This window comes from Centruroides vittatus, unplaced genomic scaffold (assembly GCF_030686945.1).
Source record: "Centruroides vittatus isolate TY-2023 unplaced genomic scaffold, ASM3068694v2 contig_1427, whole genome shotgun sequence".
NCBI classification, from domain to species: domain Eukaryota; kingdom Metazoa; phylum Arthropoda; class Arachnida; order Scorpiones; family Buthidae; genus Centruroides; species Centruroides vittatus.
Window position 1 is genome coordinate 246,850 of NW_027120893.1, and position 114,924 is coordinate 361,773.

Consider the following 114,924-nt stretch of genomic DNA (forward strand, 5'->3'; position numbering starts at 1 on the left):
TCTTTATTTTCTAATTTAAACGAAGATCGAGTCCAGCGAGCATTGAAACAAATCGAAGATCCAAGACTATTGTGTAATGAGAGATTTATATGACTGTTTCTAAACAAATAACTAAAGTGTCAAAGGAATAAACAAATGAATGATGCGACAATTTAATTATAGGAATTGTTCAACAAATCAACGAATTAAAAACTCGTTGATTTTTATATAAATTGTCAGATCATATACACTTATGATGCTATTTGTTAACGTAATAATAATAATAAAAAAAACATAATAATTATTTTATTACGTCTAATAATATTCCGAATTTAAGTTAATTTAATAATTTAAGAGTTAGCGTATATTTAAATACTGTATCGTTTGTGCGGAACTTGAAATTAATTTATATAATAGTAGAAAAGTTGTATGTGATAAGTAACTTTCTAGCGTGCTTTCTATGCTGAGAGGAAGACACAGATTTAAGTTCATATTATTATTCAATTTGGTTAATGTAACCCTTGGTGCCAATATGGCGGCTCGTCTCTGATTTCAGCAAGGAAACGGTGAAACGCACGTTCTAACCTAACCTAACCTATTCTAATAAATTACCGTAATTACTAGCAACCAAATTATTAGGTTAGGTTAGAACGTACGTCTCACTGTTTCCTTGCTGGAATCAGAGACGAGCCGCCATATTGGCACCAAGGGTTACATTAACCTTAAATTTTTATTAAACACTATGTCGTTGTTTATCTTTAATTCTTTGTTTTCTATATAAAAATTAAACATTCTCATTATCCACGCCAGTGATGCTTGACAATCATTTTTCTTCAATACTATTGTTTGTTTTGGAAATTTTCATATCATTTATCTCATATGTCTCTATTTTTTTCAAATCGAAACGTGTATTTTTACAAATTTATTTTAAAAAAATATATATATATTAAAATATTGAAATTTAAAACGAATAATAATAATAATAATAATGAATTAAATATAATGCTTGTTTACTTTTTATACTATACTCATGAATTAACTTTTGTTTTTAAGAAAATTGAAACTTTTATGTAATTAGATAAATATAACAACTGCAGAGAACATTCTGAAAACAACTTTCGAATTTAAACATGAATAATTCATGTATCTTTAACATGATAAATATGCATAAACGTATGCATAAATATTACAAGATTGTGCAAGCTAAATAGTTTGAAAGTAAGTTTTAAACTCACAAATTTGCATATTTCTAAACTATAGACTATAATGAATGAATTTAAAGGAGGAAAACAAAAAATAATAGATAATTTTATTAATTTTTTAAAAATATTTTTTATTAAGAACTATGCAATTATAATTATAAGACCGACGATGGATGCTTTGTATTAATTGATTTAAGAAGAATGTTTACATAAATTTATACTGAAATTAATAAAGGCGAACTTATTAATATAATGTAAATTAAAATTTTTGTTTAAGTATTTCATAATAACCTTATACGTTTTTAAAATATACTAATTGTCGTTAATTATAATTTTCCTAAATTACTTTTAACATTGAAAAATGTTAAAATAATTATTGTGTTTGTCTGATTTTTGACTTTTGTATTATTAAATTATGTACTAAATTTTAACGTATGAAGCATATATTTATATTATTATTATTATTTTTTTTTTATTTTAAAAATGTTTTAAATAATTTTATAGTTTTTAATTGGCTTCGTGATTAAATTTCTGTTCATCATACATAACTGTATATTATCGATTCTAATAATATTATCTAACTTATAATTCTATGTATTATTGAAATTAACTATTGTTTCTTAATGTAAAGGATATTTTCAGGTAGTGTCTTCGATTCAGTGAGTGCTTCGAGCTTCGTCCACGGAAAATGTTGATCTCACAACTCGATAGGTTCGTTTAATCATTAGGCACACTGGGCATATGCCTAGGGGAAGCATGGGCGTAGCCAGGAAGGGGCATGGGTGGGCACGGCCCTCCCAGTTAACCTGGTGCCCTCCCCAGAAAATTACAGCCTCTAGTAGGCCCCCCATAACAAAACCCTGGCTACGCCAATGAGGGGAAGCCGAAGTCTGCAGCCTGAAAGATGTAAAAAAATTGAAAATAAAACATTATATTTCAATTTTCACTACAATATAATATAGTAATGCATTTAGTTTTTCCTCGGAGCGACTAAATTGTGTAAAGAAAACCCGATTGCAGGGGCTTTAACATTTAGTAACGATGTCTTTGAAGCTTAATAACTCCTGTGTTTAATTGTTTTTCGTTTTTCTCTAATTTTTCGAAAACACCGAATATATATTCCATTTTAAGACAATATATTTTTATCTTAAAATGGATCTAAGATAATTATTTAAACTAAACATTTTAAATAATATTTTCTATCCATTTCTAACTTATCAGTTATGCTGGCACTCCACTTAGCGCCAGCACCATAATCGCTGCCCTACACTTTACGCGAAATGGAAGGCGATTTACAATGAATTCGGGAATTTTTTAAAATGGCGACAAAACTTTCAACTTAAAATAAAGTTTTGTATTTTTCAATTTAATAATTAAAATCGTATATTTGCTATTCTTTACACCTTTTCGAAATTTCCACACCACGCTGTATACAGTGCTAAAGATGGTGGGTAAATATATGATTTCGCGTACGCTTATGGCTGCGACAGAATTGCCGGGCGAAAATCTACCTTGTCCCAGTAGTCTTTTGCCAAAATACTTGAAAGCAATTCTAACCGGAAGGCTATTGAACCGCCTCAAAATCGCGCTAAGTGAAGAGCTAGCATTAAAGATATAATTGTTCTCTTCAAAGAATATTTTCTCCCTTTTGATTTCTATGCCATTAATATAGTTTCCAACAATGGAAACTGATGACTTACACCAAAATTTCATAAATAAGCCAGTGGGGTGATAAATCTTTTCTAATCTTTTTAATGCAGTACCAAAATAATACATAGTTATGTAGGATGTTTTTATTATTGTATTCGTTCAACTTAAGTCATTTTGAATATTAAAATGTCTTTGAAAGAGACTTGAAATTAAAAAAAAAAGATGTAAATTTTTTAAAATACGGTATAATCAGTTTATGAAAGCTTTGAGCTATATTTAAACTATTTTATTATAAATTAATTGTATTAATTATCAATTAATTGATATTGTTTTGCAAGAATTTACAATATTTTTAAACATAATTTTTTGCCATTTATTAGGGAGCGGTAACCTCGCAATTTTGAAAAGAGACTTAACAGTTCCTTTTTCTGGATTTTAATATACTTGGAAAAGTCTTAATTTATGTTTAGAAGTCGAATTACGTATTAGTTTTATATACGTTTTGTATATACTCTGTCTGCTTTTTGTCTGAATCTTAACCGCAGATTAAAAGTGGCTCTAGGCAGCAAATTCTGCTCTGCTCCCAAACCGAATTATCTAGTAACCAAATGGCAAATGACTTAATTTTGATGGTATAGGTGCTTTCTATTAAAAAAAAAGAACCTTTAAATGCTAACAAATCATTAAGCCCGACTCCACTCGAGATATTACACGTGACCATTCGCCGTCTATGCATTCCCTCGACCTTTCCAACCAAAATTTAATAGCTTCGGTGTCCCTTATATACAATCTACCACGCCAAATTTTGTTTCTTACTCTCCACCCCATCCTGAGATATTAAAAGAAATAGACGTCAAGTCTCAAAACGTGGAAATTGCAAAAAACTCTGAGGATCAAATTTGACACGATTCCAATACTTTCTCTTGTTATGTATACATAACAGCCGGGAAAGTAATATATTAGAATACTTGAATTTAAATATGAAAAATATTTTAATAATATATAGTATGTTCACTGTTGAATCTACAACTATACGTATTTTAAGACTCTTAATTTAATTCATTGGGTTACATATTTCTAAATGCAGTATTTTCAATCTAAAATAAACATAAATCTGCATGTTTGTCCAGTGTCGTAACTAGCCATTCCTGTGCCCTGTGCAAGAATTAGCATTCAGGCCTTTTAATTAATAAGGTTTGGTAAAATAATAAAACAAATACATCCATTTTGGGCCCCCCTTCCAAGTGGCCCTGTGCAGGTGCACCTGTTCCACCTGTCTAGTTACGGCACTGTGTTTGTCTCTAAATGAAAATCTTATATACGTCTATTTTTATATTCTTGTGTGTTACAAAATAAAAATACATTTTCTTTTTAATATTAAAATTTATTACATTTGAGTTTATTATATTAATTTTTGAATTTTTAATCTATATTTTTTGCTAATTTAGGGTGGAATTCAGAAGTATTACTCAAGAGTGACTCACCTTCACCTGGGTGTGAGACGTCCTTTATTTTAGCCAAACTGTCTTTGTCTTTTATTGAAACGAGAAAGGACGCAATTTATCTATTTTTATTTTTCAATGCCTGTGTTTCATAATGGCAATGGTGGATTTTCGAACAGACGTATTGCCTATTGTTATACATCAATTCATATCTTTTTCCAGAGAAAACTATGGTTTATCAATAAGCACGTTCAAATACATCATCAATGCAACTACACCACGACGATGAATGCACTTACGTCGTAGTTTAATTAATGACGAAAGTATGACGTATTCCTCGATATGCTTACTCGTGTTACTCACTTATTTCGCATATCAAATTTGAGAATGAGTTGCACCAATCCTCAACTGAATAAGAAATGAGAAATGTGTATGGACCCTTGAATAATATTTCTGAATTTTACCGTTATAAGTTACTGCCAAGTCTCTAGGGGCTTCGACAATGGCAAGCAACGCAAAAGATATTTGCAATCCCATCGTCGTACTTGGCTCAAACACGAATAAAAGAAGATAAAGTTTGGGGAACTCAATATACAAGTAAAAATCAGTACTGCGGCAGGTCTTTTAGCTACAAGTGTTTAGTATCATGGCAAGTACAGAAATACACTTGTGTGTAGGTCATTTACACCACACACCAAAGCGATATGCTACAGATGAAGTTATTTCCTTGTTAACAAAAATTGCCATTTTGAACTTTTGTATAAACGATAAATTTTTCAGGAGGAAATCCATTTGTGGGCCTGGACGAACCCACGATGGGCTTTTTTTCCCCCTCTTCCCGCCCTGTGACACTAAGAGGACCTCTTTTTAGCAGGCCCATTATGGGTTCGGCCAGGCCCACAATGGGGTGCCCGAGTGATGAGGGACAGGGCCCGAGATATCCGGACGGACCACCCCCCGAAAAATTCCTGGAGGTTTTTCGACCCGTCCGGACTCCGTCCCGAATCCCCTACAGCGGTGTGCTGCCATCCTGACCGCCCGGTTATCAGGCCGATGATTAATGCCTGGATACCTCTTCAGCACCCCCGCTTGAAAAAATAAATATAATAATCCATATCGCATGATTTCAATTAGATTAAATTTAGTAATTAAAGTAATTCTAAGGTTATTGAGTAACATTCTATGCAAACGAAAAGAGCGCCGGCCTTTTATATATGATTTGTTTTCCAAAGAAAGAATTATTTTAATAATACGATGCGCAATAACTAAAATTTAAATCACGTATAAAATAAAATTTATAACGGAAAATTCAATTTTACCGTGTTTCAAATAATAATTATAATAAAAAAAAAAATAAAATAAAAATATCAATATCAGAAAATTGAATTATTAGTAGAGGACGGCTCCGATAGGGGTCTAACGTCGTCGCACGAATAACCGGCGAGTAAGATGGCTGGTCTCTATAAGTTAAGGTGTACTCTCCTTGGCCATTCTGATGATGTTAGAGCAGTTGCTCCTGCATATTATCCAGAAGGAGGAATTATAACAGGATCGAGGGATCGTACGATAAGATTATGGACTCCAAATAAGTAAATAAGTATTTAAAACGTTAAATTCCGTGCTTTAAGAATAAGGGTCATGAACATGCATTTTTTGATCAAAATTAATGATCTGTTTGAAAGTAATCATTCAAACACATCACTATTAAACATTCTTTTCAATTTGTTAGTTAATAAGTGAATAATTTAAATTAAAATAAAATATTTAAGAATTTTTAAATATTTTCTTACAATATTTTAAATGATAACACTGAATATGCAATAGTTTAGAGTTTCCTTTTGAATTTTTGGTTTAAATTACTTATTACTACATTCAAATTGTTAATCAGAAGTTAACTCTCATTATTCCTACTAGAATAAATTATTTTTTATTATTTTCTTCATAAACTGTAAGTTTTAAATCTTTATTAAGCAATGATATTGCGGTATAAGTAATCCAAACAAGAACTATAATTAAATATTACAAAAATTAATTAGGTTCTTTAATATCCAATTTATGATATTTTTAATGAAGTATGAAATGTTAAGAAATTTGAAAACAAATAAATGAAATTTTATATATATTTTAATCTGTTTTAAGATTAATGCATACAAGTTTGTATGTTTGTTTATTCTTCAGTCAAAAGTTAATCATATGTGTAGTTAGTTTAAGATTATTGGAAAAACACTTTCTTTCTTTGTTGTGGTAGTTGAGTTTTTAAATAGAAAAATGATTCACAACTTTCCTGGTATATTACAATCACTTCTATCTAATTTAAAGGAATATGCGTAACTTAAAGGATTTAATACTTTTTTTATATATAAAATTAAGTTAAATTTAAAGTGCATCGGGATACGTTCAAAATGTAAAGTTTGAAAATGTTTAAAGTAGAAAAAAATGTAATTTATTATATAAACTTATCATTTATCATTTCCTTTTTTTGCAAATGTTGCTGTCAAACTTTACTACATACCATTATTCTTGAATGAATTAGAATACTTAAAGTGGGATGAATTATAAAGTTCTGAAACATAATTGTTATTAATAAGTTTATTTTGATCTTAAATATTTTATAAAATATTTAAGAAATATAATTTGCTACTTTATATAAATTAAACTGAAGGTTTTTAGTTAATGTTTACAGAAAAATCTGTTAAATTTCAAAATTATGAAACTAAATTTATTCTTGAATAATTCTACTTACAAGGGGAGCCTGGAAGATTGCCATCACCAATGAAATTTTGTTGACGTATAGTATTTACTTGTACTTAAATTATACCAAAGCTGCAGGATCTGCTATTCGGGCATTAGCGAGGTTGCAGCTGAAGTTTTTGTCTCTACAATGTGAACGTCGAGTGCTGCTTACAAGATAGTGGCGCTCGATGTTCACGTTTTAGAGATGAAAACTTCGTCTGCAACTTCACTATTCTCAAGGAAAATCAGGATTAAAGTTTTTTAGAACTGTTAATGCAGAAGCACCATTTTGTGTGTTAATGGCGTGGCGTGATTAGTTAAGGCATTGTGTGAACAGTGTTACTATACAGGTTTGAATCCTGTGTTAAGTTAGTCCTTTGGTATAGTTTAAGTACAAGTAAATACTACACGTCAACAAAATTTCATCTGTGATGACAATCTTCCAGGCTCCCCTTGTAAGTAAAATTATTCAAGAATAATGTTTTCTTTTCACATTTATTGCACACAAGATTGAAACCGTTATGTGAAAAGCATTTCTATATGATCTTAACTAATCAGATCACATCATGAATATAGAAATGGGGCTTCTGCACAGATATTAATAGAACTATTTATAGAATTTCCTAGAACCAGTACTTTTAGAAAAACTTACAGGCATTTTCAAGAAAACTGTAATTAATTAGTGGGTAATGTAGCTTTGGTATAATTTAAGTACAAATAAATACTGCACATCCATAAAAAATTTGTTGAAATCAGTGATGACAACTTCCCTGGTTCTCCTTGTTAGTTAGGTTCCTTTTTTTTTCTAATTTTTAAGCATTTTTTTTTTGTATAGCATGTCTCTCTTTAAAATATTTGGTTTAATGAGTTATTTTTGTTGCGTTTATATTAAGTAGTTTTCAAATGTGGAGCACAAGACTTTTCTAGGAGTACAAAGAAATGGATCAATAATAATGTTTATTTTTGAGTATAACTCTTCCATGTACAGGTATCCCTTGTACAACACAGTTTTGCTCTAACACAGTTCAAAAATTAGGGATATCCCCCGTGAAACAGTTGTTTTTGATTTCTCACTAACGCAGTTTGAGAATTTGTGATCTCTACAAAATTTTACGACTGTTAAGTGCAAACTCCTTTATTTGATATTTTTGATTTAACTAAGCATGTGTGTTATCTCAAATTTGCTTACAGATCTTAGAATATTGAAATTTTCAAATTGTTTTAGGCCTTTCATCAGGTTTAATGAAAACTGATAGTTCAATTTTTTTCTTTGTGACACTTTGTAAAAAGAAAATGCCCTTGCTTAACTAAAATTAATATTAACACATAATACAGTACTTTTAACTGTGATTGTTAGTTAATTATTGATTGCTTTAATAAACATATTTCTTTTAGTAATGAAAAAGAATAGTATATTTTTGTTAATTCTGGGACTTAACCCATGTTTTGTGTTTAGTCTTCTGTTTCATATAGCATGGATTTATATAATACGGCACTTTTTCGGAACATAACTATCACGTTATACGAGGGATACCTGTACTTGCTATTCTATCTATTAGTTTCAATAGTATAACATTAAAAACACAACTTTTATGTTTGTTTTTGTTAACATTATTACATTGTAAGTTATTATTGAGGTTGTAACTATATATTGTAGTTATTATGTCATCTGAATTTGATTTTATTTATATCTTTGCTATTTTACTTTTATTTATTTTGTTTAGAATATAATTAGTGTACCATAAAAATACTATAACAAAGTCTTGGGATATATTTTATTTTAATAAAACTAAGATACTATAGATCAGCATTTCTCAAAGTGGGCGATAACGCCCCCTTGGGGGCGGTGAGTAAATCTATGTGGGGTGCTGGAGGCAGGGTACTGAATGGTGATCAAAGGTAAAAGTTCCCTTTCCTCTGTCAAACGGATAAGAGGAAACATTGCATTTAATGGTTTCCAGATGTCGAGAACAATGTATGGTAAGGGCACAAAGTGTGAGATTCGTAGAAAAGTTTTCCTAAGAATATTTCCAATCCTTTCTCGCATGGGGGGCGTTGGGTATAACTTTATGGAACAAAGAGGGCGGTGGATCGAAAAAGTTCGAGAATCACTGCTATAGATCAATATGCTTTTACAAAAAGTATAGCAAGCACATTAATTTTTTTACAGAAGAGAAGAGCATCTCTATAAAAAGTTTGATAACTCTTGATATAGATAAATGAACTTTTTCAAATTCAGAATTATTATGTTTCAGTATTTATTTAACATTTAATATATCTATATTGTTTTTAAAAATTTTGTGTGGCTTTTACACCATTTTTATCTTTATGATATTTATGAATTTTGTTTCATTGTATTCTGTTTACAGATTTCAATACATATATTCAAATTTGTAAGCAGAATGTCATGAATCAAATCACACATTATTAGTGCCATTTTCAAATAGATTTTCAGTTTTAAAAAATAAAATAAAATGACAAAATCAGAATAATTGTTGAATTTTTGTTAGAAATATTGTATAATTAGTAGATGTATTTATACTATTACATTTTGATTATTTCTTGTTTTATTTATATCATTGCTATGTTAGTGATGCTGTACCATCAACAAACATAAAAAAAAAAACCCTTTAAGATGCAGTCTTTTTATTTAAACTTCTAGCGTTTTCGGTCTATTTTATTGACCTTCAGGAAAAATCCTGAAGGTGGTCAATAAAGTAGATCTGAAAATGTTAGAAGTTTAAATAAAAAGACTGTCTTAAAGGGTTTTTGCTGCTTGTTTATTTTTTTTTAAATGCAGATGGAAAAGAGGCTATACCATCAGTAAAAACCTCATTAATTACATTTTTAATGGAAATTTTTTTTAACTTGTAGATTAATATAATAATATTTAGCGATGTTCTGGTTTAGTATGAGTTTTGGTATTCACTAATTTAAACTGGTCATATGAATTGATTTTTCAAAAACTTTCAAATCTATGAAAATTTTTAAATTAATTAAAATATCTATAACTGTGAAGCACGTCCTAACGGTACCAGTCGAATCAACATATCTAAGGGTTTATCACACCAATGATAAGATGTTTTTGGTTTTACATATGAACTGATAAATTTTTACACAATTTCTTCATAAAATATTTTTATAGTATATAAATTACTCAAGCCTGCATTTTGTTATAAAGCAAAATTTATATTTTATCAAGAAACATTTTTGAGTCTTTTTAGTGTGTCTTCAGGTTTGTCATGATTATTGTCTTAAGGTGATTTTTGTGGGAGATATATTATTGTCAACTTTTTATCCTTTATCCTTAAAGAGGAAGTCCTTAAGTTTTTCTGTCGCCCAGCAACATCCTTATCTCTGGTAATGGGAGAACGGTTGTTGGGGTGTCAAATTGCTTTGACTTTTGGGAGAAAGTCTCCCTGTCGTTTGCTGTAACCAGTGAGTGCACATAGATTTATCATATGAGTACAGCTCTTGTTTAAAACACAAAAATAAAAATGGAAGATAGTTGCTCATGGACAGTTGGACAATATTTAATTTCATTAATTTAACTGTGTGAACAAATTTGTGATACAATTTAATAGTATGATTACAACAGGGTACTCAAAAAAACATGCTTTTTTACCATTAGTGAAAATTAGTGGCTCTTAATTCCTGAAGAAGCCTATAGTCTTTGAGTATGCCAATTCTGTACCTAATCTTGCACCCATGATAATTTGTTTTTTCTTGCATGCTTTCTTTTTAATAAAAGTTGTGAAACTGCACTGCATCCTGTTATATCATGTCACTAGCATCTATGTTTTGCTCTTTACAAATTGCGCTATACTACAAATTCAGCAACTTGTCTGTGTGTCTGAACATTGTCGAATGTTAACAGGTTTTTATTGCTCAGAGACATGTTTTCTGGGCAAGAAGTGAGGCTTATTTATTTTCTAACTGGTTAAATCTTGAAAAAGTTAAATGTACAAATTAGCTTCATGACATTATATATGTCTCTAGAAATCAAGCTTTCCACAATTAGTGATGTACTGAAGATATGAGGTCAGTCTGTGATGTCATATCATCAGCAACCAACTTTCTTAGTTTGCTATCATCCTAAAAATTTGTATATGCTGTCTCTCCCATAGCTACCCCTTATATTATTGTCAACTTTTTATCCTTTTATCCTTAAAAAGGAAGTCCTTAAATAATGGAACTGTTTGTTAAGGTGTTTTCAATTATTTTTATTTTAATTAGTTAAATGAATATTCCACATCAAGATAGTATCTGTAAAGCAAACTTGCACTCAATTCCTTAATTTTTGTTATGTTTTCTCCAAGCCTTGGTTTTTTTATGATAAAAGAAAATATAAGTAAAACATAGTTTACATAATCAACAACATCACTCAGTTTGTTTAAAATATTGATTGCTAAAAAACTGGTTAACTTTACATAAACTACCAGCACAAACCAAAAAACAGCAGAAATGGTAAAAAAAACTAATGTTAGTGAACATTTTCCTCCATATTAAGTGGACATCTTAGGGCTCTTAACATTCTAAATCTAAACTGCATGAGATGGAATACCTTGATTCAAAATACAGAGGCTTATTGATTGGTGGACTGGTTACCTCAACGACCTCATAGCCTGAGTGATTGTCAAGAAGCAGCTCTTCCAAGCTAATGAAAACAAATTTGTGTTCTTGAAGTTAATGGCTGCATTTCTTGCAGTGGCTTTATAAATGTCTAACAGCTCTAAAAATCTGAGTTGTGTTCTATTGCCTGTGTGGTGTAGCATTCAGATATGAAAATTTTCCTTAATTTCAGGGTCACTGGCTCAGGTGACCATGGCAGTTTAGATTCCTTTATAGAACTTTTATGCTCCTTTATGCAGGTGGTGATATGTGATGTTGTTGTGCCAACATATTCTAATCTCCTGTTAATCATATGTATTCTATACCAATTACAGACAACCAATTTGACAGAACATTAAAATATGTGGGTGCCACAAAACAACACATTGCCACCTGTAATCTCACACTGAAGTTAAATGATAAAGTATCAGAAACAAATTATTTTTTGATACATATTATCTTTTTAAACTTTATGAATTACAGTGTAAGAAAACTAAACAGAAATGTATTCACTTGTAGATTTGCCTTGAATAATCAAGGTTGTACAGTACTATAGAATATATCGAATAAGAAATATGGGTTCTGAATTAGGGGTTTCACACCACCCCAGAATTGTTGACTGTTCACGAGATATTTGTCTCAGAGGTCAGTTTTTAGCACTTATCAGTCTACCGTCTTTTTTACATGCTTCGCATGTAGATGTGCACCTTGGTGCTCGCTGTTGCTCACACTTCAACACTTGGGTAGGGACTCACTCCTCTAAAACTATATAACATAAAGTACTCCATGAACAGTCAAGTGGGCTACTCAAAGCTGGCATAGTCACGCAAACTAAATTGTTAAATGCAATAGTCTTTTGTGATAGTCTTCTGGCATCCTGTTAACTAAAAAGAACCGAAATATGAATGCGATATGTATGTTTTGTTTGAATTTTTGATTGATGAATTAAATAAACATAGGCCTAAAAATTAGCTTAAAATAAAATAAAATGTAAAAATTTACTTTTGAATAATACTTTTCAGACTGTACTTCATAAATCATCAAAATTTTTTTGTTTAATATATCTTTTGTAAAATATGTTTGAATAAACATCAAAGAAACATTAAATAAAGTACAAATCCTGGAGATGAGTGTTGAAATGTTTTTCTTTAATAAATTTCTGGACTTCTGTTATAAATCAAGATTTACATTTTAAGTAAATATACTAATTTTCTGAAGATTATAAATTGAATGGAAAAGTTATTTTTAGAGGGTTAGAATTATTGGTGAATTAATAATAAAGGAGGAGTGGGATATTTATTAAATTTATCAGTAAGACTTAGGAGTTCAAATCTAACATTCACAATTATCTTCCATATTAAAACAATACGATAGTATACATAAAAAAATCTGCTTTATTACTTCAAAGAATGGATTCTTATTATTTTTTAAGTTTATAAGGAAAAAATTGCTAATGACTAAAAATTTAATAGATTTTCATCATATTAATACTTTTTGAAATTACATCATAATAGTTTCAATAGGAATTACATTTCTACATATAGCAACTCAATACTGTTTTATATATATATTTTTTTTTTTTTTTGTATTGCTTTTCTGCTACGTTATCAATGATTTTCTAAAATAAACTATGTTCAGTGAAAAAATAAATCAATATGTTGATCTGTGCTTTCGCTAAATTCAATAATTATGATAAGAAAACTAAATGAACAGATGTTTATTATTTTAGCTTTTTTATTCACTAAAATTTATCTAGAAAACTGTAAATGCATATCATATAAATATATTAACATTAAAAAAATATATTTGATATTCAATTTATGTTTTCTGAAAGACAATTTCACATGCTTATTTAAAGAACTTAAGAAATTAAGATTTTTTTAAAAAATAGCATATAGACTAGAACTTTTTTTTTATCAATATATAAAGTATGAAAATACACTAACTTGTAACAGATATTTTTCTGTAGAGTCTAATTCTTTCTGTAGCTAACATTGTCAGAATTATCATCACCGTCATATTAACAGATATTGATCATGAATCAAGACAGATATTCATTTTATATTCTACTTGTAGAATATAAAATGAATATCTGTCTTGATTCATGTTTACATAAATTTTGATATTCAATTAAAAATTAATATGTTTAAATTTATGAATTTTAAAACTACAAGCCAACCAATGCCATATGTCGTCGGGCTAGATAACTGCTATAATACTAATAAATTATGAAAACAATTTGGTACTAAAGGGAAACGTTAGGTGCCATTATCTAGCCCGATGACATATAGCATTGGTTGGTTTGTAGTTTTAAAATGTATTTGGTTTTAGTGATGTTTGTTTTTGAATTTTAAAACATATATTTTTTTAAAAAGAAACATTTAATAGAAGTAAAAAAAATGCCCTGTGTGTGGTATCTAATATAATTATCAATAAGTTTTTATTAAATATAATGTATAATTTTAAAATATAAAGTTGTTGTTATAATTTAATTGAAAATTGAATATATAATAGATTATTATTATGATTAATATTTAATTTTAAAGCAATTTCAAACAATATCTGTAACATTGTTTTATGTGTGTTTTTATGGAGTACATAATATTTATGTATCTTATAAAATTCTTGTGTTTTCTTTGATTATTTTTATCTTGAAGCATCTTAAAACAGTGTATTTATAGTATTTGACGTTGTAATAGTAATACAAGTTTGATATATATCTTGGTGTTTTTTGTAATGGAATTTTTCTCTATATAAATAAGACATCACATTCTATTAGAATATTGTTAATTATTTTGTTAAATAAATTTTTTTCCAGGTTATATAGAACATTTCTTTAAATTAAGAACACAAAATTTTTAAGGTTCCAAACATATCATACATCCATTAGCCAACTATTAACATCTAAGCTAATGTAGTGCTCTCTGCCAATATATTTTAACACTTTCAACAATTTAAAATCTACAATACTTACAAACCAAATTCTTATTAACTTTGACACTGATTTTAAACATCTATCAATCCTGACTGTCACTAGATAAAACAATTCCTACTCCAAGAACAACTTATTGCACAAAAATCTAGTTTCCCCACCCTGCACCGGATCCAATAGTTGCGAGGCCCGATTGAATTCTTTTTTGCGGGGCCCCTCAAACTTTAAATAACAAAATTAATTAACAGTTAATTTACATATTGAAATATGTTGTTTTATTTTTCATAAAAATATACCTGGATATTTATTTTTGTAACATGTACTATTTTTAAATATATATAAATTTTGATGTGATGCGGGGGCCCTTCAAGCGCGGGGCCCGATTGGCACCAATCGCCTAAAATCCGGCTCTGTCCCCACCCTCTATCTGCTTTATTCTCTTCAGCCTTTTATTTCCTCCCATTCAAGACATTCCTCCCAGCTATTGGGAGACTTTCCAAATATTTAATATTAATAACCTCTTCCTCTAAACTTTTTATAAATCTATAAGTATTTATATCTCTCATATTTTCTCCTTCTGTCATTTTCTCAATGGCATTTTTCAAAATTACTTTCACTTCCTTCCTCATTCCTTCTTGACTCAATGCCATAATTAGCTTTCCAGCTGCCAGAAAATTTTTTGGACAGTTTAGAAGTAACAGAGCAACCATTCTCAATGTGGGTTAGGAACACAGAAAACTGAAGGGAGTAAAGATGAAACAAATAAAGGGGAGCTACAAACAATTAAAAATGGAACACCTCCATAATTCAATTTTTTCAATAGAAGATAATGACAACAAGATTTAGTGGTGACCATATAGCCTAAGAATTTACATTACTTAAGTTTTATGCTTAAGCGTTTTATGACTGGTATGTTTATATATTTATAACCTCCTAAATATTCAGTACTATCTGAAAATGAGGGCCTCATCTGCACAGAAATTCCATTGAAGGACATGAAAATTATCACTTACAAACAATTTAAGATAAGAGCAGGCAAAGCCCTTCTGGCTTTGACTGCCTACTTTCCTCTATTGTCTTTTAGTTCAGTCCTAGTTGTAGAAGTATACAGTGATTGTATGCATCAGTAACAGTCAAGTGAGTTTAGAAAAGAAATATTTCCAATTTGGATTTTGGATCCATTTAATACACAACCTAACAATGTTAGAGCTGAAATTTAGTAAAGTCTAGTATAGCTTTAAAGTGACATAATGGCACAAGCAAAATTTACTGAATGTAAATGGTATCTCATTTTACCTAAAAATCTAAGAGATTTCCTAAATTGTGGGAAATAGGAGGTCCAAAATAGTTTTCATTCAAATACTTGGTTGAATGTGGATTTAGCAAAGTTGTCTCCTTAGCAGACTGAAAGCCAATGAATGACCTCTTACTATGACATTGTCCAATTTGGAGTCAGATATAAGAGAAGTTTGCAAGAACATCAGCTTTATCAAGAATGTCAACCCAAGATTCATATTAAACATGTGAAAATATACAAATAAATTTAAAATATTTTACCTTTTTATCATTAATGTTTTTCCATTGTGGTTTTTGATCAGTTTATTCTTGTGTTTATAATTCATTACTTTCCTTATTTCATTTCTTTTGAATTTCCTGTTTTTTTTTTATTGAAAGTTTATTTTCAATATTTTAGTAAGCATAATCTTCTAAGAACTGTATATGATACATGAATAAATATGCACAAAAATCGGAATATCTAAAACAAATAAAGTTGAATGCAAGAAACAAATGTTTTTGACAGTTTTAAATTATCATCTTCAGGTTGATGAAATAGAACAGGATTTTTTTAAAATGAACTTAGGCAAATTCTACAGGATAGAATATACATATGACAAATGATGTCATCCTCGGAAGATGGTTTGTAAGTCGAGATTGCTGGATCGAAAGGAAACTTTATACAAGCCAGGTATGATGGAAGAAAGTCTCTGCCTCCCTATGATTAATGGCAGCATCATTAAAGGATGCTTTGTAGATTTCTATTCTTACCAAATGTTTTAAAATGGTCCAATTAGAGCTGGCATTTAACATCTAACAGAATGTGCTGCCATTAATCATAGGGAGGCAAAGACCTTCTCCCACTCCTGGAGATTTTTGGTGGTGGAAATATACATTTGATTCAATATGTTTACTGAAATCATAACAATATATGGCAACAGAAAAAAAAATGAGGCATGAACATTGCAAAAAGCTGGCCATGGCCAAAAAAACATTGGGAATGGCTGTAACAGAGTATTAATCTCTGAGAATGGAGTTAAGTTCAAAATTGCTTGATTTTTTTTTTTTTTTTTTTGGCGTTGGTAAATATTGTACTCCAAGAAAGGAGTTGTTTCTGATTTGTTATTAAAGACTTTTGGAGTTTTAATGAATTTGAATAAAAATAATTATACCTAATGGTTTTGTAAAATATTACTCTCAAGTTAAATTGATAATTTAAGAAATTTGTTAATTATTGCCATAAAAATAAAATTTGATCATTATAATTTAAAATAAATGAAATCATAAAATATATAATTGGGAAATGATATTATTATATTAATTTCCTGTAATACTAATACTGCATATCTATTATTCATTTTAGTAATTTCAATTTGAAATTCAATTTTTCTTTGCTTACTGCAGGGAGTTATTCGATATTGAGAACTTATGCATCTCCAATCTAAGGTAATGTTTTAAATAAGAAAAAATATGTATATATGGCAAATTTCGAGTTGCATGTTTCCTTGCAAGTTTGTTTGTTTGAATTGTAAATGTAAACCCCAGTATATGGAATTTGTTTTAAATATTTATTGATCTGTGATGTATTTTTAAAATAAAATGCAAATTTTATATAAGTAAAATTGTATAATGAAAATGATTCTAATTAAAATTTTAATGTTAAGATTTCTATTGTTTTGTTTAATTTCTTATGCATGTATTTTTCTGTAATATTGATGTGTATTTGTGTCAATAAAATTTAAATATTATGAAAAGTAGAATAATAAAGCAAGTGTAATGAAATTAATAAGTCTGAAATTTTTTCATTAATCTTAAGAAAAGTATTCTTTTGATTAAAACAAAAGTCTTTAATTTCAACAAACCACAAACTTGTGATTATGTAGAAAGAATTTATTTTTTTAAATGTGTGTATATATATAAAATGTACTGTACATGGTAATATGTAATTTTAAAATATATCAAATTATTGATAATTTTTCAAGAGTTATTGAATTCATTACATACGGTATAAAAACTGGCAAAGGCTCTCACTCTTGCTTTTCTGGCACTCGACCAGCAGAAGGGTTAAGAAGGCCAGGAAGGAAGTTTGATAATTTTCACTTTTACTATGATATGAAATTTAAATAATAACAAAAGCTTAAAAGGAGTAAGTTTTGGAGTTTTAATGAATTTGAATAATGAGAAATTTCTGTACTTTTTAAAATTAAATATTCTTTTAATCACTAAGACACATTAGCACAGTGCTATACACAATTTCAACTTTGCCTGTTATGAGATTTTATTAAAAAATAATTTTTATATTATAAAAAGGCAAAATGCTTTATTTTTAGGGTAAGATTTGTTTTTAAAAATATTAATTTTCTGCACTCAAACCTAGAACTACTTAAAATCAGTAACACAAAAAACCTTTCACACTTAGTGATTAAACTGCTAGAAACAAAGTGTGAAAGGTTTTTTTTTGTGTTACTGATTTTAAAAATATTGTGAATGACAATGACAACAGGTAAAAATTTTCATTAAGTCTAACCCCTCAAAATAAGATACATGACCGTTTTTCTCCTTTGCCACCTTGATCTTTAACTGCCGACATCGATAGCATCAGTGCTCCAAATATAGTAATAAAATATCCTTATAAATATTTAACTGTATTGAAAAAAATGTAGTCTATGTTACAACATAAAAAAGCATATTATCTGCATAAAATTCATCTATTAGCAGTGTGATCGTGTTGTATACCTTCTAACAACACAGGTCTGCAAAAAAAATTTTTTTCCAGCTGCATGGGATATTTTTGCTGAATTACATGTTTTTAAAGATCGGAGATTGTAAAAATGACTTCTATAACATCCCATCACATAGAGGTTTTTTGCAAAATAAAAACAAATTTTTGATAAACTCTTATTTATTACAATGAACTAAATATATTACGGTAGAGCATCGATTATTCGACTCAATTGGGGACTGGGGTTGGTCGGATAACTGAAAAAACGGGTAACCGGAAAGTATGAAAAATACGTTATTAGTATAATATATTAGTATATTAGCATATAGCTATTAACCCACTTCGCATTGAATTTTCATTGATGTTAAGCCTAACAAAATTTTTGTAAAATAATAATCGTCGCTATTGTATCGTTAAAAATTATTTCTTTATTTTGCACAAAATAAATACAAAAATAAAGACAAAGTAGAAAATTGAACCTCATTTAAATACTGGGCTCCCTTTCATGGTCGAGCCAGTGTTTCCAGCTAAAACACGCCAAAATTTAACAAAAATAATAATAAAGTAGCCAAGACATAGCCAAATATTGTAGCGCCACATCACTAGCGGACAATTGAATTTGCCGACTAGAACCAAGGTCCTAGAATATTCTAGGACCTTGGACTAGAATGCGGTCGGTTAACTGATGTGACGGTTGATCGGGGGTCGGATAATCGATGCTCTATTGTGTATATTCTTACAACTAACCAAAAAATTGTTTGATATTTATACACAATTTTAGGTCTACTTTTTTCATATGAAACCTTTTCTTCTCTTTGATGCTTCTCCGAACTCATTTCCAATTTCCTTCACTAGTTTCTCAATTAAGCATCCAACAGTAGTCAGCTAACATATTGACATCCCATTTTCCTTGGTAATGTCTCTCAATATCACGGACATCCTGGTGAAATCTTTCACCCTGTTCTTCACTGTAGGCTCCCAAGTTTTCGGGAAAATAGTCAATATGGGAGTGTAAGAAATGAACTTTTAAGCTCATCTTGCATCCTTGAGCTTTATACGCTGCCAGCGTGCATTGTACGATGGTTTTGTAGTCAAGGTCCTTAGTATTCCCCAAAAACTTATGCACTACATTCAAGAGTCCCATGCTACTTTTTTCTTTTCTCCCATTGTTTCCAAAAAGAGGGGATCAGATAAAAGTTTTCTTGTGTCAGGGCCGTGAAAACTCCCTCTTTTAACTTGGCTTCAGACAGTTTCGGGAACTTGGAACACACATATCTGAAACAATCCCCATCTCTTGGCAGTGATTAGACAAACTGCTTTATGAGCCCCAATTTAATATGAAGAGGTGGTAATAACACTTTTTCTGGGGAGCCAATGTCGTATTGATGTTTTTTTCGCTGGGAGTTAAACTGTCTCGTGATGGCCAGTCAGTTTTTGTCCAGTGCAGCTGTTTCGCTCTACTATCCCATAAACAAAGAAAGCAAGGATATTTTGTATAACTCCCTGCTGACCCAATAACATGGTTAGTATTTTGAAATCACAAACCATCCATTGATGCTTTTGATATTTGATTTCTCAAGAATCATAGCCAAGTCAGTGTAGTTTACTCCCATATGAATAGTGTCCTTTTAGGAAGAGTTGCAAATACATTTCCATTATGTAGCAAGACTGCTTTGAGGCTAGTTTTAGACAAACCAATGAATATATGCCATTCTGATGAATCATATTCTATTTCAATGCACTTCATGAGCCCATGAACATCATTACAATAAACCAGATTTCCTTCTTTGGAGAAAAACTGAGTAAATTCTCTTTCGATGCTTGTACCACGAAAATGAGGTCCCAGATGATAGCAGGTTTGTTTTTTAGCCTTGATCCTAGCAATTCAGCTGCATCTTTTGAAAGACCTAAGTCTCTTACTAGGTTGTTGAGGTCCTTCGTCAACAGAAAAATCTGAGCTAGATTTGTCCTGGTAATGTGTCTGAGTCTTTTGACTCACTCAGGATGTCATCTAAATTAGAAGGGGTTTTGGAACTGGTATTTCAGAACCATGGGACACTGGAAGAATAGCTGAGTCAAGGTTAGGGTAAAATATTTTCTTTTTATTTTTTGTATTAAATCCTTTAACATCTACCGAACAGAAGTAGCAGTCGGTTGTGTGATTTTTCCGTTCATGCCATATCATACGAATGCCAAAACGAAATGAGTTTTTCTTACCCTTAAACCACAAACAAAGATCTTCCTTGCATTTTCTGCACACCTTATGCGAAGCCCATGCTTTGTCTTGATTCTTGAGCTTTTCAAGTTTCAATTTGAAATACACAAAATAAACTTTCTTCACAAACTCACTTATGTCTCTTTTGTTGACTTTTCACTGTGTATTCACCACAAACATAACAGAAACTGTTGGGAGAAATTACACAACCTAAATTTTACACTAAATACAAACAAAAACTTGAGTGTAACAAAAAAAATTGACAAAATGGAATTTTTTTTTTCATTTTTACAAGTTGGAATCTATAAGAAAATGTATAAAAATCCTATGCAGTTTTTTACTTGCAGACCTGTGTAATTGAAAATTTAGTTACAGTACACAGATATTTGCTGATTTGCATATGATTTAATGAAGTAAGTTATAAATAAAAAAATAAGCAATTTATATATAAATCATCAATTGATTTAGCAAATATGACATGTGCATGTTCACTTGTACACACACACACACACACTCACTCCACTCACTCTCACTTATTTTTAAATCAGCTTATTCTAACTTTAATGAGCAGAAACTAAAGCTTTCAGCCATTTTTAATGACCATATTTAAGCAGTTCTACAAATTTAAAACCTTATAACTTAACAAATATGTTTAAAATCCATTTGGATTTTAAGAGATATTTATGGTGTTATAGTGATTAGATATCCAGTTTTAAGAGGCTGCAATAAATTAAGCTTTTTTTTAAAATATAACAGAACATTATATAGAACATGGAAATCCTAATAGCCTAATTTGAATCTTGGAAGTTTGCAATGATTGCTTATAACTTACAACTGTGTATTATACAGATTTAAGGAAAATTCAATTTACAGAATTTTGTAACATTACAATTATATTTAAATTACTCAACATAATTCTTAACATAAAATGCAGACTACAAGAAAGTGTACTTGTTCTATTTCATGAGAATTCTCAATGATTTGAGAATATGGACCATAGATAGGCATATTCCCCATCTGTTGATAATAGTTTAGTTTAAAATATTCCAAACATTTTAACTTATTTACATCTGGAAAAATAATGACCTGACTTGTATTGTTTGCTAAGTGATGGTCACATTTAGTGTTCTTCCAAATACATATATAAAATACAACCATATCTTATTAGAGATTTGTTTATATAAGAGAGGGTTTAGCATTATAAGTCTTCTAGTAATACTTGATTAGACATAAATAAAATAAAACACAAAGTAAAAATAATGTATGGAAACTATTTAAAAATGTTTGTTGTTAAAAGAGCATTTGGCTTAAAGATAAAGCTGTTTTTAAGACAAAAACTGATTGATTTTAAACTTTATTACTGTATTTAAATATAGTTTTAAAGTCCTTTCTAGATTTTATAGGAACTAGATTTAAAAACTGAATATTTTTAATGTAAATGACTTGAAACAACGATATCACAAATCGAAGGAATAACTAACATTGCCAGATTTTGGAAATAGTGAAAGAGCTAGCTCAGTAAAATTTCTTGCTTTGAATAAAATGTCAATACAAAAATTTATTTATTTTATATTTTGCATGAATTGTAACTTTCCAGATTACCTGTGGGTTTTATGTTTAAAAGGTAATTTGAAAGGTGATATGAGTTATGCAATGAAGCAGTTATATTACAATTATAAACTCATCAAACAATTTTCCTTTGTCTAAAGTCACTAATGAGTGTGTCTTGTACAAATGATTTTTCACATTTTTTAATTTCAGATACATTTTTCTGCCATTTGCAATTTTTTTCTGAAACCAAAAAAGCATACACATGAATGTTGCCTTTACAGTATTTTATATTCACTCCGAACTTTAATTTGATATTATTAGACATTTCTATTTGAATTTTTATCTTGAAAGCTGATAAATTTTCAGTAATTATTTTATATTGATATTACATTTCACAGAACTTTTACAGTTAAGACATATGATATAATTATCATTCTAATAAGCTATAAGCTCATGTTTTTCATTTCTATAAAGTAAATTTTCATGACTAACAATAATTAGATGCATTTAAAATGATAGCCCTAACTCAATGATGGCAAACTTGTAAACTTTGAATTACTGTGTGATCAGTGTGACAATTTCAAGGTACTGTACCAACATGGAATGTTTCGAACATATTTATAAATTATTTAGTCTTAAAGGCCGTTACCAGTAATTGAACATACATAATAAGTCCAGTCAAAGAATAATCAGTTTGATTATTGTTTCTTGTTGACTAATTTTTCATCCTTTTTAAAGCTAAGAAGCTAAGTGATTACAAAAAGTAGAAACTACAAGTAAGGAACTGATGTACTGACTGGCAACTAAGCTTACTTGTTTGAATCTGTACTTAGGTACATTTTTAAATTAATAATTTTTATTTAAATTGCATTTCACTCCACTCCATTATTTTGTTTTGTATACTGAATGTTTGAATAATAATAATAAAAACAAAAATGTTTGTAGACATTTTAGAACATTTAAATGGAAAATTTATTTAAAATTTTGTGAATGAAATTAGAAACGTGCTGAAAGTTTGACAGTAATTCTTTTATGATTTTATGAAGTTTAGCTTTTTAATTTGTTTTGAATTTATGCAGAAGTTTATCTAAAGATAAGTTATGTTCTTGTCTGAATTAAATATTGCAATTTTAAAACCTTACTTTTGATACAAATGCTTTATTGCAATTATAATTATATATTTAGATATAAAAACTAATTTTTTAAAATTCTTAGTAATATATTTCAAATCAATACAAAGATGTACAGTAGAGCATCATTTATCCGAAAACCGGTCAACCGAAAGCTTTGCATTCGGACTGTGTCATGCCGAATCGAACGTTTTTGATACTAGATTAACTTCTAAAGTATAATTTTTTGTTTTTATATTTTTCAATATATTTATTTTGTTTGTACAAAATAAAGAAATAATTTTTAACGATACAATAGTCTCGATTATTATTATAAAAATTTTCGTTAGGCTTAAAATCGACGAAAATTCAACACGGAGCGACACGCGATGGAGAAACATTTCAACATCGGATAGGTTAATATATTTTTTCGTACATAATCGGTTATCCGAACAACCCCAGCCCCCAATTGATTCGGATAAACAATGCTCTACTGCAGGGCTTCTTAAACTGTGGGTCGTGACCCCCAGGGGGGTCGCGAGACTACTGAAAGGGGGTCGCAAAGATCTGATACTTTTCAATCATTATAAATAAAATTTTAAAATTAGTATACACACTACGTACAAATATAAATACAAATAAAAATCATACAAAATACTATTGTAGTTTTATTATAACTATTTTTTGAAAAAAGTGGCAATGCAAAACTGTTATGTAGGGCCTATAAATGAAAATATGGAAGTAGCATTTAAAATAATAAATACAACGCGCTCCTCGATTTTCAACTGAACGTTCGACATTGATGTCTGGCCGCCGGCGTCAGTGTTTGCAAGATAACTTAGTGATTATAAGTACCCAGACGCCGCGTCGCCTTACAGCTTACACATACAATACGGAAGCATAATCAAGCTAGGCTAGGCGAATCGGCATATTATTTTTATAAAAGAATAATAAAAAAAATTAAATGAAAGCTTCTTTTTCGGCGTCTTTGTGATACGGTGCCTTTGTGCGCTGCACACTTTGAACACGCCATGCGTCGGGGTTGATCTGATCGTAATTTGTTGTCATTGCACTGGTAAAGATTCGAGTGTAGTTATTTTTCTGTTTGTACAGGATGGTCTAATGATGTGTTCACTTGTTTATAATCGATCAGCGCCGCCGTAACTTATCCGTTACAATTCCCAGACACGCACCTGTTATCAAAGAGTTGACCGTTACGATTTGACCGTTACGAGATTGACGGTTGCGATTTGCGCTGATCGATTATAAACAAGTGAACACATCATTAGACCCTCCTGTACTTCAGTTTGGACTCAGCTTTGTCTTCGTAGTGACATGTGTGTATTTACTGTGTAATTTTCAGTTGGTGTTTTTAATTATTACGTTAAAGTTCAACTACATTTTGTTTAATTATTTATTATTTAACCATCATGGATAAATGGCTAATTAAAATTCCAACTAATAAGTCTGCCACGCCGTCACAACCAAGTTGCAGTGCTTCAAATCCGACTTCTAGCAAAACAAAAAGAAGAAAATATGACGAATCATATTTGCAGTATGGCTTCACATGCTCTTCTCACAACAATGAAGAACAACCAGTGTGCTTAATTTGCAAAGAAGTTTTGGCTGCAGAAAGCATGAAACCGTCAAAACTGCAACGACATTTGAATACTAAACATGCAACGTTATCAAAAAAGCCAATAGAATATTTTGAGCGTCTTTTGCAAACATCAAATAAAGAAAAGAACACTTTGGAGAATTATGTTACTTTGAATGATAAATATCTATTGGCATCGTATGAAGTTTCGTATTTGATAGCAAAAACGAAAAAGCCTTTTACTATTGGAGAGCAACTTTTACTACCTGCAGCTATAAGAATGTCTGAAATTGTTCATGGAAAACAGTATGCTGCTGAAATTAGTAAAATTCCATTATCAAATGACACTGTGTCCAAAAGAATTTCAGACATTAGCAATGATCAATTTCAACAGCTTCTTATGAGGCTTAAAGACAGCTCAAAGTTTGCAATACAACTGGACGAGTCGACAGACATTTCAAATATGGCACAGTTGTTACTTTTTGTAAGATATATTTATGAGGGAAGCATTCATGAAGATATACTGTTTTGTCGTCCTCTGGAAGGTCATACTCGTGGAAAAGATATATATAAAAAAGTAAATGAGTTTTTTGAAAAAGAAGGATTAAATTGGAAAAATTGTGTTGGTGTGTGCACGGACGGTGCTGCAGCAATGACCGGACAAGATCTTGGTTTTACAGCATTTGTTAAAGCTGGAAATGATCATATTACATTTACACATTGTATGATTCACCGAGAGGCACTTGTTGTTAAAAAAATTGCACCAGAATTAAACACTGTGTTTTTTGATGCAGTCAAAATCATTAACTTTATTAAAAGTCGAGCACTTAATAGTCGATTGTTTAAAAATTTGTGCATTGATATGGATTCGGATTATACAAGTTTATTGCTACATGCTGAAGTTAGGTGGCTATCAAGAGGTCGAAGTTTGAAACGATTATTAACTTTAAAAGATGAAGTTCTTATATTTCTAACAGAGCAAAATTCTAATTTGGCCGATTATTTTCACGATAATTTATGGCTTCTCAAGCTATGCTATTTGGCAGATATTTTTGATAAAATCAATGATATGAATTTATCAATGCAGGGAGTCTGCGTTAATATGTTTATGTTAAAAAATAAACTTGAGGCCTTTGTTAAAAAAATTCTTATATGGAAGAACAGAGTGGAAAGTGGATCGCTCGAAATGTTTCCATTTACTGACGAGTATATAATTAGTAACAATATTTCAAAAAAAGATACTCCTATAACAAAAATTATAGTTAATCATTTGAAGGATATGGAAGTTTACATGCATAGGTATTTTCCCAATGATATCGATACACAACAATGGATTTGCAATCCATTTTCAATTGAAATGGAAGAAATTAATTTTTTAAACTTAAAAGCACAAGAAGAATTTGCCGAATTAACAAGTGATACTACCTTGCGACTCAGATTTTCTCAAGTGCCTGTGCATGAATTTTGGATAGAAATCAAATCAGAATATCCCCTACTATCGGAAATGGCAATGAACAAATTACTGCCATTTTGTACAACATATTTATGTGAATCAGCCTTTTCCACATTAACTTACATAAAATCAAAATACCGTTCAACTTTAATAAACGTTGAAAATTTATTACGATCTGCACTAACTCAAATTGAGCCTAGATTTAATTATTTGTGTAAAAATAAACAATCACATCCGTCACATTAATATTGTTTGATGTTAATAATATGTTTTTATTAAAAAAATTGTTACAAAAGTTTATTTTTTCTATTGAATAAATATATATATAGTTTTATGTCATTCTATTTATTGTGTTTTATTACGACCGATATCCCGTCAACGTTTCCAATTATATATATGTGAAATGAATGGGTACGTATTCTTTAATCCTTATTTTATTTACATTGTAAAATAGTGCGATATTACATCTACATCTACGGTTAATATATATTTCATTATATGGAGGAGGGGGTCGTTTAAAATTTCCTAAGCTTGAAGGGGGTCGCTATATAAAAAAGTTTAAGAAGCCCTGCTCTACTGTATTAATAAATTAATATATTTTACTTATTACATTAACAAATACATAATCATTTATTGTTTTAATTGTCAGTTGTAATTTCTATACATATTTTTAAGTAATTTCAATCAAGTTATTCATGTAAAGCAAAAAATAACTTAATATAATTATTTTATTTTTATTAATTGATTTAAGCACCAAGTCTAATTTATTACTTTATTGAATATTTGGAAATAATTTTCTGATGAATTATTTTGAAATAACCAATTTTTAATTATTTTCATAATAAGTTTTCAAGAAGTGACAAAGTTAAAATTACAAAAGAATGAATCTCGCTAGGCAAGAACAGATTTTCTACACAGTAGTTAATACTGTATACAAAATCTGGATGAAAAAGTATTTTTTTACACAGTAGCAAGTTACATTCCTAATGCCCTTTACATAAGTACTTTTTACGTTAAAAAAAACAATAAAACCTTTTAATAATAAACAAGTTTTTTAAAGCTTTTAAACATTCACTAAATTGTTAGTTTCATATTTCCTTTGCTATATAATTTTTGGGGTTCCTTGAAACAATGAGGCCCTAGGCACATGCCTAGTGCACCTAATGGGTAATCCGCCACTGCAGTTACATGTAAAAACGAAACTTCCATTCTTTAATAACATTCTGAATGTTACAGGAATGTATTTACACTTATCCTGTCTTATAATATTTATTTTTAACTTATCGTATAATTTTACTAATTTATGATGGATTTAAAAATTTCGATATTATATTTGTAGTAATGATTGATAAATGAACAATTGTGATTATTATTCGTTTATTATTATTTTTATTAATACACATTTATTGGGTTTTAGTGAAAGCATAATCTTCCTAACAAACTATCACTGATGAATATTCTATGATGGGTGAGCAACTTTAAGGATACATGCCAAAATTGCAAAATTTTCTTGTGTTAACTGAAATTTTTGTGAACACTACTGGAGATATGACACTCTTTAATGGTATCAATCCTCCCTAATAAACAAACCTCCCTATAAAATTTCAGAAATTTTTGACAAAAAGCACAGTAGTTATTAAGCTTCAAAGAGGTTGAACAAAATCATACCCACATGTGCACACACTAATATCCATATATATACAGGAAAAAACTCCCAAATTTTTTTTTGCATTTCTCGACATTTTAAGATTCCCAGAGTCCAAAACTGTAAAATTCTGGGGGGGGGTCATTTTTGACTGATTGCCATACTTTCTCTCTGTTATATATAACAGAACCAGGAAAGTAAAAATAGGAGCATCTGATCATATCAATTGATGTGTAGATTGATATATAGAAATGACTAAAGGTGCAGTGTATATGTACATGTGATATGGTATATACATTGTAACTATGTATGTGTGTACCTTTTGATAGTTTCAGAAAAAATTATGATTGCAGATGCTTGTAATGTGCAAAGAATGTTTTGTGTTTTGAAAAGATATTCTTGGTGATTTTTTTTGGACAAAGGAAAAACTGTACTCAATAAATTACAAGTTAGAAAATTGCAATTTAGCTATTGCTTTCAGAATCCATACCTGTTCACGAGGATTTCAAATTTTATTAGTGATCCTCAACTTATCTACATGTGTGGTATAGAAATGTATTCAAATATTATTCTATATATTTGAATATATTTTTTTAAAGATTTTCAACATCTTAATTTGAATAAATGTCGTATTGGACATTGTGACATTGATTATTTTGTCTATTGATATTTTCATCCAAATTAATTTTTTATTATTTTTATTTATCTCTGATGCCAAGAAAAATGCTCAGTCCAGAATGTAATGCAGTAGTTAGAATATAGATTTTCTTCTCGATCAAAATAATAAAACACATTTGTCAAATTCAAGCAGATTGTATTTGACATGAATCATGATATTGATTGATAATCTTTATAAGGAGACTGATGATGATGATCTTTGTTTAAAAATTGTGTTGTTTTATAGATAATTTCAGTTGTAATTTTTAAAAAAAATTTCGAATAAAGCTTCAACTGTAAATTCAAACTTTCATTAATCTAAATGATTTTGGATTTATTGATAGTACACTGTACTTTGAAATAACTTATGATTGTAAAATAATTATTGGATTAATTTTTTTACAGTAATGAAGTCAATTATTCAGAAGCTCATTGTATGATTGGAATGACAAAATATGTCTCAAGTGTATGTGCACTACCTCCAAGTGATCAATATCCTTTTGGACTTATTCTGGCTGGTTGCAATGATTGTGCTATTTATGGATTTAGTATAGATTCACCGCAGCCAGTGTACAAATTATTGGGCCATGCTGGAACAGGTATACATGTTATTTAATTAAAGTGTTTATGAAATTTTAATTATAAAATTTTTAAAATGCATATTATATATAGCTATCATTGTATTTCTGTAATTATATTTCAGTATATACATTTATATTTTTTAAAATTAAATATTTGCAGACTGTTATACAGGTATACCTTGCCTTACGTCGGAAATTGGTTCCAGGAGAGGCGACGTAAGTCGAAACTATGGTGGAAAACGCCAATAATGAGCACTTAAAGACCGCGAGACGACAACACAGAAACACAGATGTTTTCGTGTTTCGTTCTCTAGGATTTACGATGATTATATTAACATTTACTGTAAATGTACATATTTTAATATGATTTTATGTGCTTTTAATGCTTTTCTAGTGATATTACGACTTTAATATTTGTGGCGGACGGATGTAAAGTCGAATAAAATGACTTAAACTTGATGTTTATTTTTCCATATACTTTTTTGACAAACGATATATAATCGAGAACGACGTAACTCGAGGTATACCTGTATTTAACTATAAAATTTGAAATTTCGATTATATCAAAATTTAACAGGTATATTGTTAATATTTAAATAAAATGTAAATACAGTAAAATCTGTCTAAAACAGAACCTGAATAAAATGGAAACCTGCCTAGACGGAAGTCTCGATCAGAGTGATTCTCTACATTAAATTTTAATATAAACTGGAAACATGTTTAATATGGAAGCATAAAAGGTTTTTGGTTATGAAGAATATAACTTAATCTGACTAAAGTATTTTTTTTATTATTATTGATACATATGAAAAGCCATGTAAGGACTACAGTTTTCCATCTCCCAGATAATAAGCAATCCCGAAACGAAAAAAAACACTACAAGTAAAACAACATATAGCATAAAAACACGAATAAAAAAAAAAGCTAAGCATGATATAAACTTTGTTTACAAATATTTTTAATCTGAAAGAAAGTACTGTACACGTAAAAAATAATAAAAATTAAAAATAAGAACACTGTGAGATCGCTAATCTATAAAATGGTGTGTAAATATATGAAGAATATTATAAATTTCTTTCGGGTATTAAGCCAACTGTACTGTATAAAACTATTAAAATATTTGAAGTATACAAACTGGTCAAAATATTTAATTCTTTCTTTAAAAGCAGGAAGGCCCAGTCTAGACCTGGTAACATTTGGAGATTGAGTGTAGGGGAGGTTACAAAATCTATTTAAAAGCAGATATATTTTATCAAATTCTTTGGAAATTATGTTTAAAGAGGTGGGGACCATCACGGCCCAAATCAACAAACCATAGTTGACGACAGATTTGGAAGTTTGTAAATAAAATAGAGCGAATAACATTTTTTTAAAGAAATGGGTTTACAGAGATTCCAAAGTATACCTTGATGTATGGCAATAGATTTTATTTTATCGTCATTGTGACTTTTAAATGTGAGTCTGTTATCTCAAATTATGCCAAAGTAGAAAATTACAATTCCACTTGTGGACAAAAATAAGTAAGATTGCCCATCATCATAGAGCATGACAAACTGTGTTCTAGGAACAAATTTGGTCCTTTTCAGTGAAATGAAGATTGTGACAAGGGAACATACAGATACAGGATCTCTGTTAATTAATCTTTGATGGAATTAACCAGAGGCAGAATTGAGTACTTTTAAGAATTGAATGAATTTCTGGAAAAAGAGTTTTTGAGACGACAGTGAATGTAATTTCTTGCAAACAATGAGAATAAGGTAACCCAGTACTGCCAGTTTGCCTTTTTTTTGGCTACAGTGCAGTTAGTAATTAACAAGTATGGAATGTTTCAGAACAAGTCAATTAACATTGTTAGTAATTACAGAAATTGAAGTGAATAATTATTAAGAATATTAAAATTCTTCAAAGTCTTTGCATTACAGTAATACAAAGTTATAAAATTAGAATTTCTATTGAGCAAGACACTAATTCTTGTGATTTGAATTGGCTTGTTTGTCATACAAGCTCTTAAGGATTACATCTAAAGACTTTGTTCTCAATTCTCGCATTTCAGTACTCTCATTTTTAGTTGGAATCACTCTGGATTAAACTTAGTAAAACAAGGTCCAACCCAATAATTACTTCAAATATCAAATGAACATGGCTGTTCATTTGATATTTGAAGTAATTGTTGGGTTGAATTGGCCCAGAATGGGATTTGAACTGCATGGTAAGAGGGAGTTGCGGATTCAAATCCTGTTCTGGACAGATTCTCTTCTTCCAGACTATTCAAAAATTATAATTAGGTGTCATCTCTTATCAAAATTAATAATGTCTTCTAATACCAAATTACTTAATATCTAATTAATAGTAGCAAAAAATAACCTGTTTAATTATGGCAGTCATTTGGTTTATTAAGAATTTTTTAAATTAATATAAACTTTACTTTTTAGAATTAATTTTAATTCAAATGTTTTTCAATATGAATGTAATATAAGTGTAAAACTCAAATATTAAATAATAAACGTTTAAAATGTTAAATATTGTATTTTTATTTTAGTGTGTTCATTATCAGCTGGAAATTATGGAACTGTTTTGAGTGGTTCTTGGGATAAGACAGCTAAAATTTGGTTAGGGCAACAATGTACAGTAACATTAGAGGGTCATCAAGCTGCAGTATGGGCAGTTCAGATATTACCTGAACAAGGACTTATGTTAACAGCTTCAGCAGATAAAACAATTAGAATGTGGCGTTCAGGAAAATGTGAAAAGATTTTTACAGGTGAGAAATATTTTCTGTTCAAATTTATGATATAATTATATTATGATGATGATTCAGATGTTTATAATGTTTATATCCCTTTATGTAATTCAGAATGCAAACAAATTATTTCACAGTAAAAAATATCTTATTTATATTTATGTAAAAATAAGTTCTTGAGATTATTGAGCAAATAAATTTTAAATAAAAAAGACTGTCATTTTTTAAAACTTAATCCATTATTATGATGAATAGGGTGTTTCCCACGCCAAATATTGTATTCTAAATTGAAGAAAAACACCGAAATCGGCATTATACGTAGTATGTCCTTTTCCCGCAAGCACTTTTGACACACTTATGGACGTCGTCATTAGGCGAAAATGAAACTTAGTGAAAAAATTGAACGGAAAATAATCCGACCTTGAAATAATCTCAAAAATAATCGAAAGTGCTTGCGGAAAAAGGACATGCTAAGTATAACGCCGATCTCAGTGTTTTTCTTCAATTTAATCCATTATTATTATATGTACTATCAGACAAAACTTTTTAGACATTGATTTAATATCAAAATCTGCTCAGAATTTGTAATAAAATTTTTCTGGAAATTATTTTTACATATTTTGACTTGAATGTAATGTTTTTGAAAAATGAATATAAGCATAATAAAATTCAAGTGAAAATCAGTTAAATTTTAGATTCTTTTTTGTAAATGATTTTCAATAATTTTTTAGTATTGTTTGTAGTAGTTGTGGCTGAGCATTAGGACTATGTATGTATTGACTAATGCTGGCTGCTTATTGCATAATTTTCATGAATGTTTTTGTAAGAATTCAATGTTTCAAAGAAACTTGATATTACATTTATCTTAACCATAATTTTAACTAAACTTTAATTTTGTAATACAAAGTTATTGTATTTAATTAACAAATTCTTTTGACAATAACACTGTTTTATAGTTTTGCACAGTAAAGATCTGCATTAATTCATTTATAAAGTCACAGCAGTAAGTAATGGATTATGCCAGCAGCAGACATAGACCAACAGCAGATAGTCGCCATAATCTTCATTAGTGTGAACTTAAATTTGTCACATGTTTGTGTTCTAGCTGGGCATCAGATTGGTGCCCAATCACCTGATAATTATAAAAACTATATATTATTTATTTATTTTTGCACATACAGTAATAAAAATAATTAAATATTCTGAAAATGTCACATGTTTTGAATAAAGCAGTTTTCTTTCATTCTTTAAGAGTATTTTTATATATATTTTAATTATGTGTTATTTTTACAGGTTTAATGGAGTAATGTATTTCGTTTATAAATAATTTTTAAAACTTTTGTTTTAGGTCATACAGACTGTGTACGTGGATTAGCTGTATTGTCAACAAGGGAATTTTTATCTTGTTCTAGTGATGCAACTGTTCGTCATTGGCATATAACAGGAGAATGTTTAAATATATATTATGGTCATACCAATTATATTTATAGTATATGTGTCATGCCTGGAAATGAAGGTTTTGTCACTTGTGGTGAGGATAGAACAGTTAGATTATGGAGAGATGGTGAATGTTATCAAGTTATGAGACTTCCAGCCAATTCTGTTTGGGCTGTTGCATGCCTTCAAAATGGTGACATTGTAGCTGGTGCAAGGTGAGGGAAGATTTTAATGCTAGCTTTACATTTTATTCTTTTTTCTTATAATAGCATTTATCATTACTTATTAAGAAATGCTAATTCTATGTTGATTTGTCTTCTTATTGGACAAATTCTAATTAAATATTATATTTAAAAAATGCATACTAGACAAACAAAGAAACAAATTCATGTTTGTTTCATATTAGTATTTAAATATATTTTTAAAATTTTTGTGTCAATGCATTAAGCACCCCCTATACTTCTGCACCACTTTACTGAAGGGTCGACATCACTTTGGCAATGACTACATCAGGATAGAAGACACCACACAGCAACTAGGGCTGTTTTTTGTTTAATGTCTATGATGTTGCTAGGTCTGAGAGATGGCATGTTACATGGAGGAGGTAGGAGAGACAACATGCCGCGTGGAGGAGGTCTGAGAGATGGCGAGTCAGAAGCAAATTGTTCAGATGCCAGTTTAACAACTAATAACCAGTTATTTTGAAAAGAAAAAAGTACGATGTACATAACATGTCGAAATAACTCACCTATATTCCATAGGTGGTCGTTTAGAGTTTATATGATATTGCATGTAGACATAAATACCTGAAGTTTAGTTGATCTGCTAGTAGACGCGGTAACCTCCCTGCCCTGGGAGTAGAGGTGAAATTAGAATTGTCCCAAGTTTCAGCGACAAAATTAGTCCTACTAGGAGGCAGTTAAGTATTCCATTTTGGCGACAACATTAATTCTTTTAGGAAGCACAGTGCGACTGTGATAGGTTAAGGAGCTGGGGAGGACTTTTATTAGAACCTGGGTGACAACTGTAACCATCGGAGGAAGAGATGGTGACTCCTAAATGGGCCATTAATTTGTGCGGTATGCTTCTTGTCTAGTCTTGTGTTCAATTATACAAGCTCTAAGGTGGCTTGTCCGAGCTCTAAAGGTTGTCCTCCTGTTTATTGATGGTATAATAAGTCTAGCAAAAAAGAAAAGCCACCTTAGCGCTCGTATAATTGGGCCATTTAATTGTTATATTAAAGTCGGCAGCATATGGCCGAGAGGCCAAAAGGTCATGGGAAAGCGTTGCTTTCAGCATTTAGAACATGTAAAATGAGATGTTCTCAAGTAAAAGTTGACAATTATCAAACGACAATTATACGATAAATTTGTATTATTTTTGGCTGAAGTCCACGTTCCTATATTATTTTCATCATTATGTCAATTGTTAATATAATGATAATGATATTGACATAATGATAAAAATTTTCTTGCATTTAAATACTCTCATCTTTAGTTGGGATTATTTTGGATTAAGTCTTATAGAATTTATAGAACTTTTTAATATGTAGAGGTGATTTTACTATAAAACGAATATAACTGACATTTATTTGGTGTGATTTGAAGATGATAAAACTACCTAAACGTATTCAAAACAAGGTAATTTGAGACCATGCAATTTCAGTTTATTATATATTACTAGTTTATGTAAAATTATGATATTAGACATTTTCAATGTTGTCTTTGTTTAAATTATTTGTCACCAGTTACTAGATCAGACTGATTCAATTGACCAACTATTTGATTGGTTTGCCAAAAGTTGGGAATTCAAATCAGTTACCAAGTATTTTATATAATCCAATATCTTTGTTTTTTAATCTATATTTAATTTTTAAATTTTATTTGAAACACTAAACATCTTAAAAAAATGAAAATAAATTCTCTCTTTAAAGAAGAAATTTATAAAATAATCATAAATTATTATTTTTAATTTTTTATTGATCTTTTTATTTGTTTGAAACTGATTTAATTCCATTCTTCATAGATATAATAGTCAAAACATGATGATTTTAAAAAGTTAGTGATTTATTACATCATCTTGGTGCAAATTTTTTAATTTGTCTTTTTGAAAATATGAGATATGACCCCTTGAAAAATATATAATATGCTCACGAATAAAAACTTTTGACTACTTTAATGAATTGTGTTATAATAAAGCCATGCATTGTTTCACAAATCTTTGTCACACAATTTGTAAATAACAATTCAGTTTTGATTTAAAACACAAAATTGCCACAATTTGGTGAATTTCTCCAGAGAATATCTACAGGTTTAGTTGAGACATTACTATATTTTTTTGTGGCTATTGCTATAATAATAATTTTTTCTGCCACAAATATTTCTGAGACTGCTTTAATTTTTCCTCTAAACCCTCTTTGTGTAATTGGACATATTCTGCACCCTGATTTAGAAAGCACATAAATACTTTATTCGAACCGAAATATTACATAATAAAAGTTAAAAAATATCAGTAATTGATTATTATCAACTGATTATCAGCCAACTAATTTATTAGCTGTAATAAAGTAGTAAAACTATTATTGGTTTATCTGTAGAGTATAATTAATTTTTAAAATTTTTAAATTGTGATTTTTGTAGTGATGGAACAGCAAGAATATTTACACACCATAGTGAACTCCAAGCTAGTCCTGAAGAACAGTTACGATTAGAAGATGAAGTTTCTAAAAGTATACTACCAGCTCAGGAACTAGATTTAAAATTAGACTCAATACTAGAGAAAGATGTTTTGAATGAACCAGGTATTTTAAATTATTAGTTTTCATGAAACACAAAATACTTTTCAGTACTTTTGTTTGATATTTCAATAATAAATTTTTAAATAACCAAGTCATGTTAAACATAATCTGTTTTTTTTTTTTTTTAATTACTTATCTAATGAAACTTTAAATTCCAATTAAATTTACTTTCAGCATTGAATTATGGGCATGTTTGTAACTAGTTTAATTTTTTAATATATCATAATTTAGTATATATGTATACTTTGTGTACTCTATAACGGATGGATTCTATGGTATTATAATCATTTTGGGACTCTCTTATAGTGATGATAACTATTGATAACATTAGGCAGGGTAAATAAATAAACTAAACATTAACAAATTTTGCTTTTATTGACTTTGATATTAAAAATAATTGAAAGAAAATAATGTATAACTTGAAAATTTAATTATAATTAATAATTCATTCAGTGTTGGTTGATTTTTTTTGTTTTATTTTTTATTTTTTGAAATATTGTTTGTATAATAACTAGCATATAATTGAAATTATTAAATTTACCTGTAAAGAATGATAGATTTTGTGATGTTTATTAAAGTTAAAGTAAATGAAATAACTACTAAATACAATATTTTAATAAACAGTAATTCCGTGAACATTTTAATAATTTTAGGAAAGAAAAATGGTCAGGTAGTAATAGTGCGTGAGGGATCAGAAATAACAGCTCATCAATGGAATGCTCCAGAAGGAAAATGGGTTAAAGTAGGAGATGTTGTTGGTGCAAGTGGAAGTGCTAATAAAATTGTATATGAAGGAGAGGTAATTGTTATCAACTAATAAGAAATTTTAAATTTGTTTTTTGAAGTATTTTCTAAAATTTTTTATTTTTTTGTTTACTTTATATTATTTATTATTATTATTATTAACAATTATTTTGTTTATAATTTATATATATATATTTTATTTATTTATTTATTTATTTTTGTTTACTTAATAATACTGCAACATATTTTTACAGAAGTATATAATATTGGTTATAAACAATAATTATAAGTTTATTTTAAGGAGAAAATTATCAGAGCTATCGTAATTATTTTGATATTTTAGCTCTGTTACATATACACTTGAACCTGTCTATCTTGAATCTCATGGGAATGATAAAGAATAATTGGAGATACAGGTTTTTAAAATATAGCGGTTCTTTCACATTAAATAGTAATATGTTTGATTGGAGGTCTGGTATTTTATTAATACAATAGCAAGTACAGTACATACCTTTGTTAGGTATAAATGAACCTTTTTTGTCATACCTTAACATAAATAGTTTGTCAATAGTTTCTTATGTCTAACTTTCTTCAACCAAGAAGATGCAAGCCAAACTCTTAGCCAGTCAGAAAAAATAGCATTAATTGCAACTATGTAATGTATTGCAAGAGATATTTCTCAACTACAGTTTATGCTATATTTATATCCTCCAAAATGGGACAAATTATTTGGAATTATTTAAAAATTACCTTAATACAGTCTAAAATGTGGGCTTGACTTTAATGTCCATAATATTAAATTACATGGATTTAGGAGTTGCTTATTCAGTTTTTATTTGCTATCAGAGAACTCTAAGCTTACTTGATACATTCACTAGTGAAAACAAAAGTGGAATATAAAAATCAATTTATTTTCACATGACAAATTTAATTCTTACTTTTGTTTCACAAAATGAGAACAGTGAAATATATGAATAACAGCAAATAGTGTTAAAACAAGATGGCCACTAATAACAATACATTTTTTAATATTTACTTTACCCATTTATTTTATTAAAGTGAAAATGTCAAAACAATTGTAAGAATACATTTAGAAAGTATATTTTTCATAGCTGCTGTGTTTAAATCTTTCTTATCTCTATAAATTTGCTGTATCAATTAGTGGAAAAAACTTTTCTGTTAGTAAAAACCATAACATGTTAAAATGCAACTGTGATTCACAAAACAAAAAAACATTAGCCAGAAATAGTGTTACTACTGATGTGATATTTGCTCAAAGTTCTGCCAGTGATTCACTCTTTATATGCCAGTAAAATTGTTCTCTATTTAATATTTTTGAGTTTATATATATAATAATAAACGTTGAAATAATCACTATTTTTGATAAAACAGAAATGAAATAAAAATTTTGTCTTTATAGCCAACTAGTTCAAACAAAAGACATGCTTCCTTATGTGGTAAAGACCTGACAGACTGTAATGATCACACACCCAATAAATAAAATGCTGAAATTCTGATTTGTTCATCCAATTATTTAGAAAACATCATGGGAAGATTTATTTTACACTGTCTTCTAACATGAAATTTATTTAATAATAATATGAATGTTACCATAATTAATGTAAGAAGCTTCTCTCAACTGTAGAGCTTAAAAAATAAAGCAGATAAACTGAAATTCAATGATGTCATCTTTAGTTATGATTTTGTTAGCAAAACTACAGAAAGTAATGCTATTGTGTGTAAGCAAAATGAAACATTGCACAGTCAAGCTACAGCTATCATTTTAAATCTAGGTAGTTATTTTTAGTCGTCAGAATTCACTTTATAGTGATATAAAGAACAATGAGTTGATAGCTTATTGGGATGACAATTATCACTCCATATGTCTTAACTGTCAGTTTTTTGAAAGGAAGTGAATTTGTAGATAAGAGATAATTACTGGAGATTCATCTGCTTTCAAGAAATAAATTCAAATAGAAGTGTGTAATAATATCAGTTAATGCATGTCAAAAAAATTGAAGAGATAAACTAAAAGTGAGGTATATGTATGGTTGTCTTCAGTGGTTTCAGAAAATATGTTAGCAGATGAATGTGTGTATGGTGTACAAAGGATTTTCTAAAAGCATTCATACATTCTGACTTTAAATAAAGAAAAAGCTATTTGATGAGTTTGTAATTGAATTAATTGGCATATAACTCACTTCATCACATACCTACTTTCAAATTACCTGTTAAACCCAAATAACTTGGAGAGTTAAAACATCACTTAGTAGACTGGAATGATATAATAAACATTTCAATCAAAAGCCTTAAATTGTATTCCAATAAGGTTTTAATTCGAAAAATAGGTTTTTGATTAACATATCTGCAATTGAGATCATCTTTAGGTCTGTATATTCTATGATGGAATGATTGAATCGAACTACAATTTAAGGCTTTTGGTTGAAGTGTTTAATAACCTGGAGGTTATCCACATGAAATTGCATATGTATATGTAGGTATGTCTAAACTTAAGGATAAACACAATTGCTCTGAGAGAAGACCAATCTGCCCCAAGAACACTTGAATCACTTGGTGACAAGCCGCCATGACATTATGGGTGCTCCATCTCAGTTTGACATTCCACCTCAAATTGAGATACCTGTATTTATACTGACAGGTCTTTCTAGGTATTGGTAATCACTTCCATCTATTCTCACTTATGTTCAACTGCTGTATCTATCCTTTTCACCAAACACTTATTTTGATTGCTTTGATTTGTAAGATCCTACAAGTTGCTGTGTGTTTTCTTGTGTTAGATGTCAAGTTCTTGCCATATTTGACTGCATTCATCTGAAGTTCTCTCTAATCATGTACAAATGTCATCTGTCCTTAAGTTTTGGACATGTATATATTACAAATCAACTACATACTTTCCAAAAGGAAAGAGCACATGAATTTTGAAAAATGTTAAAAATACAAATTTTAAAGGATGAGGAAAGAGACTATTTTTTAAGTTTTTTTTTTTATAATTAAAGGGGTTAACATCTAAAAACATATGTTTCTTCTCCCTTTTTATTGATTAATTTTGATATGTTGTTGTCCTAAACTTTTGGAATCATTAGATATATTTGCTCATAATGAAAATTTAGATTTCTTAAAAACTTCTTATGGAAAAGGTGATCTCTTATATAAGTAATTTAATTTTTGGCAAGTGAGTTTTTATTGCGATTATATAAAATGTGTGCTTAGCATAAAACACCTTAAAGAATCATAAATAACCCCAGTAAGTAATTATAGACAAAAGAACTAATGTTTTCAATCCTTTCTACAGATTATCTTCAGGTCAATCTTGAATTGGAATGATCTTCAAATTTGTTCCATTTTTTTGAATATGTTTATAAATTTAAATTTTGTATGATCTAAAATGTTAGTCCTATTGTCCATGATTATTTATTGGAGTTACTGTATTTATGATTCTTTAAGGTGCTGTGTCTTGTGCTATGTACTTATATTATATTCACAACATTCTAGTTTAGAGGATATGCTGTTATTAATTTTAATAAAATGCTACTATATTATATCAAAGTTCAGTGGATGGCTAAACTGGAGAAAGATGAGTGGGGTGCTCTGTGATAAAAAAATAAACTGCAAAATGAAAAGAAGATTATACAAAAATGTGGTAAGACCTGCAATGATATACAGTGCTGAAATGTAGGACAATTATAAGAGCCCAGGAAAAGATGAAGATAGTGATGAGAAGACTGAGATGGATGTGTGAAGGAGGACAGAATTAGGAATGATTACATAAGGGGAACAATCAAGATGGGTCCTATGAGTAAGAAGATGCAAAAAATAGATTAAAGTGTTTTGGACATATGGAGAAAAGTGAAGACCATGTTGGAAAGGAGATTGGAAGTAATAGGGATGAGGAAGTGTGGAAGACCAATGCTGAGATGGAGAGACAAGATGGTAGAGGATTTGAGGAAGAGGGGATGGAGGAGAGAGGATGCCCTGGATTGAGAGAAGCAGAGAAAACGGATTAAAGATGGGATTGGTGACCACATATAAACATGGGAAAAAGCTAAGACAAAGAAGAAACTATTATATTATGTCAAAATCCTAAAAGTAGCTTATTGTAAAATTTGTATTCTTCCACATTATACTATATTATTTAAATAAAAGTTTATTTTACCTTATCACTTTGTTTTTTTCTCTTATGACCTCTTTCAGTTTTTGGAAAGTACATTGAGAGAAATATTCTGAGGATAATTTTATATCAAATACAAGAATTTGAATGCAATGAATATTTTTCTCAAAATTTGGATCTGTTTAATTACATGTATTTTTTCTATTAATATAATAAAATGTCATATTTTATTTATTCATTTATTTTTACAGGAATATGATTATGTTTTTGATGTGGAACTAGAACAAGGAAAATCTTTAAAACTGCCATACAATGTGACTGATGATCCATGGCAAACTGCCCAGCAGTTTATTCATAAGCATGATCTTAGTCAGTTGTTCCTTGATCAGACAGCTAATTTTATTATTAACAATACTAGAGGAATTACATTAGGTCAAATGACACCTACAGATTCTGATCCATTTACAGGTAAATATTATTTTTGTGTCATTTTATGCAAGCTCGTTTTAGAAATTCCATTCAATTTTTTAAATAAAATTTGTAATATAGTAAATGATTTTTATTAATATATTAGTAACAGTATTGTACATTAACTGTAATCAATCAGATTAAATACATTTTATTAAATTTCTTCTTTTTACAAGATTTAAACCAACAAAAACACTTGTAAAGAAATCAGAATTTAATTGTACATTTGATAAATATTTTCATAATTTAGTTATTCCATCTTCAGATCACTGTTAAAAACTTTTTAAATGTAAAATTAAGCATTTTTGCAGATTTGAATTCCATAAACAGTTGAATATAACCTTAATTTTATCAAATAATTTTTTTTTAACCTTATTAAATAAAAATAGAAATTTGAAAATTTTCTCAATTCTGTTCAAAGTAACATAAAGTATTCCAAAACATTAAAAAAATCATTAACAGACCAAATAATAGAAAATATTTTAAAAAGTTGCCATCTTTGAGTGTAAATGAAATTTCTTGAGATAAAACAATGATTCTTAGGGTGACATTTTTACTCTGTATGATAGAGTGCATAGTCTTGTTGTGATGTAGCTGAAAAAGCTATATTTATAAATTGTTGTAATGAAGAAACCAAATTGAACCTATAATATATAGAGTAATACTTTGCTATTAAACAATCAGATATGATTATTAACTGATAAATATGAAATATTTAAAGTAGTTAGTTCAGGATTGTAATTCTTAAAATCATATTTTTATATCTTTGGATCATTATAATAATTACAGTGCTGATTTCACTTCTTTATGTATCCTTTTATTTCATTAATTTGAAAAAGTTTATAGAAACATTACAGAATATGAAAATTTATAGCTAGTTCTAAAAAACTTTTTCATTCTTAAAAGGGGTAGAAACAAAGCTGAATGTTATGTCTAGAATCTGAACCTTGCCAATAAAACTACATATCATGAATGAAATGGAGAGTGATCTGTGATCATGAGAGAGGAGTGCCATGAGAAAATTAATATAATTTCTTGATCATAAAAATTTAAAAATTTATAATATATATTGTTATTACAGTAAAACCCTGTTTATCTGGCTCAAATGTGACCGGGCCTAATCTGGACGACCGAAAATCTGGAAAATTCGTTAACAACATAAATAACACAGTTTAGATGTACTGTACATTATATTTTACTTAATTGTACTATAGACTAGTACACGAAAATTTAGATTCTCTTCCCTTTCTACTCTGACTTCTTAACTCTATACAGTTATAATAAAAAGAATTTCTCTTTGTTGGAAACTGGTTTGTTTTTTCAACCTTTTAATTTTGATTCTACTTCATTTTTTATAAATGTTTTAGAGTTAAGAAGTCACTAATCCTCCAAGTCAGAAAGGGAAGAGAATTTAAATTTTCGTGTACTAGTCTATAGTACAATTAAGTAAGATTAGCAACAAAATCTGACTCATTGGTTTTTAAATAATTTTAATTTTTTAAATTATATTTCATTTATTGAACATTATATATACTTTTACAACAATATTAACAGTATAAAGCAAAAGACATATCTACATACAGTATCAGTTTGTTGTTTTTAAAAGCTGGTACAGTACATGTTCATAAGTTTCCTGACTGTGTGGAGTAGAACTTCTCTTTATGGCCTTTTTTAAGGTCAACCAGTAATTGAGCTTAATGCTCTGTAGGGAAACCAAAGGACTAATTTTAACTGAAGTAATTGTGATATACTGTACTGTATTTATTTTTGTTACCAGATCCTCAGTTATAAAGCCGCGCGTGTTCAAAATTGGCATTGAGCCAAGGGAAAATGGTATTACATCTGCAAAATTATATTCAGACATGAATGTACTAATTACAAGTTAGTTCTTTGATTTTTCTGCGTATAGGTATTACTGTATGTCTTTCTTTCTTATTTGAGATAAACCAGAGATCTGTATAAATGGAGTTCCACTGTTTATCTTATTTTCAGATATAAATGAAAATGTTATTCATTAAAAGTGATGAGTATTAATTAAACAAAAATTTACAAGATTAAATAAACATTTTTCATTTTATTTATTTATTTATCTATAACTTTTGTAAAAAATTATTTTAATTTAATTCTTAATTTATTTGATCTTAGTAACAATTCCAATTCCGAATTATATTGTTATGTTTTTGTTTTCAAAGATGGCAATGTTTTGAAATTTTTCTGAGACTTGTGATTCTAACTGGATAAAATTTGAATTTCTGTTGTTTAATTTATGTTACAAGCATATGATAAAGTATAAACTTAAGAAATATTTAAGGCATTTATATTGAAAGTTATGTTAATCAAGGAATTAGTGAATTTTGTTTTATTGGGTATATTTATTTAAAACATGTTTGACACATTGCAATTGTTGCATGGTACTGGAGTAAGTCTGAACCATCAAAGGCAGTATGACATTGTTATCCAGTTTGTGTGGGTTAACATGTGTAGCTAACTTTGCAGTTTTTTTTTTTTTTTTTTTAAACTCTTTCTACCCTGTGGATGCTAAGAGGATCTCTTTTAGTAAGCCCATTATGGGTTCAGCCAAGCCCACAGTGTGGCAGCTGGGTGGTGAGGGACTGAGCTTGACTTATCCAGATAGACCAGAAAGTTTCTGAAAAATTCTTGGGGCTTTTATGATCTGTCTGGATTCAATCCTGGGTCCCCCGGAGTGGTAGGCTGCCACCTTGGCCACTCAGTCATCTGGCCATCTTGCAGTGGGGTTTGAAAATGGTGTCTACTAGGTGAAGAATCCATCTAAACAAAATCCGTCCAAAAAAAAGTGGTGATTCCGTTTCTTGGAACAGAAGAATGTCAATCAGTAGTGATTCATAGATAAATGCAAACTGTTCATTATGTATCCAGTATGTTGAAGATGACAATGGTTGATTGGCATTTACAAGAAATATACTACACTTTGCATAGTAACACAGAAAATGTTCCAATGTGACATCATTGGAACATTTTCTGTTTTATTATGCAAAGTGTAGTATATTTCTTGTAAAAATTGTGACAAGAGATGAAACTTGTAACTACTGAATTCATTGGAAAAGCTGTAAGCATGCAATGGAAGCATGTGGGTTTGCCAGGATCAGAGAAATTAAGGGCAAACCATCTGCTAGGAAAATTATAGTCACTGTGTTATTTGATATTAAAGGACCCTTACTTATAGAATTCAAACTGCAAGATGAAAGCATCAATGCATACTACTACAATACTGCATTGCAACATTGTGTAAACAAGATAGGCAGGAAACCTGTGATAGTATCCTGCTGCATGATAATACTTAACCATACATAGTTCACTTGATTCAGAAACAGTGTAAAATATTGATATATAAATATATTGAAGCTACAAAAATGACTTCATTTTTCATCATTCGCAAACACCAATGACAGTCCAAAACAATTTTCATTTATGGAGATGATTTCACGCTGCCCCTCTACCAAAAAAAATGCAAAATGGTTAAAAATATCCTCTGTGATTATTGCCAGTACCATAATTCACAATACAAATGATTAAAATTAAAAATTTGGCCAATGCTATTTACATTAAAATATAATATAACTATTTTGCAGCTTTAATGCATTTTATATTTTAATGTAAATACAGTCAGCCAAATTTTTAATTTTGATCATTTGTATTGTGAGTACCATGTGATGAGAAGTACTGAAACATCCTCTTAAGCCCAGACCTATCACTGTGTAATTTTAATTTTTTTGGGCTCTAGATAAAAGCCCTGAAGGGGCAGCATTGTTATTCAAGTACAAACAGTGTAGCAGTTCTTTATGTAATTTGAAAATTGTTAGTTATATACTTAATCATAGTCATTTACAAAAAATTTTTTAAGGGAGACAAAGTTTGAAGACAAGTAATTAAGTCAATAAATTTTTATTTAATTGGGGGTTATTTTCCACAAGTAGATTATTGAATGTAAAAACACAAAGCATCCCATGATTGAAGGCATAAGGTTACCCATCTCAATCACTTTTACAATATAATCATGCTGATTGCAAATGCCCATGTACTTAATATTAAACCATTTTGAAATAAACATCTTTCATCAATTTGTAAAATCAGTTTCCTGTAATAAAAATAAATCAGTTTAACAGGGATGCACAACCTGCAGCCCCCTTTCAATGTTTATGTGGCCTGCATCCAGTACAGGCCAAATCCCTTCTTTCAAAAGTTTCTAAGTATAGAACTTTTTCCCTTTCACAAAGTCATTGGCACCCAACTGTTTTATGACTTTCCCTGAGGTGAGAAATAGGGGATTGAAGTTCTTCCATTTCTAGCTAACACACTTTCTGGTTTAGATATTGAATGTTTTAAGTCTAATACATAGTATTATAATGATTTTTAGAAGAATCAAATAGAATAAAATGACATTAGAATGTCATTTCCAATGTTATCAGGAACTTTCTATTTTGATCAGAAATTTTCAATTTTATGCTTCGGAAAACTTGCTTATCTGTCTAAACAGTGTCAAATAACATAAAAATAAATAAAAATAGTGCTGAAAAACCATGAAAATAACGATTTTTTAGCACTTGTTTACATTTTAGATTCTGATTGGTCGAATTTGAATCATCAGTCTTTTCTGAAATGATGCTTATTTGTCAACCTAATGTCATTCAAACTAGAAAATACCAATCAGAGTTCAAAAAGGAATGTACAAAAGCTATAACAACCGATTATTTACAACAAAGTCTCTCCATAGACTAACAATAGAAAAAAATTTTTAATTATTATGTTGCACCAAGAAAATTAATAGCTGGAATAGAGTCATACGACTAAAAGGAAGCCGATTGCAGTAACAAGTTTTGGATTTAATAATTATTTCAAACCGCATCAAGTCATAAATTTTCCTGTGATTATCAATACTGCCCACAGCTAAAGTATTGGGTTGTTCGGAAAGTAATTTCGTTTTTTCCATAGAAAAATAAACGCAATATTCTTATAATAAATAAATGTTTTATTGAATTATATATTGACCATTTTGGTCAAATACCTGTTGTCATTGTTTCTGGTAGTAGCATGATTTCACATTCATAAAAATTTTGATCGTTGTTAACAAAAATCTGATCCAAGTGATTTTTGACATTGTCATTTCAAGTAAATGTCTTACAGTTAAAAAAAATTTGTATAGACCGGAACAAGTAATAATCTGAGTGTGCCCTATCTGGCGAATATGGTTGGTGCGATAACACATCCCATCTAAGCTATAACAGTTTCTGACGAGTTACCAAACTTGTGTGAAATTTGGCGTTATCATGGTAAAACACTACACTTTGTTTGTTGATCAATTCTGGCCTTTTCTGTTTGATTATATTACTCAATTTGTTTACTCGATGGCAGTACACTTTCGAATCAATTGTTAAATTGTCTGGTAAAAGCTCAAAAAAAATTTCTTTAAAATCCCACCATAGAGAGCATCTCTCTTTAATAACATGTGGAACCCATATATCGAGCTTTGAAATGAAACTAATTCGTTTTAAGTAGTAATAAACGGTTCAATTTAACAGATTTAATCTCTTAGTGATTTCACATGTTGTTATACGGCAGATTTCTTCAATCGGTACCTTTATTTTGTTTTCATTGGCTTCGAAATGACCATCCAGAATGTGGTGTATCTTCAATATTAAAATTGCCAGAACGCAATTTTGTAAACCAGTTTTGGCACTGTCTTTCTCTCAACACATCTTTTCCAAACATGTACCACAATTTTTTTCTTGTTTGAACAGCATTTTGATTTTTTAGTTATAAAAAAGCAAAATATGCCGAAAATGATGCTTTCGATTTTCCATATTTGATGGGTCACCGAAAAAAAAAAAACAATTGTACAGAATCAAACAAAATTTTTTACAAATAAGCCTTAAAATGTCAGCTGTCGAAGTATATAATGAAAATGTGGTTTAAAATAAAATTGGCTGGTAAAAATACATCTAATTCCTCTAGTAATAAAAAAACGAGGTTTATGTGAGCTTAGGTAAACAAAAATGGCGGAACTTCCGGCCGCCATCTTGATTACGACTATCAGCGAAATTATTTATGCAAATTAGGCCTCGCCGATTATTAGACACTAATAATCCCTATTTTAAATCTATTTTATGTAAAAAGTAATTATTAAATTGAAAAAACAGATTTACTTACATTAAGATTCTTCTTTTCCCTTTTTCCGACGCTTGTTTTTTACAACAGTTGATTCTGACGGACCGGTCTGATTTCGTTTCTTCTTAGTGGTTTTTTCGCTCTTTTTTGTAACGTCACATTTCTTGCATGTTTCCTTTTTCACTTTTTTCTTATTAGTACAAACGGGAGCGGCGGGAACAGTCTCTGGTTCTTTCCATTCGGGAATTCTGCCTGATCCAGGAAATATCTTTCTTAAATGTTGTAAGAATATATAAAATCTTTCGCCGGGTTTCTTAGATGGCCAATCTAAAAACTTCTTGTACATAAATGCATACATGTACGAATCGGATAGATCGTCGGTATAATGTTTCGGCAGATTTTTTTTTATTTTTTAAATACCCCCAGTCTTTCAATATTTTGGGTGTGATCGCCAGTAGTTGGATTAACGAAATTTTCCGAATGGTTGACTGTTCTATGTTCAATATCGAATCCGTGCAGATCGTCTATATGCGTATAGCCTTTCCACTCGTCGGTCAGGACTGTACTCCCTGAGTTAACAAATTTAGAAATTATCCAGTTTAAGGTGATTTTGGATCGATCAGTTCACTTGACAAATAAAGCAGTTCCTGTCTTCTTCTGCATATTTCACCGACAACCCATTTTGTACTTTTCAGTTTCCGACCTCTTTCATATTTGCGTTTGCATATGACTGTTTCGTCTATTGCTACAGTTTTGTTTGGCCCACCAATTTTAAATGTAGTTAAATTATGCATAGCAACCATCATTACAAAACGGATGTGGTTTGACCAGTCTATTCCAGCTCTATTAGAAATATCTGAGGCTAAGGCGGCTGTTGTAGTAGAGCAGTCTAATCCAATGTAATGCCACACAAACGAAAAATTCCAATTCCATGAGATTTTGCCGCATTTCCCTTTAAATGTTCCTTCAAAAGCTGAAGAGTTGCTTCTGCATGTTTGGCATCGCATAACACATGATTCTCTGTCAATTCGATAGATTTTACATAAATTAGAACACTTTTTACACAGATCCTGTACGTGCTGTATTCCTAACGTTACTGCTAATTTAAAACCTTTATCAATTCTGGTATCAATACCTAATTCGGAAAAGTCAGATTAGAACAATTGGAAAAACGATTGAGAGATGCATTCAGCCCAAAATGCTTCAGAATTAATATTAAACGAACCCATTTTTAACAAATTACTATTAATAAATAACTAAATTCAAAAATTAGGAGTTTTAAAAAACTCAAATTCAGTATCAACGCAAAATCTACAATTCTCCTACCATGTCTCCACACAAGGGGCGTTTCAAAAAATAATTTGCATATCACGACACAATCGTCAGCAGCTCCCTCTACTTCGCAACTCGTTTAGTCATTACATTCGAGATTACCGGAAGTGCCGCCATTTTGTATACCTAAGCTCACATTAACCAAAAACGAAATTACTTTCCGAACAACCCAATAAATAGACTCCTTGTGTCAACAAAGAGGGTTGTAAAATGGTCCACCCTTGGTCAGTAAACGTAATCCTAACCTGGCCCGTCTTCAGAAAAGGTTGTGCATCCCTGAATTTTTTTGTAAAATATTTTCAATTTTTATATTAATTTAAAGGTTTATTCTTGTAATTATTGTTTACAATTTGATTTAAAATTGCCTATAAATTTTTTATAGGTGGTTCTAGATATGTACCAGGAGCAGTCCAATCTCCATTGTCTCCAAATGGTACTGATCCTTTTACAGGTCAAAAACGATATCAACCTGAAACTGCTGGTGATTGCCAAAAGGGTAATTGTCAAAATATCTTTATAAATTTTAAAATATAGAATATACATAAGGTAATTCTAATATTCTTATTTGGAACTGTTGTCCTAAATAAACATAATGAATTATACATACATTATTTCTGCTTTCTAAAATACCTTATCTGTAATAAAACAACCATCAGGATTCCAGAGTAAATTTCCTTAAAGAATAATTATTTCTACAATAATAAATCTTTTGACAATGTTTTCATTAGTTATAGAAATTACAGATTACAATTGAATCGGTGAGTGGAAAAACAGTACAACTCTGAAATTGTCAGTTTTTAATTGACATAGCCAAAATCACATTTAAACGTGGGCCTTCCTGATGAGTTGAACAGAAGTATAACTAACACACTGTGTACGCATTTACAAGACTACCTGTTATGTTATTGGATGGAAAAATGATATAACTCCTGGAGTTATGATATTGGGTGGAAGAACGTTGTATGTTCTCCTTATACAAATAACACAATCTGTTAATGTATAATAACACAATGTTCTCCTTATACAATATACAGTTGCAAATTAAAACCATATACAGTATCAGTAATCAAATATACAGATGTAACTGACTTCAAAAGCTGGTGGCCAAACTATTATAAAAAAATCCTGCAAATCACCTGTTCAAGGAAATAATGAAACCTTCTCAGTTTCAACCTACAATCAGTTAATCTATGACAGTTTCTACACCAGGTTATATAGGGTCTTTCAACAAAACGTGTCATTTTAAATCAACAAAAAAATGCAATATTTTTGTGAAAAGTGGTGATATTTTTATTTTAATCCAAAGTACAAACTCTGAGGTTAGTAATGGAACACAATATCTGCCAAATGTTCTCCTCAGTTCTTACAAATGGTCATTCTTTTGATGAAATTTTCACATAATAGTGGCTGTATTTGCCAATAGTAGCTGTAATATTGTCTTTGAGTGCTTGAATCATTGCTGGAGCATTGGTGTAGACTTTACCTTTAATGTAGCCCAAAGAAAAAAGTCTAATGATGTTAAATTGCTTGATCTTGGCAGCCAATTGAAGTCGCCATTTCGAGAAATCATGTGTCTAGGAAATTTTTCATGCAATAGAGCCATCGTTTCACAAGCTGTGGGCAGGTGGTGTGGTGCTGTCCTGTTGAAAATAGATGTTGTCTTCATCCATAGCATCAACTTTAGGCCAAAAAAGTCAATCAACATGATTTCAACTTAGTCAGTCAACTCAGTTTTCAGCCACATCTCTCAGCTACAGCGGTGATATTTCCAGGTGATTTGGCCGGACTAGCACGAGTTGGAGTCTTCACATCACTAACTTGTCTGAGACATTCAAATTTATTGATTAAATTCACTATGACTGTGCTGTGCAAGAAGGCACTTGATGAGGACCAAAAGTAGTATGAACTTTATGACCCATCTCTGCAATATTTTCACTGTTTTTTGTAGTGAATTTTCACTACTTCAATGCAATGTGCAACTGTGTATCAATCCATATTTGAAAGCCTCCTAGTTTTTACTTATCAAATGTCATCATAATGACAAATGTATGTTGACAGTTGAAAAATGGCGCAAAATTTAAAATGACACCTCTTGTTGAAAGACCCAGTATTCTGGTGTCGTTTCTGTTAGTCGTTTTATCGGAGGACTACATACAAACACTTTTAAACTGCTCAAGCCTCACGTCACTCCAACTTTTCCAAATGGACCAGCCTACAAGAAACCATTACCAATCAATGTGAAGAAGATCAATGATATAAAAAAGTCTTGAAGTATATGGGTGGCGAAATCTTGTAGTTTTCATATCATATTACGTCTTGGGAGACAAGCAATGAAGATCAGCAGGAATCATAATGTAATCATTATAGTTCTAGGCCATCATATTATGTAAAAAATCAGTAATAAAGGCATTCTTATTAAAATGAGTTACTTTTTTTTACGTTTAACAATTATTGACTGGAAAAACGGTATAACTCCAAGTTTTGTTTTTGGCTGTACAGCTTCTCAGGATGCACTTAATGAAACTTGCTTGGCAAGGTCTTGTAGAGGGAGTCATTCCTTACAACTTCTCTGTTCACTTGACTGTTGTAAAATGTACACTTTTTACTCAAAACACATTTTTGTGTTTATCTCAAAACAAGGATTTTGGAGTTGTACTGTTTTTCCACTCACCGATTCAATTACTTTATAGATATTTTATAAACTAAAAACTTATAGTTACAGAAATTCAAATTGAAATGTATATTATTTCTACATTCCATAATCAGTGTTAACTAATCTATTTTTACAGAATTCAAATATCTTTCCTATCTTTGTCTTGAGCTCATATTATTTAAAATTTATGCAGATAATGCTGAAATGTTACACACACGTTTACATACACATCAATACTAATTATATAAGTTACGAAACAATAAAATACTCTTTTCTTTAGATGAAGTAAGAATAGCTGAGATTGTTGAATTATAAGAAAATATTTTGTTTTTTCAAAATGCTTTTTCATTCAAAATTACATGTATGAAATACATAGCGATAACTAAGCAATAACTAAGCATGAATTATTCTAATGATCAAATGATAAGGTTGGATTAGCTAAGAATTATTTGTTTTAGAAAACTAAAATAAATTAATCAATAGCCAGGTGCATTTGTTCATTCCTATTTTAAAAAATATAATAATAATAAATAAGTTTGGTTTATTAATATAGAAAATAAATTTTAAACTTAATTATTTTTCAAGTTAAGCTAAGTTTAATAAATTCAGAAAATTAATTCATTGTAAATAATAATTACAATATATATTATATTATATATATATATATTTTAATAAAATATACAATTTTCTGACTTGAAACCTAGATTATATATTTATAATATAGTGGTATTGAAAATTTAAAACACATAATTAGCCTGGAATTTAGCTTAGTGTGGTTTAGATGTAATTATAAAATACTTGTGGAATTGTGGGTTTATTTGAGAGAAATTAACAGTAAACACACTTTGTAAAGTTTATTGTCATAAAATTAACAGATAGTAATATATTTACCTACTTACAGGAACAAATTATTTCAAATATTAAGAAATTTATTAATTTAATTCTAAAATTCAAAAATATAATTTCATCAATTCCTATAAAATTGATTGATTGATCACATTAATTAATAAGCATCCATTTTTAGAATAAATCTGATAGGTCTAATGTTTTTTTTTTTTTCCATTTTATTATCCTATTATATTTCTGTTTCCACATAACTTGTTGAAAATTTTATAGAATCATTTTCTTCCCTTGATAAAATATTAAACTCAGTGAAATGAACTAAGATTATATATATAACATTGCATCATATTATATTTATAGGTGATAAAATGACTGTTGAAGATACAGTAAAAAATACATATTTTCCTCAGGCTGAATTTGTCAAGTTTGATTTAGCTAACATAGATGGAATAACAAGTAAAATGAAGGAGTTTAATAATAAAGTACCTGTTGAGCAGCAGTTGGCAGATGATGAATTAACTGAATTATTACAACTTATCGAACCTTCCAAAGAACCTACTAATCAACAGATGGCTTCACTGGAAAAAATAATTCATTGGCCGAAAAGGTAAAAAAATTTTTATTGAAAAATTAAATATATGATTATTAAATGTATAATATAATTATATTATGGTATTGCAGAAATGGTGTTTCCAGGATTAGATATTTTGCGTTTAGCTGTTCGTGAAATAAATGTAAATAGAAGAGTATGTGAAGCTGCAGGGATGCAGTTGATTAATCATCTTCTTACTTTTTTATTTCCCGAAAGTCAGCCGGCAAATAAAATGCTTGCTCTTCGAACATTATCTAATTTATTTACACATCCTCCCGGAGAAAAATTATTAGCTAGTCAAAGAGAGAGAATTTTAAATTTTGCTTCTCATTGTTCTGCATCAGACAATAAAAACGTTCAGATCTCTTTAGCAACCTTGTATCTCAATTATGCTGTCTTACTTCAAAATTCTACGATAGAAATCAAATCCCAGTGCTTAAATAGAATATTTCAAGCGTTGTCTAATTACAATGATAGTGAAGCACAGTTTAGGCTTCTAGTGAGTTTAGGAACTTTTATATGGAAGGACGAACCTGCAATTAATTACGCAAAATTATTAGATTTTCCAGCATATGTAGAAAAAATGACAGAAGTTAAAGATCCCTCAAAGGTAGGTTTATGTGCAGAATATCTATTGTCTGTTTTCTATACCATCAATTAAAAGTGCGTTTAAAAGCATCATAACTGTTAAATAACTGAATTGCAATTGATGCTGTAACTCGATATGTTAACATATCTGTGATGTAAAACTGTTGTTTTGAATTAACATTGCAGTGTGTCTAATACTTGGTATTAGAAACAGAATTTTCATGAAGTTGGCTAATAGATTACTTGGGTCCAAATGTTATTTTATATAGTATTTGAAATTTAAATTAAATCTTTACATTAAGAAGTAAATTTATATTATACACTTCTAGGAATCATAAATTATCGAACAACTACTCTGTGATAATAATGCCTAAATTCACATATTATCTTCTTTATGAAGAAATATGTGGTACTCAAAGTTAAAGCCAACTTCATTATTATTAAAAGGGTGGATATTTAAATAAATAAACTCATCAGCATATCAAATACTTGAATATAATTATTACGGAAATTCTTCCAACAACTAAGGATATTGCTGATAATCGATGAAGTTTTTTTGCTTACTTTATGTATGATGATTTTTTAATAAAGTATTTTGAATTAAATGTAAATTATATACATATATATATATTGAGTGAATATTCAAATTGTAAGATATATTTTTCAAATGTGATTAGTGAGTTTGTATACTGTTGATTGTCAATGTGCTTAAAATTTACTTAGAATGTTTCTAAAAAAGAAAATTAAGGCATTTATGTTGTTTATGAAGAAAATATATATATATATATATTGTAATATTGAAGTGATATTTCATTATTGTCTTGGTTTTTTTCAGATGAAATAAAATTATTATTGGAATAGTTTTTCTTTAATAATGCTGCTCAAAAGCAACTTAAAATAAATTTTAGAACCACTATCAATATTTTTACAGTTAGTTTATGTTTTCGAATTTTCAGTTTTATTTATATGAGGATCTCATCAAAAAGTATAACACATTTTTTCCTTGAAAAAAGTCATATTTGCTTAGACTTCATATATTCATCCTCTTCAAAATACTCATCTCTAACTACTCTCTCTTGTGAAAGCAATTCTGAAAATCACTTTTTGGAATTGCCATCAGTACTTCACTGCATTGTCTTTGATGTTGTATTATTGTTAAATCTTAATTTCTTTAATGACATCTTCAGTTTGGGGAAGAGGCAGAAATTGCAGGGAGCTTAGTTTGGCAAGTAGAGGAGGCTGCTGTACTTGTGCTATTCCATGTTTGGTAGGAAATCCCTGAATCCAGGTGCAATAAATGCCCATTCATTGCATATAATTCAGGTGCTTCCAAGTACTGCTTTGCCACAGATGTGGTTTCTTGCAGCAGACTGTATCCCAGGAAGTGCCAAAACATTTGCAGGTGATTTCTATTGTTGAGAGATGGTAACGTATTCATTACTGTCAACTGATGCTTTTCCATCTTTGAAATGGCACTACTATTTAATTTGGGTTTTCTCCCTAGCATCATTTCTAAGGCTAGGACATCTAGGCACTAAAGATGATATAGTTATAAAAAAAACTATTTGTAATTTTTAATGCCTAGATATCCTAGTCTTAATCATTACCAAAGGCTTTCTGTGGCTTTTTAATGGTTTTCACTTGTTTGTCAATAAGCAATTTGCATCAAATTTGCTGCTCAATGAACAGATCTCTGTGCTTTGTCTAAGAAAACAGCAATGGATAAGCACATAAAGTACAAATATAAACATTGATTAACCCAGTACGGTGGATTAATTGGGAACATCAGAACCTGACTAATTTGTCCCAGTAAAGCAAATTTTTAGGAAAGAGAGAAAATCTAAGATACAAAATGATCAATAAAGACAGAAACTGAATTTATTTACACATGTATTCACACTGAATATTAAAGTTCAAGAATAACATATTAAAATATAATTGTTAAACACAAAAAAATTATGCCTGATAAATTTCTGAAAAAATGTCTTGACACATTTTCTTTATGCTTTGCAAATGGACAAAATCAATGTAGGCATCCAACACAGAAATAGGACTCATTTCCATCTTGCATAAAATACATGTATTGTTTTAGTTCAGAAATAAATTTTCTGGCTTCTTAGTCAACAAGTCTTGATTAGGAGTTTCGTCTCCGTCACTTTTCTTATCTTCTTTAGTTTTTAGGTATTTTTTCAAAACAACTTGTTCAATAATTGCATCTACACAGTCCTCACTTTCATTGTAACATGAAAGGTCATTATCAATTTATAAAAATTCTTTGTTTTGTGTAGTTCATAAGAGATTTCACTGTCATTATTGGCTATATCTGCCATTTTCTGTTCTGAAGTCTTAAAACTGCAATGAAAAAAGCAGTTTCAAATTGTGCTACAGCTTGCTTTTGTTCAACTACCATTGGCATATTGTATTGTTTGTAAAATAGTAACCATGGAACTAGTTTTGTCTGCTTTTGTAGAAAATATCAAGATATCAAGATATTTTCTTTAATTGCTTAGAAGATTATTGTACCAGCCTTCCACAATATGTTTTCAAATTTTTTACAACTTCCCTATCGAATGGTTGTATCAAGGGTATGGTATTAGCTGGAAGAAACTCTAAATGAATGTTTTTCAAACATACTACATGAGGATGAGCAGTGGAGTTTGTCCAAGAGTAGCAGAACTGTTATTGACTTTTTCTGCATTCCAATTCCTAAGCCAATTCAGAAATTGGAAGTTATCCATGCATTGTCATATTACTCAACTGGTAAACAGATTCTAAGACCTTTAAAGCACTGAGACTTAGCATACATTCAAATGACTAATATTTTCTATTTCTCACTTTCTGACATAATACAGCAGTGCAATACAATAATGTGATACATTACTTTTTTTTTAACTTAATGGTACTTCATATTTATAACTCGGAACCATCTGGGGTAGCATGGTAAAATAGCCCCGTTTCATCTGCATTGTAGATTAGATCAGGATGAAATTTCTGCAGTAATTCAGGCCCATCTTTGAGCTAACTCTGATTTAGTTTTTAACAGTGGCCCATTAACACATACAGTACTTCTTGCTGAATATGTTGTCCCAATTAACTGGAATGTACTGTGTGTGATTAACACCAAATGATCTGCCAGATTATATCAGACTATAATATGGTTAATAATTTGCTATATTATAGCCTGAGTAATTTTGCCTAGAGATAGGTATTAGGATACATCTCAAATTTAATAATTATAAATAAATTAATCAAATGCTTAATTTATAAAATTCTGGAAGAAAAGAATCAGCCTGGAGTGAGACTCGAATCTGCAAACTAACTACGCAGATTTGATGCCCACTTACCATTGTAGATGTGTTGCTAGTTACTCTTCCTGGACCTCCATTTGATCTTTGCTTCCGGACCTATATCATACATAAATTATTAATAGTTCTGGAGAGGAAGATCGGATAGAGATCCAGTTAGAGTAACTGGCAATGCATCCACGAAGTAAACAGGAGTTACAGGCTCTAATCCTGTTGATTGATTCTTCTCTTCTATAACTTTCTAAATTAGTATTTAAACTTATCAAGAGATGGTGCGTAATGCCTACCTCTAGGCATTAGGCACCATGTCATTCCTTGGTTTCTATATAATAATTTAAAATTTTCAAATTTAAATTACCAAAATAAAATACTAGCAGCAGGATTTTTTCTGTAGTATTTCATTATAATATACACATACATTAATATTGTTCACAATGTATTTTATTGGTTTTTGTATCTCTCTTTACATTGATCTGTAAGTAATTCTAATTGTTTAAAATAAATTGAAATGTGACTAAAATATATAATTAAATGAAAGAGAAGAGAATACAAAAAATTTATTTTTGATCACCAAAAGTAGAAAGTTTCAGATTACTTTTGCTAATTAAATCAATTGAATGAATAATATTCTTACTAAAAATGCAAATTTGAATAACGTACATTTAAAATTATATTAATATTGATAAAGTAATTTTTGAATGATAAAACTTAAAATTAAATTAATATCACTGGAAAGTCAAATTCTTTAGACAAAATTATTATTTGTATCAGTATCGTTTGATTGAAAGAAGAAAGAGGCTCAAATTTTTATGTATTAGACTTTTTTCATATTAATTAATGCAAAAACTTTTGTTGAACTTCATTTTTAATAAAATTTAAAATTTTCATTTATAGGTAATAAACAATTAGATTGGCAATTACAAAAAATAATATTTAAAATTTAAGTGCTTAATTATATAAATTATCATCATTATTATTATTATTGTTGTGGAATTGGACCATCCAGAATTGAATAATTTATAAATTCAACAGTACAGGATGAAATAGCATTACAAGGTGCAGATTCTAATTCTAACAAAACCAAATTATTCTGTCGAGGAAAAGGATGAAATAAAATCCCCGGTGTATAGAGAGTAACCTGAGGACCCATTGCCGGCCAGTAACGTCCAAGGTTGAAGCCGTTGAGGAAAGCCACTCCTTTTGTCCAGTTGCGAAGATTAAGGAATGAATCTAATGGTTCTGCGCCAGTTGGAAGAGTAAAATTTACACTGAAAAATCCAGGCATTTCAGCTACATATTCTTCTGGATTTTTCGGAGGATACATTTTATCTAGACTATGAATCAGTTTAGTATTATTCAGAGGAATTTTTTGAATTACCCAGTTAATTAAGATTTCATTCCCTAAAGTAACATTTGATGTCAGACCCTGTAAAGATAATGCATTTATTTAAGTATTCTTTCTTAAATAAGAAAATATTAAGATATAAAAGTACTTACAAAAAATCATTTCTACAGTTTGTAGTGTGGAAGCATAATATAAAACTAATTATTGTAATCACAGATATTGTAATCATTGTGTATTTTAGTACATGCTAGTTCTGATAAAATACACTTTAAAACTCTAACTAAAACATAAAAGTTTACTTTTCTTTAGATAGATTAAAAGTGCACATTTATCTGAAGATAGTGGTCATTTTTGCACTTTCAGCTTCAGTGTAAAGCTGATAGGACTGTTAATGATTGCTATGTTTAAAGCACTAGTTGAAATTGTTAGCGTATAATTGAATTAGGAAAGGAAATATGTAATTAGATAGTACTAAAAAAAAAAAACAGCAGGAAACCAACACTGTATGAATTAATTAAATTAATGACTGTATGACTTAAACATGTCCTTTTAATGTCAGAGTAAAAAAAAACAATTATATAAAATTACAATTAGTAGAAATTCTGAACTAATTGATAAGCATGACGTCGTCATCAGTATAGATAAGCCCTAAAGTTGTTATAACCAGATTTTTGCCATATACACTCATCAAAAAATTAAGCAAAACTATTAATTTGGTCTGGAAACCACTTATTTTTTACTATTTATTTTTCTATCTATAGATTGGATAATTATGCTTATAAGCATAATTATCTATATATATATATATATGATATATGAGGTGTATAACTTGTTTATTAAAAATTTTTATAATAAACATATCATTATCCATAATCGCACATGCACACATGCATTGGGCATCACATAGAAATGAGAATTGTTTAATAAAGAGCAGCATCTGAATCATTCCAGCTTTGGTTGTATAGTTAATGAGTAGATTGGCCAAGGCAATTGGAAAGTTTCTTGAAATTGCTGGAACTTTCCTTGAGAATCTAATCCAAAGCATGAACAATTGTTTCTCCATCAGTAGAAAAGTTACTGAAGAAATGAATTATTAAATTCTGTACTTTGGATTTTGTTCAACAGAATGTATGCTGAGAAAGTTGCTCACAAATGAAGGCCTTGTATGAAAATTATGATAGTCTGAGCTGTCTGGATGTCTGAGGCAATTAAGATGCCAGTCTACTGTTCTGGGGACTCGACTTGGGATTCACTCTGGGCAGATTGAAAAGCCGGGATAGAGCACCTCTAAAAAATCTGAGCAAGTTTTTCAGAGCTGGTCTATCCCAGATACGTTGGGCTCTGCTCTCATACTTAACCACCCCATTACAGGTCTGGCCAAACCCACAATAAAAAAAGGCATTCTTAGCGTCCTTAGGGTGGGGAATTAAACTACTATAGTCTGTCATTCTCTCCACCTTTTACAATGTTAGAAAGACTACCAATATCATCCATAACTGATAAGAGCAGAACAGGAAAGAAAACAGTTTCTTTCCTGTCAAAAAATATGGGATAGGAGATGGATGTTGTGAAAAGCAAAGGCAATGATAAGACAAAATCAGTTTATTATAAGTCATTGCCTCTAGGCATAATACATAGTAAATTATTTTGGATTATATATAAATATGTGAATTTAATATGGATCCGTATACCATGCATTAAACAGTGCAATGGTATAGTGCCCCACTGGAATGTGAAGAAATGATCAATATTATTATTTTCAAAGTCAATGAAGTAAATTTATGACTCCTTATTTGCATATTTAAGCTTAAAATTTAATCAACTGTATAAAAATTACATACATAAACATTTAATTTAAATATTTAACTTATTGCTCTTCTAGTCTTTTGTCAGGTTCAAGAAAAATTTTTAAAAGAAAACAATCAAGTTGTACACTATGCTATTGTTGGATAATTATAATTAAGCATCGGATTTTCCATATCGTTTTACAAACCTCTATGAAGTTGGAAGGAATAAAAATGTATTTCACGAGATACAAGAAAAAACACATTATTGCAGTGGTTTCCAACCTTTTTGTACCTGAGCCCCCCTTTAAAAAAAAAAATTCTTGCGCCCCCTTAATTTTTCTAACAATCTAATTTCATAAATACTCAAAGCGCGCTCGGCTCCAAACGCGAAAGCGAGATGTTCTCGTTCCAGCAAGAGTATGGATGGATGTTTTAGCATTTGTACCCGAAAAATTCGCGGCGAGGATTGTGGATTACGTATACCTATTTTGCTGATTTATTTTTTTGACACCTATTCGACTTTTTTGGTTTGTATTCGAAAATGATATTTTGGAAACAGCTGCATGCCCCCCTTGCAACAGTCTCGGGCCCCCCTAGGGGGGGCGCGCCCCACAAGTTGGAAACCACTGCATTATTGACTTCCAACAGTGGATTCAACCTATTCGCTGCTGAAAGTCAAGAAAGTGTTTTTTGTATTCCAAGAAGCTAGGGAGCCATTTCCTAAATTTGAGTGAGCATTTACTTAATTTTAAAAGTTTGATTATATTTTGCATGTTTGGTATATAATTGGGTATATTTTGACAAAATTAAACTGAGAAAAAAGCTGTTTTTTCCTCAGAAAGCTAAGAAAAGTTGTTGTACTATGACTCAAAACTTGAAACCAGACCAGTGTACTTAATAGAGAATTAAATACTGATTCCAGAAATGCCCTTGTTTATGCCAAAACCCTCTATTATGAGTTATTAGCAATTAAAGTTGATGATGCATGCAATGATATGAATTAAATATAAAGAAATATTAAAAATTAAATATTAAATTTAAGAAGCATACCTTAAAATCTGAATCACCAGAATTAATTCTTCCTTGATTTTCTACAAGTATGGTAAGGATTTGGCCTCTTGTAATTTTAAGCGGTAAGGAAAATATATTCATTTGTCTGCTTATAATTCCACAAAATTTATTATCAATAAAAATATAACCTCGATCATGCAGACCTGGAACATTTAGTAGTATGGGGTCTGTTGGAATAATCTCGATTAGAGTGGAGTAACTAACAAATCCTGATTTTTGACTTATTTCTTCAAAAGTTTTAGGATATTTGGAATATATTGAACTGCTTGTACCAAGATATATAAGTGAATTTAATAGAGGTGCTACGTATTTCATTATTAATGGATTAAGTGCTAACTTTTTAGAAGGTGGAGGAGGATCTGGTAATGGAGATGGTATATAAGATTTGATAACATTTCTGATTTTGAAGTATTTTGCTGTCAAATCACCCGCTTCTGAGATGGGAGCTGAATAATCATAACTTGTCACTTGTGGTGAATATTGCATGTTTGCACCATTTGTAAATCCAAAATTAGTTCCTCCGTGAAACATGTAAAAGTTAACAGATGCATTGTTTTTAAGAATTTGGTCCAAAGTTTTACATATGGCATCTATGTTGACATTAGCATGTGCTTCTCCCCAATGATCCATCCATCCTGGATAATACTCAGTAACAACAAGAGGTCCTGACCTTTCAAAATGTCTTATGGTTTGGAAAGCTTCAGAAACATTGGAACCAGATCCAAAATCAGCTGTTGTCAAAACACCGTCAATGTTGTCACATTTATAGAAAACATCGCTAGGAATATCTGTTTTAAACAAAACGATGTTATTGCCTAGATACTGTCTTATAACATCACGTATATGTGACATATATTCAAAATCACAACCGTGTTGACCATATTCGTTTTCTACTTGCACCGTAATGATTGGACCACCGTTTTCATATAAATATGGTTTAATTAATGGAAGTAGTACACCAAGCCATTTATCAACATATTGAAGATAAGTACTATCGCTAGATCGTAACACTATATTGGGCTTTTCGCGTAACAGCCAATAGGGAAAACCTCCCAAATCTCTTTCGGCACATATGTACGGACCCGGTCTAAATATTACCAGAAGTCCAACTTCTTGAGCCGTATCCAAAAATGTAAAAATGTCATTATTGTCGTGAAAATCGTACGTTCCTATTTCCGGTTCGTGACTACTCCATTCTACGTAAGTCTGCAATGCATTTAAACCCGCAGCCTTCATTTTGATCATGCGATCTTTCCAATAGACTTTTGGCACTCTAAAATAGTGTAACGAACCAGATATGTAACGAAAGGGTTGGCCGTCTTTCGAGAAACAGTTATTTTCAAAATCGACGCCGAAACTTCGGATTGAATATATAGTAGGAAAAATACAACTTGAGACGAGAAAAAATAATAACTTCATCCTTTAGTTTTCTAAGTTTCTTTGCAGTTATAAATTTATTCTTTAATATAAACTGAAATATATAAAAATTTATTAAAATATTCAATATTGTTATTTCAGACCATTTAGTTTTCAAAATTAAAAGTAGATTTAATAATTTAATTAAATATTAAAAATTAGGAATACATATTTAAAATTTTAGCCAAAATAATTTTCACTTTATCCATTAAGTATTAAGCTAAGGTATTAAGGTATTAAGCATCCATTAAGCTGTACTAAGAGGTGTGAACAGATGTGTGTGCACTGGAACATTGATTCAAGAGTTGATTCAGACAATTTATTCCATTAATTTATCTAAAGGAATCAAAGAAAGCTCAAAAATTTTCAGAGAAATCAGGAATGCTGTCAACAGGAACTATCATATGTTTGCTTGTAGAAATACTGTATTTTACAGACTATAAGACACACTTTTTTCTTCGAAAAATTGCCTCCAAAATTCAGGTGCGTCTTATAGTCCGTAAAATACGGTACCACTAATAAATTTATTGACTTAACTTAATACTTTTGTTCTAAATTTTGAAATAACCATGTTGTATTGGGCCAAATCCAGACAATGAAAGACCATTCTGTACAGTTTGCCAAATGAGTGGTGGCAATTACTGTATTTTATTTCAGGATATTGAATGATACTTATTCTTAAGTCATTGGATAAGGGAGCAGTTTGCTTAAGAGAGCACATTTCCATGTTCCTGATTTTTACCTCTGTTTTATATGTAATGAGACTCCAGTCAACAGAGCAGTCTGTTTAAATGAGCATAGTGTCTGTGACATTTTTAGAGCATCAGTCTGTCTGAGATCACTATTTTATGGTAGATCTATAAAGTTTCTCTTTAACTGTACTTGTATCACTTCCCAGAACACAAGATGATAGGACTCTACACAACAGTATTTGTTGAAATATACAGTATGATTAAAAGCAAATGAATAGAAAAAGATGGAGGAGTGAAAATGAAAAATTGTTCACAAATTGACAAAACTTATTTTTCATAAAGAGACAGTTTCATTTATTAAGCATATTCAGAAATATTTAGAAAAAAGAATTTTAATGATTATTCTTTACAATCATTTCCTTTACCAGATCAAGGAAATAATTGCAAAGAAAGTCATAAGCAATTGAATTCAAAAGAAAATTACAGATTTCTTTTAGTAAATTTGTTCGGGTTGTTTGTTTACAATAGTACGTGTAGTTCATTTCCATATTTATAAATTATTGTAGAAAAATTTGATAGAATATAACTATTCTTGCAATACTGTACTTGTGTTTATATCGGTGGCGTAGCGTGGGTGTCGGCCGCCCGGGGCAGAGGAAAATTTCGCCGCCCCCTTATTTAGGTATCTCAATTCAAAAGACTAAAATATACAGTAGTTCTAAAGAACTTTTCGGCAAAGAACAATCATCATTATTGTGTATTGTACAGGTGTATCGTGTATTGTGTATTTATTGTGAAATTCTGCCACCCCCACTACGATACACCACTGGTTGATATTGTACATCCCATTAGAGTATACAGAAATTTTGGAGAAAGTGTTCACATCTTTTCAGCTGTTTCCTACTGCATTTCTGACTTAATCTGTGATACTTCTTCCCGAGTATACAGTATACACTCATCACCCTTTTTGTGCAGTGACTAACTTCCAAAGAACGCTGTGTAAAAAAATATAGTACATGCATCCTATAGAAAAATACTCTATCCAAGATCCAGAACTTCGACGGAACGAAAAATAAACAATTTACAAAAGCAACACAAGCTTTTTCATTCTAACATTATTTGTACACAAATATAGTAAATACAATATAGCGTAAAATCAACACATCATTCTCTGATGTACAGGTACCTACCTATACATGTAATACTGTACTGTACTTAAAAAACAAATTTACTTTTGATTTTAACAAAAAGTTAAATTTAAAAATTTTTATATTTTACATAAAAATTTGTCGCCCAAAATTAAAATATAAACTGGCACGATTGTAAAATTCATTTTATAGCGATACCGTTTTTGTGGTGATGGCATAAAGGTGGTGTAAATACGGTGGATCGGATGCGTGCACACTTCGACGTCACAAAATTCAAGACGAAGGCAATTAATTGCGAATAAATACTTGAAAGAATCGGGTAAGTGATCATTTTTATCTTATGTACAGTACATTTAATTTTCAAATTTCGTATTTGAAAAAATAAATGGTTTACTTTTTGTCGGGAAAATAACGAAATTCTGAAAATACAAGCATATCTATACCACAGGGTTCCTATGTACTGTACCTGGAAAATCAGGGATTTTCATTAGTTTCGGAAAAAGTCATGGAAAGTCAGGGAATTTGTCTCCTTAACTGCCTTGTTGATTTCGTTTGCTGAATATGGCTGACTAAGGCATATTCATCTGCAGGCGGCAAGAAGTAATGCTGCAATCTTTAATAAGAAAATATACCAGAATCCGTTTTGAATCCGAAATGGCTCTTTTCACCGTTCTGAAGCCATATAATTTTACAGTTGTGGATTAATAACAGGATAAACTACTATTATGTAATAGTGTTTTTAATTTTTAATTTTAATAATTCAGCAATTATAAAAAAGATGAATTTGTTAATTACAATAAAAAATAACTAATTAAAAATTAGTTTACAAAACTTTTAAAACTTGAAATCGTAATTTATTAGATTGTTCACTTCAAAATAGCTAAATAGATCAGTAAAAATCCGTGATTTAATTGTTTTTCACGTTTAAAACATTACTTATACAACATAAAAAATTATAAATAGCTACCCGACATTTACAGTAAAATGCTGGCGCCGACTAGAAAGATTTGTAGTTACGATTCTATGCGCTGAACTTCTATATTTTATTAACATATAATTGTAATTTCGTTTGATGTTTATTTCTGTACACTCAAACCTGTTTTTGTGCGGTATATGAAAATTTCAATCAAATTGAAACATAATTGACTTCTGTAAAATTATTTAAAACTCTATCGGATGTTTTCTATGACATCAAGTTTTTTTCATTTTTTATTAAGTAAAATTTTTTTCTCTAACCTTTTTTTCGGTCCCCTCGTATTTTAATAGCGTAAAAATCAGAAATATTGTGTTAAGTGTAGACTGCGGGTGTGAAATTTCACGCCTTGTTAAATGAAAGAATAACACTTCCTGCAGGTATATTTATCAAATAAAAGTATTTTTTAACGATTACTTTTAACTTTTTATATAGTTTTTCTGTAAAACCACTTTTTGGGAGGGTGTTTATTTCGCGGGAATTATTTCCCGGCAAATTTTTTAAATGTTAGATTCGTATTTAAGTGGAAATAATTAATATAAAAAATAAACTTCTTAGAGGATTTTTTCCCCATTAGGGATTGCAGAAAAAGGCCCAAGGAGTTAAGAAAATTTTATGCAAAGACGAAATTTAATGCGAAATTAAATAATAAATAAAAATTATTAAAACTGGCCTTTACACTGAAACCAAAATCAAAATGGCGGCAACGAAACATTTTTTTTTTCTTTTAATGAGTTGCCAATTCAGCTAATTTTTTGCTAGATTTAGTAGATTTGTTAGAGAAGCTATAGTAAAAACTTACACCTATCCCTCTTTATATACAATCTATTTTTACGCCATTTTAAAATAATGTTCACAAAAGAAAACTATTTGTTTTTTTACATGATCGATTTTTTTATGAGGGAACAAATGCTTTATTTAAAATTTTTAAATTTAACTTTTTGTTAAAATTATGTTGCTGTTTAAAAAAAGTTACTCTTTTTGTTGAAAGATTTTAAAATTATGTGTTTCTAAGTTCATTTTAAGTACAGTACAGTACTATTTGTATATCAAAGAATACTGTTTGTTGATTTTATGCTATCTTGTATTTACTAGATTTACATACAAATAATATTGATAAATGATGATAAAATAAAAAGCTCATGTTTCATTTGTAAATTGCTTATTTTTTCATTACATTGAAGTTGTGGATTCTATCATACATTTTTCTACAGGATGTATGCACACTGTATTTTTTTAATGTGGTAGTCTTTGAAACATACAAGAAACATACAACTAGGCAAAAAGAGGGATAGATATACTCTATGTTCGCAGTAAATAAAATGCTATTTTATTATGTCGATATTCCACACTGTAAGAAATGTGAGGGTCGGGGAAAATCAGGGAATTCAAAACAAAAATTTGAGTAGGAACCCTGTATACAGATCAATTTAAGAATCTGGTGTAGTCTTTAAAAGTACAAAGGTGTTTTATTATGGTCCTAAGCTTGTATTTAATATTTTATTTTGTTTACTAAAAACAGTGTGTCAGCTTTTGGTTTCAGCATTAGATGTCATGCACAGTACATATGTGAGTGGTGAGCTTTTGTGCCATATTTTTGCCTTAATTAATACGAGGTAGAATTTGAATCCCCCATTTTGGCTGCGTACCATAGCGTTTAGAATTATCCCACACCAATAACAGAGGAAGGGGTGATCTTGTTAGATGCGTAGGTGCTAGAATTTATGTTAGCCTTTAAGAAAACTATTTATTGTTAATTACAAGTGTATTAATTTTTTCTTTTCAAGTTTTCTCCTTGCGTATTGTCTATTTATCCACTTATAAAAGGTGCCGAGATCTACAAGATAATAGTTACACCATAAATTACAGATTTTATTAAAAACTGTACGTAGGACTTGTGACCTTATTAATCTAATTTTTATAAGATGATAATAAGTTTACAGGTTTCACGTCTGCTTTTCGTCTGCTCGGTGAAATAAAATTGCCTAGTTTTGTTCATTTTGCATCTCAAAGATTCGTGTTCATTTAGTTTCCACTACCATACACACATTTAAGCCGGTACAAAGTTTTTCAATGACGAGGCTCAGAAGAGTCGCTCCTCTTCAAGATGAATTTTCCTACAAAGTTACAAAGTAGACGAGCGACTTGTGCCGTGCTACGATGCATAGAGGCGGCGGCGTAAAAAAACATTTAAGGGACAGCATTTCGAAGACTCGCATCATAACGAGAAAATCTACCACACAATCCCGGACTCGTGCGAGTGGCATTATGGACGACGAACAGTTGAGCCAGGTTAAAGGCCAAATGCCCCTTCAGTATAAAATTAAAGTTCCTGTTTTGTTATGGCCATTCTTCAATCCATATTAATTTTCCTTACACTTTTATTTCTAAAGCCCCGCCACCACTAATTCTTACGAGTCCGCCATTGCACTCACCCCCTAAATGTTCCATCTACCTTGCACCGTCCCAGAACAAAAAAAGAAACTAATGCCGATACTGATCCTCTTTCAATTCCGTTCAGTAGACAAATAAAAATTTGTTTCGATATTTAGTGTCGTCACACAAAACTTATATTGCGTACGCTTGGAGAGGACTTAATTTCTGGCACGTCGATAAGGGACTTTTCATACAGCTCAACCCTATCGACAGTATCTTGTCTTTCGAGTAGGGTTTCTCAAATGGGATCCTGGCTGTTTTTTTAACCCGGGAAATTCTTCTCGTCCCGGGAAATCCCGCAGATTTCTTAAAAGTTCACTTTTTTCTTATTTTTTGTTAAGGTTGAGGAAATTTTGCAAATAGAAAGTATAATTAACTCATAAACTGTCAGAATACATTTGTATTTATTACTTTTAAACCTACTTATTAGTTTTTTAAATGTTTGTTATGACATCTCACGGATTGTCAATAATCAATACGTATTTGTGGCAGGACTCCGAAAATTCTTTACTTGTCAGAACCCGTAACATCTTGAATAATTGCGCCGATGCCATGTTAATTTTAACCATGCCCGGTAGCTTTGATAACTGCGTAACGCCAGGTTGTGCAAATTGGGCAAGGATACAAACGTGTATGAAGTCTGCAAGTATGAAATTTTTCTTCATAAACACGATTATTAAAGCCAAACGAACTGCCGAATTATCGGGCTATAAGCTCAATGCCACTATTAAAGCAGCCGAAGTAGACAAATGAAGAATACTTGAGAGCAAAAGAAGTACAGTACTACAATCTTGAAAACTAACTAGAAATCGCCCAGGCTACTGGTGAAAAAATATGTAACATTCGTCTCCTCTCGAATGCATTAAAGATGATTCCACCCACATCCATTGAATTGGAAGGGCATTTTTAGTAGCGGGACTATTCATTATTAAAATAATAACCAGATTGAGTGATCGGAGTATTGACCATCTTTGGTTTTCAAAATCTTAATAGAAATTATTATATGTTTTATTTAAAAAACGAAAATTACCAAGTTAGAAGTTTGATCTAAGTTCATTTTTTCTTTAAATTTTCAACTCAATTCAAAGGCAATTTTTTTTTGTATGCAGTTTCCAACGAACTGTAATAATTTTTTTCTATTAGTGAACATTTCTACGTAATTCAAAAGTAATTTTTAATACATATTTTACACAGCATTATTAATATCATGATTTTGGAGGTTGCAGAACGTATTAAATTGCTTCAAAAAAATGAAAAATAATTATATCATTCGATTTCAAGATATTTTTTATATTTTAAAAATAATTAATTATATCCAGGGAACCAGTTCACGTTTTTCCCGAAATCCCAGAAAACCTCCACTCGCGATTTCTAGTCGCAAAAATAAAACTCATTGTTTCCAATACAAGTGCATACACTCGCGACTAAACAATCGTAGCGATTAAAAAATTGCAACCCAAAGTCTATATAAGAAGGTCAGGACACGCGTACCGGAGCCGCCATTTTGGGACTTTTTGAGTCACATCTTTAAAACAAACTTGTACGAGCAGTCGGTTTTATACTACATTAATTAAACTAATTTATGCAATTTTAGTTAAATTAATGTCGTATAAAACTGACTGCTCGTACAAGTTTGTTTTAAACATGCGACTCAAAAAGTCCCAAAATGGCGGCTCCGGTACGCGTGTCCTGACCTTACCTTACATAGAGCTTGTTGCAACCGGTCCTATCAGAGCGCCCTCTACGGAGTTCGTTACTTGATATCCTCGTTTGAGATTACCGGAAGTGCCGCCATGTTCGCTATCATAGGTAACATTAACCCTTTGTTTTATAACGCAAATGTATTGCGAATAATATTACATTTTTATCGATGTTATTAATTAATGGACCAATTATTCCCAACAATTCGTCAAAATTACATTTTGTCATTGAAAAACTTTGCAGGGTGCTCACGTAAACCTTCAAATAATTCGTAAACTGCCCTTTCAACAATCTTTGACTCGTTATTGGATGCATCCTACCCAGTAACGACGCTTCCGCCGTTTATTTAATATTATTATTATTAAAGAACACTATTTATTCTCTCTTAAATGTGTTTATCATGCAACTAAAAAAACAGTCTGTCGACTAAAAATTGCGTGTTAGCGCCTCGTAATAAATGTTCATTTAACTCACCCTTGGATGAAACGTTTCAAAATTTTAATCGTGTCATATGATTTAGAACGGAAATCAATAAAAATGATATATATTTTTTGTCATCGTTCCCGTGATTAGATAAAGATTAAAACGAAATGATCTAAACGATTTTTTAAAAATACTTGTAAGTTACTTTTTATATGTCATTATATATAATTTATACAAGATGTCGACAATATAGACATAAATAAATTCATTACCCGTGTTTTTGTGATATTAATATTAACGTGTACGGCTTTTGACCCTCCTCTTCCTGCCCGTCCTATGCGATGATTCCCTGTCTCCCTTAATGGACGGTTCCTTTAAATTTTATGCATATTTTACAGTATATAGCAACTGTTATAAGAAGTAATTAAATTATTTATATCAGTTTATTAATTTAATGACTTTTGCAATTCTCTCGATGATTTCGATGAATAAGTATTGATTTTAATTGGTTATAATTTATTATAACTGTAATTGTGATAAAAGCATATTTTCGACAAAAGATTTGGCACAATTCTGGATGTGTGTGAGGGGGTTGGGACCTTAACAGGGCTGTAGAAAATAATAATAAACTGCTTTATCTAAATGAGCTTCATAAAGTGCACATAAAAATAAAGTAAATTTGTTTTAGTTGAAGAAATAGAAGTTATAAGACAAATATAACAAAATTACGTGCTATTAAAAGTTCGTATTATATATATAACAATTCAAAATCCCGCTTATTGTAGTTTACTCTAATAATGGCTTAATGATAAACGAATTGGCTTGATGGCAAAGATGCTTGTTTGTTCGAATGTCTTCCGACGATAGGCTCGGTTGCACCGAGTGCCGGAGAAAAACTTGTTAGTGACTCCAATAAAGCAATTTTTTTGTTTTAGTTATATTTTTAAACCACCCGAAGTTGCTTTTTGTTATTTATATTGAGATATGAAAACCGGAAAATGCTTTTTCGGTTGTTTTCTTTGATTTTTCAGAACTTTAACATATTTGATTTGTAAAATAGGAAGCTTAACTAATAGTAACAATGCTGGATTATAATCAGTTTATAATATAGATAATTAATTATAATCTTTATAATTATTTAGCCATATTATAACCCGATTAAAATCCTGTAGTATTGTTTACAAAAGTATAGAAACCATTTCTAAATAATCATCTTATTGTAAACCCCATTTTGTTTTATTAAATATTTTTACTTTGATTTTTGGGCATTTGTGCCCATTATCATTGATGTGATAAGCCCTACTATTATCTGCTTCACAGTTATAGATATTTTAATTAATTTAATTATACTTAGGGCTAAAAGCATTTTCTGTGACAATTAAGAAAAGTTTTTGTCGAGATTCATGTTACAAATTAGGCTAGTAGAAATTTTACCATTTTAATAACATCAACTTATTTAGAATTCTTCATTTAAATTTTTCAAAACCTAATCAATATTACATGTTATAACAAAGAATTAATTCTTATGGTATTATCCAAAGATTAATTCAAGTAACCTAAATATTATTGTTCACGATTAAAACTTGTGTTTTTTCAAACAAATGTAAATCTTAAACTGTAATTATTCAGTATTCTTTGTATTAAAGTATTTATTAATAGAAATCTTAACACACAGTTTTGTTCTGTTCTGTTAGAATTTCATTTTTGGAATTTTATACATTTCTGTACTTAGTGATTTCTGTATTAATAATGTTTGTGATACATTATATTTTAATTTTATGCTATGGTATTAATATTCTGTTATTTTAATAAGCTGTGTTTATAAATATTTCTATTTGTTTATTAATAATTTGCTTTTTTTATTTTAGAATATTTTCCTGTAATAGTTTAATGCTACGTAATGTTTCGACTTTTATTTCGAATTTTGTTTTTGACGATATTCGTCGATTTTATTACACAGTCGAATGATCGACCTTCTTTTACCGTGGATTACGAACACGATCAATTTTTAAAAGACGGACGGCCTTTTCGTTACGTGTCGGGATCGATGCATTATTTTAGAGTTCCGAAAGAATATTGGAAAGATCGTATGTAAAAATGAAAGCTGCGGGATTGAACTCGTTGCAGACTTACGTAGAATGGAGTAGTCACGAACCCGAGTTAGGAACTTACACATTTTCGGATAATAATGATGTTTTTACATTTCTACAAACAGCCCAAGAAGTTGGTCTTTTAGTAATTCTCAGACCTGGTCCTTACATATGTGCAGAAAGAGAGTTTGGAGGTTTACCTTATTGGCTATTAAGAGAGAAACCAAATATTGTTTTGCGCACAAGTGATCCAAACTTTCTTTATTATCTGGATAAATGGTTTGGTGTACTGTTACCATTAATAAAACCATTTTTATATGAAAATGGTGGACCAATAATTATGGTTCAGATTGAAAATGAATATGGTGAATTTGGCTGCGATTATGAATACTTAAATCATCTCAGAGATTTATTAATTCGTTATTTGGGCAATAAAATTATAATCTTTAGAACCGATATTCCCGATACGAATTATTATAAGTGTGATAATATCGATAACGTTCTTACCTCGGCCGATTTTGGACCAAATTATAATGTTACGTCTGCATTTGAAACCGTTAGAATTTTCCAGGAACGCGGTCCTTTAACAGTTACCGAATATTACGCGGGATGGATGGATACGTGGGGACATAAACATTTTATTGTCGACATCGATAAGGTATGTAAAACTCTCGATGAAATTCTTTCGTACAATGCTTCCGTTAACTTTTATATGTTTCACGGTGGAACTAATTTTGCATTTACCAATGGAGCCAATCCGTCTTTCAATGTTCTAGTAACTAGTTACGATTATTCTTCTTGTTTATCAGAAGCAGGAGATCCGACCGAACTTTATTATGCAGTGAGAAACATTATTGGAAAGTATGTTCCACTTCCACCTGAACCACCACCAAAACCTTCTCCAAAACTTGCTTTAGGTCCTTTAAAGATGAAATATTTAGCCCCTTTGTTACATTCTATGATAAATCTTGGAATTCCAAAAACAGTTTTTTCTAAATATCCTAAAACTTTTGAAGAAATAAGTCAGGCTTATGGTTTTGTTAGCTATTCAACTATAATCGAATTCATTCCGGCAAGTCCCGCTGTATTAAATGCCACAGGTTTGAATGATCGTGGTTATATATTTGTGGATAACAAGTTTCAAGCAATTTTGAGTAGAGAAATGGATATATTTCATTTACCACTTAAAATCTCAAGAAATCAAATACTTACTATTCTTGTTGAAAATCAAGGAAGATTAGATTCAGCAACTTTGGATTTCAAGGTTAGTTATAAAATATCAAATGAATTATATGTTTTCTTTTTAAATAGAATAATTTATTTATTATTAAATACCGAACCTGTTACCGGTGTAATTTGCGTGAAAAAATCTTCTTTCCACAAACGTTTTCGAGCTTTCCAAACAGCTCTTCTTCAGGTAGAGAAAAAAGTTCCGACGAAACACTTCGAAAAAGGAACGTAGACATTTAAATAAAAACCGAATCTAAAAATAGAATGCAGATGTTTAAACAAAAATTACGGAACTCGCATATCAAACGAACATTAAGGCGGACATGCGCATTCGTGCGCCGATGTTGCTATTTATAGATCGTTGTTTATGAGGGCCTGCCATGCTATAGAAAGATTAATCTCATCCTTCCGATTTATACATGTGGTCCGGTGGTTAGCCTTACAGATGGATATAGCTTCCCGCCATTTTAGTTGCTCCAGGTGGGGCGTAGTGTCGATGATGTCAGCTTTGTCGAACTCCGGTTATACGGGATCCGATCCAGTCGTCAGGCCGTCGGTATACCGCCTGCCGAAACCTTATGCTGACCCTATATACATACCGGTAGGTTCATCTGACCCATTCACCTACAAGGCTGCAGCATTTAATAATTTGATTAAAAGGGCCTTTTCCCACTCGTCCACCACGCAAGCCCTCAACACCGAATTGAATTATATCAAGAAGATAGCAGCCAAGCACGGTTACCATGGTCTGACACACCGTCTAATTGAGCGACTTCAACGCTCACAATACGCACCCACTACGAATACGAGGACCAACACTGACCAGGATGAACGTACACGCCTCCCAGTCACCTTTAACCCATATGTTAAAGCGATATACGCTGAGATCACTGGAAAACAACAACTACAAATAGCCTATAGAAGAGGCCCGACAATCTACGACATCCTCAGAAATGAAAAAGGCAGTCCAGTCCGTGGCAGGCTTCCTGGAGTGTACTCTATCCCGCTGAAAGATAACATGTAACGAGAGCCTTGTATATATCGGCTCAACCAAGCGATCTTTAAATACCAGAGTGCAAGAACATCAGGCAGACCTTCGGCACGGGCGGTACACCACGGCCCTAACCACCTTTGCATCTGATCCCGATATAGAACTGGAGTTCGACAAAGCTGACATCATCGACACTACGCCCCACCTGGAGCAACTAAAATGGCGGGAAGCTATATCCATCTGTAAGGCTAACCACCGGACCACATGTATAAATCGGAAGGATGAGATTAATCTTTCTATAGCGTGGCAGGCCCTCATAAACAACGATCTATAAATAGCAACATCGGCGCACGAATGCGCATGTCCGCCTTAATGTTCGTTTGATATGCGAGTTCCGTAATTTTTGTTTAAACATCTGCATTCTATTTTTAGATTCGGTTTTTATTTAACTGTCTACATTCCTTTTTTGAAGTGTTTCGTCTGAACTTTTTTCTCTACCTGAAGAAGAGCTGTTTGGAAAGCTCGAAAACGTTTGTGGAAAGAAGATTTTTTCACGCAAATTACACCGGTAACAGGTTCGGTATTTAGTATTTCATCCCCGGTGTCGGAGTGAAGAGTAATTTTATTTATTATTTTGAGTACTACCACTAATATAAATTATATAAGATTTTGAAAGTACAACATGTGCTTTCAAAATCTTAATTTATATTATCAACAATACAGACTAACAACTTGTTTTTCAATGTATGCTAAATTAACTAATAATTAGTATGTTATCGTAGATTATTTTTATACCTATAAGTCAGTTAAGTGAAAGAAAAAAAATTGAACTTTTCAAGTTGCATATTAAAAGCATAACAGATTTAAAAAAAATACAATAACCTATCTAATATTGTTCCTAAAAATAAAAAAAAATCATATACATAGGATGTGCCATAAGTTGCCAATGTAACAAGAAAAGGAAAGGAAAACATAAATAAATAATGGTTATTTTCAGTTCAGGATAATCATCCTTGATTTCACTATACGTATGACAAAGCTTAAAAAGCAATTCAATCCTTTATAAAAATATTCTGAAGATTTTTGTTTAAAATGGTGCATTAGTATTATCTGCTGCAGACTCATCATCATTATCAAAATATCTTCTTCAAAGAGTTTTTTTTTAAATCTGGAAACAAAAAATAGTCTGATGGGGCCATATCTGGACTGTAAGATGGATGATTGAGCTCCTCAAAACCACAGCCCTGAATGGCAGCTTTGAACAAGTGCTGCAACATGGATATGTGCATTGTCATGAAATGAGTGCACTCCTCTTATTAATTTTTATAGTATTAATTATTATTATATCAATTGCTTGCAAAGATATGTGAAAAATAACATTTTGCATTTATAGTAGTATTTCTTTAAAATCCACTATCAGTACGCCCTCAGTCCCAATCAAATGACAGCCATGATCTTCTTGGTTGATGATAACACTTTAGCCTTTTTTTGGGCTCTCTTCACGGTTTCACCACTTTATTATAATTTCTTTTCTAAAAGGAAATCAATAAAGGATCATAGTTTCATTCCCTGTAACAACAGATTTCAAAACAACTCCACCTGCTTTGTAGAGAGAGGTCCAAAGTCAACCATGCACTTTCTACACACTGCTGCTATTGAGCAGTAGAAAGAAGTTTGGGACCCATCTTGTGTTGACTTTGCTCATGAAGTATATGCCAAACACTTGTATCCAATAAGTTGGTCATTGCTGCTATTTCTTTCATTTTCAACCAGCGATCTGAAAGAACCAGCTCTTCCATCGCACCAATTTTTTCCGAGGTTACTGCATCTACTAGATGACAGATCTCATAGTCTTCAAGAGATTTTTATCCTGATTGAAAACATTCAGTCCATTCTTTGATGGTGGTATATGATGGTGAAGCTTTTCCATACACATGATCTAGGTGTTGCTTGGCATTCTTTTGCAAGAAATTACCCGATACTCGTTTAAAATTTGCTGCCATGTCTTGTACAGAAATCTACTGTAAATCACATATTAGTACTACAGCCACTAAATTTTCATCAAATAAGTATATATAAGATTAATATCTTAGTACTGTGTTGACGTGTTTTTCAGTTGTGCAGTAGGTTAGGTTGAAAACTTATGATGCTTCCTACATATATATATATATATACACACACACACACACACACAAAGTTAAACTGTAATTGTTGGTATTAAATGCATACACTTACTCTACACCAGTGGTGAGATTCAAATAATTTGACAACAAAATAAGTTCACTGCATAATGATTAGTTTTTTCATACGTAAAGGCCTTACAGTATTTTTTATACCAATGCACCATGCATATTGAAAAACAAAATAATGGCTGAATGCAGTATGGACTTGAGAAAAAGGTCTTCTTAGTGCTCACAGGACAAAGAGTGAAAAAAATGTCAATTATGTCATATTAATTGTTGTCCATTAAATCAATATGGGAAAATAATTTTAATTTTTGATCCATCTTCAGAGGATTACTAAACAAAATTAAGAAGCCACATTGCTACTAAATTTGCATTTTTGATTTTCTAAAAAGCTATTTTAAAAAAAACAAATAAAATTCATTTAGCTTTGAATGTCATGTATTCAAATTATTATGATTGACAATGATACACAGTAAAAAAGTAATAGATTGTGTCAGTATCAATCTCGCAGGTGGGCCCTGTAAGACCAGTAGGAGACCTTAAACAGTTTGTCATATTGTCAGAAAATTTCTCCAAACTTTTTTTGAAATATAAATTGCTATATAAATTTCAGTGAATGTCTATTGTCTTCAGGCTTTTATGTAACAAATGTGGGATAACTCCAATTGTAGATAGAACTATTGGTATGGTATGGACTGCATTCAATTTCCACAGGCACTTATTTTTTCTGTATAAGTAAATTAATTCTTGAGAGTTCAGTATGGCTATTTTGTAGAAATTTTATGTATTTGGTATAGCATTGTCAATGATATAAGTAGTTTTGTGCACTAAAACAATCTAACAATAAAGCATTAATTTTAAATAAAACTTCAAGCCACATGCAAAATGCAATAAGGTTTGTTGAACTATTACATTAACATTTTCAGTCCACTTCTAAGACCTTTTAAAATAGAACACTACTAGCACAGGAAAGAGTCAACTTTGGAATGCATATGACTTTGAAATTTGAATGCATCAAACATTTTCTTTTTTTTTTATACATTTTTTTTGTTATTCAGTCAGGTGGGCCTGCATTTTTTGCTGCTATGGCAGGTCAAACATAGCTTGCCATGCCTTTGTGATTTGTTTATTTGTCCTTAAAATTGATATATAGGTCCTGGTAGTTTGCTTTAAATATTTCCAATGCCTCCAAACTCTTAAGTTGGTTTATATGGCATATTTGTCATATTAGGGTTGCCTGTTGTAGTTCTGGCTTAATCCTGTTCCCACTGGCATATATAGCTAAAATTGCATAAGATTAAAAATTGCAGGCATTGTGACAATGTCACAATAAATAATTGCTCATTCCTAATTCTGTTCTTCTTCATACCACATATCCATTTCAGCATTCTCATCTCCATCGTCTTTTCCTGGGCTCTTGTAATTACCTGCATTTCAGCAATGTACTGTACATTATATAAAACTGGTAAGACCTAGAATGATCTTCCTTTCATTTTGCAACTTATTTTCTTATTACACAGAATCCCACTCATCTTTCTCCAGTTCAGCCATCCACTCTGAACTCTATGCTGGATTTCTGCACTCATTCTTACATCACTTGCTACTTATGATCTACTCATCAGATACTTAAATTTGGAATTGGATATACTGTCTTTGTTCTGATGATCTTCATGCCTCTCTTCTAGTGTTTTTCTCTATTCCTCAAGCTTCCTCTCTAACTTACTCTAGATGTTTTACACAGCGTAATGTCATCCTCAAACAACATACTCCATGATGCCTTGCTCTTCACATCTTCCACCAATATATATATATATATATATATATATCACCAAATCAAATAGAAATGGACTAAGGGCTGAGCCCTGGTGTAGTCGAACTCTCACAGTGAATCCCTCTGTCATACCTACACTACTCTTTACTTGAGTCATTGCTACCTTATATTTTTCTGGTATTCCCTTTACCTTTATACATCTCCATACCTCCTATCTAAGCACCCATCATATGCTTTCTCCAGGTCTATGAATACCGTGTGCAGTTCTGCGTGTATCTCTCTGTCAGCTGTTTTAAAGCAAAGATTGCATGTTGTTTCTTACCTACAGCTCTCTCTTGTCTTAACCTTCCTTCCACAATTCTTTTCCAGATCTTGAGTGGGAAATCAATTTAATTCCTTGTAATTTTCACATTCCTGCACATCTCCCTTTCCTTTATAAATTGGCACCAAAATATTTTTCCTCCACTCATCTGGTATTCTCTCTTGCTGCCACAGCTTTTTCATAAGATCCCATACTATATCAACAAGCTCTTTACCTAAACATTGCCATACCTCATCTGGGATCTGATTAGCTCCTGTTGCTTTCCCATTCTTTTTCTATTGATAAGTGCCCTTTTCACCTCCTTGCTTACATCTGCTGCCTCTCCTTTATTTGCCTCCTCATCCTTGCATAGTACTCTTAGATTTTCCTCATTCAATAAATTTGTAAAATAATTCTTCCATTTTTCCTTGGTCTTGTAACACTTTACCATTCTCATCTTTTATCTGTTTTATTGATGTGAAATCCTTTGATGTCTTGTCCCTTGCTTTTGCAATTCTTATCAGCTGCCTATCTCATCTTTTCTTTCCAGTTCTTCACAGGCCTTTATCCATCACCTTTGTCTTTGCTATTGCCACAGCCCTTTTTACTTGCCACCTTATACATTTTTTTAAAATCTTTCCTGTTACTTGACATTTCCCATTTTTTCTTCCTTTCCTTCTTTTCTTTTATTGCAGTTTACACCTCCTTGTTCCACCACCAAGTCTCTTTTTCATAGGATAGCCCTCCCCAATATCTCCTCTCCAACTTTCCTTATAATATGACTATTAAACTCCCATTTCCAGTAACTTTATTCTTTCTTAAACTCTACTCAGGTCTCCCTCTTTTAATTTCCACCACTTTATCCTTTGTTCTTTCTTTCCTGGATGTGTCTGGATCTTTTTAACTATCATCACCCAATCAATTACTATCAATCTGTTGTGCAGCTACACTTTCTGTTAATCACCTTGCAATTCCTCATTTTCTTAAGCTGTTTCCTGTGACACACAAAGTAATCGACCTGCCTTATCCTATCCCCACTCTTATATGTTATAAGCATTGGCATAGCCAGGGTTTTGTTATGGGGGCCTAGTAGAGGCTGTAATTTTCTGGGAAGGGCACCAGGTTAACTGGGGGGCCATACCCACCCATGCCCCTTCCTGGCTATGCCCATGGTTATAAGCTGGTTCTCCTTTTTGAAGTAAATGTTGACTATTGCCAGGTTAAATGCTATTGCATATTTCACTATTCTATCTTCCACTCTTTCTCTTGCCTATACTCCATCCACCGTGCACTCTTCTTTCCTTTCTTTTACATCTTCCCACGTTTATTTTACTCCTCATCAACTATAATACCTATCCCATTCCTCCCTTTTTCATCTGCTCTTCCAGAGAACAGTTTATAGCTGTCCCCAGTTCCCTTGCTTTACCTCTTTTCCACCTAGTTTCCTGCAAATATAAGATTCTCAGTCTTCTTTGTTACATCAAGTCCACTAACTCTGTTCTTTCAGGTCATTGTTACAATGTTTAACACACTTTTCATTGGACTAACTTATTTAGCCAAACCTGTCCTTAGTTCAGTAGCCCAAGCTCATTTCTTGCAGTTTTCAGACAATCTGATTTTGCATGTTGCTTGTGGTCTATGCCCAAACTCTCATATATTCTCTTATACATTATTCCACTTGGTTTTGGCATATAAGTTTTATGGTCAGATGCCCTTCCTTACACTAACTTTCACAATTTACTAGGCTTGGGATCAGCACCTAATGGGCTGGCTTGCCCCCTTGTAGAAATTAATACCAGCTACCATTATTTTATCCTTTATTAATAAAGTATTAATGTTACTTTTACTGAATTAACTTGAAATATTTAAATTTTATATCAATAGACTATTCTTTTCTTCTTAAAAATAATATATATAAAAATATCATAAAGCAAATTTTACAAATTTGAATTTTTATATTTCAGGGCTTAACTTCAAATGTAACATTAGGAGGAAAAGTTTTAACTCACTGGCTTATTCAATCAATTCCTTTAAATAATACTAAATTGATTCATAATTTGGATAAAATATATCATCCACGAAATCCAGAAGAAATTTCAGTCACGTTACCAGGATTTTTTAGTGTGAATTTTACCCTTCCAAATGGTACACTTTTAGATTCGTTCCTTAATCTTCGTAATTGGACAAAAGGAGTGGCTTTTCTAAACGGATTCAATCTCGGACGTTACTGGCCGGTAATGGGACCTCAGATTACATTGTATACTCCAGCGACATTATTTAACCCTTATCCTCAACAAAACAATTTAGTTTTATTAGAACTAGAATCCGCATCTTGTAACATAAACGAATCATGCACTATTGAATTTGTGAACCAACCCATTCTGGATGGCCCAACACCAAATAAATAAAGTAAAACAAACATCTGTAAACTAAATTAAATAAAATTTTCCCTTACATATAATTAACTTATTTTATTGTGCTTTCAAACAGAATGTGTAATTTAAATATCTTATAATTTTATTTTCAATTTGTGAAAACCTAGTTGCAAAAGAAAGTAGCTTTATGCAGATATTTCCATTTTAAACATGTTTTAGCAGTTTTTCTTTCTTTTTAGATTAAAGAAATACACCAGATAAATGTTAAACACAGTTACATCATAGTTTATAGTAAGAATATTTTATTACTAGGCATAATCCAAATTAACCCAAAGCAATTCCAACTAAAAATGGCAGCACTGGGTTACCTTATTCTCATTGAGTTTTTGAGAATCAAGTTCCCGAGAACAAGCAACTAATGTAATTCATAAAAACAGTCTTTATATCTCTACAACATGCTTGGAATTTTAATCTATTATTACAATTATTTTTTTAATTTATATAGATTTTTAAACTTCTTGAAAAATAACTTATTTAAAAAATTTGGAGTTTTAATTTGTATATTGAATATATCTTGTCTAAGTTATATGAATAGAAAAGGAAACCGTTTTTTATTTTTTTTATAATTTTATTGTTCTGAACATCTATTACTTAATGACTAGTTATCACGTTATGGTAAATAAAGCACCTATAACAATAATTATTACATAAACTTAGCTATTAAAAATATAGACCATATTAAAATATAATAATATAATAGGTCATCTCATAACATTAACTCTCTAGTAGCCATCCCCCTCTTTTATAATTTAGTAAATATTTTATAGATATTAACTGATTACTATTATGATCATTTGCCATTACTAAGCTAAATTTTTAATAAAAAAATTTATCATAATAGTTCAAAAAAAATCTCATTGTTAAATAAATAGTTTACAACTAAAGTGAATTTCTATTAATATACATACAACTAATTATGATTTATCTTTAATATATAACAACAAAAATTATTATTATTAATTTTCCTGTTATCTGTTCTTACGGAAATAAAAATTTTATTGATGCGGGACTTCAAACTTTTGCCCGATACATGCGTTCAAACTAGAGAAACTTTGCAGTTATAGTGACATTTTTTAAATTAATATTATATCTGAAAGAATTTAATTCAGCATTTATATAGATTAAACAACAAAACACATATATTAAAACAAGAAATGTGGGTTGAAATCCTGTTCTATACCATTATTTTTCAGATGGGAACATATTAAAACAATGTTAAGTTTTTTCACTGTAATGTATGTAAAATTTTTCACGTCTTAAATATCTAAATTCAAACTTTATGATGCATATTATAATTTTTAAACACTTACACAACATATTTTATTAATAAGAGTTACATCCAGAAGACATACAGTTTACAACAAGGTTAGGCACAGTAGGCAAATATAGGATATTTAAAGGATTTGTCTTTAATTCCATTAAATGGCTAATTAATCAATCATCAGACTCAAAACTGATCTGGTGAATATTTCTAATGCATAATATGAATTAAAAGAGCTCCAAAATTATTTTAAAAAGAAAGAAAAATGGTAACATAAGTAGACAAAGCAAATCTTTCTTTATGAGAATTAATTAAACATGTAACATGTAAGAATTAATTAAAATCAATGCAACGTAACGTTATGAGACTTAATATAAATGCTAATTATTTTAAATGATTAATTTCATGATAGTAGCTATAAAATATTTTAATATTGATATTCTTATAAAATGATTACAAAACTTTGTACAATAAATTCAACAATTTTTACATGGCAGTAAATGTTTTAGATGGACATGGTTAAAAATTTAAGTTTCTTCTAGCAACGCAATACGGTGGTAATATCGAGATCTTTGAAATCTTATAGACTATTTTATATATTCTTAATCAAATAAATCTGATGTATTATTTTATGCATAGTGCAATTTAACAAAATATCTGAAAGTAAGGTAATTCAAAGTTTATATACTGGGTTTTCACATAAGGTGTTATGAGTCAATAATTTGAAAATTTATAAGAATAAAAGTTTAATATTTCTGAGCTATAAGTTCTTGCCTATTCTCCCTTTCAGGAAATGGGGACAACTTCAGAATTTCAAATGGAACCCCAATTTTTTGGGGTTGCAATTTGAAAAAATTATAGATCTGTAAATTCCCACTGTTGTCTATCTATCCTTTATTAATCTTGAGAATGGAGTTTGATAGATGAACGTCGAGACCAGATATCGAAAGATTAAAGGCAGGAGACCTCGATATACGAACTTCCAGTACAAACCAGAAGTCATTCAATTCAAAAATTTTTCCCCCGAAAGGAATTAGATATATGACCGGCACGACTCTACTGTTAACGGAAAAGTATGATATATAGGGGCAAGATACTACAGTACTAATTTGAGGTGGAGAGCATATACAATATTTTAAATTAAATAAATTAAAAATATGATTAAAAATTGCAGCCTGGCATTGTGAAGATGTCACAATAAATAATGCTCAAAGTGAATTCAAATTCATTTGGAGAACAATAGAATTAGACACGGATGATCAATCGACGTCTAGGTCACAGGACCCGACCCCAATTGATTATTTCCTATTGGGTTTCGTAAAGGATCGACAATTGACCCCAATTCAAGATATGAAGCAAAGAATAAGTGGTGCATGTGCTAAAATAACACTGAAAGTGTTGCACTCTATTTAAGAAACTATTACTCAATTACTGAAATATTAAGATGGAAATTGACATCTCTCTGAACATTTATTAAATAAGTGAAAAAAATAAAGGAAAGAAAATAAATTAGCAAATAAAAAACTTGCCTTTTTTAATTAAACCATTCTAAATAAAAATTTATTATTATTTAAGAGCAAATCCAAAAATATAAAAAAAAATTGGGATTCCATTTTAAATTTTGAAGTAATCCCCAGCCATATGCCCACAAGGGAGATAGGCAAGGCTTTATTTACAGCATTAAAAAGGCCCTTAAGAATATTTAAATTTGCTTAGTAATGCTATAGAGATTACTATGCTTCTTAAATAAAATAACAAATGATTACATGTATTTTTTAATTATTTTAAAAAAAGATAAGATTTAAAAAGGTAAAGTCTAAGTGCTGTTAGTAACTCAAGTCTTCTTTTATATGGTAAATTATAATGTTTTGTCTAAAATTAAAACTTTATGCTTCTAATAAAAAATAAATTGGTAAGAATAAAATTTTATTCTTACCAATATTTTTTATATAAAATATTTTCTGAATTATTGACTCTCAACATCTTACATGAAACATCCTTTATAACTAAAAAGTATTACTATTAAGCACATTAGAAACTATATTAATGAAGTAAACTATTTCAATTATTATATATTGGTGAAGTTTATAAGTTAATTGGACCCAGAATAATTCGAAAGTAAACAGTAGTTTGATTTCTACAACAATAGAAAGATAATATAAAACCATAAACTTTATGAATAATATATAGGAAAAATTTTCAATGAAAATATTATTTTGGCTACTAAAGAGTTAAATGTAAAATACAGTAATTAATTAAAGTCGATGTATTAAATTAAGAAAATTTTTAAATATAATTTTCTTTCTTTTTGGTGAAATTTAACAAGTGAAATTTTTAAAAGCAACAAAAGAAACAAGATAAATTAATATGGATAATGATTTAAAATATTTTGTATACAATTTTAAAAATATAAATATAAAATAAACAATATGAGAAAGTTTTGAACCATCAATATATATATATATAAAGCCAGATAGGAATATTAGCAACAATGACAACATTAAATAGAAATACAACAGTAACATTGCAATCATATATGCAAAACACTTTTCATTAATAAAAAAATGCCATAAGTACCTTTCTTTTAGGTTTTTCAACATTAATACTGTTTGTAACTGTATATAAAAAAAAATAAGCACAGGGCCAAATTAATATTTAAAAATATTTGTGTGCTAACTACTGGATCAAATTAAGACACCTGAAAATATTTTATGTAAAAATTGACAATAAATTGTCAATTTTTACACCATCCATTATTTATAATGGATGGAAGTTTGTAATAAGCTTATTCTATAAATTGTTACATAATTCTAGCAAATAGTATATTAAAATATTTTTCTTCTTTTAGCAAATCATTTTCAACAATTTTATCAATCTAAATATCTCAATTTGCTACAAAATTTGGCAGGTCAATTGAGATGGCTCAATGATTGCAATGAAAGCCTAAATTTGCATTTGAACAGTTTTCTTTAGACATCAACATTGAAAGATACTTCGGAATATCAGTACTTGCTATATATTGTATATTTATGCACATTTTTATCATCACAAGGTCGTCAACAAGCTATCTAATAAAATTTATATATAGGCATCACTATATCACCATAAATGCTTAAGTTTGACAGCTGTGTAAACAGTAAGAGCTTTAATTCAATAAAAAATTTTTTCTGAGGATAGAAACACTGGAGATATATGGAATGTAAAATTTATTTTAAATTTTCCATGAATTTCTCATCATTAAGTCAAAATATGCATCTGTATCAATAGAGGCACTAACGCCTGCATAGTAATTAAGGAATTCTTCTTCTGTTACCTATTAAAAATGTTTTAAAAAATAATTTAATTATTCCTTTATAAAGTAATTAACTATATAATGTACAAACTTTTAAATACCTTTCCATCTGGATTATTTGGACAGTCGAAGCTTTTCAAAAACATTAGAAAAACCTGATCTTCGGTCATTTCTCCATTTAAGTACTTGGGATGTTTTTGTGCATTATAGACACCCTTCAAATCTTCGATAGTTATCACGCCGTCGCCGGTGCGATCCATCTTTTTAAATGCCTGATTTATCAGATTTATGCGACCCGCCGACATCGGAGGCTGTAAAAGATACGTAATGTATTCGTTATTGTTCTCGTAGACGAATTCCTGCAGAATATTAGGAATAAATGATGATAAGGGTTTCAAAATTTTAAAATGTACCATATGCATTTGAATGATTTTCTTCTAATTTTGCAGATGAATTTTTCTTATAATATATTAAACTAAAGTAGCTGCTCAAAAGTTTCAAAATTAATGGCATTAGTCTCAAACAAAATAAAAATTTTTTAAAATCAGTTGTCTTCATTATATCAATAGTTAATAGTGTGTTATTTAAATCACTTTTCTCAAGGTATTTAAATAATATACTTTAATGATATACAGAGAATTATTAAGATCAACCTTAGTTCAGAAGAAGAAAGAAAGAGAATTTCTTCACTAAACACTAACCTTTTAACTTCAAAATGTTTTCAGCCTTTGAAAGGCTGAAAACATTTTGAAGTTAGAGAGCTCAGTGCTTCTAATCAGAACATCATTCCAAAAAAGAATAACTTGATTGTCAGTATCAATTTTCAAATAGGGCATTCCAGTATCAAAGTTCTTCTAAAATTCAAATTTGGCATCAAGAGAGCAAATGTCTCCTTGGAGATGACATATTCTATTAGAGGAATGTCATCCTAAATATACAAACAATATACAGGTATACCTCACCTTACGTCGGTAATTGGTTCCGGGAGAGGTGTTGTAAGTCAAATTTACTGTGTAGTTACGACGTAAGTCGAAACTACGGTGGAAAACGCCAATAACGAGCACTTAAAGACCGCTAAATAAGACGACGACACAGAAACACAGATGTTTTCATGTTTTGTTCTCTAGGATTTATGATGATTATATTAACATTTACTGTAAACGTACATATTTTAATGTGCTTTTAACGCTTTTCTAGTGATATTACGACTTCAATATTTGTGGCGGACAGATGACTTAAACTTGATTTTTATTTTTCCATATACTTTTTTGTTTTTGGACCAATTTATCTCAGCTTCCTTGAGATTTTTATTCTTACAAAACTGACAGGCTTTTCCTCTCCCTCATGGTCAATTGGGCCAAACAGATCCTGGTGACCATTTTGAAGATACACCAGTGAAGGAGGAAAAGTAGATTCAGTTACAAACTCAAGGAAGTGGAACATTTGAAATAGTCAAACACAGTGTATATTTCAGCTGCCCAAGACAGCTCAGTGGGGATTCTCAGATCAGTTCAGTGAGAGATCCTGTTACCTGTACTACAGATTTCCTGTAATAATTGTACATTCCCAATATTGCCAAGGCACAGCTGGTATTTAAAGATAACATAGCAATACAAAGTTCATAATATATACTTGTAGTATTATAAGGCAGACAGAGTAACAGAAGGAACCAAATAATTTAAAATACATGTAAAAACAGATGCAAGTGATTATAATAGTGGTAATGATTTAGAAAAAATAAAGTATTTTTATTATTTCATTCTACTTTTTATTAATGTATTGCAAATAATAAGTTTATACCTAGGGAACCAAAGTTAGGAACATATCCACCATGACAATCATAAAGACATGTAATATACACAAAATAGCAAATATGTATCGCTGGACAAGAACAAATAATGTGAAGTATAAAAAGGAAAGTGAGCCAAATTAGAAGTCTGAAATTAAGTTTAACGATCACACAGGCATATAAAAACAGGTAAAGATAAACATAACAGCAATGTAACAAACACTAGATAAGAACCAAATAGTGCTATGTCATATGAAGTCTGGGACAGTGGTCTGCCTGAAGTACAGATTAACAAGTCTCTGGAACTCAGAGAAGCATTCTGGGCTCCACAGAATCTCACTACCATTGCATGCCAGATGAAGCAGTGCTGGTGTGTCAAGATCATCAATTCATTTAGAATATCGAGTTACATGGAACAATAAAAAAGACAGTGAATGTTGCCGTCTTCAGCATTGTAAAACGTGACAGTTCACTTGATAGGGACAGTAGCCAAAGCAATTGAGATGAGAGCTTTAATTATTAAGATTGGAAAGAAACCGAATGGTGTAATGCTCCAGTTTAAAGCTTTTCCAGCTAAGAGTCTCAGCAACATTAGGAATGAAGGAAGAAGTTCCTTCCTTTGTCATCGCTGTTCTATATGTTCTGTCAAAGTTGGATTATTTCCTTCCACAGAACACTCTTGATGTCCTTTAGTGACCTTTTACAAGAGATTTAGAGTGACTCATCAAAGTATCTTGCCGACAATGGCATTTGTTTTGTCAAAAACTCCAGATGCAATCTTGCTTGCGTCACTGCCAAGTAGAGGGCGCTTCATATGAGAATCTGTACTACTAGTCAGATTCATATACAGTCATACAATGAAAGTTTCAGCCTGAAATACAGAACAGAAGTGTGTCAGCTTAAATTGACTGTTGAAGATTTCAGTATCTTGATTATAAGCAATGAAGCTACAGCCAACATTGTTCTCAATTCTGGAGCCATCAGTAAAAATGCTGATGTTGGAGGAGCAAAGTGATCAGTCTTGCAGGGTCATGAAGAGACAAGATGCTAGCCCTGCTTTCATAACTGTCTGCAAAAATATAATAGTTGAAAGTCACAATATCATAACCTTTTTGAGCCATGCCATCTCCACATCACGGTAGACATAGTACAGATGTAACAAACATATACCGTACATGCCATCTCCACACCACTGTCTAAATCATCTACTGTTGCCATAGGTATCAATAGTAATTGTGTTCAGGTGGCAAAAGTCACTATATAAGTAAACTTTACCTTCCTTTTTTATGAGACAAAGTGCTGCTGGCACAGCAAACTGTAACATTGCATTTTCAATCATTTTTGCTTTCAATAGATTTTATATTTGGATGTCTATCTGCTTTTGTAGAAAGCTTGGAGAACCAAATAATGTTTTTGATAGGTAAAGCTCTTATCCATAACAAGTTTTTAACATGGGATGCACTTTTGCCAGTCCATCCTTCCAGTGGAACACATTTTCAAACCAGGTGAGCAGTACCCAATTGTTACTTTTCATCAACACAACTGCACTTTCACATTCAACTCCATCTTTTGTATGATAGGCGGACATATGTCCAAATGAGAATCATTGTCATAAATAACACCAATGATGAAAAGTTTTGCCAGAATGATCTCAATCAATCAGAGTATGCCAATTTTCTTCCTTCTGTTGAATAATTTACTAAATAATTATTCTCCCTGTGTGTGATTGCTGGGCCCATCCACTTTTCTGCCAATTTTGATTTTGGATAGGAGTTCAGAATAAGGATTTTGACCCCTGGACACAATCATACAACATTTTATGCCTTCTGGGAAGTACCCAACCAAACAATAGTTGGATACTTCCCAGAAGGCATAAAATGTTGTACTAAAGTAAGAAGAAAACAAATCCATTTCAGTTCTTACCATTTCCTGAAATAGCCTTTCATTTGAATTCAACATTCAATTAAATCTCTCAACTGGTCTGTTACTACAGGTATGTACAGAAGTGAAAAATTTCACCTTACATTTAGAGACTTGGGTAAACTTTGAATCTGGTCTGCTGTAAAATTTGTCTTCTTACCACAGCTAATAAATAAGCCTTGTGACACCAGTCCAAGAGATCTATAATATATATTTTTTTGTTCTTAAACACTTCAACTGAATTGAAAATAAAGAGATGAAGGAATGCCAAGTGATCGATTAATTATACTGCATAGTGTTTAAGAAACAAATAAGATTAATGACACGGTTTCAGAATAGTAAAAAAGATCTATCAATATACGAGGCGTGTTTTTAAAGTAAGTACCGTTTTAATATAACGCCGCTGGAGCGCTGTAGTCGACACTTAGTGCATGCACGCTCTGTACCTACATCTATTGGGAAGCCACAAACGCCATTACGGAGCCAGTCGACTGTGTTTACTGTTGTTTGCGTATTATTGAAATGCCGCCGCTCATTGAGAATCCCGCCGACTGCAAAGTGCGTGCCGTTATTCGTTTTCTCAGTGCTAAAGGCTCGAAAGCGGCTGAAATTCATCGCCAAATCAGTGAAGTTTATGGTGAAAGCGTTATGAGTGATGGAATGGTACGAAAATGGGTTAGGGCCTTTAGTAATGGCCGCACAAACATTCACAATGAGGAACGAAGTGGGCAACCTTCAGTCATTATCGACAATTTGATTGAAAAAGTGGACTGTCTACAGTCCACTTTTTCAATCGTGAATCGCCTGTTCTCTTTCACTCTAGTGAAAGAGAACAGACATCTGGCAGGGCAGCGCCATAACAATCATGACGAAGTCAAAATGACCGTTCTGCAGTGGTTGTCTCATCAGGCAGCAACATTCTTTGAGGATGGAATACAAAAGCTGGTCCTACGATACGATAAATGTCTCAATATTAATGGGAATTATGTAGAAAAGTAGTGTAAAATATGGGCTTTCACATAAATAAAAGTTTTGTTAAAAATGTTTGCTTGTTTTTTTTTATATTTCAAAACGATACTTACTTTAAAAACACGCCTCGTATCAACAACTGCACTAGCACTGATGTTACACAAGCATATCATTTCAGGTCATCTGGTGAAGATATCCCTCAATATCAAGCAATATTTGTAGTTATTCTTGTTGGGGAATATGGTATCCATATTCACCAGATCAAAAGACCATTCTGGCCTAGTCAAGGGCATTATTGAAATCCTATTGGAATTATGTGATCTCAATGCCTTCTTACACATCTAGCATATCTATTACAAATCTGATACCTGTTGCAATGCTAGGCCAATAGGTCTCATAGATCTGTCTCAAGGTTTTCATTTGCCCCTAGATGCCCAGATAATAAGTCATGATGGCCAGTTTCAGCATTTCTCTAACTCTGATAGCATGATCTGAATAGTTCCCAACCAAATAGATGATCTCTTTACAGACAAAAGCCATTCCTCCCTGTTTTGGCATCATCCCATGCTTGCTTCAGAGATGTATCATCTTTCTGTTTCTCTAGTAGTCTTCAATAATCATCTAACTCAGTGGTTCCCAACCTTTTCTAGGATGCGGAACACTTTTGTGAGCAATTTTCTTTAGCGGAACACTTACTTAAGTTAATATGAAATACATACGCTTGTCATCAGTTATTTTATTAGAATTGAGCAGTTATAATTCAAAATCTCTACTCATATTATTAACGCCAATTCTAAGACAGGAAAAAATATATCTAAATAACTTTAATGGGAAACTTGTGCCTGATGTTTTTTACATATTTCATTCAGTTTTTATCGTTGCCTTTATCTTATTCGAAACAGTAGTACACTCCATAAGTACGAGTCGTACATATATATTTAAGTTTATGAAATTTTTATGATTTTAATTTTTTGACATTCGGCGGCTCGAATACGATTGTACACTTTCCGATTTGCGACTAAATCTGCGGAACACTTGGAAGATGCTTACGAAACACCAGTGTTCCGCGGAACACCGGTTGGCAACCACTGATCTAACTCCTCATCTTCAAGAGTTGTCAACAGTCTTCTCTACCATTTCTAGGCTTAGTTTTTTGACAGTTGTTTTCAAAATCAGTCAGATCCCCACAAATTCCTTGCCCTCAAAATCTGCCAAATCAGCTTAGCCTTGAGGGCTGCAAGACTTAGCAGCTCAAAGCTGAGCACAGCAAGATTCACTCCCATAGCCAATTCATCTGTAACTGTGCGTGTTACATAATAATATACATAACTTTCATAATCTTACCTCAGGATCTCCCTCACATAACATTAAAGAAATATTTGTCAGATGTGCTGTCACTTCTGCTCTGAAAGCCATCCATTAACTTCACCATGGTTGAGGCATCTCTATACTTGATTATAACTACCAATGAATAACTGTAATGTCTGCATTGGAATCCACTAACAAAGAAAGTGGCTTTCCTGCAATCTCACAATAACTACATACTTCCATTGCTATTCTCATGTTCTCCTTTGTTTCCAGATGTTTTCTCTCTTCTTTCTTTTTGGCAGAATGCCATTTCTCTGCTTATATCACTCCTAGATGTATTCCATTCTCCTTTCAGATTGTGGACAATTGCATAAAAATTGGTCTGGTTCACAACAGTGTAAACATAACTAAACCTAATTACTTTCTCTTGCTGGAGAATTTAACTTCTGTTCTCACAAAGCATTCCAGGTACAGTACATCCCTATTCCCCTTTTCAGCAGCTCACTCTATATGACAAAGCACGAAATCTGGAAAACTAATGGCAGTGAATGCCACTATAGTCTGTCTACGGAAAGAATCAGCTTTGGTATTAACCAATGAGCATCAGCCATTGATTGCTTAGTTATGGCAAGTTACTTTCAGATTCTTCCTCATTTGTTATATGCGTCACCACCATTATAAACAGTGTTATGGAAGCTTTACATTCTGGTGCTTAACTCAAGTTCCACTTGGAATCAATGCTAAAGTTCAATTGTAATTTTTTTGCAATCCTTTCCCCCTTCCTCATCTGTAAGGGAAGCAGTGGGAGTTGAAGATCAAGTCACCTACATTGACCATAGAACATTCCTCTTTGAGCAAGCTGTCACATTACAGTTGTTCTTTCACACGTAGGAAGCACTTTCCATCAGTAAACATGACAGATTCTTTCTAAGAAATTATGCCAACTTCCCTTACACTTAACACTACCAATTTTCTCTCACAACATGACTTGATAATGTATCTGTTTGGCTTGTAAGGAGTTATAAGTTCACATATTTCTTTGAATTATTTTTTTGATATTTATTAATTTAGTAAACGTTTAAAAATTCTTATATTTTAATACAAATTTTTCTTAAGAATACTTGAGACAACAAGAAATTTGTACTATAAATAGGTTACCATATACTTTTAGTCCAAATTTCAATACAATAGTTTAAATGAATCCAGAAGTAATTGATTATGTATCTAATTTTAAACTTGACTATTAAAACAGAATTTTATCTATTTCACATGGTGAATTTTAATCACATTCTCTGTATTACTTAATATTATCTAATATAAAAAGAGAATATTTGAATTTATGAGCTGAACAAATCTCTTATTAGTACATAATTTCTGAAGTGTTAATTTCCAGAAAAGTGTTGTAAGTATCACTGAAATTTTACACTTGTAAAACAGTCATGACTGACGTGAGAGTCAGACCAAACGAAAATGGAAAAAACCTTTCATTTTTCCCCTCTTTCAAAATGCTTGCCAATCTTATGACCTGAGGACAATCGCATTTCCTTCCCTGAAACTGTTTCCTTTCCCAAGAGAATGCATCGAATGTGTCACGGGGAACTAAGCACTAAAATTCATGATTGGCGTAAAAGGGTAACGTGATTCAGGGTATAAAAAGGAGAGACTCAAGGACCGGGGGTCAAGCGTCCAAGCAACAAGCAACGGTGTGTTGGCCGAAGAAAAAAACACCCGTCGAATCCCGAGCAACCCTCCGAGACGACCCTCTGGGAACCAAAACCAGTCCACCCAATCACCCGACGATTTTAGAAGAGTCTCTCCCTTTCTGAGATCCACCGCTCCGTTTAAGGAATCGAAGAGATACGATAAAGAATTAATGTAAACTCTCTCTCGGACTGCCCTCAGCGTATTAGAAACCTAGGGAACCAAGTCGGACAATTCTCGATGTTAGAATTGGTAATCGTCACTTATGTTATCTAATAAATTTTGGTTTCATTGTTAAATGGTGTCATTTACTCGTATAGTGCCATCGCCTTACCGACGACCTCACCCACCTCTACCACTCGGATCTGACAAATCTAATCCCAACCTCTTGGGACCATTAAACCTAAACATACACCAGCCATCCTCTGACACGTGAGCAGGTTTCACCGACCAGTTTGCCAACAAAAAGAGGTACGACTCTGTCCTACCTCCTGGGCTACCCACACTAATGACTTATCTATGTCACCTATGATAGTCTATGACTAATGTCAGTCATGACTTATAAACTTATGACTAATGCCAATATACTTACTCTTATGCAACCTATATCTTATGCTCTTTATTGCTTTCGTCACTGCTCAAAGTACTTGCTTTCAAGTACTTTGGCAATAGAATACTGAACAAGGTATATTTTCACATGGTGTAGTTATTTATTTTACTAACTAATTACTAACTATTAACTAATACTTTATTTTATAAAATATTTTATTTTCATGTTATTTTTGAATTAGTTTAATGTCACGCATTCATTTTCTTTTTAAGACTGGTTAACAATCCAATCTTCACATGTGAATTTTGTATTCTGGAAAGTTAGCACTTAAACTTCTGTTTGGCATTTCACTATGTATTCTACTTGGTGGTCATTAAATACGATCAAAAACATTCTAGTTAGTAAAATTTTTCTGCATTAAAATTGTTTGGGTATGTTTAAATAGTGACAGGTCAGGTAAGATATTAGTATTAAATGTTAAAAAAATTAAACTGAAAAATATAAAACTTCATTTTAAGCTGAAAGTTTTGCCATCATTTTTTAAAATGGTAGAAAAATTTTCTATAATTCATTGCAAATTGTCTTCCATTTCATGTGAAGTGTGTAGGCATATAAGCAGCAACTGCATTGCTCTATGAATCATTGGACAACAGTGATGTGATCGTACTAAGTGTAGATCGAGTATTAAATGATTGCTTGATCCATTTAAAATTAAAACGACACTAAACAAGGAACAGATTATTATTAAAGCTGAAATGTTTTCAGTCCATTCATAGACTATCATCAGGATCATCTGTCATTTTTCAATCATCCTTACAATTTATTACCCGATCATCCTTTTTCAATCAGTTTCTTTACATTTATCGTACCGTATTTTCGCAGAATGACCGCCGTGCCAATCTATCCAGGGGAGACCACAAAATAAGATATTTCTGTATGGTAAAAGCCGGCATGCCTATTTAAATGAAGTTATACATCCCTCTCTAGAAGGCAGATTAAAAAAAAAAACAAAGTTTTTATTCTAAAACTGTAAAATTGTCGGCATTATATCAAAAAGTGCAATTATGTGTTTAACTTCTTCATTTTGTCTTCTTTCTAATGATGTAAATACTTGTGGAATTTCTACTAAATCGTTGTTTGTTTTATTGTAAACGAAAGCTCTTTTCCTGATTTTAAGTCAGTCAAATTACAATGTTATAAAAAAAATATAAAACCTTTGCAAATATCTCTGCTTTCTTTCCATCTTTTACACTAGCAACAGTTCAGAACAGAATTTTTTATATGCAGAGATGACCATTCCTTTGAGGCTTAGCCCCACAACATCGCATAAACAGAAACAGCGTCCTCTGGTAAATAATCCAATTTCACAATAAAATACATAAAGTAAATATTTTATTGTATTCAGAAGAATGTTTTCTTTAACATTTAATTAACAACTAATTTTGTTAGATTTGATTAATTTAATATTTAGTTGCAGATTAACTGACACGCTGGTCTCCCCCGTTTTTTTTCAACATGCCAGTCGTTCAGTGAAAATACGGTAATTAAAGTATATTCTTTAAATATGATTATTCAAAATGTAAACTTTAGTGCGCACAAACATATTTAAAGATAATTATGTTCACTATATGACACACAACCCTACAAGTTTGCCATTCCTGGTCTAATTCTGTAATGTTTTTAGTTGGCAGTTTATTTATTTAATTAAAAACTCCAATTTTTATAAGTATAGAAACAATATATAAACTAAAAATCATCAATGTGACAGTCTTAGCCATTATAATGTTAAATGTCCTCTTTATAATTTTCAATAAAATATGAAGAATTTCACTTTTGTGTTCCACCTCACTGAAATAATTATCAGAATACTTACTTATATAAAATCTAACATTCGAAATAAAACAAAAATACAGTAGACCCCCCTATAACACGGGTTCATATAACACAGATTCGTATAACATGCTAAAAGAGACTTGTATAACACGGTAAAACGTCATCGCCGACTCGTGTCACGACAAGATTGGTCAAATCTGGACCAATAGCGGATATTGTACAAACTGTCGAGTTTAAACAAGCACTGGACCTACTAAAAATCATTTATTGTTCAATGGGCATAAAAATTATATTTTTATTAATGATGTCTCCAAAGTTAAGTTATTTTTCTGCGAAAAATTCACCGATCGGGAAACACGCGCCTGCCGTTCGACGAGCCGCTTTGCGACGAAAATAAGCTTAAGCAATGGCGTCGTCGAACGGTGCGCACTCGGTAAGTAATCCTATAATTTTTTGTTTATAGCATAGTTTATATGGATTATTCCCAAAAAATTATACGTGATTTGGAAACGTTGAGTCAAATTAGTCTAGAATCGATTAATTTTATAGAAGAAAACCTTTCATACAGCCGTAGCCCCTAAACTGCACACGGGGGCTGTGATTGGTTCACGTATTTAAGTGACTCGTACAACATGGATTCATATAACACGGAACGTATCTACCGTGTTATAGGGGAGGTCTACTGTACAATCTATTTTTTCAAACAAACAATACAAGCTAAAAAAATGTACCCGAAACAAATGCAAAATATTACTTCACTACGTTGAAGACACTTTACTATTAGAATCTAATATCTTATTTCCATAATTGCCAGCTCCACACAAATGTGTTTTGTTGGTGAAATATGCATTTATATGACAACCACAATCAAATTATTCTTGGAACAATCTGTTAAAATCACATCATTTTAGCATTTGTCATTGTCATTTGTTAAATTGTGGAACGGACATTTGGAAACGTCTGTCCCACGACGTAACAAATTGTATCAGATATTGTAAGAGAGAAAAACCTGAAGATAGTCTAAATTAGACAAAATACTATTATAGTAGAAGTTTTGTTGGTAACAAGGTGTTTAATATTCATCCTCTTGAAAAATCAAACCAGTTATATTAAAATTATTATATTAAAGTTATTACAGAAGAAATTATTAGGAGACAACATATTCTTTATGAAAAAGGTAGGAATGCCATGTTGTGTGAGGGATACCTGTATTAAATAAATACTCATATATTTTCAACTATAATTTCAAATAATAATAATAATTATACTGTATAATAAAAAGGAATTGATCAAACATGCAATCATTGCACAGGCATAACAATGCACAAACATACTTTTTGAAGTAGCTCAGTCCAGAGTGAAGTCAAGATCCTCAATAAGATACTTATCGCCATGCAAACCTCGTATAAACACATTCTCTCTGGCAACCCGGAGAAATGTCTAGACGTATATTTAGTTCGATTCATTATAACTCATTAACGATAAAAAATGTATAAAATCCTCCTTTACAAATAAATTGTTTAGCTAACCTAGTCTCTGCGTGCACCACTTCCTGCCTGCTAACTCACAGTCTCCATCCTGAATCCGATCGCCCATTCACGCGACTGCTCGCGTGACCAAATTTCTAAACAAACCGCCATCGTGGCTTCCGTGTCAATCAAGACACGCTGGTGTCATTCCCGACCAGGCATCAAAGAGGAGCCTACCCTCCAGTCACACACAACTTTTTTGCAAGCCTATTATAGGCCTAAATCAGAAATGGATTAAACGATGGACAAACTGGGAACCACGCCCAGAACCCACGAGGGCCCTAGAGATTCTTGGTATTACCATAACAAAATAGTACAATATAAAATTATAAAATAATAACCATATATTTTTGAAACCGAAAATATGCCATTTTTATTATTGATAATTAATATTCATATAGAAATAAAAGTAAATACCATATTTAAAAAAATCAGAATGTAAAAATTGCTGCATAAATCACACTCCCCCAAAACGTGGCCGTCAACGCTTATAAAGTTGCATCACACACGATACAAACATTTCCAAATGTGGAAATTATTTTAAGAATATTTCAAACATTACCTATAATAAACAAATGCTTTGGATAAACGATCTTTTTCCCGTCAAAAAAGAATTAAAAATTATGTAAGAAACAAAATGAATGAGAACCAGTTAATAAAATGTCAATTCCACCGAATTAAAACCAGTTTTGAGAATTTGCAGTTTTCGCCAGCATTAATTTAAAGTATATCCCAAAAAAGTTATATCGTATTTTCCGGCGTATAAGACGACCCCCGACTTTTACAGTTAAAATATAGAGTTTGGGATATACTCGCCCTATAAGACGACACCCAACTTTCGAGAAGATTTTTCTCGGGTTAAAAAGTCGTCTTATAGGCCGGAAAATACGGTATATTACAAAACTAAACATTGGCTCGTAATTTTATAATACGCTTCTGTTTAAGAGACCGTAACTGAAATTAATTAAAATGTATCAAAATTCATTCTCAGAAATGAACAGAAAATAAATACTAAGCATTTCATTCTATTTTATATTTTAATTCAAGAATTAGTCTAGGTTTTCACTATATAAGTGTTTCGGACGAAACAGACGAACAATAAAGATTTGCAGAACCCGGACACCAGTATAATGTCCTACTAATACGACACGTCCTAGTAGACACTTATATAATAAACTGTATAATAAGGACACAAGGGCATACGAATTAGCCTAGGTTTTATTTTAAAGCAGCTGATAATTTTTTAATTTAAAAATAATTTTATTTATACTATAAACTTTTTTAAGAGCCAAATTAAAAACATTTTATTCTAATATTTTTTGACAAATATATTATTTTATATTGCCATTATTTATCGACTCTTATTACTATCACCACAATTAAAATTACTTCTATTAAGAATATTTATTTGGAAATTGATAAACGAAATGTTTTTCACTTACTCTCAGAGATGACAGAAATTCATTAAAATCTATTGTACCGCTTCCGTCTTTATCAAATTCCGAAAAAAGAGCATCGACATCATGTTTTTCTAAATTAACTCCATAGTCGTGCATTCCTTTTTCAAATTCCGCTTTATCCAATTTTTTATCTCTGCTATCGTCCATAATACGGAATGTTCTACAGAAAATATATATATTTTTTATAAATATTTATTTATTTACATTTATATTTTCACAAATGTTTATAAATACGAAACATTTATTTTTATATATTACTTAAAAAATGAATACCTTCCCAACGTCTTGATACCATTAACTCCTCTTTGGAGACATTGATATCTCAGTTTCTCAATAAGAGTTTTCACATGGATAACCTTTTTCTCAGGATGTAAGTCCCATTCATATCTAATTGCTGACATCCTCTAATAATTTAATTTGTAATTTTAAAAAAAAAAAAATTAAAAACATTAAATTTTTCAAATCTAAAACACGAAATAAATAATTTAGGGCACTAACTTAATTATTTCAAATTAGAGACATTTACTAAAATAAAAACAAACAAAATCTAGCAGATTAGTTACCGATAAGATATCAATATTTGAAGAACAGATTGTGTTTGTGAGTTTCCGTCATTAATAAGATCATTCGAATTAATGCAGTTTTGTTTTAATTGAAATCTTTAGGCAAATTATTATTATTGTTTTTATTATTTAAAAAAATTTTTATAAGTAAAGATAAAATATAAATGTATGTAAAGCTAGATAATTTCTAAATTAATCATTCGTGATCAGATTCTGTAAAATTATCCGAAATTCCCAAAACGAAAACTTAAAAAATTATTATTAATACAAAAAAAAAAAAAAATGAGAAGCTTAATACTACTACTACAATTTAAGGACTAAAAATAATGGATTTACTATTCAAATTAAACAATCCTTCTGCATTGCAGATGTTCACTATAAAAAAAAATTAATTAAATATTGCTATACATATTCACATTAACAAAAATATAAGTAAGAATAATAAGTTTTTAATAGAACTAAATTTAAATATATTTTAATATTCGTATTTAAACGCCCGTTCCAAAACATTTAACAAAGTTAAATGTTTCAAAACGAGCTAACCGAAACCGAACTAATTAATTATTATATTTATAACGCATATCGTTATCTATAATAAACAAATATTTTAGACGTATCGAATACTTTTGCGGTTCGGTTTGCTTTCCGAAAATCTATGGAAATTAAATTATATTTCTATTATCTTAATCTTTCAATGCAATTCAATTAGTTTTAGTATCGGTTCGATCAATCTAATATTTAGAGTTTATTGAACCGAAATAAACTAAATTGAATTTTGTCCACTTTACAGATCAGGAAACAATTATTTCAATATAAAATTTCGAATTGTGATAAGTTTTGGTTTATTTTTCTGCAATTATTAAATATGTTTTTCAAATTACCTTTATAACTTGATTTAGAATATTGTGAAAATTAAGTTTTGTGTGTTAGATCCATGTATCCTGGTAATGAAATTACTTATTTATTGCATAAGAATAGTCATAAATTAGTAATCATCTAATTAATACAGCTCAGGAGAGTGTATCTGTTGTTATAATTATACTTAATTCAAATTTCTAAATTAATTAAAATTCTTACAGTTATTCAATAATGTTTAAACGAAAACGAATCTAATATTTTCAGGCGCGATATATTAACTATGAAAATAGATTCGGGATTCATTAAATTATTCGGGCAAATTTTTAATCATATTTAAAATAATTATTTAATTATATAAATATTATTTAGATTGTTCACAATTTATTTATATGATTGAGAGTACTCTATTGCGTGATTGTTCATGCAATACAGTATTTTCAAGCACGAACCCACCTTAATTTCCGTTGATATTAACTAAAGGCGAAAACTTCGATCCTACCCTTTCCCTCGCGAAACCGCATTGCTTAGGGTGATAAACACGTGACACCCATCAGTAGGTGTATGAAGCCCTCTGGTGTCAATTTATTTTATAAAAATGGAGAAAAATAAGACTAAATTATATTATTTAAATTTTAAAATTATTATAATATATTTATTTCAGAAACTGAAATAATAGACAAAATAATTAAAATCAAATTTTAACTTTCTTCTCTAAATTCATTGAGAAGGCCGTTTTCGTGCCTACTATGGATTCGGCTGACTAAATGGCACAACCAGATGATCCGACGTTTATGGATTACCCCATCTGTGAAAATTCCTGACAATAACTAAATAACTATTCTTGCAAAAATAGAAATGGCTATCGACAATGTTGAATTAACAATTATAGTCATTGCCTTAATTATATGAGCTTCTAGGAAGAAGAAGAAGATAGTGCTCTTAAACTCTTGATGTAATTCTTCTCAAGAAATCATTTCGTTAATTAAAATAGCAACACAGATAACCCAGAGCATTAACAACATATACCGAAATGTTTAAACGATAATTTACATCTAGCATAAGTGAGAATACATTTCTATTAAAAGAATCCGAGATACCTTCATTCGGAACTGACACCGCGTTGTGTTTCTTTCTCTATATCTCCTCTCTCTGTATCCACAAGTTTCTAGAGCGTGTTGTCGAATTCTGTCACACCAAGGCCTATGTCGTAGCAACCATTAAGATACTGCTAATTGTTAGTGTATGTCTGCAATTTTTCGTTTTTCATCGGCGACATGCCTCATAAAACCAGTTCGGGTAGATATTGTGCAGGGGTTGGCTGTCATAATAAAGTTCTTTTTAAATGGTTTAAAGCTGTATGCGATACATACGAAAATAATGAAGATTTAAGAAGAGGACGAGTAACCAACCGTGAATGTACACCCAAATAGATAAATAATTTTGCTATCATTAGACACACAAGTCCATACAAAATGATTACTCGCAGACAGGATTTGCAATAACTACATTTGTTTTAAGGACACAAGTGTTTTGTAACAATTTATTAATTAAAATTTCACCTACTTTACCACTTGAAAAATAATTATAGGAGTCGGCATTCCTTTATAATTAAACATTTCTCGGTAATCGTGGGCTTTATTTTTAATACGGTATTCAAATATAGCTGGATATCCTAATGGTGGTATTATTATTCCATGATTAAAAATCCGAATATGTTTTTCTCCATTCGGATACACTGTATTTTTGTACGAACTCTTGCCAACTAAGTTTTACGGTACGATTAAATCTGGTTTTTCCATCGATATAGGAAGAGACTGATTGATGAATTTCAATCGATGAATAATCTATTGAAAAATTTTAATATGTATCTGCGGCGAATTTTGTGTGTCGTTAAAGCGGAGACAATTTAATCTCTGCTTTAAGAACACACACAACCCGCCGCGGATATAGCTTAAGTAATTAAAGTTAAAAAAAAAAATCTGAACTTCGCAATTTCAGTATATTTTAAAATCTAATACCTGTAGTGAAGTAGATGTGATTCCTATTATCCTATTACCGGTATACCTCGCCTTACGTCGGTAATTGGTTCCAGGAGAGGTGACGTAAGTCGAATTTACTTGTGTAGTTACGTAACCACATAAGTATTACCACACATTATTGGCGTTTTCCACTGTAGGTTCGACTTACGTCGTAACTTACAATGGAAAACGCCAATAACGAGCACTTAAAGACCGCGAGAACACAGAAACACAGATGTTTTCGTGTTTCGTTCTCTAGGATTTATGATGATTATATTAACATTTACTGTAAACGTACATATTTTAATGTGCTTTTAACGCTTTTCTAGTGATATTACGACTTCAATATTTGTGGATGCAAAGTCGAATAAAATTACTTAAACTTGATTTTTATTTTTCCATATACTTTTTTGACTAACGACGTATAATCAAGAACGACGTAACTCGAGATATTCATGTATATTAATAATGCATACTCTTCTATTATGTATTATTTATTGATCATGGAAGATGTATTCCTTTTCCCCACGATAATGTTCCTTACATTGATCTTCTTTTTCATTTTATTTTACTTATTGATTAATTATTGAAAGACTAGATTTCGTTATTTAAATGTATGAACACTCGAAACAACACGAGAAACACATACGTTTGTTATAATTGCTAATTTATATATATAAACTGGTTAAGATTATTATTATTATTATTATTATATTGAGAATATTAAATAAATTTATTTTAAAAAATATAATTAAAACTCACCTTACTAAATATTTAAATAACGAAAAACAGAACCTTTTTGTAATAAAGAAATGAATTATTTGACACATTTTATAGTTTTAAAGAATGAGGTTAAAGCTGTTCCAGTTGCTCAAGCAGAAAAATACATCTTCTATAATAGAAAAGTTATGTAATTTTATTTAACAATATAATTAAAAATCATTCTTTTGTATATATAATTACACTTCTCGACAAAATTAAAGAAAAAAAAAAGAACTATTCATTCATTAAATGAATACCGTTCAATTAGCGCATTTATAGGATTAAGTTTTTGAAATTAATCCTCTATTAATTAAGAAATATTCATACAACGATTTAACTCAATCTAATTAAGGATCCTCTACGGCATCCTCTATTGGTTGTCGGACATCGGCTACTGCGAGTATATAAAAATAGTTCTATCGAATGTAAACAGTGTTAGATTATTCGTGAAAGAAGTTTCAGATGAACCAGTCAAATGATTGATAAGGAAACTCAAAGTTTGCTCGTCAATTATTTTATTTTGATTGTTCTTCTTTTGATTCTTTGGATACTTTATATCGAGGTAAATAAACTCTTGGTTTTTGCCTATATTAAATACCGCATATACATAATTGTGTAATATACACCTATTGTATTGTTTAATGCCATACAAGTATTGTTAGCGATATTTTAAAATTATGTAAAATAATTTTTAAAAAGGCAATATTAAATAAAGTAATTTTTAAAAAATTCGAGATGTAGTAAGGAAATGAGGATTAATTTGAAAAGTAAATACAATATGAAAGATGAACGAACCATTTTTACGAAAGGGAGGAGTAAGAAGCGTCAGAAACGTAAATAGTTTTGGATACGAGCTTTAGTTTCAGTCGAAACGTAAAATGGATGCGGACAAGGAAGCGAAAAGTTTAATTGTCAACTATGTGGTATTGATTGTATTACTATTGGTACTATGGGTTCTTTATATGGGAGTGAGTATACCTTTCATTTCTACAGTCGGGTTTTTTTTTTATATGTATCGGCTAATATTAGTATTCCTAATATTAAAATATACAGTTACAATTAAGATATAAATAAATTGAATAGCTTATTATCTTTTACACAGAATCCATTATTGTAATTTTAAGTAATAAATCTCTACAGAATAGTGTGGTGAGAAGGAAAAGAACGGTGTCAATGTTCTACTCCGTTTCTAATGTAGAAACTCGTAGGATTTTATTGTAATATTAAAAAAATTAAAAATAAAAACATTTAACGATTTAAACTCGTTATTTACGTTTAGTAAGGTTATTTTATTCGTTTTATCGCAATTTCTTAGAATAATTTACACGCAGAGCGGATGCTTCTCTTAAGTAATACTCAGGAAGTCGTTGGATTTAGGTAACTTAATACGTTTCGCAACTACCGTAGATTAGTATAAAAGAGCGTTTTACATAAAAGCACTTGTAAATTTTTAAGTATGACCATGAAAACTGTACAATTTTTACGTTTTTTCGTTACTAAAAAATATATCGAATACGATATCGCTATTGTAAATATAATTTTACAATTACAAAAGAGATAATAATTTATCCTAAACGGTAGAAAGAACACATCATACAGAACTAGATACTATTTGAAATGGTTCCAAAACTGATTTCGAACATTCTGTAAATATTTTGGCATTTTTTTAAATATAACTTAGTACAAAAAAATGAACGGTTAATTTATTATTATTATTTAAATATTTAAAAGATGAAAATTACAAGATTTATGGGATTCGATACGAAAGAGATCGGTTAATCGAATGAAATAAGATTACGCGTGTAAGATGTTACACGTTGGTGTGACGTTATATAAATTCCTAAAATATAATCGATAAGCAACAGGAATGCCATCGATCGGATTTAGAAGAGAAAGAGAGAAAAAAACTAAATTTAGAAGTGGGCATTCCTATATAAATAAAGCGAGGGTGTATGGCGCCGTTTCAAAAAATATTAACTAACCTCATTTCTGCCAGTGCTAAATTTAGATTCTATATAAATCAATATTATTTCAAATAATACTTTTATCGCGTTAAACGAACTCTTTCATTCGAAAACTGAAGTGTTAGATGCTTGAAATAATAATGTTATTCATTCATCATTACACTTCTATGTCCAACCATTTAGTATAATGGATGCTATTTTTTTTTTTTTTTCTTTTTACAGATGTAGAGATCGAAAACGGAACATAAATAAGGTAATTATATTAATTTTCATCGAGTAATTTATATAAAAATTAGTGGAAATAATAGGTTATAAACACGCATTAATTATTAAAATTTTTCAATTGTTCAGTATAATTTATTATTAAGTATTGAGTCACGTATAATTTAGGAAAATAATTCTATACGCGTTACACTGACTATATTAATATAAATATCATTAAATTGTTACGATATACAGTGACGTAGCGTCATTTTTCTTGAGGGGGAAGATATAGAGGGCCAAGAGACACGAATAAGAGAATTTCCCGATATGTAGAGGGTCGGGGAGGTGGCCGACACGGGTAAAAGTGGGTACCCCTCCGGAGAAAATTTGGTGGAATTTCCTAAAATGTACTGGTTAAAGTATGCAGCCAAGTTACTAAGTCCATCGAAGTACTACACGTCAGAGCTGGTGGACACAATTTCACTATCCAATAAAGAATTTTATTGAAAATTTAGCAGTAGAATTCGTTACAGAATAATATTTTAAAAAAACACAGAATGTACTGTACAATATATAATATACAGTAATATTAATTTGTTAGACACGGAATTTTATCGGAAATTTAAGATATAGAAATATGTCGTTAACTGACGGGTGGATGACATTTCGACAGCTGCATATGACACGAGAAAATAGAGAAAAACAACTCATTTAACGAATGATGGTTCTATTTTAAAATTGCAAGGACTGTGATTATACATTGCCAAGATGTATTAAGTTTGGAGAGATGAAATGTCTCTGTTTTTAGATGACACGCTTTCCGTTATTCTTAATTATGAATTTTTATAATAAAAGACAATCTATACGGAGAGATGTAAAGATCTTTAATTAATTTAACGTCACATTTATCGAATGCAATTCTTACATTGTAATTTTCCTGGTGTTTTTTAAAATAATCTATTGTTCCTATTATGTTTGCTTCAATACTTATTAGAGTGTATATATCTTTTTCGTTAATTTGTCATTGATAATAGTGGTATATAGAAATATTTTGCAAAAAAGTAGGTTATTGCATTTTATTTCTTTGTATTGACATTAATTGACTTTAAGCGTGAATAAGAACGGTGGATTACCGTTGAAATGCAAATGCCTGAATGACAACTGATGTTTTTAAAAACTGACAGTTAAATGTCGTATAAACTTGAAACAAGTGTTCTGTTGATGAACGGTTGTTCAACGCATTTGTGTTTTAACAATGTGTGATTAAAAACGTTAAATTAATATTCCTTCCTGTGAATGCAACATCGCTAATTCAACCCTGCAAATGAGCTAAGCTGAGCTACAGCTCGGAATTTTGAGGTCAGCCCGGCTCTCAGCTGTAGTCCTGCAGCGCATATTCGCTCCAGTCCATACACCGAATTTTTTGTAATTGGAGGTTTGTTTGTTTGTTTTGTTAAGCTACGGCAACGCAACACTTGGGCGATCTGCCTAGAGGGGATATCTTCCGGAAGGTTTTTTTAAGGGTAACTGGCCCCTATTCGGGTGTTATAGAAGTGGAGAAAATCCGGAAAACTCCACGTGGCCAGCCCGTCCTGGCCAGGCGCGAACTCCCAGTGTATAGGGAACGGAACCTCTTGGCCACTGGTGGGCCGTATTTGGAAGTACTTACACATGTTTTACTAGAAACGATTGTCGTTATTTATATCATCATTTTAAAATATTACCCTTTATTACTTTTAATAATTCTCTTAATCGAAAAGTTGTCTATAAGTTCGTTCAATTGCTTAACCCTCGAGTAGTTTTTATTTGATTGTTCTCATTTTAATAAAAGATAAGTGAAAACGTACCCGATACTGTGTATCTGTTATTATTACAGATGCAATTTAATTTCAAAAGTGAGCTTTGCTGCAACATATCCAGTTCGGCTCTCAGCTCCCATCCAAATTTACAGTCCAGCTGGCAGCTCTAAGACCTCCGCTTAGCTTGATATTTCAGAGTAGCTAAGCTGAGTTTTGCAATTCTACATGCGATTAAGGAATTATATCTAATTTAAAGGCATACTAACAGTGGCGGTTCTACATTTTTTTTATCCTGAAGCTTAAATTGTTACATTCGCAACCAGCAACAATAGGGCTATATCCACAAGATACAAAAGGCCCTGCTATTCTTGCAAAAATCTAGAGTCCCAAATGGTGGAGAACAGAGTGGTACCGTGAAGTCCTTGAAAATGAGCCATACAGTGAGCCCCTTCCCATCAGCAACGAGATCTGGGTAATCTCTGTTATCTTCTTCAATGGGAACTTGGAACTTTTACGGCAGAGCACCATTTTTTTTAATTTAATGAACCACTACATTTCAGATTTTGATTTTCAATTGCTGTATTGAGTTATTGCATGTGTTATCACCATTCTTTTTATTTTAAGTTATTTTATTATCAATCAATTTTATTTTAATAAAAGATACTTAAAAAACTACTGATTTTGTTGAAAATTCACTCATTAAAAAAGAGTTGCTTCGGCATTAAGGAACCCCGAAGTTTAAGCTTCGTTAGTTTCATAATAGATCAATCCGCCATTGCATACAACAGAAGTGAAATGTATGCAAGAATTTTAGAACTAAATAATAGTCAAAGAGGAACCGACATGACTTCTATTACTAAAAGGAATTTCCCTACTTGACTGCATTTTTTGGCAATGTTGTAGGATCAAGTGTCTGAGAAAATCATTGAGAATTGTTTTTAAAAGGATGATGTTTTAAAAATAGGCACCGAGACATCTGAAAATAAAGTTGTGTCGAAAAGGAAATCTTAAATAACACTCCAGAAGATAAATCAAAAGAAAACTTTAAAACTACTTTAGCACTCAAGTAATTATCTCTATTATTGTAATTAATAATTAACTTTTAAGTTTATCTTTAAACGCTTTTAATTGTTTTTGTGTTTTTAAATTATCCGATTCACCAAAACTAGAATTCCTACTAATTATAATCTAATTACTTTCGCCGTATGTTATAACTCGGTTATTGTTATTAATACAAGCTAGTCCCGAAACGATTACAATAAGCGGCATCTACTGCAACCGTGTGCGGGACTAACAAAAAATATAATTATTTTTAATATTCAATCTTGCTGTTGTAAATACAAAACTTAGGATGTTGCTATTAGCAGCTCTTATATTAATAAATGTTACTTAAATAACCTGTATATTGTTGAAAGACAGATTGGAGATAAACCAACTCAAAGCTAATGAGAGCTTGAAAACATGAAAAAATCCAGATATGGCAGTTGTGATGAAAATGTAGCTTTTATTATCCTTAATGTATTTTCTTAGATATTTTGGTTTATATTTCAAGGCTATTTCATTCTGATGAAATAACTTGGAAAGTATATTTAAACAGTGTAGTATGGATTACATCAAGTAAATCGTTATTTTTACACTTTTAGTAATTTATTATATTGATGCTAACGCTTAAAAAATATACTATTTTATAAACTTGTAAAATTTTCTTTCAGAGTGAGGAGATATACATGTCTAATGGTGATTTTATACAGGGACATACCAACGTACGATATAACGTTGATAAATAAGAAAAGTTATGCCTTATTATAGTAAAATAAACAGATTATTTACATGAGTTTATTAAATTAACGAGATTTTTTAGTGAGGGAACGAATCCTTTTCGTCTAATTTAGATTCAGATTCAGATGCTAATCTTCACAGTTTGCAAAAATAAAATTTGCTTTTAATCACAAGATATATCTGCTATTTATGTTTTGTGTTGTATTACAAATCATCATTGTTTTATTGTTATGTATATGTATACTTTTATACCAGTCCTATATACTTTACTATACTATAATATGAAATACTGTAATATATACGGTATCTGAGTTGTAATTTATACTATATGGAACCCACCTTCAGGAATTCGTTAATATTGAATGTTCTGTAATTCAGTTAAATGTTTTTACAATAATTTTTGTTGGTTATTGTAGATTTCTATGTATTTTTGTATTCTCTAAATGATATACTTTCTTTTACAGAAGAAAACATATCAAGTTCATTTGAAGTCAGATGAGAATATGGAACAATTTACACCCAGCGCTTTATTCATCGATAATTTAATAGTTTCGTACGTTCGTTAATGAAATATTTACGTATATCTATCATGGCACATTTTTTGAAATTTGAATCTGGATAATATTGTAGCAATTTCTCTAATTTTAAATGTCAAAATAGCTATAATTAAAATAATAACTTCTTTCAGAAAAAACATTCGTAAATTTTTTATGTTTAAAACTCTTTGTATTAAATAAGAATGGTCAAATAAATAATAAAATTACAATTTTTGTAATTATGAAATGATTATGAAGGATTTCTTAAATGCCGTCATAAGTATAATGTTAACTGATCATATAGGTATTAATGAGATGATGTAAAACATGATCATTACATCAATATATTAAGAGACTGCTAATATTTTGCTAATTTTGATTTAAATATAAAAAAATTTTTAGCACGCAAGTGGCCGTACATTAATTGAAAGGTACAGTTGTAAAAAATGGTTAGTGTCATTTCCATTAGTACGTTAAAAATGCATGCTAACAGCTAAGCAGCGATGTGTGTATTTAAATTTAAAAAATGTACTTTTTAACTATAACGTAAATTCTATTCTGATTAAAGTAAAAGCAAAAAACTTTGTAAGACGTCTAATTTTTCATTTTCTCTATATTTTCAATATGGCACTTACCATCTTTTACCTCCGAACCTTTTAATTAAGTGTGAAATTTAAGGGAAGGAGTCAAGAAAAGTATAACATTGTACGTACACGATGGAAAGGAGGTTGATGCATCGTCTACGTTGGCATTTTTTAATAGTATTAGTAGCATGTGAACTTCTTAAGAGCCTACTTACTAGTCACGTGAATAAACTATTAGTTTAAAAATATTTGTAGAACTTTTTTAAAGTTATTTGTTCTATGAACTATCGTACACGTAATTAAAGGGAAAAGAATTTGTTAAAAGTAGAGGGTGGCTATAATTAAAGTTTTCCTATTCAGAGCACTCTGTAGCTGTAACCAAACTTCCTCTGGGAAGCGCTTTGCAGAAAAATACATAAAACAACAAAAACGCATTTACTCATTTCACAACTGATACCTTCTGCAGAGAATGCTTACTGATGTAAAGAATGTTGTTCAATGTGTGCCCCATTGTTTAGGTGTAAAATTTGAAGCTGTGGTCTGCTGTTCAGGCGATGAACAGTGTGTTCATTGCCTGAACAGCTGACCGCAGCTGCTCTCTACAATTCCATTATAAACCACATTCTTTAAATAGCCCCAAAACCAGAAATCCCACGGATTAAGATAGTCATTGTTTTCACTGGCTTTATTCATTTTAAAATAACAAATTAAAGTATCACCAAGGTTATTTACCACGTTTTGTTTTGTGTATTTCCCTATAAAGCGTTTCCTAACAGAAGTTTTTGAACTAAATATTTTGCAAAACATTTTTCCGCATCCTTTGTATACAAATTTTGGTGTCAAATAGTGTATTGGTTACAGCTACAGAGTGCTCTGAATAGGAAAACTTTAAATGTAACTACTATGTACCTTGTTGTACACGACAGGGAGAGAGGTCAAAAGTGGCTCAAGAACTGTCATTCTGTATGCATAGCATTATTCATCACACACAATAATAAATAATATAATGATTTTATACAAGGACATATGATGATAACAACAGGGTGTCCTGTCAAGACTGCATAAACTCTACAAAGCAAGAATCCTCGCTCGGAGTATATAAAAAAACGACCCAAGAACCATACCTCTACGACTAGTGGCGGACTGGCCAGGGTGTCAGGTTGCCCGATGGCAAATGGGCCCCCCTTAAACATTAGACAATATGTTAAAAATATAATAATTCCAATATTATTACTATATGCAACTAAAATTTCCATTGTATTACTATTTTAATAAAATCATTTTTCGAGGATACTGTGAGAGTTCGAATTCACCGGCGAAATAAAAATTTAAATTAGTCATTTTCTTGACATCAATAACCAAATTCCAAACCAAAAACTGACCCATCTTAGGGGATTGACCGTATCTATCCCCTCCCCTTGAACTCTTAACTCGAAACTGAGTCACACTCGGAACTAAAGACAAAATTCGCTCATTGGCGAGAAAATTAGCGAGGCGAGAGGACGAAATAAAAAGGAGGGGAGCGAGAACCAGGTCGTCGTTCGTAGCTCCCGCCTCTAGCCGGACACGAAGCCTCTCCACCGAATTTCTACGCCACTACGGATTTTGTATTGACTCTGTCATCCGACTCCGATACTTGTTGAGGTATGACGACCACTTATTTGTAAACTCTCTCTCGGGTTCGAACTTTTCTATGTTAGTACGTAAGATCTCTGTCAATGTTATTCGGTGTAACTGTTCTTTAGTGTTTCGTAATAAATTCTGTTTGTTGATTTAACTGGTGTCCTTTATTCGAATCTCGCCTCTGTCTTATCAACAATCCCGCTCTTTCCTCCTCCACTCGACCTGACAAGTACTTAGTTCCAGACTGGACAAGCCATCCTCGACAGTGGGCAGGTCATAACCGACCTGTGAACCGAGAAAAGGAGGTCCGACTCCGTCCGACCTCCCGGTGAGTCCCACAAATTTTTTTTTTTTTTTTTTTTTTTTTTAAATCAACAAACAGAATTTATTACAAAACACTAAAGAACAGTTACACTGAATAACATTGACAGAGATCTTACATACTAACATAGAAAAGTTCGAACCTGAGAGAGAGTTTACAAATAAGTGGTCGTCATACCTCAACAAGTATTGGAGTCGGATGACAGAGTCAATACAAAATCCGTAGTGGCGTAGAAATTCGGCGAAGAGGCTTCGAGTCCGGCTAGAGGCCGGAGCTACGAACGACGACCTGGTTCTCGCTCCCCTCCTTTTTATTTCGTCTCCTCGCTAATTTTCTCGCCAATGAGCGAATTTTGTTTTTAGTTCCGAGTGTGACTCAGTTTCGAGTTCGAGGGGAGGGGATAGGTACGGTCAATCCCCTAAGACGGGTCAGTTTTTGGTTTGGAATTTGGTTATTGATGTCAAGAAAATGACTAATTTAAATTTTTATTTCGCCGGTGAATTCGAACTCTCACAATACATTTAAAAATATAATAAATAACTCTAAAAATATAATTCTGATTCAGGTTATGTTAGACCGACGAATACATTATATAGGCTCGAATCTTTACTATTGCAACTGCTCAACGAAGATTAATAGGAAGTTCCAGCCTGGGATTGCGACGTGCAGCCGTAGTCAACGAGCTGTTGCATACATTGCAAAGACAACAAATATTTTTAATCAAGATGGGCTCAGTTTGAGTGTGATTTGTCAGCTTTTCACCTCATGCTAGCTGTGTTGTATGAGTGTTTTCATTAATATTTTTATATACTGTAGCCCTACCCCTTTAATTTAAATATAAAGGATTATAGACATCATAAAGATGTTAGGAAAAGAAACACTTCTTTTTTGAGGTGACAGAAATGAATCCACCTACTCTCTGGATAATGAGATTCTGAATCATGGCAATTTTTTGGCTACAGTGTAGTTGATGGCCTAATATTACCATATTATGGCAGCTCACATTACTCAAGTACAAAACAAGTTTTCACAAAGAATCAAATGATTAGAACAACAAAGAAAGGATGAAAGTAAAGACTGTGGTAGATTTATTACATACCTGATAACTATTAACTGTGCTAATCCAAATTATAAAGAATATGATACAAGGAAAAAGTTAGTCATTAAGTTTCTTAAGCAAAATATTATTCTATTCAAGTTGATTCAAGAAAAGATAATTTAACCATCAATCAGTTTTGCATTATTATTTGGTACGTGCTTAAAAGTGTTATTTGTAAGTGACTACTTTCAGTTGTGACAAGTTCTTGTTGGTACAGGACTTTTTGATCTATTGACTGAAACATTACGCAGGGATGGAGAACTTTTACAGTTCACATGCTATATTGTAAGCCATACTTAGCTTCAAAGATGTTTACACCTGCCAAAGTTTTAGACTTTGAATAATGATATTTTAAAAAATTGAAAGAAATAATGCTTTAATTAAATAAATGTAAAAAAGCTGATTGAAAAAAAAATGATCAGGTGATAAACCAAAAAAATGATTGAACAAGACAGATTGATAAATTGAAATCATGATACGTTACGTGCCAGAATATTTCTCCTTACGCGCCACTTTTGGTATGCGTGACATAGGTTTGCCAACCGTGCATTACAGCATCTTAAAATTGATCTCAGAAAATGTTTATCTGACTGTACAGATGGAGCTGCAAGATACGATGACCAATATAATGGTTTACAAAATAAAATTACTGATGTGGCCAATCAACATATTCATATATGAACCCATGTCTCGAATTTGGTGATAACTAAAACAAACAAAATGTTGTGTGCCTGTAGTTTTTCAATTTGCTCCAAAATTTAGTAACTTTTACAAAAACATCGTACAAGGAAATGGCTGTATGGATAGAAGTTGCTGGAAAATATCTAAATAGAAGTCGCTGGAAAAGCTAATTGGTGAGATAAGATGGTCTGGGAAATTCGATGCAGCAACAACTATATTTAAACATTTTGATAATGCCGCTGTCAGTACTTTTGTAAATTTATTCATATTCTTATCAATTATACAAGATTCAGACAAATTTGATGCAAAAACAAAACAAAGTAAAACAAGAAGCAAATGTTTTACTTCAAAGTCTTCTAAACTTAGAAACAATGTTTACAGCATTTACTTGTATATATTTGAAATTACAGATCATCATCAAATTATTCACAGAAAAGTTGTTTAGATATGTTTACTGCATAGAATTTAGTAGATTCAGCTAACAAATTTGAAGGAACAGACAAGAACATTTCATAATGTTCACAGCAAGGTGTTAGAATTTGTAAATAAATCTGATCACACGATTTTATAGTTGAACATAGATGAAAATCAAACATTGGAAATTGACTCTTTGAAAATAGCATTGCAGAGACAAAGGAAGAAAAAATTGCAGATGAGTTTATGAATGAAGAAAATTCCTCAGATTCTCTAGCTGATTTTTGAGTAAATGTGTTTAACCTAATAATGGATCACATTTTCCAGTCGTTAGATTGAAGCTTTGTACAACATGAAAAGCTTTATAAAGAATTATTCTGCTTGGACTCAGCAAATTTTAAAGCTATTGCAGAGAAGTGTCTTGAAGATGAAGCATTGGAAGGAATCAAATGTTGCTATCCATTGAAAAGGAATTGTTAGTTGAATTCAAATGATTGCTCTTAAGCCCTGGTCACACTATGCGATTTCCAGCCATGCAGGTGACTGCAACCGCGTCGGCTGTTCCCATTAACTGGTAATCCTCCTCGAAAACTGGCGCGACTGCAACCACAACTAGAAACAAAAAGTTTGTTCTACTGGCGACGGTTGCAAACACACATCCAATCAGAAAACGTCTTTGTGCCGCGTCATACTTTGTGTTGTATATTTGTCAACATATCTTGATTATAACATTTGTATTAACTCAGTTTCAGTACATTTAAATGCTATATTTGATATAAATCAAATCTGAATTTATAAAAGTTATTGTTAGATTTATTTTAAAAAGTTTGATTACTTTTAATAATATACAATTGAATAAAATAAATGCTTGTATAAAAGAAAAAATATATTGATTATAAATGAATTAAATCATTCAAGCTTTCCTCTAAACAACACTTACCCTCAAATATTCACTTTTATAAGATTGATAAATAGCATCCAAAA

General features: G+C 30.8%; 4 protein-coding genes and 1 long non-coding RNA gene across 6 annotated transcripts; 3 read left to right on the forward strand and 2 right to left on the reverse strand.

Moving 5' to 3' along the window:
• The first annotated feature begins 5,696 nt into the window (after positions 1 to 5,696).
• Positions 5,697 to 54,679, forward strand: Plap (phospholipase A2 activator protein). Its single transcript, XM_067262292.1, has 10 exons — positions 5,697 to 5,862; positions 29,179 to 29,372; positions 31,894 to 32,115; positions 33,443 to 33,746; positions 36,171 to 36,331; positions 36,982 to 37,127; positions 41,453 to 41,669; positions 49,528 to 49,641; positions 53,002 to 53,245; positions 53,321 to 54,679. Exons 1-10 carry the CDS (start codon positions 5,723 to 5,725, stop codon positions 53,892 to 53,894), a joined length of 2,316 nt encoding a protein of 771 aa, XP_067118393.1. The 5' UTR covers positions 5,697 to 5,722; the 3' UTR covers positions 53,895 to 54,679.
• Positions 54,680 to 57,973: 3,294 nt separating this feature from the next.
• LOC136968276 (beta-galactosidase-like) lies at positions 57,974 to 70,374 on the reverse strand. The gene is made up of 3 exons (XM_067262263.1): positions 70,170 to 70,374; positions 61,309 to 62,800; positions 57,974 to 58,552 (listed from the first exon to the last, which is right to left on the reverse strand). Exons 2-3 carry the CDS (start codon positions 62,746 to 62,748, stop codon positions 58,106 to 58,108), a joined length of 1,887 nt encoding a protein of 628 aa, XP_067118364.1. The 5' UTR covers positions 62,749 to 62,800; positions 70,170 to 70,374; the 3' UTR covers positions 57,974 to 58,105.
• On the forward strand, positions 69,758 to 81,148 carry LOC136968275 (beta-galactosidase-like). Its single transcript, XM_067262262.1, is given in 4 exon segments — positions 69,758 to 69,803; positions 71,987 to 72,208; positions 72,211 to 73,472; positions 80,652 to 81,148. Coding segments are annotated over 3 exon segments (1,896 nt in total). The 5' UTR covers positions 69,758 to 69,803; positions 71,987 to 72,018; the 3' UTR covers positions 81,096 to 81,148.
• Positions 81,149 to 85,572: 4,424 nt separating this feature from the next.
• Positions 85,573 to 100,692, reverse strand: LOC136968312 (calcyphosin-like protein). 2 transcript variants are annotated; one of them, XM_067262316.1, is made up of 5 exons: positions 100,609 to 100,692; positions 99,008 to 99,138; positions 98,717 to 98,894; positions 85,777 to 85,986; positions 85,573 to 85,696 (listed from the first exon to the last, which is right to left on the reverse strand). In XM_067262316.1, exons 2-5 carry the CDS (start codon positions 99,133 to 99,135, stop codon positions 85,595 to 85,597), a joined length of 618 nt encoding a protein of 205 aa, XP_067118417.1. In that variant the 5' UTR covers positions 99,136 to 99,138; positions 100,609 to 100,692; the 3' UTR covers positions 85,573 to 85,594. The 2 variants fall into 2 exon arrangements, with proteins under 2 accessions (XP_067118417.1, XP_067118418.1); XM_067262317.1 differs by lacking the exon at positions 99,008 to 99,138 and having other exon boundaries at positions 100,609 to 100,674.
• Positions 100,693 to 103,344: 2,652 nt separating this feature from the next.
• Positions 103,345 to 109,420, forward strand: LOC136968313 (uncharacterized). Its single transcript, XR_010879637.1, has 4 exons — positions 103,345 to 103,497; positions 103,671 to 103,903; positions 105,122 to 105,152; positions 109,146 to 109,420. It is a non-coding gene; the product is annotated as an uncharacterized lncRNA (long non-coding RNA).
• Positions 109,421 to 114,924: the final 5,504 nt, after the last annotated feature.

Coding starts and splice junctions, on each gene's coding strand:
- Plap (XM_067262292.1), top strand. CDS start 5,723: ATGGCTGGTCTCTATAAGTTAAGGTGTACTCTCCTTGGCCATTCTGAT. Junction 36,332..36,981: donor AGATGTTTTGAATGAACCAG/GTATTTTAAATT, acceptor TAATAATTTTAG/GAAAGAAAAATGGTCAGGTA. Junction 53,246..53,320: donor AAAATAATTCATTGGCCGAA/AAGGTAAAAAAA, acceptor TTATGGTATTGC/AGAAATGGTGTTTCCAGGAT.
- LOC136968276 (XM_067262263.1), bottom strand. CDS start 62,748: ATGAAGTTATTATTTTTTCTCGTCTCAAGTTGTATTTTTCCTACTATA. Junction 58,553..61,308: donor CTGGTGATTCAGATTTTAAG/GTATGCTTCTTA, acceptor TTATCTTTACAG/GGTCTGACATCAAATGTTAC.
- LOC136968312 (XM_067262316.1), bottom strand. CDS start 99,135: ATGTCAGCAATTAGATATGAATGGGACTTACATCCTGAGAAAAAGGTT. Junction 98,895..99,007: donor GGTATCAAGACGTTGGGAAG/GTATTCATTTTT, acceptor TATTTTCTGTAG/AACATTCCGTATTATGGACG. Junction 85,987..98,716: donor AATTTCTGTCATCTCTGAGA/GTAAGTGAAAAA, acceptor TATCTTTTACAG/CCTCCGATGTCGGCGGGTCG.